This window comes from Accipiter gentilis, chromosome 27, assembly GCF_929443795.1.
Source record: "Accipiter gentilis chromosome 27, bAccGen1.1, whole genome shotgun sequence".
Lineage (NCBI taxonomy): Eukaryota > Metazoa > Chordata > Aves > Accipitriformes > Accipitridae > Astur > Astur gentilis.
In genome coordinates, this window is record NC_064906.1 from 5137578 (window position 1) to 5281756 (window position 144179).

The following is a 144179-nucleotide window of genomic DNA, read 5'->3' on the forward strand; positions in this document are numbered from 1 at the left end:
AGTATGTCACTGCTAGACCCACCCAGTAAAACTGATGTGAGTGTGATGATGTAGAGGAAGGTGGTCCAGCTTCTTCAGGTATGATTTCCTACAACTTCTCTTTGGTAAAACTTTCCAAAAGAATGAGACCTTGTGGGTATCCAAACAGGTTTAAAGGCATCACAAGTCAGAGGAACATCATGAACTGCAAAAATAACTTTTGAAACACAGGTGGGCTTTCCCTGCCTTGTACCCAGGGACATAATGTCACTTGTTCCTCTGGAATCTCTTTAGATGGTATGGTGGAAACTAAGACTGATAACATACTGCCTAAGATGATATTCCTTGGGAAATTTTTGTTGCCTGACCATTGATATTTCCCATAAGCAAGGTGGTCCTGGTTAATGTGTCCAAGAAATTGTGGCAAGGGCTTTAAATCTGTTTGAGAGCAGATTACATGCACTTAAACAGAGCAAGGATATCAGCCTTGGACCTATACAGTGTGCAGTCTCTTCACCGAGTTCAGATCCAGCACATGCTGGAGCAAAAAAGTCACTGCAAATTTGTCAGCAGAATGCCCCCAAATCAACACAAAAATAGAGGTCAAAACAAAAGTGGAGGGCAAATCAGTTATTGAGCAATCTCTAAAGAAAACCAAGGCCAGGTTAAACGCAGCTTATGCAATCCTTTTTAAAAAGGAGATTCAATAAATTTATGGACCTGAAATCCTGATTCTCAGGCTCAGGCAAATGAGAGCTGAGTGACGAATACATTTTCTTCGTATCAATCTTTGCTGTTGTGCCACAGACAACTGACCCTGCGGATGACTCGCAACACAGTTCTATCAGTCATTGGATCCTTCAATTGCTCCATTTCCTTACCTGGGATCTGTGCCCAGCAGAACATTTTATTTTTTGAGAGATTGTTCAGCAGTTATAAGGACAACTACTCAGAGTGAAGCAGAGGATCTCTCCAGACAAGAAAGAGAGGCTAATGTACCAAAATATAACAAAATTTAAAACATTCAATGTCTAAGTTTAGATGCTCTACAATTAAAAATAGTATGATTTCAGAGGACTTGCTTTATTTGCAGAGTTGTTTCATGTACAAATTGCACATCACTTGTTCATTTAAGAAGCTATATGTGCAGAGTAGTGAATGCATTTTGTTACATATAATGCATCCTCATTTAACCCTTTAACACTCATCTTCATAGGGCTTGAGTTGATTCAGCGTCTACAGTAATTCTAAATAGTGTGGTTTTTATTGATTTAACTTGTAATGTCCCAGCAGATCAGTTTGATTCATTTTTTCCTCCAAATTAAGTGAATTGACTTGAAAAGCGAATTTACATTTTGGTTTCTGCTTACATCTCAGAACTACTGGTCAATATTAGATGAACCAAGCAACTAACTGAATTTGCCATATTATTGGCCTCCTTATTTTCAGTGCATATTTACATTCTAGGTTTTAAAAGTAACATTCATAACATATCTCCCAGATACGTAGAATCTAAGAACTAAAGGTAGAATGATCAAAGTATTTTATTTTAATAAATGAAGTATCATCTGCATCTTCACAAACCTGCAAATCTTATAGTATTGGCATTCTTACTGTCAACTAGCTCATCTGAGTATGGACAGCTTTGCTAGGGACAGAGTATATGCTCAGCTTCAACAAATCAGCCCAGCATTCTACATAGCTAAAATTAGTTTTAGTGATTATGAACATCACACACAATTTCAGGTGCATGCTGTAATGCTCTTCCAGCCAGCCATGAGACTGAGAGGTGGAGTGTTTTCCCAGTTTACACTGATTATTACTTTATACCCAGGGAACTAAAAATCACTGTAGATATTAAGGGGGTTTATTTCTACATAATAAATAAAGAAGCATTCACTCAGATTCTCTATTATTTCTTTTTTTTTTTTTTTTTTAAATCAGTGTTTTTCTTCTTGCAAACAGATTTCTGTTGGCTATTTGTATACTGTATTAAAATATTCTTTTATCTCTTAAATGTATCATTATGCACTTTTATTTCTGGTTTCTTCATTCCACATTACAGCAAAATAGATGAGTACATTGAATTGCTTTTTATAGATTTCAGTGTCTGATAGATGACTACGATTTTCAAAAGTATAGAGGGCATTTGATATCCAGTTCAATTGCTTCATGTCTCTAGGAAAGTAGTAACCTCACCAGACATCAGTTTTGTAGGCTCTTTCTTCTTTTCATTTGAGAAGAAATGCTCTTTAAAAATGTATTTTAATGCTCATTTAAAATGTATGGCAGTAGTGGAATGCCCTTTGCCATAATCTGTCTAATTAGAGATCATGCTTAGGACGAAGTGACCCTGTATATTCATGATATTTCTGAAGAATATATTTAGTTTGTGTGCTATTTGGGACCACTTCTGTGTTAAGATTGCTGTGTTTACTGAACACAGAACAACTAGAAAAAGTACTGTTTAGGTTCTTTAAGGCTGAATTTTTTATCAGTGGAAAAAAACCACTGAAGTTAAAAACCTCTAGAAACATTCTACCTCTTTCTCTTCAGTATACAAATAAATTTTCTTAGTCTCTCTCTATATAAAAGACTTCAGGATGCTCATAAGTATTTCTTGGGTGACCAAAACCAAATTCAGAATTCAATTTCAGGAAAATAAACCTGAAACTTATTTTAAATGTATTTAATTGGATATACAAGGTTTGATGGCTTGTGTTTTACGTTTTAAGACTTCTAAGTGATTACAGTGTGCTTAAACTATGGCTTATTCCTCTTTCTTTTTGATAGGTTTCTCCTGCTACTTTATGATGTGCTCTTCACTTAATTTCTTCTGTACCTTTTTTTTCACAAAAGATAAGGACTGCCATCAGACCAAATAGTTGGGCTGCTAAGGACCAAATAATTTTGAATGTGAATCTATAGCAGAGGTCTTCTGCAGTAATTGTGTGAGTGTTCTTACCGTGTCTGATGATAAGGTCAGGTAACCTGTATATCTCTCAGCTATTCTACAAAGGGAAGAACATTATCAAATTCATTTTGTTACATCAGAGCAGCTGATACATATTTCTGCTCACACTGTATTTCATATACCTTGTATTGGAGTTTTTTGTGGGTATTGCCTTTGAAAGTAGAATTTATCTATAAATTTGTGATTTGAAACAACAAACACCTTTATATGTCCTAAGTAAGACCATAAAATGGGTTGGAGGCTTTTAAGTCAGGTCAGTAGTTATATCACCTTTGTAACTGTCCCCTAATGGAAAAGCATCACAATTATACTTCACAGCCAAACTGTGAACAGTGTTTTACTCTGAACTGAAAATAGCAAAGCTAGTCCAAACCTGCATTTTAAGTATTTTAAGAGGTGTGTGCTCTCAGGATGGCCTAGTCTCAAGTTACCCTACAGCTTGGGGTTTTTTTTACCCTCTTATTTATTTTTAACCAGAGTAACACCAAGAGAAACACCAGATGAGGTCTGGAGGGAAGTCAAAATATACTGAATGTAAATTAATACATTAATGAAAACTTCTGGACTGGAAGGGAGATTGGTTTTGGTTTTTTTGTGATGTTCCACCCAGTGGCATATCTTCAAGCTTAAGTAGCCTGGAGGACATGGGGAATATTACTTTATGGAACACTTCATCTGTATCCTAAATCTTCACTTTATGGCTAGTGCAATTCTTCTTGTCTTCAGTAAGAGTTTTGTCTGAATAAGTAGTGAAGGAACTATTCACATAAAAAATATATATATACACACACACCCCCACGCAGATGCATAAACATACATATATAAATATGGAATAGGCAAATCTAAAAATATGATAAATGAAAAAGAAGAAGAAGGATAAAGAAAAAAATAAAAATAATGTGAGTGTCAGATTTTAGAACTGGTGAGAGTACCATTTCAGCTACCATCTAAAAACTACATTTAATTCAACAATGATGAAATCCTTTTACTTCAAGATGTCGGTGATATTATTGCATCAAAAGGGAAGCTGAAGACATTAGATGAGGTTTTATAAGGAATTTTTAGCATTGGTTTGTCTCGACTGTTCAAGCAAAAGAGTTAAGGGTAATTCACAAATGTAAAATAGTGTTAATGTATACTCTGTTGAGAAAGTATTAATTAGTTCACGCTTATAAAGTGTTTTGAGGAAGCACATTGTTACATAGGAGGCATGTGTTTACCCTAATATCATGCAGCTCCTCTAGCTATTTCCCGCTTTCATAGTATATAATTTTAAACTGTTCGGTAATTGATACAGCCTTCCTTCTTGGGCAAAACTTGTGTGAAAGAGCTCATAATTTTGTTCTAGAAAGGTAAAGAAGTGGCACTATGTTCACACTTAGAAATGTTCCTGCAAAGTTACAACTAGTTCTATGACTGCCTTATTCTATTATTGCACAGGAATTGCAATACTGATTCAGATCCAAAGCCTATCCTGAGCAAAGTCTCTCACTGAGAAAGTGGCTGCTGTCAGATGCTGTAAAGTCCTGGAGCACTCTCCATAGGCACTCCGTATCATACAGTCTGTCCTCACTTTTGACCTTTCTTTGGTTGCAAGCAGAAAGTCAACCCCCAAGCACGAAGTACTTCAATATGTCTCGATATAAAAAAAAATCTAATACTTGGTATCTTGTGTGCAAAAGAGCAAAGTTCTCGTGGTAGTGGTGGATGGAGAAAAGTTCTTGGCAGCTGGACACAGAGGCAACTGAGTGAGCCAGTAGGTTGCCATAACTCTCATAATCATGTGAGGGATGCTCAAGGAATAGCGGTGTGTGCTAGCAAACTCCAACCCTTAGTTGCTTTTCATTCCCTGAAACCATCCTCACCTCCATTATCCATCATCTCATTTTCAGTCAACTAATTTGCATCCATGTTCTGATTTTACTTCTCTGGTGTTTTATTGCAGTAGCTGGGGATTATAATGCTGTGTAACTTTCTGTATATGCTAATCCTCTCAGTCATAAGTCATTTCTTTATTCTGGGCTTAAAACTAAACCAAGATCAAACCCCTTTATAATCTTTTGGTTTGTGTTTCATTTGGATATTTTTTTGATAGATCTTATAGATACTGTCCAAAGGCTAAAAGAGTACTGTGCAAGTGGGAATGAGTGAAGCCCCTTCTCTGTGAAAATACAACTGAAGTTGATACTAACCCCTTGATTACGTTCCTAATTCATTGGCATTTCAGTCTATATTCCCTGTATCTCTTATCAGGCTCTATTCAATTTTAAAAAGGTGGAGGATGGTAGATTCCTGTATAGTAAGCTTTTAAATTTGTAGAGAAGTTAAGTTACCTTAGGCTCCTAACTTCAATAGCAGACCAACTGCCATTGGTGGCCTCAAGGGCCCAACAGAGTGATGCTTGTGAACCAAACGGAGGTGATGAGTTCTCACAGGGGTGGCTACAACAGTGTTACAAAGATCACCCATCCCTTCAGCGTGGCCATGTGCAAATGGGTGCCAGAGCTTATGCTTAGCAAATAATCATTACTGAAGGGAAACCCACGAAGGGCTAGAAATGGCTGGAACGAGCACAGTTTGCCCCAAAGGGTTCCCATGGATCCATTGTGGGCTAAATCTCTGAATTGCTGTCCAGTGTCCTTGAAGGTCCTTGATTTGCCTGAGATTGCCAACCTACCAAACGTAGGCATCTCATGTAAACACTAAATTAGGCAGGTGAACATCCTGCATGCTAACCACAGCCTGTGAAAACTGCGGCCTCTGCGGAGAAAGAAGCCACTTCAGAGCTGAATGCTGCCCTTTGGTTTCCATCAGCTGGCTTCAGGTGGAAAAAGAAAGACTATGCTAATGCTGGAATTTCCTTGTAACTTCTTTCTTCCAGGTAAATAGTCAAGGAAAAAACTGTAACACACTGTATCCTTTGGATGAGAACGTCACCGTATACCCAGTCCCAGTGAAAAAAGAAAGAAGAAAGATTTGAAGGAGTGCTTTGATTTGTTTTTCCTTTAATTTGTAAGCACGCTGGAGAGCAGTGAATGCAGTTTGGTGCAAATAGGGCTTGCTCTGGCACTGCTGTGTAAAGACACTCACCTCTGGGTTGTGAGCTAGAATACATTCCTACTCTGTTTTCTGTCTCCTAATTAGTTTTTAATCCATAACATGACTGTGCATCATCCCCTCTCATTGCTTAATATCCTCAAAAGAAGAAATTTTCAAAAGGCTCTTGAAATTCTAAACCGGTTATATAACCTGCTTCTGTTATGTATTTTGTTAACTACCCCAAGTAGCACTAACCCTTTAAAATGTAAAAATCTCTGTAACAATAAGCTTTGTAGTTTTTTTCCTTTTCATGTTGTATACATCAGAGATTCTTATGGACCTTTGGTCAGTGATACCAATTAGAAGCCATACACATACAGGAGATCAGACTTCACTCCATACAGTTCTTGTCTGTTCCTATCAGTACTGAAAGTGCCTGGAGTACAATTAATGTGCTATGGACAGTACCTTTACTAAAACATGGCATAGCAATAACCATCCATGAATTCTAATGGTGAGGTTTTTAAAATTTCTTTTCTTTAGTAGCCTATCTGCTTAAATTTTAAGGGCTTGAGTATTTGGGTTTGAGGCTACATTCTGCTGAGGCCTATATACATAGATGACTTTTTTTTTTAGATATCACCGAATGATTTGTGCACACCTAAATATTAAGACTTGGACCCTCAAAATGAATATATGGGAACTGATATTAGTTTTTTAAAGAGGATTTACCACCCAGAAAGGGCAGGCACGAGCTTTTGCACACTCAGTATTATTTTATTTTTTTATGCACAAGAAGCAACTGTGTAGAAGACCAAATGAGAACTTGCTTCCTTCAGAGCATTAATTCAGTCCATTTCTGTTCCCTGGTGCCTAGCTTGTTAAAGTGCGTATCACCTCAGACTGACAACTGGCAAATGCCCATACCCTTTCTACTGTTCTCCTCAGCAGTGTTTGACACTGTCAGTCATACATTCCGGCTTTCATGCTGTACAAATCTGGCAAGTGTAGGCAGAAGCACGCTGAAGTGACTCTGATCTTTCTTGTCAGACTAATCCCAGAAGGCCCTATTTCCATCTCCAGAACTCGCCATTGAGGAACTTGCTAAGCTTCAATTCCTTCCCCTTTCTCATTCAATATCTCTACTTTGGGAAGCTATGACTTGGGAGACGCTTGGGAGAAGACCAGCAAGAAGAAATTATACCCCACTAGCAGAATGAGATAAAAAATAGATAATATACCAGCAGATGTGCCCAAATACCTTTTATATTGAGCTTCCCAAAGAAGTATGTAGGAATTTTCTGAAGGAATCTCCTAGTGTAAGTTTAATTTGCTTGCTTCTGCCATCTCATCCCTATTTTTTGTTCTGCATGGTTACACAGGGACTTGTGCTGTAAAGCTGATCAAGGAAGCGATCTATGTTAAATAAAACAAATTTGAAACTTCTCTTTTATATCGCTTGATTTAACTTGAACCATTGAACTGATCTATTTCACAAGGTGGCCTCACACACATGATGTCACCCCAGCTGACGGGGATGGTGAATGGCAGCCAGGGGGTAGGGAGGAAGGAGAAGAGGAATGTCTCAGCTGGCTTTGTTGCCAGTGACACTGAAACACACAATTCCACCCTTGCCTAGCTGAAAACCACATACCTTACAAACGAGAGTGAGTTTTCAGATGCAGCTCTTCAAAACTCATACAATTAGTATATCGAGTGTCTTAAAGAAAAGGAAGCTTTAAGAAGCACTATGAAGGAAATTTCGTGACACATATTTTTCTAGTTATTGCTTTAAGGAGAAAAAGAAGTGAATTCTCTGTTGAAGATACAAGCTCTTCCTGCTCTTTTGTTTTAAAACTTTTCTTTGAACATACAGTGTTCTTTTTTCTATTTTCTGTGTGAAAACAGCAGCAAGTAATAGGATGACATATTAATAAAGGAAGATCAAGATTTACCTCAGTTTTCTGTCTGTAATTCAAAGAATTAAAACTTTTTTTTTTTTTTTTTTCTTTGTGAAGTCATGTATCAGAGGGTCTAGCGTAGCTATTGGGACACTTTCTTTTCTCCATCTCAATGTTTCTGAGTCAATAGGCAGATTTTTATATATCTTTTCCCTTAGCTTCTGTTTCTATACCTGCTAATTGAGTAAATACGAAGAGCTTTTTCCTTTCTTCTCCAGCTTACAAAGCTACCTCATGGATAACTGTACTTCAAAGGCCACGTGTTATACCAAGCCATTCCATTGAAATGCAGAGCCAGAGTAAATGCTGTAATTCCTCATTTCCCCTGATCTTAAATCCATGGTTCTATGAATTAACATAAACATCCATTCTTTGACCAGTCTGGTGAAATTACCTATATATCCATAGAGATTTTGCTTTCCTTTCAGAGGCATCAAAGAGTGCTTCCTTTTGAAGTGGTAAGTGCTCAGTATCGTGGCTTAATGCAGTACTGTATTGTTTTGTTTGGCCTCAGCCTCAGAGAGCTCTTGGTCTGATCCTTCACACAGCAGAAAATACTGTGATCTGATATCTGGGACTGAACCAAGTAATTGCAGGAGCTTGGCTGCACCAGGGAAAGGGGGAGGGTTATGCCTTCATCTTTCCCTGCTAATGCCTGCTGTGTGCTCTTATCTCATTTGGTAGATTAGAAAGAATTTAAAAAGAGGTAAATACCAAATCTTCTTTTTTTTTTTTTTTTCTTTTTTTTTTTCTTTTAATTTCTTTTTTTTTTTTTTTTTTTCTTTCACTTGGATAACAGCTATGTAGCAGCTTCCAGTCACTGAAACAGGTTGTTAATGTAGTAGGAAATGGTGATTATTCCTTTTCCATAAATTGGTTTCAGGGATAGTTTAGAGAACTTGCAAACAACGTTTCAAACAATATTGGGCACACACTCAGACACAATTGATCTTGAATCACACTTATATCAAGAATACTCTGCCAAGGGTTAAACAGCAAGGTGTTCCCAAGCCTGAACTGTCAGTGTTACTATTTTAATTGTTCCCCAATTAAATAATTAGGTGTAACTTAATAAATGTTTGAACACCGTTTTCTCCCCTCTTCTTTCAGTCCAACTGTCTTGTAGTTTATGTCACCATGTCCTACTTTTCAGCAAGAGCATGTCTTAATATTGAGTGTATCAAATCTAATCCTACGGTTTATTGTGGGCAGCCCCAGTTGGTCCTGTTCTAAGGCTTTCCCTCCCTTTCTGGTGAAAAGCACTTGTACCGGGGTCCTGCTGGTGGCCTGAATCACCTCAATTTGTTCTAGCAATCAGAGGCAGCTGCTCCATGTGAAAAGAGTGTGGACCACTGAACAGAGCATTAGGACTGACCTCAGGCTGAATGCAAAAGGCTTAGCCTTTTCTGCGAGGCCGGTCGAGCATGTGCAAACAGATTTGCTGAAGTACAAAATGGTCCAGTGATTTAAAGCAAGTTCTCTTCTCTCTCTTTCTCTCTTTTTCCCTTTCAGAAATGAAACAGGATAGAGGATAGCCTGGGTACAATCTTAGCAACATCTGTTGCCTTTCACTGGGGTCTTGGCCAAGGACAATATCTATTCAAAGAGGTACTGACATTTTATTGAAAGAGAAAAAAGCCTTAAATAGAGAAGCGTTTGGACATGTTTCCCAACACACACAGTTGGGTCTTTTTATGGGTCAGAATGCTTTTGGAGAAACACTTCCCCCCCCCCCCCCCCCCCCCCCCCCTTTTCTGGTGAAAGTGTCAGAAAACAAATCTTCAGCAAATTACCGAGCTCAGTGGGCTTACAACACTGAAGAACAGTTAAATTTTCCCTTGTTTGCTTTTATTCCCTGAACCAAAGGGTGTTTGACAACCGAAACCTTAACCACACTTAATAAGAAGTGTGAAGGAATTTATGCTTAAGATTGTTTCACATCTGTTACTTTCTAATTTCCACATTAATTTATCTTTTAAAACAACTAGTAATAGCAGTGGAGCAACTGCAGCATTTTAGCACTATTGCGATGACTGATATCGTATGAAGATGTATTTTGTAAAGTTATATGTTATGTTTGTTTTCCTGTGTCCTCTCCCCCCCACCACCATAAACATTAATTTCATCCAGCACTTAGGAAGAGGCAGTTACCTGTTTCTCTCTCCCTTTTTTCCTCACATAGCTTTTCACAGGCAATTTTGCTCTGTCCAACCATGACATGCCTTCATAAAAATGACAGATGAATCAGCTGAGTAACCGGTGGGTATATTATCCTCCTGCAGGCATCTGCTGCTCAAAAGGCACCTATTCTTTTGTTGGCCTTGAGACTGAGGATGTATGTTGCATCCCATACGTGAAGCCATTCTTATCAGCCTGCCACTACTTGGAAGAAAATCACAGTAGATTAAATAAAAGCTACTCAAAAGAAGTCTAGTAGAGTTATCCAATTACTTAGATTAGCAATAAAACTTTATATAAGTACAATTTTTTAGACACAGAAGATAGTGCTAGAATCCTCGGAAGAAATCCTTTAGTTTTACTGAATTTTGGTTGATCAGGCCATGGTCTTTAAGTTCAAAGCAACATGAAAATGTATGGATGAACACAAGCTCCATGACATGAGATGACTTAACGTAGCTGACTTATGTGTGTATTGTATGCATATGTGTAGTAAATTATTAAGAATTATCTGTATGGTGGTATTTCGCACTGAGATTGGGGTGATTGTGCTCTGCCTGTGTCCCATGATTGACATAAAAAATCCTTGTCTCAGAAAGTTCGCAACAGAAATACGTATGACAAACTTCAGTGACTCAAAGGAAAACAAAAGCAGTACTTCTGTCGAAAAACCAAGGCATGTAGGACTAGTAACACTAAGGTCAGTGTTGTTGAATGATTAGACACAGCATCCTAGTGACCAGTGCCTGATGTCTCCAAAGGCCAGACTGGAGGAAATACACTAAAAGAGTGAAGGGGATTGAATGGCTCTTACTTCTGGTGCTAGGGCACTAAACCATTAACCTGCTAAATGTGGGAGGAAGCAGGTTCCAGAGAACTGCAATTTTCTTTCACCTGCCCTCAGCCCTTTTTTTCCTCCCTTACACATACAGGCACGGGTAGAAGTAGGAGGAAATAGGACCTAATCAGCCTCTGTTTTTATTCTTGCATCACAACTGTCGGTGTAATGCCTTGGGATGTGCATCTTCATAGCAATGGGCAAAGATTTCCCCCACCATCTGTAGGAGTGGGACAAAGTGCTGTGCCCCATACTCTGAGCTAGTTTTCTAAACGGCAATGTCTTAGATCTCCCATAAAATTTATTCTTCTCTCATTGAATCAAAAGATGTTTTTCCACTGATTTTAATGAATGCAGAATCTAGCCCAAGAACAGATAGAAGCTGGATAGGATTAAGGGATTTATAATGTTTTTAACATTTTAAGTATAAAAGTAATGTCTGAGTTGTCATTCCTAAGGAATAAAAAAATTGATGGATACATTAGCTGGGTGGAAAATTGACATATCAAATTATGTCTCCTTCGGCACTCACACCAAGCAATTGTGAGAGTGGGCAGTTCAAGATGATGAAGATAGTCACATTTTTTTCTCCAGCTAACTTTGAAGACATTTCCATCTGCTTCCTATACAACTGCTTACATGCCGTTTTAGAATTCTCTCTCCATAAATATTCAGGTATAGGAGTTTAACATTTAGGTTAACATTCAGACATGAAAAGTTTGATTGCCTGAAGGTGAGAAAGAAGGGTCACCAGCATGCTCCCTGCTTGTAGTGTTTGTTGTGCTTATAATGCTCAGAATGTACATTTTGCAAGTGTTTAGTGTTTTGGGGTTGGGTTGGTTTTTTGTTTTGTTTTGCTTTGGGGTTTTTTTGGCTTGTTTTGGGGGTTTGGTTTTTTTTTGAAAGAGAGAGGGTGCTTGTCCAATTATTGTTATGGTCAGGGGAAAACCAAACAAATAATAAAAAAATTGCTTACTTAGCTAATCTGTTCACATAGGGAAGGTTATGAGCATCTTGAATACCAGTCATGATGCAGGAGTACACCTAGTTTGGGCCAGTTATTCAAAAAAGTCTTCTAAAATTGCGGCTGTAATCTCTGATTTTGTTCGTGCAAGTATTCAAGCTTGTATTGACAAACTACACTGGAACTCTGAAATCTGGTTTGGGTTTAGAGGTCAGTGGAGGAGTTATTCACATTAATTTTGTATAGTTGGTGCAGAGTATAGAATCTGACCTGAAGTGACACATCCCGCTGTGTACGGGCAGTTACTGGTTTACTTGTGTACATATTGGCATTTTTCACAAGTAACTTAGCTGCAGATTTTCAGATGTCTGCTACACAGTAGCAGTCCCCTGAAGCGTGCAAAACTCCCTGAAGTCAATTGGACTTCCTATGTATAACTTTTCGTAGAATCAGACAAATGTTTTCAGTCTAGATTGCAATTCCTCTGAAAAATTGACCTTAGTTGTGCCACAGTGTGAATGCCATGCAGAATTGAGCTTAATATCCAGCAGAAACTTATCTACCCTAATTTTTTTCTGCATACATCAGAAAAGAGAGGAGTGCTGATTATAAAAATGGTGATGCTTCTTCTCCACTAGCAGGATCTCACTGGCATGAAGCATTAATGCGAGATACAAGTGTCTGTGGATTTATTTACTTACAATTTGAACTACTGTGGTCAAGAGATGCTCATAAATGTAGCTAGGTAAGGTCTGTTACAGAGCCACTGTTTAACTTACCGTTGCAATGTTAGTGCAGGTCCAAGGGTACTCAAGCAGTTGGCGCTTTGTTTGCACTTCTCAGAAACTGGATTTTCTTCTGCTCCTTCCCTGACTGTGCCTTTCCTAGCACTTTTGTTTGAATAATGTCCTTGATTGAAACAGAAAAAAAGTTTTTTTAAGCATTCTTCCTCCCTTTTGTCTTACTATACCTCATTTCCTAGCTCTTATTCCTAGCTCTTAAAAAAAATAATAAAAAAAAAAAAAAAAAAAATGTTTTAAAAATAATTTTAATGCTTTTATTCTCAGCACATTTCTTTGGTTGCTGCTGATTTTTTTCTTCTTCTTTCTTTTTTTTTTTTCCCCTTCCCCTATTGGTAAGCCATGCTTCTTCCAGAGCACTCGGTGTACAACACTGCCAGCTTTGTCCCGCCGTGTTCTATCTCAGTGCTGGCCAGCTTGGTACATCCACTTATAATATGATGAATAGCATCTGGAGCCTGGCCACACAGCCTACATTCTGGTCTTAGGGCTTTTTTAAGCCATCTATCCTTGCTTGTACAAATAGCCCGTTCCTGTGTGGCCATAATGAAATTCTCCATTTCTCTTTTCAGTCTTCTGACAGCCTACCTGCCATTTGCCACCCTCTTCTTGTGAGGTTTTCAAAATTCTTTCCGTGCAGTTGTTTTTAATTCGATTTCTCCTTGTGCTGTTCTTACTGCTGTGTGACTAATAAATTACCCTCAATGGCACACTCTTTTTCTTTTAATTTTGGATCCTCCTTATGATTAAACAAGCCTGTTTTCTATCTACAGTTTCTTAACTTTACAGGTTCCTTTCCTACAACTGCCTCCGTTGCCTTTGTCTGTTCTTCCCGACAACATAAACTCCATTTTTATCTGCATTCACAGTTTTTACCTTGGGCATCAGTAATTTCTTATTACTTTTACAGTTACATTGCCTTAGATTAACTAGATTTACTTCTGAAGAAGAATACCACTCTTTCACATATATCAGTTATCCAGATTTGCCAGTACATGTGGGCCAAATACATCATCAAAAGATCGTGGAAACTCAAGAAGAAGATGAGGAGCTCAAGAAGAGAGGAACAGGTGGAGCCATGACGGTAACGTTGTATTGATAAGGTAACACTTTCTAAGTGGAATGGGTGGTTGTAGATACTGAAAGAGACCCCGTAAACTCACTAGAGGAATCACCACTATTTTTATTTGCTACAGTTTAGTTCATATTGTTATGTATTTTTGGCTTCCATATCGTTAGAGGATATTCTGCAAAATGTCTCCTAAAGAACTGGTTGCTGAATTTTTGGAGGTTATTAGGTACGTGCCCACAATTGCTGTGGCTCCACAGGGGGTGGGAAAAACTCCTGGAATATAGGCAACGATGTAATTGCCTCCAAAAATCAGTTTAAATAGCATATTAAGCCATAACTGGGAGGACACAGAAAGGCAGAGACATTCCTGTGTTGAGTATCTTGTTAAAGGCAGTGAGTGTCTTCAATTTCAGTAGGCCTTTTGTTTTTCCTTCTGCTATTTGTAGAGATGAGAACAAAAGAAGACTGAAGACAAGCGACGCTCGGTTCTAGATTTGAATCAGAGCTGGCGTAACCACAACAATGGACCGTGGCTTCCCGTGTGATACAGAAGGTGAGAAATTCACATCAGAATTATAGCCACCTGTAAATATCATCTCTGGACCGCAGGAGTACTTACCTAAGAGTCATTTATAGAGATATTTATACTCGTACAGGGCAACCACGTGCTAATGGTGGTAAGAGGTGTTTTCCTTTAAAAAGGATCTTAAACTGCAAGCTCTCCTACTTGCCTCATGAAAGTCAAATATCCATATAAATTTTTAGGAAAAGTTAGGATTTTGCCTCTGAGCATAATACATTCTCATATTGAAGGAACTCTGCAAGCTGTTGCTGAGCACATAATGGAAGTTATTTCTGCCCACACAGTCAATGAGTTACCAGCACCCAGGTAGCAGTTACCAGCCGTTGCTTTTTTTCGGAACGTATATTAGAAGTGTACAGGTAGAAATGTTAATGTCGCAAGACTGTCAGTGGCTCAGGAGACTGAAGAGAACTATAAACCTTATCCATTTTCTGCCTCAGGTCCAAATCCTCCCTCAGCAGTGGCCACCAAAGCTCTCACTGTCTAAGAAGCATTTGAGAGCGTGTCACGGAGCAGGGTTTGGGGTCCTAAATCTGCCTCTGGATCCGCTATACAGAACAGCAGCACAACTTGTACTGTGAAGAGGCATCCTTGACACCTTCAGAAGTCAAAAGATGGGAAAGGTGCCAGCAGCAATGCAGCCTTTGATGCCTGCAGTCGGTCTTTACAGGGCCTATGTAAGAAACAGTCTAGCGTGGCCCAGTGTTTGTTTTTCCAAACCGTACGCTTTCCTCCGGAAACGGTATACCCGTACCTCTCAAGATGACTGAATGTGCTACAGAACGTATTAGAAAGAAGTACAACAGCACTGTAAGTACGGGTTGCAGCCAAAATGATCCAGTCAATGTATTGGAATGGACTGACTCATTGGCAAAACCCCACGCTCAAGACAGTCAAGAACAAATTGTATTAAAAAAATATACATTTGCTTACATTACTAAAAATGATAGATTGCCAAAAGTGACTAAGAATAATTGCTTCTTTATATTTTATTCTGCCTGTGCAATGAAATTAAATTGGTCTGCTTAGTCACACTTTTTGCTTGGAGTCACTGGGCTGTTTTGCTCCCATGAAAGTCAAAGGGTTTAATGCATTTTATTTTGATATGACAGCATAAGCATTTAGAAAAATAATCAGACAAAAATATCTATCCTATTTTCAATGTAGTAAAAATAAGTTCAAATGTTTTCTCAGACATACAGTTTAATGAAAGGTTTTGCTTGAGAGAGTATAGATTTTTTGGAACATAAAGCACATCCTTGAGAGAAGTCTGTTAAGCTAGTAGGGACATCATGAAATACTCTGTGAAGGTCTACACATGAAAGCTTTTTAATTGGGTGATAATTGGCTATTCCAATTCCCCATTAGTAATATCTGGATCCGAATGAAAATTAATGAGAAAGAATCCTTCCTTTAGAAAGAATTTTAAGTGATTGTAAATCTATTTAGTCCCTGTTTTGAACCTGAAGAGCAAAGAAAAAGTTTGAAGATCTTAGGTAAAGTTTATGAAACACGTGACCCATTGTAGATTCTTTTTTTGTATCATCTTATTCCCAAATAATGATTTTTTTTTTTTTTTTGGTCTCTTTTTAAACTGTTCTAGCTTCACCATTGAAGTCGTAGCTACTGAATTAAGTAGGAAAAGATAAAGTTTCCAATACTGGTTACCTCTCAGAATGTGTTTGAAAGAAGATAAAGCAGCGGTGTTTGTGGTATTTAGTGATGAAAAATGATAATCTGTCCTTGAACCTTGTCCTCTAAGGATCAGTGCAAAGAGTCTTATTTTGATTAACTTGTGAAAGATGAATTAGGGATTGGGGGAAGGAGGACAAAGGAAAGAAGAATCCTTAATTGCAATTTTAAGCAACTGTGTGCAATCATGTTCCAGGATTTTCTTGCCTGAATACATCTTATTAAGTTGTAACCATGTACTCAGACGCTCCGTAACTTGGAGAATGAAGATTGCTTCTAGTTGCTCTCTTCAAACCACTTCTTCAGTTCCCAAATGCCATGATGCTGAATTGCCTCTCTTGGATTAGAAGGGTGACATTGGAAATCACATGTCTGAAAATGAAGCTAAAATACAAGGAACACATGGCAGTTACATATTACATTTATTAAAATACTCATGCACGTTTGCATTTGTGTATCCAAAGGCTGCCAACAAAAATCAGAAATTAAAATGATTTTAAAAAAATCCTTTGTGATCTAAACCAATTGTTTTGTTGTTTTTTTTTTTTTTTTTTTTTTAAGAAGTGACTTTATCCTCACATTACTTTATTATTGTTGACACCACACTTCACAGTATAATGTATAATAGGAATGAAAATTAATTATAAAAGCACATTATTAGTTTGTTCACAGTATGTTAAGAATGTTTTTCTGGTGAAGCTATAAATCAAAAGACATTGGCCAAGGCTCATTTCTTACAGTTGCCCTTGGTACGATCCATTGTTCTAAAAACAGTACGTGTTAAAAATATTTGTGTCCGTGGAAAATGTCAGTTCAGCAGCTCCGCCAACATTTGGAACCTCTGCCTTTTTTTTTTTTTTCTTTTCCTTTTGCAGGAGGCGTCCTGACTCCCGGGTGATCGCGTTTCAGTTGTAGATCTCTTCCATTCTGCAGACCCAAAAGGCTTCAAGCGGTGCTAAAACGAGGCCAGAAAGTTTGTCCTGCCGCTTTCCCAGCCGGACCGAGTCCAAACAAAGCAGGTATTCATTTCCCAGAGCGGCTTCCCCGGGCAGCTCTGGCCTTGCGGGGCCGTGCGGGGATGCTGCCAGGCACCGGCCCCAGCGTGACTCTGCGCCTTCTCCTCCTGCCAGTGCGCAGAGCTCCAGCACGTCTCTCTCCACCGTTTCTTCTACGAAAGCACCTGCTTTACTTGGTCCTTTTTGTTGGTTTGTTTTCTTTTTTTTTTTTTTTTTTTTTTTTACACCACCCCCGCCCAGGTTTAAACGGGGGCCGGGTAAGAGGGACAGCAGCAGTAGGGAGGCAGAGGGCAGCAGGGGTGCGGGGTTTTAAGGTGCCTTGAGCAGTCCGTGTCCTGCCCCGGGACCCGGAGAGGGGACCCCGGCCCGGTCCGCTCGCTGCCCCGCCGCCCCCAGCGTCCCCAGAGCCGGCCAGCTGCGAAGGGGCCGGGGCAGGAGGAGGAGGAGGAGGAGGAGGAGGAGATGTGGGTTCGGCAGGGAGAAGCAGGGAGGGCTGGGGAGACCGAAAGGACAAAACTGTCAAGCAAGGACCCCGCAAGTTCGGATTAGTTTTGCGACTTTGCTTTCACGCTTCAGGAGCTCAATTGATCGCGGCTTCTAGGACAAGTTGGGGGGGGGGGGCGGTGGTAAAAAAAAAAAAAAAAAAAAATTCTTAAACTCTCCCCTTCAGCTCCACGTTTCAAATGCAAATCGGGAGATAGATTGGCTCCCGCCCCACCCCCTAGCCCGGCTCCTGATTTTTATCCAAAGGACTCCATCTGTATATCCTGTCAAGGAGGAGGAGGAGGAGAGGAGAGGCGGGGGGAGCGGGGCCGGGCAGGCTGCTCTCTCCCCGGATCCCTTTTCAAGAGCCACCGCTGGGTCTCCGGGAGGTACAAAGAGTGCCGGTGCCTCCTCCGCACGCCCTCGGACGGAGCCGGCCGCCGAGCGCTGAGATCCCCTGCCCAGAGCAGCATCCCCACCTCCTCTGCCTTCTTCCCTCCCTCCTCCCTCCTTCCCTCCCTCCTCCTCCTCCTCCTCCTCCTCCTCCTCCTCCTCCCGCAGCCACCATCCGCACCCAGTCGGAGCCGGGCTTGGCACCGGCACCCACTTCTCCCACCGTGTGCCCAGCGGCTTGCCGTTCCGCGCCGTGCCGCGGAGGAGGAGGAGGAGGAGGAGGAGGAGGAGGAAGAGGAGGAAGAGGAGGAGGAGGAGCGGAGCGGCGGCGTTCCGACCTCCGCGGGTGCGGGCGGGCGCGCAGCCCCCATGCCAGGCGGGCCCCCCCGCAGCCCGGCCCCCGCCTGGGAACATCCCGCCAGCGCTTCGCCGCGAAGGCACCGGCGGCCCTTGGGATTAAAAGACTCGCTGCGCCGGGCAGCCGAGGGAGAGGGGGAGCAGGTAAGTGCCGGCTGCACCTGTGCCCTTCCTTGCTTTTCTCTCCCCCTTCCCCTCCCCGCGGGCAGTTGCAGGCACGGGGGGGGGGGGGACACGCAAACACACACTGTGTGTTTCCCCCCCACTCCCGCCCCGTCCCTCGCCCTTAACCCTCCCCGCTGCCGAGCGGGGCCGCGGCTCTGCGGAGCGAGCGGGGAAGTTTGGTTGTGTCCCTACCCGGGGGCGGAGGGGAAGGGGCCGGTGGGGCGGCCCGGGCAGCGGCGGGAGCAGCGGCGGCGGGGACGGCGTGGGAAGGGAGAGCCCCCACGCTACAGACGGGCGTGTGTTCACCTTCTGAGAAACGAGAGAACAATAGCATCTCTCTGACTCTTTGGAGAAGTCTCGCGGACGAGGGGGGAGGTCGTGGGGGGGGGGGGGTGGTCGGTAGAGGAAGGGAGGACCACAGACTTCTGCAAAATACGGGCAGCGCTACGTCCTGAGTCCCCCCCCCCCCGTCCTTTCTGCCACACCGAAGCGGCTGGGTTGCTCCATCTCAGGGTCCGGCACTGCTGCTGCAGAGCAAAAGGTTACCGAGGCCAGGAAATTTCCCGAGTTCTTGCCCAGAGCTTTCCTCCCTTTGTGTCAAGGATGTTCCAGAGTTTGCAAATGTTGAAATGATGGGAGCGTGTTTCTTTGATTAGTATTCAGCTGGTAAGGCTGGCTCTGCAGTCCTTGGCTGTTCGATAGCGACCCTTCTCCCCCCCGTCCCCCCAGCTATCCACGCAGCCACACACGGGCATGTCCTGCTCTCCGGTAAGAGGTCGTGGGCAACGGTAGCAAGCGGGTTGTGATCTGGCTCCTCTGACTTCTGGTTGCTAAAGGAGGGAAAAAAATATCCCTTTTTGAGATAAGAGTTAGCCTTTATACTCGTGCTTTCAAAAGGTGAGGTAGTTCAGGTGAGCCGGGATTCTGCAGACGATGCCTTCCCCCTGCAAATTGGGGGACTTAGGGAGGGATGGGAGATGGAGGCTAGCGAGGCACTCTGATTTTGGGAACCGAAATGTTGATGCTTTAATCTTTTCCCATTGCAAGGATAAAATCGTGTGTTCTGATAGATAACTTCTCAAGTCAAAGCAGAGACTTGAAAGGACAGCATATACTTTATAGTCTCTCTGACAAGACACGCTGCCTTGCCATTTTTCAGCTAAAACATAGGTGATTGTACAGCTTTGCAGGAAATAAAGCGCTTTTCCAGGACAAATAGGTAAATACGTAAAGGAGCCAAACTCTTAACAATGCCAGCTTCTGAAGCGGTTTCTCCTTGGCAGGGATGTGTGACTTTTCTACCCTTATTACATTTACTAATTGTTCCTCTGTTACCTTATTCGAAGTTTGCACGGAATTGTTACTGGTGAAAGCTAGATACTTATTTCAGTTTCTGAAAAAGGTAGGTCTACAGAATCTCGGGGGAAGAGCTATTCAGTCGGGCAATAGCATGAAAGTTGCGGAAGTAAATTAAGTTCGCTTAGAATATAGCTTCTGAAGGTACAACAGGTCAACAGATAAAGATCAGTTGGGAAACGATGCTCATCTGCTCTTAGCAATATCATAACAGTTTTAAAGATGCAACAGTGAATTGAGGATGTTTAGAAATAGTACAACCGTGCCTCATTAGAGCTCGTTCAGTGCAACGGGTGTGTTACCACCTTTGGGGGGAAAAAGGAGCAAAAAGCCCACTAAACAAATCCAAAAGAACTATCTAGGGACCAAGTGTGACGTCCTGTTTAAAGTCCTTGTACGGACTTTTCTATCTCTCCAGCCTGCAGCTACCCGGGGATCTAATCTAGACACACTTCTTTTTTAGGGTCATGAAAGAGGGCTAAGTAAGATTTAAGAAACAATTGCAATAAAATCCATAGCGAGGGGAGAAGAGCAAAGGAGCTAAAAGCTGACTCTGACAAATATTAAGGTTAAGTATGTGAAATATCTTGGGTTTGAGTACTTAATATAGATTAAAGCCTACCTGGAATATTAGGGAAATATTGAAAGTAATAATCTGAGCTACCATTGCATGTTAGAAGTGTGTGGCAGTTAATGTGAATAAAAAACCAAACATCAGTAATGTAGACTATTTTCTTGCAAAAAGCCATTAAAGATTGCAGTTTTAATCAGAGGGCGTTCCACCCTTATAATGGGAGACTGTACTGTAATTAGAGGCTGATGTAGGTCATTAGAATTGTGTTAAGAGTCAGATGACAGCCTCGCAACTCTCTTAAGTCTACTTTTATTGATTTAATAGCAAAGCACTCTTGATTATTTGCTATTGATTTAATAGCGAAGCATTCTTATCTTTCCATATAAAAGGGTAATTGTAAAGTATTTGTAGAACTGCAGATTATCCATGAATTATCTGATGACAAGCATGGATATAGCGTCCATGTAGATTTTCGCCTATCCTTTTCACCTATAGCTGTGTGCATGTGCATGTCGTGTCCGTGTTTTCCTATGTTTCTTCAGCAGTCAGAGACTTGACTGAAGAAAATCATTATTAATGCAAAACCTGAGGTTGTTCTACTCCAAGTTATAGTCCTACTTTGCTATAAACCTGACTAAGCTTTTTCTCAAAGGTATTCGCCTCACAAATTGACTCCAACGTGCAATGAAAATAGAAAATATTTTAAACTTCAAATGGTTTGCAGGTGAATAAACTGCTTGGGAGTCAGTTTCGGTGACGGGCTGGCCAGTAAGTTTCTGTGTATGTTTTTGGCTATTGGCTTCAATATCTGCTGTGTTCAGCGGTTCTTCGATGAAGGCCTTTCTTGAGCCATTCGGTTTCCTTTAGTTTATCGTGCACATTTTTTCTCATGTACGCTTTCATGCTACTACTGGGTATTGTTTTTTCGTGGTAATAAAAATCATTACATTCTAGCTGAGGAAGGGTGCATAAAAAAGATGATGGTTACTTCGGTTCTTCCTGTCAAACCAGGCTTAACTCTGAGCAGTAATGCAGGAGTGCCTCCTCTGGGAATTCAGTGGCTCTGCAAGGAAGTCATCCCTAGGTATTAACGTGAGGTTCCTCAGCTTAAATGAGGCTGCAGAAATTGAGCTTGTGGAAATTTAAATATTTGACTTCATTGGTCACAGATATACAAATACTGCTAACGTTTCTTTTCAATAACCGATCAAATTAGCATAATCCTTCCCAGCAACTTAGATCTATAAAATGTGCCATAGCAAGGTGAAAAACCCACAAAGCACTTTCACATGGAGAAAATGATATTTTTTTTTAAAAAAAGAAATCCTTCTTTTGTTCACTTTTTTGGGGGGGAGGGGGAAAACTGTCAACAACCTAAACAACTTAGCACTCTAGCCACATACAATCTCATGAGCAACTGCAGAACAGTATGAAAGAGCAAAAGCTGCTGCCTGGTTTCCTTTACACATTTTTTGAAGCCCTATCGTTTATTGAAGTGTGCCTAGTGTTTTTCTGTTGTCTCATCAGGTCCTTTCACCTGACTCAGAGGGTATTGGAGCCAGTTTAGTGTAGCAGCACCATATGTTTGGAGCAGTGATAGTTTTTTTCTTGATAACCAGATGCAGACTGCAGGATGTGCACTACATTTACAGATCTCCCATGTGAATATTTAGGCCAGTTAGCGGCAGGAGGTTGTGGTCTGTAGTTGTAATGTCTTCTGGCACGGGGACTTAATAGGTTTCATCATACTGCCTTGACTTGCAGAGCTTCCTTTCATGGAAAGGTCCTCACCTCACTTGCTCCAAGGCACCCTTTTTTTTTCTTTTTTTTTTTTTTTTCTTTTTCTTCCTTTCCCTGGAAAAAGTGATACCCAGATGTAGCAATCCACACCCTAATTAGACATATCTTCTCTAAACCCTTTGTCTCAAGGATCACAGAGTCTCTGAGCCTGTGAAGGAGTTTCCTGTGATATTTAGGACGTGTGACATAGAGGAGCTGCAGGCTCATAACAAAGGGGAATTTTGTCTGCCACAGAAAGTGACACCCTTTCCAATGGGCATTGTAAAATGGAATGTCAAAACGTAAATATTTCAGTGAGGGTAGTTCAGTTGTCAGGGGGCTCACCTGCTGATTCCACTGTGTTTAAGGGATCGTGGTTCAAGATCCAGTGGCAAAAGTCACCCTCAGAATTAGCTCAACACACAGGGTCTTATTTTATTGAATGACTAAAGTAGAGGAAAAAAAAACACCCCTAAAGATGGGATAACTGTGCGCTATTGACCAAGCTAAAGCAAGATATACTAGCAGGTGTTGTCTGGGTGCACTTCCAAAGACAGCGAGGTCCAGATTTACGCAGTAAATTTTGCAATGGTATAAAAAATTTAAGTGCTCCGATGAGAGGAGAATAATGGGAGGGGGGGGGAGAGGGAAGGCAATCGGAGTGGAAAACTCTTCAGTGGATGCCCTGAGCTGACAGCGAGATTTCAAAATAGAGAAATGTAATCCAGACCGGGGGACTTTAGTAATGGAAAAGCTTTTGGATTTCCACTTCTTCCTGAAGAATGTTGCAAGTTGGAAAGACTTTAGGACAACATACGGCGAAGGACAAAATTCCCCGTTGGGTTGAAAGGATTGACAGGGAGATGATATGGTTCGTAGATTAAGCTGGCACTGTGACACTGGTAGCAATGTGTGACTGGGAGTCTGCAGGAATTTGCGCTTTGGCTGCAAAGGTTAGGTGGTACGAAGATGATCTCAAAAGCCTTCAGCAAAAGCCCTCCAAGGCTGGGGAAATCTCAGTGGTGGGGGAGGAGGGCTTCTGCGAGGGTATCTGGGAGACTGAAGACATGTTTTTGTCCATACCTACTGGGTGCTGACTGCTGCATACAAACAGCGAGGACTAGTCTTGATGCGTTGTTTTAGAAATTATGGAGCGAAGCAAAATATTCAGAGAGATTTTCAGTGGGTGTAAATTACCCTTAATTGCTTGCAGTGAGGGGAACAATTCCTTAAAGCTGAGGATCTTATTCATGATCTGAATGTTTTCAGCAAATCAAGATTGCCCCTCAGAGACAGTGCATAATAGTGTCTTTTTGACACTAGCAGATTGTTTTGGCAAAGTAGAGTAGTAACATTTTTCAGATTAGCAGTGTTCACCAGAACACTTCTGCTACTAGTCTGTGGCTTAAATATAGTTCCATTTCTATGCAGCAGATGGGAGAAGATGTAAGTTTTATGGTATATATTGAATAAGGAGGTTATTATTTTTTCAAATGTATATTCTTTAGTCTGATGTTTTATATGTCAACCAGCTATTTAAGAACACACAAACATGAAAGATTAGATATTTAGTGAATATTTTTAATTTTTTTTTTTTTATTCTTATGGCTGTTCACACTGACAGTGTGTTACTGCTCTGGTAAGACATACTACTTGCACAGTCCGGATCACACAACATACTCTTTGAATTACACACCAGTTTTTATACTTTGTATTTGTCGTATTTGTGATTGTCAGGACTATAGGCAAAGTAAATAGGGAGTACAAGCTTAGATGTGAAAGGTAGAGCCTAGTGCTTTAAATACACCAGCAGAAAAATTTATTTTATTTTTAAAGCCTAAATTACTTTTTATGTAGGGAAAGCGTGAGTGAGGAGACATGATTGCATTTTGCCCCTGTTTGGGGAGGGGAGTAGCATTCTGGAGATGCAGAAACAAGATGTAAAGGTGCACTGATGTCCTAGGGTAGGTAATGACATCAATTACAAGTGCAAATATTTCTCAGTTCTGTGTACGCTGAGTCCTGTTTGTGCAGAAAGTGATACCATTTTATAAAAGAGCATCTTTAAACACAAAATACAAAATGGTTGCAGGTCAGTTTTGCCTTCACTTCACACTCAAGCCTGTAAACGCGGATGACAGAGAAGGCACTGGAAGCAGAGCACTGCATTCCCTCTATTGCTGTCAGTGTTAGTCATATCCACTGCTGCAAGTGCAACCCTGAACAGTGAAGTTATGCCTTGATGAGAAAAAAACAACAACAGCACCTTTTAGTTTTCAGTTTTATGAATGCTGTGGTGTTGCTTATGTGGACTTTTGGACTTCATACTTATGGACTTCATAGAACAGGTGCTGTTGAAGTGATAGTTATGCTTGGACAGAAATATAATTTTATTTTTTTTTTTTAATTAAAAAATCCATATAAATATGTATATCTGTATCAGCGAGATAGGTAATGAAATGCAATTTAATAAATAATTATTCCCCAAACAGACAAGATTTTTAAACACCAGACACTTTTACTTCTGCCTTGGGAAGTATCACACTCAAAAGGCAATGCGCTGAAAGAACTATAAATAAAAACCTAAAAAAAAGGGCTCTGAGAGGAATAAGACTTATCCTGAAGAAGGGGAGGAAGGGAGGGAAGAGTGTTTCAGAGCAGAAAGTGCTGCCACACAGCTGAATAAAAATAATTGGAATTCTGGAGCTTGTGTGGTGAAAGTATTTGAGAATGAGTAAACGACAACAATTTTTTTCCAGGGGGTGCGAGTACTCTGCTTTTCATCAGATTGTGCTGTCTAGCATATGGACTGTTTTTCAGTTGGTATTTTGGGTGCGTTTTTCAGTTCTGTGCTGTGGTGTGTGGCTGGGGACCATGGCACTCCATATGGTGGCTTTCATACTTCCCCGCAGGTGTAAAAGAGAGGATATAAGAGAACACTGTTCGAGATAAAGGTTAGAGCAATTCTAGGTTTGAAATGTCTGTGCAGAGCAAGAACAAGACATTTCAAACTGCTTAGTGGAAAGACTCTAACATATTGTAAATGTTTTACTGACATTTCTTAAGAAAATCCATTTCGTATTTTTATCTCTGTTAAATAACAATCTGCTGCCTCCTTGAAATAAACTGACGGTTTATCAATATCAGATGTCTTTAACCTGATGTAACTTAGACACAGAGAGGGAAAGCAAAGGGTGCATCAACAGCCTTTACTACAAACAACGCTTATCTTATTTGAACTGAGCGGTAGGAAGTGAACCTATGACGGAGGAAGCACAGCCGCTCTCTTTGCCACTCATGGCAGCCCTCCCAGTAATTACTATGTCATATGGTCACGATTTACCCAAAGGGCCAGATCAAAACTGAGCTATGACTAGTTGGGATTCATCATTTTGAGCTATGCTCTGCTAGGGATGATGACACCTGCCTGTTAATTCCACTGCGAAAGAATCTTGGTCCATGTTGGAGAGACGTCTTCTATAACTGTAGCATCACGTTTTGGAAATCAGGGTCTTTAGGTAAGACATTGCCTGTTCTTGTTTTGCCTGTGGGGAGACACTGGATTTTCACATATGGAAGCTTTCAAATTGCTGCTGCTTAGCAAACACGCTCAGTGGGTTTGTGGTTTATCCCACCAGCCTCTAAGCAAAGCCTTTCTGGTGCAGGGCAGTACCACAGAAGGGATTACTGTAAAAAAAAGGCTTTAAATACAGTCTGTAATCAGAAGAGCTTTTTATTTGTTTCATGTTTCTGCCCTCTAGGTACCTTTGGCAGCGTGATGCTTAGGCGTTCTGCAGCTAAAAGAGCCTGACGTACTGAAAACAGATAGCAGAGATCACATTTCACTCAGTTTTAATAGTAGTGGGTAGGGATATAATGTTAATCTATCTAGAGCATTTAATGTGCATGTGATTTAATGTCTAGCCTTTTTAGATTAATTAAATGTAGAAAGGATGAAATCTTCTTTCTTCCAGGGCTTCCTAAGTAGCAGCAGTTCACTCCAAAAGAATGTCTTGTTATCTGTTTTAATTTCATCCTCATTTTCACCTTGTGCTTGGCACTTCTTAAATCCTTCTTGTCTGCCTCATTGCTCGCTCGGACAAGAGGGATGCCTCTTTCAGAGAGAGCATCGCTTGCCTGGGGTTAATGCAGGTGATTCCCCCGAAAGGCAAAGCTATGGTTGGTACTGTCTGACAGAACTTACACTTTTAAAAACATTAGACTAAGTATACATTTTTACTTGGCCAGAGAACGCTCGCAATTGTAAAAGGCAGAAAAAAGACTTGTTTAAATATTGAAGGGTTGGGTTTTCTGGTAATCGGTTATTGTTTTTAGTGAGTTCTACCAGTTATTAAATGATCAAGATTTTGAAATAAAAAAGGACAAGATGCACAAAAAGACGAAAATTGTATGTGTTAGTGCTGAAAGATCATTTGTTGTTAAATCAAGGTTTCATTGAAAACACAAAATCACATTATCCTCTCATCTTTCTGAACATATTTGTGTATAAGTATATAAACTAGTCTAACATGCTTCTTACCGAGCTTGACATTTGCTTTAGGAATGAATGTAGTAAGAATGAGTGGGGAGACTCTGAGGGCTTTTTAGCAGGCCGGATTCAGATCAGAACAAAACATAACATCTGGTGTACTGTGACTAAGATCAATCAAATTGTTCCGATTCATCTTACACTCCTTTATTTTACTTTTCCGTTGTATGGAAGAGAGTTAAGCTAGCATATGTCCTTACCATTAATGTAACTTCCTGCCTGTAGTTGGTTTGCATCATGGTAATGGCAAGTAAAGAAGACTGCAGCAGACAGAGGAGGAAAAATCAAACCAAAGAACTGTATATAACTACACTTGCTTTGAGTATTTTAAAGAGAAAAAAAATCAGCGTTTGTACTGGGGAAACTGGTGTATTAAGAGAGCAGTCACAAGAAAACTTTATAGCTGTCAAGTATGGACGTATCAGCAGTAGTAATGCCATCCAAGGAATGCACTCTAACCCCTCAGAGACTTATTATGTAAACTCAACTGTGTTGGCGATGAGAAAAATCATAAACATTTTTGATGCATTATATGAAGCTGCAAAGAATTTGCATTCTTTAAAAAAAAAAAAATAGTTCTGACAACAGTTCTTGTCTTTTTCCCGGATAGGTACCCATTACACCATTTCTTTGGTGAAGGCTATTCAGCAGTGGTGACTTCTTCCAATCGACCACTCTACAAATTATTATCTCTGGACTCCCAGCTGACACCCTGCCGGAGGCTAGAACTACTGAGACAACTGGAATTGTGCCCGCTCTCATCAAGGTTTTTTCTTTCACGGGGAAAAAAAAAAAAAAAAAAAGATGAAGTTGGGCAAAGTGGAGTTCTGCCATTTTCTGCAGATACTAGCTCTTTTCCTGTGTCTTTCTGGGATGAATCAAGCAGAGCTCTCAAGGTCCAGGTCAAAGCCCTACTTTCAATCAGGGAGGACGAGAACCAAACGCAGCTGGGTGTGGAATCAATTCTTTGTGCTGGAAGAATACATGGGTACAGACCCACTCTATGTAGGAAAGGTAGGGGATTTAAACAATCTTTGGAGGGTGCAGATCCTGCTTTTTGATGTGTTTATATGGTGCAACCTGAAAATTGTAATTCTGTCAGCATGGTTGACTTAAGCCAGGGTGGGACAAAGTTTCATAGTTCGAAAATGGAAAATGTCTAGCACTTCAAAACAGCAACACATTACATTCCTGATTCGTCTTGCAATTTTCATTAAGAGCTATTTTCATTTCAGCTATGATTCTTTAAAGGAGTACAATAATGAAAGGGTTTGCCACCTTTGATACAAAGAAAAGATTTTATTACTAATATTAGATTGTTTTTTATTTTACATAGGAATAGAGAAAAATATTGATGACTGTTCTTTTATAAGAGCTAACAGCTAGTCCAAGTTCTGTGTTACGTTGTTTGCTCCCTAAAGATCAGCACTACTGAAGGCAAGAGAGAAAGAATCGGGTGTCTGGGGGTGTGACAAGTAAAAAGGAGGGCATGTCTGCATTACTGCTTTGCTTTGACGTTGCCTGGCTGGCAGATTGGCACCTTGGGGGCCTTGCTGTCCCTCCGTGCAAAATCTCATGGCTTTACCTTCCCTCCGACGGGCAGCAGGCCAGCGCAGAGCAAGCCCTTCCATCGGGGCATCCCAAATGGCTTGTTTCGTGCGCCCACTGCTGCACGTGGACCGTGCGGAGCACGGCTGTGAATCCTCATTCACTGCCTTGTGCTGGTGGGTAATACGCTCCCTTCAGCAATTGCAAAGGGAAAAAAACCAACAAACAAAAATCCCTCTTGTGTTTCTATGTAACATTTATGCGTAATCATCTTGTTGAAAGAAAACTCCATTTTTCTATGTGATATCAGAATCAATAAATAGAGTTTCTCACTAAACTATAGCAAATGCATAGGAAACAACGGAGTGACAGCTTTTGGCAAAATGGCACGTTTACGGAGAAGGAGATGAAGTAATCTGAAATCTACCGCTTCAAGTATACAAGTGCAGTGAATTTCAGCTTACTTAATTTGTCCTACCGAGACAAAAACCTTGATGTTTGTGTTAACACAGTTAAGCACTTAGAATTTAATCATGCCAACTGAATAATCAAGTTAAATGGGGAACTGCTCTTATGATTACAACTATGGTTGTATTTAGGTGCTTTTCTGAACTGGGGCTGGTACTTTACACAATTGAGCCCTTGAGAAAGATGTGCTAGAATCAGAAATACCGTCTCTTATTTCAGCAGTCCTGAAAGTTTTTGTGAAGTTTTAGGTTATGTAGCAGTGTCCATTCTGATGCCAGGCAGCCCCTGCTTGGCTTTGTGAATTTTGTCTTTTAGGTGAATTTGTTCTCAGGTTGGAGCTTTTCTTGTGTCTCTGGAAAATGGCAGGTTTGGCATTCTTGCCCACTGATGAAAAAGGAAGCGTAGCTTGCAAATTGGAATTTCTCTCCTGGAAAAGAAGTGTCTTTAAATACTCCACTGAAGACTGGTTTTGATCTGTAACTATTCTCATAGTCATTCAATTACTATATCATGGCCAAAGAAGCTGTGGTAGCACTGGAGAACGTGATATTTCCATGTATGTGGTTATTTTTAGCTTCACAGTCTGCTTTTCCCTGTCCTTTCCAGGAGTCCTAGCATTCATAAGCAGACATCTTCTGAAAAGCAAACCTTTTTTTTTCTGAAACAATCTCTGCCCAGCCTGCTTTTGTATCAGCAGGAACTCACATTTGTACCAGCAATTCATTTTGTAGGAAAAGCAGATAAAAATTTGCACTTGCAAAAGGAAGCCCATCTTCCTGCAAACAGAGTCCTTGCTGAGTGTCTTATACGATAAGATATGCCCGGTTCCTAACCTTCTCACTGGAGAGGCTTTTTACTGTATGGTTCCTGAGGTGCAATCATGACCGAAGCTGCATTCCCACGCAGGGAAGCAAAAAGGTGAAGAAGTGATTTTCTTTCTGTATGTTAATGTATTATGTGTAGCACCACTCTGAAGTGAGCAGCAGTCGCCTTCCTCCCCCTCTTCTCCCCTTAAAAATATTGCTGTTCTTGTTTCAAATCCTTTGCAGGCAGGTAGGGACTGAGAAGACCAAGATTTGGATAAGCAGGTTGGTTTTTCTTTTTCTTTTTTTTTTCTTTTTCTTTCCCCTTGATGGGGAAGCTACAGCAAGCAAAGAGCTGGCATAACTCATAACTCTCAACTCACTTCTCTCATCAAGTGAAGTGGAAGCAGCGACGGGACTCTGCCTCGTGTTCTGCAGAGCGTTCTGCTCCTGGGGTGGTCAGTCCTGCTCCTCCTTACGTTCAGGATGCTTTGCAGGGTGCCAATCGAACTGCACATCCAGGAAAGAGGAACCTTCCTCCAGATTGTAAGGGCTGTGAGATAAAAATGCTTCAGAAACACTCAGGCAAATGGAGCTGCATTAGGGAATATTTTCTCCCCACCGCTATTCCATTTTACAAAGCCCTAGGTGATTCTGGTTGGAAGGCGGTGTTTGAAGAATGTTAGGATTACACGGCAAATCATTCAAGAGTCATGAAATACCAGTGTTAATTCCATGTTCAGCATTAACTCTGTCCTCCTGGGTGTCTGCATTCTAACACTTTAATTACATGATCATGCGGGGTAAAACCCTATTCCTTTTACATAATGTAACAGGATTCCTATTTGCCCCAGTAAGATGAGTCTTTCACCTAAAATATTTTTTCAGTGTTTTGTGTTTATTTAACAAGATTTCAGATCCATACCTGAGGTATATTGCAGCCTTCCTTCTTGCATCCTTGACATCCATTTATTGGCAGAATGTTTTTTTGGTGTTCTTTTTTTTTTTTTCCTCTTTTTTTTTAAAAAAAGGTATTTATTTTCTTAAGGCAGCAGGGGCCTGTTTCACATCACTCTGGAGAAACCTCTGGAGGAGTTCCATTAGTTTTACACTAATAGGAGTCAGAGGTGACTGAGGTTTTTTGCTGCCTTTTTTTTTTTTTTAAATGTAGGTCTTTCCTCTCCATGGTATGAATTTTAATCATCTTGGATTCAATCCTGAGTAATTCTGAGTGCCTCTTGGGAGGTGCTTACCATGTAATCAGATTGTGGACTGAACCACATACAATTTCTTTCTGTCTGTCAGCACAGCATATGTTATGTTCACTTAAAGGGCTGAAGCATTTAACTGTTTAGCACATTTACCTGTTTGGATAGGTACTGTTATCTTCCAGACATACCATGTAAGAGAAGAGGCAGTTAACTATGATGCTAATTTAGCTAGAAGCATAGGTGGCTTCTGTTTTCTGGAAAATATTTACTATTGCTTGGTAATATGTTTTGTGAAATGCCTTACTCTCTATTTTCCATATAAATGACCTAAATGGAATCTATTTGGGCATAAAAATAATAGTACAGAGCAATTTAAAATGACACAATGCATAAACACCTAAAATTAGGAAAAAGTGTATGCTATTATATTGAATTTTTGAAAAGCTGTATACAATCTTGCAATTAAAGTCTCTATGGGTACACATTGGCAAAAAGGGGTGAAGTAGAACTTTAAAATTTTGTTGATCTCATTTTTGGTTTTGTTATGTAGCTATCGGACATCCAGGATTTGTTTTTGGTTGTGTATTTTTGTTGTTGCTGGTGGGGTTTTTTAATTTTAATTCCATTTTATGTGCTTTGCTGCAAGAATGTCAGTCTCCTCAAAAGCATTATAATGACACAAAGTCTCAGCCAGCAATCCTTTCATTTTTCTTATTAAAAAAATAAAATAAAAAAAATCAAAAGAAGCCACAAATAAACCTGAAGAAGTGAAACAAGGCTGTGAACTCCATATGAGATGCTGAATGATGACTGGCTTCACTGTTTTCTTTTGGATCCAAACCAAAGCTCCTTTTCCAATGGCTCTAAATTTAGGTATGGTTGAAGACAGGGAGAGTTTCAAGGTCTTTGTGGTGTCCGTCTTTATTTTTTCTTTTTTTTTTTTGTTTTTTTTTCTTTTTTTTTTCTCTTTTTTTTTTTTTTTTTTCTGAAACCTCACTAAGATAGGAAGGACTGAAAATAAAAGAGAAAAAGGCATAGGCTTGGTTGAGCACAAAACCAAGAAGTTGGTAGTTGATATTTAACTTTGTGAGGCTCGCTGGTACTTCTCGGAAATAACACTTGGAACTTGTAATGTGCCCTGCATATAGTTGTTATTTATAATGTATGGGGAAGCAAACCAGAAATCCTAACCTGCATTTTCTTGATGGTAAAAGCAAGAAAAAAGGTTAAATGAGGGGACTAAGAGCAAGTAGTTTGTTAGAGCTCACAGTCGTTGCCTTTCAATTCCATTTTACCTGCCTTTGGTTTTGCTTCTTGGTTTTTGAAGGTGTTGGTCAATGTGTCAATAAGGTGACAGAATTATTCACATACGATATTCATCTGGGGCGTGACCTTATATCAAGCCATAAGGATGTAGTCAGAAATAGGGTCTCTTTTTCTACATCATAGCCTGACACTTTCAGATGGGGCTGATGACTTTTTGGCTGACTTGGATAATAAGTGTCTTTGCTAAAATACTTAAAGGTGGTGAGCTACTCCACTACTGTGGAAGTGCTGGCCTCTCTGTCAGACTCAGACCGATATGTGGGAATATCAGCTGCTGAGAAACTGAGGGAACTTCATCTGTGATGAAAGAGCTGAGGAACTCTGAATAGAAATTAGCCCAGATAGCTTTTCCTCTCTCTAGAAACTACACTACAGCAGTTTTACTGACGCTTTGGGAAATGGAGAGGAGATGGGGTGAAATTGCAAAACCGAAATGTAAGTCAAAGAGGCCGGGCTGCCTCATTTGCGGGGACCAGAGCAGGAGGTGGGTTGGTGGGTTGAGTGCCATTCCCTGGAGGGCTCTGTCCCTCCCGCTGCCTCTGGAGGTGACCCCCAGGGACCCACGCTCTCTGCCCAGCCTCAGCCTGGGCTCTCACCCCTCCAAGTGTCCTGCGCAAGATGAATGTTCACGTCTGCTCTGCAAGTAAGCTCCCGGCTGAGAGTAGCTACAGTTCTGCACAGATGGTTTTTTCTCTTCTTTCTGTTTTTTCCCCCGGGTACTTCTGGGGGAAAAACCCCAAACCCAACACGAGCCACCTATTCTTCATTTGTCTTTGCGGACACTATGTGGAAAACAAAGATGGCATAATAACTCAGAGAGAAACTTTCCCTTTGTTGTATTTTTTCTCCTTTGCTATTTATGTTATCTTTACTTTGAGCATAATCTTTGAAGCACTGTTGTTTTATATGCTCCCCAAAGGCCATTTATGAAAGTGAAAAAGCAAACCTGCTGTATTTCTGATATTTATCCATCTCAGGAACTCTGTGTTGTTCTGTGCTATGAAATTTGATAACAGTTGACCTTTTAAGTAAAATGGGACATGCCATTCTGGTCAATGTTTTTCTACCACAAGTGCTGCAAATGTAACAAATGAACAGACCAAATAGTCAAGTCCTGCTTACCTGCTTTGTGGATTGAATAGGTCTTGGTGAAGGGTTGCTTCAACTGTACAGCAGTGGTCTGAATTTACCGTCTCAGCTTGTACTACGCAGTCACTAGTAGCACACGCTTTTCTTCATTGGCTAGTCGCTGCGGGCTTTGCGTTATTCCATGCTTTGCTTTACTTGGATTACCCCGAATAACTGAGAGCCGACTGACAATCTGAATGTTTCCTACTCAGCATGCAGGGCTAAAGCGTCTCTGGGGAGAATGGTGAGATTAAAGGCACACAGGAAGAATTATCCAAAGGGATAACCTAAAATCTACTGCTTTTTCCTGGTTGATTTCATTAGCCTGCACAGCTATAGTGTAATTTCCTCTTTCCCTCTTGATAGGAAGTCATCTTCTCACATAGCTGAATGGATACAGAAATGGGTTTTATGCTAGGGATTTACAGTGATGACAATTTCACATGCTCAAGCACTAAAAGACAATTTGTATGTAATTTCATTATTAGAAGCAATAATAGAGTTGAGAGACTTATGGTCGGATACTGAACCAGAACATGCAGCTTTTTGATCTTTTAGTATAATATAGAACATTGATCCTTAACATGTGGCATTACAGAAGAGGAAGGTTAGTGAAGGTGATGACAACATCCGTAAATTAAGTAGCCCTCATCACAGCTTTTTATTCAATGCCACAGCCATGCTATTTATATAATCCTGTAATACCAGTTCTGTATTTCAGTAGACGATTAGGCTCTACCTGCAGTGCTCTCCTCTGAATTTCTTTTGGGCATTATTTAAAACTATATTTTATGGGTCTCTGACAAAATAGAAAAGCAAGAGTAAAAGCTAATTTTGCAATGATATGTAGATGCAAGTCTCCTGTATGCTCGGCTGGTTATCAGAAAATGCCTTCTTTTCAGGAGAGCATGAGATTTACAGTCTTGATGTCAGTTAAGCTCATGCTGCTTCAGCTGACTTTTTTTAGCCATGTTGTAATGTTCCTTCTCCTTTTCATCTGCTGAGCTTGTTTTTAGTCCTCTAATTCATGCTATTGGGTGTCACTCAACATCCAGTTTTACCTCTGTCCTCTGGTCTCACAGTTGTGTATTAATGACATTAGAAATACAGTGCTGTAAAACTAGGGCTACTAATGAGCATTTGCATTATTCTAGGGCTAAGGAAGTCCAGTCATGAACCAAATCCCCACTGTGCTAGGCACAGTGCAAGCAAACACAACCCCTGCCCTGAGGCAGTGGTCTTGTAAGACAGGAGGCAATAGCAGATTAAGAAGCAACGAGGAAATTCAGAGGAATATGGACATGTTAGTCAACATCCTGAAAATAGCTTGAGAACAATAGCTCACTGGTGTTCTTCACTATGAAGATAGAATATTATTTGTTCTGAAAATGAGAATCACGCAACATTTTTAAACATTATGAACAGATAACAGGGAGTTCTTTCCTGCCTTTATTTCCCATCCTTTATGGATGACAAGTTACTTGAAATTCATAAATGCAGATCTATTTGATATCTATGTTAGTACAAGGCTACTTCTTTCAGACCGGTAAAGATAAAGGCTATTTCTCCATTGCTTTCAAAAGATCAAACTGCATATGCTTTAAAGTTTTACATCTTGTAGCCTGCTATCATGCTACCTTTTCCATAGTGCCTTTTTTCTTATACCTGTACTGATAGACATAATTGTCTGTCTACAGACTCATTGGGCATTCATCCCATGTATTTAGTGCTTTCCATGTGTTACAGTTTAAAAGTGCTGCCAGGACTATTCCTGCCTTGTCAGAATTCTTCTGCTTGATTTCTTCTTTGCTCCATACTACTGGTTTTTTTTGGGGGTTGGATTTGTTTTTGGTTTTGTTTGGGGTTTTTTTGGGTTTGTTTGTTGTTTTTTTTTTTTTTTTTTTTTTTTTTTTTAAAAAAAATATCACACTGCACTCCAGGAGTTCCTTGTCTTTTTTTTTTTCTTTTTTCCACTTAGTAAAATAGTACCTGTGTACACGTCATTTTTTTCAGTACCAACTTTTACCAGTTAACAGGAGTACCTGAGACAACATATTTAAAGATCCTGAAAAAATCAGGGAATGGTTCCTTCATGTCCAATAAGTTGGCTTTTACATGAATATACTGGTGATAAGTCCTGGAAAATCTCTGCAGTATAATCTTTTTCTCTCAGCATCATGCATTTGCCTGGAAGAGGTAGCTGAGCTAAGTGCAATGGTGGAACTGCTGAGAGAAGAAAGAATTTAATACACTAGGTTGCTCATTTCTCTCAGAATAACTATTAGCTACCTTATGCTACCAGTGTCTTCTCTGTCACTTTTGCACTGGAAAAGGCACTTAGTGTTACGTAAATTAGAGACAAGTAGCTCTTAGAAAAAGGAGTGGAGTTTATGCTGTTAGGAGAACTCTAATTCTGTCCCATCTGTCCAAACCATGGTCGTGGTATGAATACCAGCCTACACCACGAGCAGAAGTTTGCGGAGGTCATAATGCTTAATCTCTCATATCTTCAAGGTTGTGAGAAGGAGGATCAGCCAGTTAAAAAACGGGGTTTTTTAACGTGCTATTAAAAATACACTGTCAACACCTACTTATGGATCACTTGACATCAGCCTATAAATGGGAACCAACTTAACCTTCCCAGGCCAAGTGTAAAGTTAGCCAATGAAGAAGCCCCACTGACAACAGAAGAACACATCACGAAAAGGTGCTGATCACCAAAATCAATGAATATGCTCATAAAATTATACAATATATTTAGGATTAATTCTTGCAGATGTTTTTGACTCAGCTAAAAAATTACTACCGTTAATAGTTCCTTCCATATTCAAGTATTTGCTGGTGGTACAACCCTGGACTGTTGCAGAAGTAATATTGTTATTTACATGGGTGTAAAGCACATAGCATGGTAGTAGTACTTTATAAATCATAAACAATAGCAAAGAATAAACTTTATTTTATCTTTCAGATAAATAGGGATACCAAGACAAATATAGCTCTTTTGCATATAGGAGTTCATGTGTGATTATTCATGTACCAGAAAATACAAACTCTGCCTTACTGGCTTCAGTCTCAGGCTGTCTTTTTCAGAATGCTCCCCTGGGAGAAGAAGGTAGTTCTAAACATTTGAGAAAGCGGCAAAGGTTTTTTAATATGTGTTGTTTATTAAGTTGTGCTGTTCATAGAGTAACTGAAGATTTAATCCAGAATCTTGAGATCAGTTTTATCGACCCTAGTAGACCATCTGAGAATATTAATTTTGGAATACAACTGTTTGGCTGGTTTAAAATTGAATTTTTAACTGACATTTTATTCTGTAGGTTAGAAAAAGAATAATACTGAAGACTGATTGACAACAGGTAGCAACATATTCCACATTTTGACAGTGAAAAAACAGTGCCTTCCTTTCGTATAGTCACACAGTAGTAGAGCACTGAAGGCTTGCATTATTGTGTTTTGTTTGGGTGAATAGGGTATATGGTGAGAACAGCTAAGGGCGGTCCCACGGATCATTCTACCGCCATCACAAGAGATTCTCTGGCCCTCTCTGAGTAGAAAAAAATAAATTTAATGTAATTTTCCAGGTGATATAAGGAGATTTTGCTGCACAAAGTCCACAAAATGTTACTATAGTCATACTGTCCCATTCAGTTTTCCTGTTTCTGTAAATAATGAGAAATTACCTTTAGGACTATAGAGACATGCAATTTTGTTGCTGTGGAGTGCATGTGAGAAGAATTGAGCCCACAAAGTTATTTTCTATTTGAAATGCTTCCAAAATATGGAAAATCTGGTACTTGGCTACATGTGTAAGGATGATAAGCTGCTTAAACATTTCATACTGAGGTACCAAATTGTAACCCTGCTGACTAGGCAATCAAGCAATTCATTTTCCTTACAAGGTAGGCAGGTGCTGTACTAGGCAAAGTTTAGCTTGTTATTCTGTAACAATGAAAAGTTTTCAGACACAGTTGGGAAAAGCAGATGGTCATTTCTTAAGTTTCCATACTCATGGTATAAATGCAATGCCATAAATTAGCAAAATAGTTAACTTGTCCTTCTTATACAATTTACACACATTCTATGGGCAGAGTAGGCATTTAGGGAGAGTATTTGGCATATTTTTATGTATCTTTTTTAACTTGCAAGGCTATAATGCTGCATGGTGTTTCTATTAAAAACCGTTAAATAATTCCTCCTGCTCCTGGGTGTTCATAATCTTCATGCACATGTAGACTGTTGTCCTCCCCGCCCATCTTTTACCCTTTACCACTTAATTGTTGCTTAGCCAAGCAAAACATATTTCAGACTTTTAAAAAGTTTTCCTCCTTAGTCAGCATTGCAATCCTGTGTTCATTTTTACTGTTTTTTTATTTATTCCCTCTATTTTTTCAATATTTTCCTCATAATAAAAAGCCATAAACAAAAGCACTCTATTATACCTTCAGCTAAACAGGAAATAAGCCAAGTGAAACGGTTATTTCCTGTCTCATTGTATGATTCAAATTGCACAATTCATGTTTGTTTCTTTCTTTGCAAGCTCATGTCCACTACTGCTCTGAGGATCTTAAAGCCTTATTGTTTTTCTGGTTTTTTCTTTCTGCTGAATCAAGTGTACCTGAGGAATACTTCCCACTTGTACTGACACATTTATTCATCTCAGATTTATCTTAAGATTGAAAGAAAATGTAAAGATTCTAGTACAGGAAAAAAGAGACTGAAAAAGTTTAAGAGAAGAAAAAGCATCCCAAAGAGTAAGTGTGAGAATGCAAGGACCATGACGAAGCAACACGCTATGTTTTTCTCACTCCGGAGCCTGACGTAAAGCTGAAAAGATCATACCAAAGCAATGGATGAAAAGATTAAGGTAGATTAATGTATAACAATCATATGTATAGGTCTTGATTTCCTTTGCTCTTTGCTAAGGATGCTATAAATGTGTGTATGTGGCATACATTGGTTTAAGTCACGTCAATCTACCAAGCAGGGGTTCTAGAAAGAAAGCCTTGTAGATATGCTAGTGGGCTTAATTATGTTAACGCAGATGGGAAAGGAGGGCAGCTAGCCAGAGATCCAGTAACACCCAGGTTTGAGAAATGTGCAGGAGACTCAGACTGTTTGCTAGCAGATGCGGCTGAAAGGGACAAAAAAGGTAAGTAAAGCTCATTTGTAATCGAAAGAGTAAGGTGCCATGTACAATGTAATCTGTGGTACAAGACAGTAGCAGCAAAAAAAAAAAAAAAAAAAAAAAAAATCATCAAGAAAAGAACTAGTAGAAGAGTGATTTTCTGTTTCTTTTCTGGGAACAGGGAAGCAACGGATAGAAAAGGAAAGATGTAAATATTTCTTCTAAAACATTACTGGAGAGGGCTAGAGAATTTGGAATTTGATCAAAAAAAGCCTAAAGCGTGAGCAACATGGCGCCAAACAACATAGGACAAGAAAGAAAAGCCTTCCATCTGTAGAAATTCCAAGAATTACTGGGTCAAGATAGAGTGTGGATAAGCAAAAAAGCCACATGCAGATCTGGAGGAGTCCAAGCAAGTCTGAGCTCTCAGCAGATGGATGGAAGGATGCGAATATGTGCAGCTGTCAGGGCAGCAACTGGGCCATGTCCAGACTGTTTCCAAATTAAGAGCTGAAAAGCAAAAGGATTAAAGCTCTGGTCTACCACTAAGGAAGGCAGCCCCCACCTTATGAAGTAAATTAGTGTTTGGAATTAAGGGGATGAGATAATGATGCTTGTGGGTTTTCTAGGTCTTTCAGAAGCTCAGCAGACACCTTTCCTTCTAGACTGGTATTTTGACATTCGTCATTTCATGTAACTGTATTTCCTTCAGTCTATTTGCAGGCTACATGTGAATTTTTTCCTGCAGACTAATTTCAAAGTCCTGTCAAAATTAGATTTTGTTCCATACTATCTGTAAGCAACAGTATCACATTCAACAATTTCCCTTCATCTATTATTTTAGTAAGTAGAGCTGGGTAGGAGACAATGGTCCATTCTGCTAGTCTGATGGCAAAATAATCTTTCCAGAATGTTTTTCTGACAATTTTACTTCTAGTAGAACAAAATGAAATCAATGACTGCTTTTCATGTGGGATGATACAGACTGAAGGCCCAGGTGCTTTGTCTTGGTTCCAAAATGTCTGCCAAGCAGGCAATGAGGAAGACAGAAAGATTAAGATGTCCACCTTGGTGACAGATCCTTCTGGTACCTTTACAGATATAAGAGTCCATATCTGCACACTACACTAAATAATTTTATCTTCTGTTTATTAGATACAGTGGCCCACCTTCCAGTTCTGACCATTTAACGTGTGCTTTGTACTATGCTTAAACTGCAAATATCAATTTGGAACACAGTTTTGGACTGTAGCAGGATGAGCTAACAGGTTGTGGATCAGATTCAATTCTCCGGAAAATTACTTTGTAAGGTAATTAGCAAGATACAGGGGAAACATGCTGCAGCTTAACCATCAAGGTCGGAAGAGTTAAGTTTATTACACTGAACAAAGCGATCAGCAGTACTGCAAATTTTCCTGGAGTCAAACACTCTCGCACCTGTAAATAACCTTTACTGATAACAGAACTCTGACAGAACTGATACAGGTGCCATTGTAGAGAGTAACTGGGTGAAACCAGATCTTTTTTTTCCCATAATTGCTGGGATCTGTTGGAAATGTAAATACAACTGATGATGAACATTACATTCCATGCTTTCCTAATCTATTCTCAAAATCAAAGTACATTCTTGGTTTTATTGGTGGCAACAGAAGTAATGCAATAAAATAAGATAGATTTACTTAAACCCGAAAACATCAAGATACTGTTTAATAATGTTTGGTAGAGGATAACATTATTTTATGAATGATGTTTTGCAAGGCAAAGTAAGATTTGTTGTGTTCTTCCTACTCCTGAAGTTGTGTGTCTCATTAATCAATAGACCCTTCCTGATGTTTTGCTGTAGGGTTGGGCTCAGGGAAATCATTCAATACTGTTAAGTTTTTTACCGCAACTGAAGATTTAAATGCCTTCAGGGTGGAGTGTGGGACTATCAGAAGAAGCAGCAGGTTGCCACGTGGAAAAGGCAGCTCAGGGCCGTGAGTCTTGACATCGGCTTGGAAACCCTGGGTGTCTTCACTAAATACAATATGACTGTCTAGTATGTGTCTGTTTACAGAGTAGCAGAAAATTTGCTCTTAAAAGTGACTGTATAAAATTATACTTTATAACTCAGTAGATGAATTCTATGTGTGAGTCACACCTGCCTGTTCTGGTGATAATTTTTTTTCTATTTATTATTGCTATTAGTCCTGCTGAGCTAACACAGCTGAGAGACAGCAAATTGCACTCTATTATTTCTTGGGTGTCATCCACAGATGTGTTTGTTAGTTCCACTGACTTACACCTGCGCAACCCAGTTGTAAGCTATGGGACCATACATTTGTACAATGAGAACAGAATCTGAAGATAGCAGGGTTTTTACTTATGTAAGCGGAGGCCTAATTCACCTCCTGGAAAGAAAGAGCTTGCCTTTAAAAGACTCAGCCAAGGTTGCGATACAAACAGCTTAGATATGAGTTGTCCGCTGAGTCTATTTGAAATGCAAGTCACAGAAAGGCATCGCTGGTTTTATACTTCCACTTTTCAGCATGCAGCACATTAATAGAAAGCCTATTTACTGTCTTAATGCCTTTTTTATGATCAAATTGGTTTACTTGGTTAATTCACTTTGTTCTTTGCCAGTTAACATTGCACTGGATTTGCTATTGAACAGCTACTATCCTTCCACTTGTACTGAAATTTTTGTTTATATATGGACATCACAACATGGGTCTACTACTGAACTGGCATGCTTCCTCTTTGATAAAAATTGGGGAATTTAACAGTGCATTCTGGTTATTATATATTCTCTTATATAGCCATTGTTTTTGCCTTCCAGTCTTCCACCTGTTTTAAAAGTAGCTGCAGAGCAGGCTGAAGGGTATTACTTGTGCTGTCACAAGCACTGACCACCAGTATTTGATCACTTCTGTGAACAACGTGCTCTAGCGTTTCTTGTGTATTCTTCACTGAAAACAAATTAAAAACCCCCGTGAACGATCTTTTTGCCTTCTCATAGATTTTATTTAGCAAATACGAATAGAGATTAATGGAGAAAACAAGAGGAAGCAGCAATAAAAAGGACGTATGTAGGAGAAAAATAAGCCAATACTCACCAACCACAAACTCCAAGAAGAGCAGAGGATCTGTGGGACCATTAGGAGAACAAAGGATTCACCAGTTAGGTATGCGAGGAATAGAGTACAGTTGAAGAAACACAATGACCTTTGAAGATGTATATAAACTAGAGACAGGTGGGGAATAGAAATTCCAGCTGTGAACTACAAGTGAGGTTATTAAGTAATATTTTCTCTTCACTTCAGAAAGTTTTATTTTAATGATATTTGAAATTTATACCTCCTTGATCTTCATTAGTTTGACTCATCTGCTTGTGACTTTTCTTTGCAGAAACTTTTATTTATTTGTGTTATTTTCGCAAGCTAGATTTCACCTATTTATAAGTAATGTAACTTTTTACTAAACTGCCATTGTATTTAAATGACAATTTGCACATTTTTGAAAGGAAAAAGCACAAAAAAATAACTTAAATAAGAGGTTTCTGTTTCATGTGCAGGAACAGTTACTATTTGCAAAATATTTACTGAATTTAAAATAATATTTTCCTTTTAAAAGGTACAACATTTTTGGCAGTATCTATTAATGTGCAAGGCTCAGAACTTTATGAATGGGGATATAATTAATTATTTGTTTTGCCTTAAAAATATGGGAGCAGATCCTCAATGAATGGAAACTGCTCTCTCCTTCCAGTGCGCAGAGCTGTGCTGATTTACACCAAGCAATACAGAACTTCCCTAAGGGGGGATATTTAGCACAGTTTGTTAAATTAAGTGATCATTTTAATGGACCACACAGAAGGTGTGAAGCAAAAGTGAAAATGCCTTGAGTCTAAAGTTCTGAACATTACAATTGGTGACAGAAGGCCTATCAATGAGACAGTAATCCTATAAAAATACAGAAAGATCAGATTGCTTGTCGAATTAGAATTGCTTTAATATGGATGCATGCAAGGGGATAGCAAAGGAGCTGGAAACTTTCCATCTGCTTTGTATACAAAGTGATTAGATTGTGATCACTTAGTCCAAGAGGATAGAAATGATGCACAATTCTGCCAGGATGAGACATGCAAATTGGATCAATTAAGCTTTGAGAGCGCTCAGACAATCTGGTAGAGAAGTTTACATGTTGTGTCAAGTGAAACTTAGCAAAGATCAGTCTTGAATGCTGGGGGCAAGTATTATAGTGATTTAAACTCTAATCTCCAAGAGTAATTCATTGTTTTCGGATTCAGTTATAAAACCGATCAGATACTATAATAAAACAATCAGATACTATAATAAAAGATCCCTTTAGGAGGTGTTTGATGGTATACACAAGGAGTATGACAGACAAATTAGTAACAGTCGTCTGAGTTGAAACATTTGACGTATATGAGAGTAAATTCAGATGACTGATCTTGTTTGCAGTTAACGGGATACACAGTACTAATAACTCCTGTGCCTTCATGTTGACCACAATGCTTCGTAAGCAGGTAGTGTTCTCATAAGGAACTTATTGTGTGCTCTATTTTTTATTGAACCAGAGCTCACTCAGAATGGGAACGATGTGAAAATGATCGTTAGATGAGAGTGCTCTAATTTCATCAGGGACCATCTAAGAATTTGAATTATGTACCCTATGCAATGTCTTTTATAGTGGCAAAAGGACAAGTTGTTTCAGATAATCAGAGGGGTCTTTATGTAAATTGGAAGTTCTCAATATATGTGAAGTACTGGGACCTTCAGAAATGAGTTTCTGAAGGAAGACTTTGAACATTTTCCGTAGAATCCAGATGGCTTTCAGAATTAGAAACAGGTCTGCACAATTTGAATTTTAATGTAGATTCAGCAAGTATACATGACCAACGTAAAATAACACCTGCCATTTCAGTATTTTCTCATCATTTGTTTATCAATGGCACATACATTGATTGTCTTGCCAGCATTTAATGACAGTGAGTAAGAAACACAGCAAGAATGTGTTCTAGTGAAAACATGAAGAACAGATGAAAAAATCCTGGGTTGGCATCAGCATTGCACATGGCAAAACTATGGATTTTTTTTTTGAAAAATGATGAGTGAATTTCAATTTCAATCCATAAATATCTTCTCCCATAATTTGAAATGTCAAAATATGATTTAAGGAAACAAGGTGTAATGACTGCATAGGAATTTGATGAGATTGTCTCTATTAAACACTCATCATGCTCACCAAAATAAGAAAAGGCATCAGGAGAGCACTGCCCTTTACATACAGCTGTTAAAATCCTTCTAAGCTGCAAGGCTTTACAATTAATGTAGTATTGTTCATGTTAACACAGTTTGTTATGGTTTTGAAATACTAATGCATTATCCTCCCCCTGAAATGTTTTCTGAAAAACAGCACAAAACATGGGCATTAAAAGCATTTCTTTCCCAGCCCTTAATCCTATGGAGAAAAAATGCCTATCAAAGTATGAATTACTATCTTGAGATCAGTCTGGTTGTGTCTGAAAGCCCTGGCAGACCTGCAAATTTGAATGGTTAAAAAAAAAAGTTAAGAATAAATGAAACCTTTCAAAGTATTTATTCACAAAGGATCACTTTAAATGATCTTAACAGTTTAAGGCAGACTTTCAAATGCCCATACTTACTGTGCATCCCTTACTTCAGCTTGTTCTGAATACTGAACAGCTACAGTGTGAATTTATGTAATGCAATCACTTAAGCTTTCAATTCTGCTTCTTACAATTAGTCGACGTGATGCACATTGCTGTTCATTAAAGCACCCTTCCTTTGCACAAGGATTAAGGCTCTGTTTCAGAAAGGCGCTTAGGCATATGCTTAGTACCAACATTCATGAGCCTTAAGCAAGTCCTGACACGCTGTACATGCATAAGGATGATTTCCTAACTTAGAGAATTCTAAACCAGAGATTTAGTTTGATGTAGCACAGGGTTAAATTTCCCTTTTCTTTGGAGTGAATTTTGAACAATGGGCTGTTAATTGACTAGCCAGTGTATACGGATGGATGGATATGTATTTTAGAAACACTTTTGGGCAAAAATCAATGCAATAAACCATCTTCAGTGAAATACATAAGAGTAGGGGAAAAAAAGAAAAAAAAAAAAAAAAAAGAAGTTGTCTTATATCCTTCTGAAAAAAAAGAAAAAAATTATCTGTCATGCAGTGTTCTACCTTACTGAACTACATTGCTAGTAATCAGTCATAGTAGTTAATAGAAAGCACTACAGAAATGTTAGGGTGTTTAATCAAGCCAGACTGAAAAAGAGATTCCAAATGAAATGTAAACACACTGACAGCAGTAACTTGTGTTTTAAGATAATAAGTTAACCAGGGGATTCTTCTGCTCTTTTTAAGTGAACTCAGTTTAAGACACAAGACAAGTGTCTACAGGAAGGTATCTAATACTTACTGCACTTTATTTGGTCATTCATTGGTTTTTCATGCTACATTGTCATACTAGCAGTGAAACTGTAATGATTTGCTATAGATTTTCATTGCTGCCCTTTTCATATGAAATAATTTACTCATTAAAATGAGTAAACTCATTAAAATGTTATAGTAAAATTTTACTTTCAAAATTCTCCGTTCTTGCTTTATTTCCTTGACCCACTTCAGCTATGAGCAGTTATGACTCTCCCCACCATACTTCCCAGGGACTAATTATGTGTGATATGGGCATTGTGTCAAATTCTTAATTTTGCACTTAAAATCTAGGAGTAGTCCTACTGATCTTAGTGGGAATACTTATGGGATTATGTTTGTGGAAATGCTTTGAGAAATATCTAGGTGGTGTGAAACATTTTATATCACATAACCAATACGATCCTATGAATAATTATCAATTTCCAGTTGACCATAAATCATTTGGGAAAGTCAGCACTAAGTACTGCATTTATCCAAACATATCCAACTTTATAAAGAAAGACAATAGGAATTTAATTTTTAAGAAGCAAAATATGATAACAAACACTCATGCCCTGACATGGATACTATCATTTATGTACGTTAAAAATGGAGATGTAGACCAACATGTTAACTCTGCTTTGTTTGAACAGTTTCATAAATTTTATTTAACAAGTCCTTAACTGTTTTCAGGGAATTATAGGTTAATGTGGTGGTGGACCCAGTTAATTGCAGTTTTTCTGTATTGTAAACCTTTCATCATTAAAATGATCCGATCGTGCTGCCTTCTGCAGTCCAGTATTTTATAAGCTTCTACAGACACTATTAGTCACAGTAATTACTTCAACTGCTTTACAGTTACATATATTACCATTGTCTTCTAGTCTGTCAGGGTTTCAGCACTTCCCACTAACATGCAAGGTAAGATTATAAGTGGATTTTTAGCAGCATTAAATTTTCAAGAGCAAATGAAATCTGAGGAATTGATACAATATAAAAACAAACCAGAAACAACAGAAAAAGCTCTACACCCTCCGGGTATCTATTCCTTGGTACTAATGTTCTTTGGAAGCAGGTTCCTATGAGAAAAATCATTATCAACCAAGCAACGCTGCAAGCTATTTTGGATAGTTGAAGCAGAAACAGGATAATCACTCTAAACTATAGATCAGTAGTTTGACAAAGAAGAGACAATATGGGAGGTATAATTTCCACTCTAAAATAAAGACAGTCAGTATAAGTACATTTCTTATCTCAGAAAATGGTTTAATACCAAATGAATTTTTGTTTGTAAATTTGGTATTATTGATATGGTAGTCAAAAAAGAAGTGTGTATGATTATTTTTCCTGCTCAGTGCTATTACAGATAATTCTTTAGATTACAGGGTTAGATATGAAAAAAATAGATCCTTTAATATGCACTCATTTTCCATGGTTGAAATCCTAGGCCTGAATTATCATGGCTAAGTAGAAAAAGCAGTATGGGAGAAACAATTTCTATTTGTACATATTTGTATATTTGTATACTTTTTGTCTAATTTGTATTTTCAAGAACAGGGAAAAAGTAAAAACATTCATTTTACATTATTGCAGGCATATAAATTCTGCTGTTGCCTTTCTTGTTTCATCTCCCCTCTTTCCTTCTTTCCTGTGCCATAAGGCAAAGTGCATTCATGCATTCTCTGCTCATAAAAAAAAAAAAATCCTTAAAGATCATAAATAATTAATAAAATGATGAATATATTTTTTACCACGTACGGTGGCATAGCCACTGAAACTATTCATATCACTGTAAACATATATCTATTTAAGCATATACACATATATGTATTTCAAGAAAAGTGTATGCTCAAGAAACAGTTCTTTACCATATGTATATTAATATTGTGCAAGCAGAGATTGTTTCACGTCTAGTGGGGAAGTAATTTGCGAAGAAGAATGAGTGCAGTTTCTTGAAGGCTCTGTTTCTCTAAGCTGCTACACGTGCATAAACTTTCCAAGCCCATGGACATCTGCTAGCCCTGAGATATTCTTCTATGAAGTATACTAGGGTCTTTGGTATTTATTTGACACGCTACATATTTTAAGCCTGATCACTTTCACAGAAGCTATATGTGGGGAATGCAGGGAGAGAGCATCTTCACACAGTTTTATTACACTGCTGAAATAGAGAGTAGTGACTTTAAGAGAATTTTGTCTTACAGCTTCAGTGATTCTTGGCAACAAAATAAATCAAACCGCTGGACCAGCAAATACATTGGTTTAGAACATAATGGCGAGTAGTATGGTGCATTATGAATAGATATGGATCATGTGAAAATACTGTTGGTATGTATGGCAGAGAACTTAGTCCCTTTCCTGGAGAATAAGTGAATGCAGAGACCCCAATACAGCTGGTAAGAATAAACATTCAGGAATTTGTAAATACAATTTCACTCCAGCGGTATTTTTCACATGATTTAATTGCTTTAGGCACTCGTATAAATGAGGTTTGAGTCATTGGTTTCTTTAATCAAAAATTAAATCTATTTGTGTAGAAACAGAAGTGGGTTTTATATGGCAAGTAGGATAGCAAATCCACTCCTCTATGGCTTGGTTTGTCAGTGATGCAGTATTGTTACTGAAATACTCAGAAGGAGCCCTCCAAGGAATAAATACTGATGGACCGAGAGTGGTTTGGGAAGCAAAAAAAACCCCAAAGCTGAATATTGAACAGGTCTGTAAGGATTCCAATGTGCGTATTGTTTACAAACGCTGTGCTCTCTTTCCCCATTCCAAATTCTAACAAGATAATTTCTGAAAAGCTTGAAGTGTGTGTGTGTGTGAGGGGAAAGCAGGTCTCTTTTTTCCATTCTTATTCCGAACGTGTTATGTTGCCTGCAGGCTCTTGGTGGTGCTACAATACAGTATTGCTGTCCCCCCCCCCCCCCCTCCCCGCCCCCCAATAAATATTATGCAATTAGTACGTGATGAGGCGCAGTATACAGATGGCTTTTACCTCCCAAAGCTGCCAAACTGTCTTTTTAAGGGTGTGAATGACAAATAGTCATTTTGGAGAGCGACATGTCATGATGATGGCCCATTAAAACTCCTCAAGAATACTCAGCCGGCTACATATGCCCACTCAGCTCCAGCTCCAGCTCCAGCTGCTTCCGAGTTCCTCCTGTAGCTGCACTAATCTTAATGGGCTGGCTGCACAATTCCCTGTCGCCACGGGGCATTTCGTGTTCTTAAAACTGGGAGGGGGGGGAAGAAGGTGCAGATCTGCGAGTACAGCATCTGCAGAGATGGGAAAAGAAGAGGACGTAATAAGGAAACAGATACGTGCGCGCGCGTGCGCACGTGCATGTGTATGTATACATAGATACGCTTAAATGTACGCGTACTTTGTATACATAAACACAATTACTATATCACCGTCTATATAAAGAGCTAAATTATATAACTATAGACACAACTGGGTGTTATTAAGAGAAAAAAATGTCATAAAAATGTGACATGGTTGTTCTTATCACATCCAGTTTTCGGTGTTTGCTATTAATTATTCAACTCAGTAGCCTTTAGATGACAGTATCTCTTATTCCTAGAGGAACCTTTCATCTGAACTTTGTCTTCCACTTAGAAGCCTTGAGGGCTTACTTAGATACTGACTGGAATGTTATGAAGTGTAAGATTTAGAATTTTGGTACTGCTATTTTGCATTTTGTTTGAACAATAACCATCAAGGGACTAAAGAAGTTTCACTGTTCTGTTTCCTGTTTCACGCCCCTTCTTGAAAAGGTTGGCAAACTTAAATATTTACTTCACTTCATGTGGCTGAGGTGATAAGGTTATCATCCTCCTGGAGCACTGATCAGTCGCTTAAGAGTATAAGGGTTATGTATTTTTCACTAAACCTTTCCACCAACATTTCTGAACCTTTTACTGAGGATATAACATGGGCGAAGAAGGGGATAGTAACACCTAACTGCTTATTCCAAGTTTGATCATAGGAGAGAATAAGTCTGAGTAAATTAATAAAAATTCTTACTATCTTAATTTTTTAGGCACAGAAACATACATTCTGTAGCGGTAAAAAAGTTCAAAAACTGCATTAATAGGGGCAATAAGGATTTTTATTTTTTTTTTAAGAATGATGCCTAGTTCATTCAGAACGAGCTGACACTTATGTTATACTCCCTGCCCATCAGTCCTGTTTCTTATCTTTGCTCCTCTGGTTCCAGCACTTTAAAATCAATGACAATTTAAATTGCACCTTCCCCCCCCCCCCCCCCCCCCCCCTCCAGAGTAAGCCTTTTTTTGGGAACTTGGAGTAGTAGTAATACACACCCTCAGTAAAATGACACCTGACTAGATTCAGGTTATCAACCTTGTTAATTCCTGTGGCATTAAATAGAGCATGAAAAGAAGAGGCTGGTAAAGTTGTACAGCTTTACTCTTAAACACTGTTCTTGCCTAACACTGATCAGTCACTGAAGATCAGCTCCACTTACTACTTCAGCTTTTTCTTTCATTTCTATTAATTTTTATTTTTTCCTTGCTGTTTTGTCCCATTTCAACTTGTCATTCTACCTTTTGCCTGTCTCCTTCTGTCTTCGTCTTGCCCCATTTCCTCTGCCTCATCACATTCATTTGAGGTCTTTCATCAGCTTGTTTCCCATTCCAGTTTTCTCCTCGTCCTTCAGACCTGATCATGTTCGAATCCACTTTGGGTTGTTTGGTTTGTAGATTTTTTTACCTTGTTTTTTTTTAAAACTCACTTTCCTTTCTTCCCTCTTTATCCTTCTTATTTATTATGTCTCTTATCCTATGCTTTCTTAATCCTGCACCTGCATGAATAGCTTGATTGTAGATGGAGCTTTGTTCTCACTGGCTTTATATACACTGTTGAATATGAATATCTTGGAAGTCAAAATACACCAAATGACATAAAAAATTACCCGCAAAAGGGCTATTAAGGACAAGCTGCGGGATGGCACAGCTGGTACTCCCAAAAGGATGCTCCTGGTTTTACCTCGAATGTGAAATGTGCTCATGTGATAAGTGACCTCTCATTTGCTCAATGCCTTTGTGGTGATCCTGGGCAGATCTATTGGCTTGTGGTCATTCATAGGACTCTAGTATTTCCATAACAAGACAAAGGAGGATTCAGAGACAGTCTGAGTTCAGGCAGCCCATAAGGACAGTGCTGGATATGAAGAGATCTCAGGAATGTTGTGGACCTTGGTTGTCTCAGCAGCTCCTAGGTCTTTGGTCAGCTCTGAGCACCCTAGACACAATTTTGAGGGTTTTAGATCAACACAGAAGTCTTGTCTAGGCTGACTGGCTTTTGAGCAAGCCTGTCACCAGCTGCTTGTGTTATATAAATATAATGTGGTTATACTGTGGTCTACAGCATGGGACCTTCTGTTCCCACATGACTATCTCTGCACTTGCCTGAAAAGGAGAAAGTCTAGAGGCAACACAACAGCGCATGAAATTGCTAGTAAGTCAAAGTGGTGAATTGTGCCACTGTGGCACAGTTGTCTGTGCCAGTTCCCTACGATAGTGACAACATTGCTGAAACAAGGAAACTCTAGCAGCATTACAAACGTATTCCTTCTTTTCGAACTCTAATTAAAAATGTTAGGGTTTGGGGTATAGCCATTTATATTGACTTGGATCTCTTGTACTCAGCGTTATCTGTTATACTGAAAGCACAGAACATAAACCAGCATATTTCTTTCCAAGCCCAGGCTTGTACTATAGTTTTACAAAAATTAATAAAATCAAAAGTAAACAAAAGCCCTCCAGGAGCTCCTTTATCACTTTCTCAATGTTTCTTGGAAAAAAGACTTTTATAAGAAAATCATTACCTGCTGAATAATACTTTCACTAGTGCCTGGGTGTGAAGTCAATTATATGAATCACAAGCCTTTGCTGACATCAATAAAATGTTAAGGAATCTGTCCCACATGACTTCTGTAATGACACTGAAAAGGAAATTAAAAAAGACGTCTTAAGCTGTTGATATTGAAATATGGTTACAGTTTACAACAGTGAGAGTTTCATAGCTCCCTCTGAAAACAGCAATTGTATTAGTAACTAATGTGTCTGTGAGTCCCTTAAACGTTGCAGAAATGTGGTATGTGTGCATATTGGATTTTACTTAAATGTTAACTCTGTTGTCTATGCTGAATTTTAAATGTTAGTTATTATTTGCATTGAAATTGTTCCAAATCAGCAACTTTGAACCCTTAGCTATCCCGATAGTTATCAAATATAGTGTTACATTTTAAAAAAGAAGGAAAAAAATACAAATATCTAGTACTTTATGAGTCATCACAATTCAAAACACTTACTAGCAGTGATAATCTGAGGGGAAAAGGGACTTCAAAACCTTCTAGGTGCAACCACAGTAAATACTGAATCCAAGAGCAGAAGTTTTAAGAACCTAGCTGTTGTGATGAGCAAGATTTAGTAGAAATAGCCAAATGAAGTCTTTGTTTCAAATCACCTACTTTCTTTCACGTTTTGGCAATTACATGTTTAATCTGTATGCACCCAACAAGTTCCCTTTTTAAGTCTTTCCAGAAAGCAGTGGGTCATGTATATGAAGGCAAGAGTGTCTTCCTCCCACAATCAATTCTCAGTTGTTTTGTGATTGTAAGTTGTGGTTATAAAATGGACAAGAAGATTGCTCCTGGCTTGGTGTTCTTTCTTCCTTTTGTCTGTTTTTGCTTCCTAGTCCCTCCTTGCTTTTAGTGAGAAGGCAGGAATTAAGCTGCAGTTGCATCAATTCCATATTACCAAGAGCTACGGATGCCTGCACAGTCATGAGGAGGCAGTTTTCATTCCTTTCCTCCCTTTCTAGGCACTTTCACAGCAAGAAAGGGAAGGGTTCAGGCAGGGTAACTCCTCCTTGAGAAAACTTTTCAGTTGTTCTGCAAATAAGTGCACATTTCTTATGGTCTGAGGGAGCTACGGAGCTAGGTTGTACTGAAGCATCTCGTGGTTGCTCTGTCTCATTCTCACCATTACCTGATCCTGCTGGTGCTGAAAACCTGGTAGCTCCTCATGTTCTCCTTGTGCTTTTCTTCTTCACCCAGAAGCTGTAAACTCAGCAATGAAACACTGGCCGTGCTGCTGCAGGGAGGAACGACTGCAAAGGTAGATCTTTAGGGAAGAAAAAATGGAGAAGAGAGGCATGTGAACATTGCACCTGCTTTGAGGGATCCTGAACTGAAAATCAGAGAAATAGCAAACCTCTCATTCAGACCTCAAACAGATCGGTGGTAGCCAGATATATTGCTTTTAATGCAGTGCAGTGTCTCTGCTTACTGATAAAAATAAATGGCCTTCTCTATTAAAAATACTGCATTAACATATTTTAATGGCAAGTGACGCAGAATGACGTCAGCATTGGTTGTACAGATCTGTACCTACAAACAGACAAAATCCAGAAACTACTGAGTATTAGGGAACTTGAAGGAAATCATTATTTAGGTTTCCCTAGGATAATCATAATCCTAAGGGTCCACATAAACATAAATGCATTAGACAAGACCCTATACTAAGCTATATTGCTGCAATGCCAGAAAATGTGAGGACAAAATTGCATTCATTGAAGGAGTTAGGGTAGTAGTGCCTTTGCTACTGAGTGAACCTGACTGCTTCCTTCTCTCACACATATCCAAACAAGCATTTTCTAAAACTGAGAAGAGTTTTAGGAGTTGGGCCTAAAAAGATGTAAGTGCCCTCTTTTTAGGTTGAGTTCAGAGACAGTGAGGGCACTTGGTATATTATCTTCCTAAAAAAAAATAAAGTGCACTTATACACCCTGGCCCTCTCTGCCTCCGCAAGGCTTGTGTGGCTTTTCTTATTAGATTTGTTCACTCTCTGCTAAGTTTCCCAGAACATTAACAAGTTACCCTCCTGTTAAAAATGCAGAAGCTTGCTGCTTCTGTTTTCTGTTCTCACGTACTCTTTCTTGTACATGGTGTAATGCAGGGAACACCCGACACCAAACCTCTTAAAATCTAATGCTAAATGCATGTGGAATGTAACAAAGAAGCAAGAGGATCAGCATAGAAGAATTGGATCATGAATCTCATACTGGAAATAAGGTTACTTGAAAGCCAAGGCAAACTGGATAGTGACCATCATGGATATTGTGTGGACACAGCAATGGGTGAAATGAATTGGAATTATACAACTATCTTTACTTATAGCATTCCCCTTTCAGAAAACAGAGGGAGGAATTTATTTACAATTTTTATTGCAAACTACTTCTGAAAGAAAATTTGTCTGGGATGTTCCAGGATGGGATCAGATGACATTTACCCAGTGAATCCTGGAATCTTCCATGTCTCTTGAAACAAGAATTGGAAACTGCCTTTGTCTTGACCCTCTGTTTCTAAAGTCATAGTCCCCATGTGCAGCTACAGCCTCAGCTGCCTTTCTGTCTCCTACATGAATGCCTCTGTAGAAAGCAGGAGGGGTGATAGACATAGTAGACGGCACCATCATAGATGCTTTCTGGAGCCTTCCTGTAAAGTACAAATGTCCTGAGGACTAACATTACTCTATATAATTGTTGCCAAATTCATCACAAGAACAAATTCCAGGTCTCATTCTTAAATGTATTTCTTCTTAAAAAAAAGGGAGCTGGGGGGATGGGATGACAACAAACCACGCTCCTGCCCGCCCCCCCCCCCCCATCCCCCCCACAAAAAAGAGAAACAACAAAAAATAGAATGTGCAAAGTGTTTTCAAAAGCCAACAATATAAGGAAAATATTACTTCTCATTTCCTAGGGTGTTAAATCAAATAGCTGGAAGTATAGGAAGTTTGAAGTCACATTTGGTAGTAGCAGAGGTGTAAATATGGTACAGGACTGCTGCATTCAAAAATGTTATTCTTAGTTGCAAATCACTGATGTCTCCGCATTAATGACTTTGAAGATCACTGTTTGGAAGGATTATACTGGGTGGAACTGGAATAAAGGTCATCTGAAAACTGCACCAAACATACATCTGGATTCTGTCAGCCTACTTTATTTTTGCACTGTTCTCTTGTATTGGACTTTTAAGTTATCTCAGATTGACACTAAAATACACATAAAGTTGAAAAAAATTCTTTAAGACCGCTTTGCACAGAATTGATTGTACTATAGTGCCAAAGAGAAACAAAATCTTGAGTGATATCACCTTATTGGGGTTAAGTAGGTAGAGAATGGTGCTTTACTAATTTGAGCATGGGCCAGCATTGTTTTTTTAAAGGATTAGTAGAACAAAGTTTTAGTAACAAAGAAGTTTGCTCTCCCAGAGCTTCAACCTTGGAGTAACAAAGGTCATTGCTAATCGCTTTACTAATCTGTGTAGTAGCAGTTTTCTACCACGACATCGTTCCAAAAAGTGGTTTCTGTTCAGCACTTCGCTTCAGGGCACCAGCCACTGTAGCGTAATCCATGAGGGGATTTATGGATCTCAGAGTGGGACTCTCAAAACCAATGCGTTAATCAGAGAGCCACTGAGTGAGCAAATGGGAAATGCTGAACCTATGGAATTTCTTCTTTCTCTGGGTTGTGAAAGCCTTGCTCAGTGCATCTTTGAGGATTTACATTTCTGGCCTCTCGCCTGAAGGTCTCTCTTCTTTCAAAGCACTGCTAGAAAGTTGTTCGGGATGGGGCTGGATCTAAATACAAGGTGAATGGGAGGCTGTGCAGCCCTGCAGCACGAGGCCCAGGTGTGAAGTGCTACACTCTGGTGTGCTGATGGACTCAGCTTCCCCCCCATGAGAGAGTTCTGTGTTGCTCTCAGCAAGTTGAGACACGGAATCCCTTCCCTCCTCTGCCTGAAGAGATCTACTTGCACATTTAGCCTTCAGGAAACTGCTCTGTCTGATAAACTGCTGGGTATGCTGGTGTCATCCTCTTTTCTCTCATCCAGCACATCCTTACATATGCCACAAAAGGTGGAATAAATTTTACAGGGAGAATGGGAGTGTCTCAGCCACCACAGAAAGACCAGTGCTCTGCTAGAATATGGGATATGGAGAAAGCTGAATCACTTCAAGATGACAAAGGCATTGAATCTTTGTATCCCATAACTTCAGTTCGTGGGTGATATGACACTCAGCATTTCAGTCTAGACTGTAGGATTCTGGCTATGGAGGGAACCCACACAATGCCTCTGTAGTACATAGGGGACTTATGCACCCTGAAGTAGGTCTTAGAAAAAGGAAAGAGAACACAAAAAAAAAGTAAAAGCAAATCAAACACAAGCCAGACAGATTCTTACTTGCACAGGCCACTGCTCCTTTGTAGGGAAGATGGGTACCTCTTCCAGTCAAGTTTGGAAAAGCAGCAAGAGCCCCAGCTGCCAGATTTGGGAGATGAACAGAGGTATGGTTTAATGAACAAACCCCCAGCCATTAGGGCTGAGGAATATGCAGTGCTGCGGATCTTGAAAGAGCCTGGATGCGAGAGACATTTTACCTTGATCTGCTCACAGTGTCGCCACTGAGTATTCCTGAGTGTGCTGAGAAGTAGGACTTTGAATGTTTGGGGAACTCCACCAAAGAAATCTCAGGCTTGTTTGGGTATCTCAGGAGTTAGGTAGCAGCAGAATGAGGACAAGCCATATTTTGAAATAATGTAGCTGTTCTGGTTGAGACACCCTAGTTCTGTGTTTTGATCCAGTCCAAAGCTCAGACTCCATTTCTACCTTAAAAGAGAGGGGGAGTGCACTGTAATTGCATAAGTATGAGATATCCAGACAGTGTAAGTGAAATAATGTGTAAGAAATAGGCAGCTTTTTATCCAGCTGCAAAATTCAAAACTGATCTCGAATACTTCCCTGCTGAAATAGGAAAAGGTTTTGCAGCTGTGCTAAGTTATGCCTGAGATAGCAATTTTCTGTATGTATTCTGGAAGTGATTACTATCTCAGTGATACTCCCAGCTGAGAGAAAAAAATGTTAGTGGAGGAAATTATGATGATGATGACAGTGGAGTTACCTCCAAACTCAACATGACATGGAGTTAGGACAGGTACAAAGTAGATAAGAGACCTAAGAGTAGATAAGAATCTGAACATCTTTAACATTGTCCTCAGCTATTTACAAGTAATAATCCACTTTTCAACAAGCGCGCAAGTACTTTGAATTTTGCTGACGTTCTTTTCAGTTGTACCATGTTAAATATGTGTGTGTGTTACTTGAACATGATATCCAGACTAATAAGATTGCTGATACGAGTTTGAGAAGTCTATGAGAATTGTTTGAGTCTGTGTTCTGTAACAGGAAGCTGAGACACAGTAGACGTAAAAAAAGCTACCAAACCTGTGGAACCTTGCTCTGTAACTTTAAATAGCTTGCGTGATGAGGAAGAAAGTTTCTTTGTGTAAATCTCTCTTGCAATTCCAGTGGAAGATACAATTTGACCTACTGAGGTACATTTGTTCTGTGCCTGCTAGGAGTAGTCCCAGGGAAACTACACCTGACCTTTGACGCTGCTTCAGGAGGTGCCAGGACACTTCTTGGTCTTTCTCAGACTCTGCATTTTTCTGAAGTTAGATAATGGAAAACAAGATATGGAAGTGAAGTTACTGGCCCATCAGATAGTAGTGAGCAATCTATCAACCAATCCCTTTTAATTAATTTCATGTTTTACTGCTCTACACAGTAAACACTGAGGAAATCAGTATGTCACTTCCCATACGTACACAGGAGCAACACACGTGCTGACATTAAGTTTATAGTGGCATTTGTTTGAGGTCTCACCCTTCAGTAGGATAATAAGCTGAAACCACCAATGTTGTTAAATTCAGGTAGGAATAAAGTCACAGTTATAATCATATGCGTGCATGGGTGTATGTGTGTGGCTATGTAAATCTCTGGTATGAGAAGACTGTAAGACAATATCACATGCATTTGAAAATGAGATTATTTGCAGAAAAGAGTGAAATTATCTTCCTCAAAAGAGCAAGCTGACAGATTCTAATAGTCCCTCACATGCCGTGCACGATAAACATTCAGCTTATCTTTCCAAGGACAATAAAATTTCATGTACTACTGCTCGACATAAGAATTATTTTTACATATCTCCATGCCACTGACTCTCTTGTAAGTTAATCTCATCTCTCATCAATTTTTCACCAGCTTCACTCTGATGTTGATAAAGGAGATGGTTCCATCAAATACATCTTGTCAGGCGAAGGGGCAAGTTCCATTTTCATTATTGATGAGAACACGGGGGATATTCATGCTACAAAGAGGCTGGATCGAGAAGAGCAGGCCTACTACACGCTCCGAGCACAAGCACTAGATAGGCTGACTAATAAACCTGTGGAACCCGAATCTGAGTTCGTCATTAAGATTCAGGACATCAATGACAATGAGCCAAAATTTCTGGATGGTCCTTACACTGCTGGAGTTCCTGAGATGTCTCCTGTGGGTAAGTGCAAAATACACTGTTGGTGTTGTGGGAAATTTGTTCCTATTGCCTTTTTAAAAATTTCATTATTTTTTACTGTATCGCACTAAGCTACTTAATTATCCATGAGGCACCTGCAACAGTTAGATATTTCAAGACTTAACTGGAAATAACATGCTAGATTAAGTATTTACCCTCTCAAAAATGTTGTGAAACTCAAATAGCTATGTAGGGATTCAGATAAGCATTTTATGGTGTATTTCTCATTCCAGTGCCCAGAGGCTTTGTTTTATAATTCTCATTAACAATAATAAGTTTCACACCTATGCTATGGTACTCAGAGGTGATAATATATCATTTTGTTCAGATAAAGTCCGTTCTTAACAAACTCTTCAAATTCCTGCTAGCACACAGCTTCATTTTTTTGGTAAGTGCTGCATATGTCGGTAACAGTTTACCGTATGTCTTTTCTAATACTGAAATCCAGCTCTCTGGGAAATAGATGCAAGCAGCAGGGACCTGGTTACAATTTGAGATAGTTTCAAAATTCACATGGAATCAGAGAAGAATGGCTTTTAGAGGCTTCAGACCCTCTGTTGGAAAAGAAGAAACGCTATTTTTCCTGAGCTTGAATTAGGGAAGAATTTCAACGTCAAATCCACTATCTCTTCATTTTAAAGAGACCAAATGCTCATCTATTGTCAGGTACCACTGTTCCTTTGAAAGCTGACTTGATTCAGACCAGACAGGACTTTGGCCCAGAGACATTTTGATAAATTTTACTTTAACCTGAAATTATAAATGCAAGCATGAAGCTAAAAAAGTAGAAGAACTTCATCTACTTCAGTGGAAATATATGTACGGGAATTCTCACTTCAGGTTAGGAGAGACATACAGTGATTGTAATTAGGATTTCCTTTGCTTGATTGGTTTTAAACCATAACAAAATTTGATACTCTTACGGTAAGACTGCCCATATAGAATATGCTACGGTTTCCTCTATACCATCTCCTGTCTTTTTGGATGTTAAACAATGCCTTCTAAATTAGAGCTAGAGAGAACAATAATCTTCCCTGACCAAGTGCCCTGCAGCAATCATTAGTCAACATTGCTTTTATATTTGAAACTCAGCTTAGGAGCCAGTAGGAGATAAGTAAAACATTGCTAATGACTTTTCTATTTATTTATTTTACTAAGCAGTGAGCATAGACACTATTTCTTATTTGATATGTGGTGTTTTTCATTGTCACTTGAACACTATGTGGATGGCTGAAGGGGCAACAGTAGTCTTGGAAAGAAAGATGGACACCACAGCTTTCAAAGAGTAGCAGGGAGGAGATGAAGTTGTGATACAGTACTGAGAACTTTTACAGCTGCACTTTGGAAAAACAGAGATAATCAGATAATCTAAGTCTGTAAAATGTAAATATTCAGCACGTCAAAAATACGTTCTCTAAAAAACATCTTTTTTGTTTTTAAATTGCTGTTTTATTTTAGATTTAGATTATTTAAGTGAGCTGTAGCACGCAGCAATGATTAGATTTTTTTGCACTTTTGCCTTGTGCCCTGAAAAGCAATATGTCTTCCTTTCCCTTTCATATGAGTTACCTCTGTCTTGTACTGTACTACATGTTGACATATGTACAACTACTACAAGTATATGGGGTTTACCTGCACACACAAATCCATGCCTTTACCCCTCACCCATGCTTCATTTGTTCAAAAAATATATTGGAAATCAATCTATGTGGGGTGCCCAGTATGCAGTGGAGAACATAAGGACTATTTTTCAAAATGAGCTGGTTTTGCACATTTTAACGAATCTTTACCAGCGATTTCATCTTCATGAGCTTCCTGAAACTGTACATTTTAAACATCTTCATGGTTTGTATCACACAACTATGGAATACTGCATTGTTACTGAATTAAGGATTAGCATGAAATGCCTGTGTGGCACTTGTCCTACATAGTCACATCAATTCATAGTTTATTCATATAACACAATTTTTAATTAATCACCTAGAGCACTTATGAAATATTAAGGAGAAACAAAGTATCTCTCTCCTATTTTGTTTAAAATTATATCCATGACAAGGATTTTTAATTGGATATTAAACGAAATGAAAGAGATCACGGGATTATAAACCCAAATTAACTAGAAAGCTAGGAGAACTATAACCTTTAACCTAAAGGGTGATTATGCAAGTATAATGATTCCGTATTGTATTTGACAAATATTTTAGGACATTATCTAAGGCTAATTGAAGTCAATCTTTTCTGGTATTTACAATGACTTTGGGTCAGGTTCAAATTATATTTGGGTCAGGCCCAATTATATTGATTATCCTAGATAGGGTAAATATCTTGATGGCTTGTAAATCTATTCATAGCAAAACCCTCAAAGCTATGGCTTATCTGAAAAATCACAGGGATTTTTTTTTTTAAGTATGTCTCTTAAAAAATCGAGCAGTGTTATATTTCAGACAAAAAGATTGCAAATTATAGTTAAAAGAGTATTAAAAGAATGTTCCTGTGATGTTGAAAAAAGCAAGCTGATGTGAGATGCTTATGTGTTTGGCTTATAGCTGAGGGTACTGGAGATAAAAATTGCAATACCCAACATAGTTCTGGTTTTGTTTAATCTTCTCTACTCTCCAAAGATATCAACAGCTTTGCTTGTTACCCAGCACAACAAACATCTTTCCTGCCTCATTTATTATTTCTGATTGAGATGGATAGAAACATTTGGTTTTTATAGTTGTGATAGGTTGACCCTGGCTGGATGCCAAGTGCCCACCAAAGCCGTTCTATCACTCCCCCATCCTCAGCTGGACAGGGGAGAGAAAAATATAACAAAAAGCTTGCGGGATGAGATAAGGACAGGAGAGATCATTCACTAATTACCATCGTGGGCAAAACAGACTCAATTTGGGAAAATTAACTCAATTTATTACAAATCAGCCAGAGCAAGGTAATGAGAAATAAAACTAAATCTCAGAACACCTTCCCTCCACCCCTCCCTTCTTCCCGGGCACAACTTCACTCCTGGATTTCACCACCAAGCCCCCCCAGCGGCACAGGGGGACAGGGATGGGGTTTACGGTCATCACACGTTATTTTCTGCTGCTAATCCTCCTCAGGAGGAGGGCTCATCACACTCTTCCCCTGCTCCTGCATGGGGTCCCACCCACAGGAGACAGTCCTCCATGAACTTCTCTAACGTGGGTCCTTCCCACGGGCTGCAGTTCTTCACAAACTGCTCCAGCATGGGTCCCTTCCATGGGCTGCAGTCCTTCAGGAGCACACTGCTCCAGCGCGGGTCCCCCACGGGGTCACAAGTCCTGCCAGAAAACCTGCTCCGTGGGCTCCTCTCTCCACAGATCCGCAGGTCCTGCCAGGAACCTGCTCCAGTGTGGGCTTCCCACGGGGTCACAGCCTCCTTTGGGCACCCACCTGCTCCAGCGTGGGGTCCTCCCCGGGCTGCAGGTGGAGATCTGCTCCCCCGTGGAGCTCCCTGGGCTGCAGGGGGACAGCCTGCCTCACCAGGGGCTTCATCACCACGGGCTGCAGGGGAATCTCTGCACTGACCTGGGGGTCTGCAGGGCTGGTTCTCTCACATGTTCTCACTCCTCTTTCTGGCTGCCATTTGTCCCCCGCAACTTTTTTTCCTTCTTAAAAATGTTATCACAGAGGCGTTACCACTATCACTGATGGGCTCGGCCTTGGCCGGCAGCGGGTCCGTCTTAGAGCCGGCTGGTATGGGCTCTCTCTCGAACACAGGGGAAGCTTCCAGCAGCTTCTTACAGAAGCCACCCCTGTAGCCCACCCCCTGCTACCAAAACCTTGCCACATAAAACCAATACAATAATAAACTAAACAAACAAACAAACAAATACATATATCATGCTTTAATCTTTGGTACAAGTGGGGAGTGGGTTTTGAGAGCCTCAGTGAAGAGAGAGTATCTCTCTCCAGTCACAAGCCCCCTCTGCTTCATTTTATTTGACCTTGTTGCTGGGTTGGGACCAGTCTTGGGTTTTGTCCCGAAGTGAAGGCAACCTAACAAGGCTGCGGGAGGAGAAAGAGAAGGTGGAGAGGGCAGAACCTTACTCCAGGTGCTGTTTCTCCCCCTTCACACTCCTGAGGGAAAAGACCATGCAGGCATTGCTGCATCAGCTCTGGGTGATACTTGAAATACCAGATGTTATGGAGCAGAACCAGGCTGGGCTGTTGCACTTAAGGATTAAGCAGGTCTTATGGATAACTTGATAGTAAAGGTGTTTAATATTTCTAGTGGCAGCTGATATCGTGTAGAAAAGTGATGCCATCATGGAATTGTTTTGTGTATTACGCATATTACACATCATTAATTGATATCAGTCAATGCATTTAATAACTGACTGCCTTTAAAGGTCTATTTTTAATTTGTTAATGTGGCTACAATTCATTTGATAAAGGTTTGTGCAGTTTCAAAACTAACCATTTGTTAAGTTCATATAGTTTTAGAAACCAGTTTTCCCTTAAATGATTTCACCAGTGTTAAAAAACAGAAGTCACACAAGCATTTCCCATACAAACTCATTTAAAAGCTTTGGTAAAATACCAGACAAGTTACTAGCAAGCTTTTAAAAAAGCTCTGTGCAGAGGTTTCTAAAACAATAAACTGAGAGATTTAAAAAGGTTCCCTCTGAAGGAACTCCAACTCAAAATAAACTTCCGCAACCAGCTTACCTTTACCTGACCCGATCACAGGAAAGGTTGATCTCTGCAACATGTCAGAAACATTGCTGAATCTTGACTTGGGTAAATTAAGGTACATATAATGTTCTAAATTCAAGGTCTCTCTGCAAAAACTTCTTGCTTCCTTTTGCCCTAATATCAGAATTTGAATAGGTCAAGTTCTCAGATTACTGTGATTCTGTAATATCTATCATTATCTACTAAAGTTTAGGTTAAAAATGATGGCTTAAACATTTTGGAAAAAAACAAATCTGTGCCAGCCACACAAAATTCAATGTGTTATTAGCTAGTATCAATAAAGAAATATGTCAAACACCCTTTGATTAACAGCATGGATTTCCCCTCAGTATGTGCTGCAATTGCTGAAAAAGTCTATGAAATTGCTGCATGTAGAATTCTTCTTAATGAACTGATATTCAAGCTTTGTTACAAAGACAATCGTACCAAAAAATAATTGTACAGAAAAATAATTGTAGAGGAATCCATATCTGAGAGGGAAGGACATTTTTTCAGTAAATAACCCCTATTTATTTTTTCGACCCATATCAGATACACAAACTGTAAGAAATATTTGAAGGTGTAGTTGTGAAGCTACAGGTTATAACAAGTCACGAATGAAAGTTTGGGGTAGGGTTAGTGTCCTGTTTACTCCTGCAATTCAGGGCTCTGAACAATGCTGCCATAAACAGGATTTACTGGGACACTCATTTTGTTGGATGGAGTGAAGGTGTGATGCCATTTGTTGGCTGTCCCATGTAACCTGTAAGTCCTAATCTCGGACGCATGTACAACAGCTGACCACCTGTGTTATGAGGTAGGGCAAAGTGTTCAGGAATAAAAAGAAGACTTAATTTCAGTGCAGGAACATGAAGTCTCCTTTTGTAAGGTGATGTAGTTGGAACTACGATGCAACTACTCATTTTTCCTCAACCTATAGATTTATTGACTATCCATGAGCATCCATAGAGCTTTATTAGTTACATTTTTTTTTTTAAAGGAAAATAAGCATATGAATTTGACATCAATCCATTGCAAGAAAATGTAGGACAGCCCTGTGTTGCAATGATCACCCTCTGAAGGAATTCCTGTTTTTCAAGAAAAATCTGCTTCCTCTGGGAAAATGTCTGGAAATCTTCCTGTACTGATCTTTCTTTGCATTATGTTTCCTTGGAACTGATTTTCTATACATAGGACTTTTCACATAGTTAGCATACCTTATGGTAGCTTGCATATTCTTTTTAAAAAAGATATTGTGCAGAAATCTCCCTCTCAGCATGGGACTTCTGGAAGCTCAAAGTTTTTGTGTGCAACTGGTAAAGAAATAATGACAATAGCAGTTGTTTTAAAAGATCTTTCCCCCATGAGGTTTGAGAGATGTGGATTAGCACGAAGGGACTAGAAAAGTATCATTGGTCTTTAGTTGCTGATTACACTTAAGTGGGATGAGTGCAGAAAGATTTGGTGTTAGAATTTCTTCCTAAAAAAACCCCTTTTCTAAAGGACCTATGTGTTTTAGGAGAGAGCCAATTAGATTCAGATACTGACTTTATTCATCTCATAGAATGTAGAGGGTTTGTTTGTTACATCAATAGATTTTTACAGCAAACAAGCACTTCTAAGCTTGCAAGATTTCCAAAATGTCTGTGTTGAGGTTGCAAAGCCTGTAATTTCTTTGATCTTGTATTGGTTTGGAGTCCTTGAAAGCGGCAAGAGCAAGGAGCAAAGACGTAATTGTGTGTGAGGTTTAGAAGCACTTTTGCCAATATTTGCAGACATTGTAAGCTTCATTGGCAGGGCTTAGGGACTTTGTAAATGTGGTAAGCCTGGCTTTCACAAAGAACACAGGATGTCAAATAGTCATTATGATACCCTTGTACTCAAAAGCTGGAGAGACTCTGGCAAGTTTAAAATAGGTCCCTGTATGAAATTACATTATAGAGTAATCTGTAAAATCAGTTTGACATGCTGAATCAAAGCTCTTAGTTACTGGTGAACAGAAAATTGATGTATTTTAAGTCCCATAACTGATAAATGACTTGATGGATTAACTACCAATTTCCTTTAAACATTCCATCTACTTAATAGTTGCATGTGAAATTTCAGGTTGAGAATAACCTTTTCCCTTTCCAAAAATATTAGACAGTCCACAAGAGAGAAAAATTGCATTTAAAATAGAATTGCAACCATAATACTTTGTCATGGATACTTTAGGAAGAGAGATCAGGAATGTGAGTTAGCTAAGCCATAACTTAAGTGAATAAAGTTATCTTATGAATGATCATTTCTAGTCAGAATTCATTCAAGCAGGTCCCATCCTTTGTAATCTGTACCATTTTATGGAGGGCTGCACTTAATCCTCTCTCTCTCCAAGCCTACCACCTGGTCCCAGAACCCATTTATGATCCTCTACTCAACTGAGAATTGAAAAGCTGAGGAAAATGGATGGGGGACGTACTATATCAGACATAAAGAATTTCAGAACTTTCTCCCACCCATTTCCTGAAAAAATCCAAATAAAACTGATAAGAATACAACTTATGTTAAGTTCACCCTGGATACTTGCTATTGCAATTTGTTCTTAAAGAGTGATTTCTAGACTTGCTGCTCTTATTTTTGCATGTCAAAAATGTGTTCATTCGGAAAATGAACACTCTCTTTAACAAATGCTTTTCTCTAATCTTGTGTCTAAATCCAGTTTATGAAGGAATCTGATCCTCTGTTGAAGACTTTTACTGGGCATCTGCCAAATTGCTAGAATATTAATTTGCAACCTAACCTCCAAATGGGTCCCTGGGCTGTTGAATGGAAGGTCTCAATGTTCCAGACAATCTGCCAGTGAGAAAAAATAATCCTTTCTGGCTATCAGAGGGTGGTGACCATGGCCAAGGCCCTGGCTCCCAAGTGTCGTTCTATTCTGCTCTCAGCATACATCACGGAAGCTGTTGTACAGAACAAAACAAATGGGAGCTGACGTGGAGAACATAATGAATAGGAGCTGGATGCAGAATGAGGTCCTCACAAAATATACCCTTCTTTCTAGCCAGTTAGACATTTCACTTTCTTATTCCTGTCAACATAGAGACATTTCTTGCTCAAGAAATGTTTATGCAGCAGATTATTACCACAACTGATACTAAAGTATTGCAGATTATTGAAGGAAATGAGTACTTTTAAAAGGAAGTTAGAGACAGCTCTCACCAGTTTTTCTCTGAGCTGAAACAGAAACTCTTCAGCCATCTCTTTACGAAAGGGTAAATAATTTTATAGGCTAAAATTAATTTTATACATATATATGGGTACAATTATCAAAATATGTAATACTTATATATTTATGTATATTTGAATCTCGAACTACTCATTACAATTTAGCATGCAGACTTCCCTTCGAAGGGAAACTATTACTATATTTCATACTTAAGCATACTCCAGGCATCACCATAATTTAAGAAATATTGTTCACATACCCTCCACCAATAAAAGGCAGAGATAGAGCAGGGGAGATACTGAGTGAGATGGTTCTTATTGCTGTGAGTCAAAGGCTGAGACTATTTGGGAAGATGGAACTCTGTAATAGCTGAAACTACTGGTTTACAGAGAGGACCTTATACTCTAAGTTGAATCAGCATGGAAATGATGGACAGTTGTGATAAAGCCACCTCACACTGATTCAGATATATATTGTCACAGCGTGTTGAATGAGTGTCGTTCAGATTTTTGTATCTTTTATGTACAAGAGTCGCTTAAACATTTTGCAGGTACCTCTGTGGTTCAGGTGACAGCAACTGATGCAGATGATCCTACTTATGGCAACAGTGCTCGAGTGGTTTACAGCATATTGCAAGGACAACCTTATTTTTCTGTGGAGCCAAAAACAGGTAACTTGCCATAAACTCTCTGCAGTAATGCTGAGAAAAAAGAAAAGGTGCATTAAAACTTGCTAGGAATTTATTAATGTGGTCTTTTGGTTAATTGAATACATTTGTATTTTGTTGATCTTTTAATCTCTTATTCTTCAGAATAGATTATGAAAACCACAGATCTGAGCTATGTGATGAGCAGACGTTGTTGGAATGGGAATTTTTATCTTGTCAATCTACCAGCACCCTGGTCTGCTACCTGTTGTCATCTTTCTGATCAATGAAAATTTCAAGAAGCTATGAACAAGTTATTTTGCAGATGTTTGTTTGAGAAACATCTAAATGTCACATAGCCAGCTTTCCTTAAGTATAGATTTAGGCATGATCACGTCTCCATTCTCCTTCTTAAACTAAAGTTTTGTTGTGGGAAATGTATCTTTTCTTTATTAGTTTGAAGAAGAAAGCACCGTGCTTCCTATCCTTACCTGATACAACATTTTGCTGCCACTTTCAAAACAAGTTACCGGTGGAAAATTTTTTACTGTTTTCATGATTTTTTTTGAATATTTTAAGCCACAACAAGTTTCAGCCTTTAATCCTCTGTCTGTTTAAAAAAACATTAGCCATTCTACTGTATCATTTCATAGACTGGGAAAATAAGTTCTCACTCTGCTCGGTTCAGTTTGGTGCCTGAACCTTAACGTACACCAACATGAAGAAGAGTTATAATCTTCATTCCAGAGATGGACAATTGAGACAGAAGAGAAACAATTTACCCTATTTATCATAAACAATCTGTGATGTGAATCAGACCTGAAAACCAATGCTATGATCAAAAGGTCACACTCTGTTCAACAGCATCTAAATTTGCAGAAATAAGTACTATAATTATCTTCATTTTGCAACAGGTCCATCTTCAGCAGGGATATATAGCACTTTCTTTTCCCCCCAATGAGTATGATTTATAGTGGTTTTCCCTCTGTCTCTCTCTGTCTCTCCAAATGTATATTGTATTGTAAGTACAATGTATATCGTCATAATGATGGCAGACAGCCCTTGAACAATAATACGGTAGTTTCTGCTAAATCATAATCTTTAAGGATTCAGACTGAAATGTTTGCATACATTTTCACTTTGATGTGATACTCAAATTTCCTGTGTGCATGATAATTAGCTTCCAAATGATTGGTTAATGTTGCCTGGCAATTTAACTATGATAGAAGAACAAGCAGGTCAGAAAAAGCAATGTAGAAACAATAACATTACGAAATTGTATATTAATTGTGTTTTAACACGTCTTGTAAAACGGGTGAAATAGTGCCAGACAGTCTGTTTGTGAAATAAATGTTTCAACCCAGAGATGATTAATGGCAAGTCCTGCATTCATAAGGGAAGAAAGAAATAAAACTCTAACTAAACATTCGACAAATATCAGATGAAGAGATATGTGTCCCAATGTGCCTCTCCTTTATTTAGTTTGTTTATGTTTCCTTCACTGCTGACAGTAAGTGCTGGTGGAGTAAACGGCTGCCTCTCTGGAAATCAGAGTTAGCGGCTGTACTGTGTACTGAGCATGAAATATTCATAAAGTCATCACGTTTTGAGACGGCATATTTATTTTCTGACCTATATCAACAGAACTGATAGGACGGAACATGGAGCGTTCTCCTGGTTTTAATTTCAAATCAATTAATTACAAATTGTATGCAGATTATCAAATGCATGTAACAAAAACTACTTCAGATATTACAGTCTTTCCATTAATCACTCAAAAATCTCTTAATTACACTGAGCTTTAGAAGTGGGTATTGTTAAAGCAATTATATGTTAAAATAAGATAATTTCATATATATGTGGAGTCTGACATGATTTCAATATTAGTAAGAGTTAATGTGGTGAATGACTATTCAAGATATTGTGAAATGAGTCTTGACCTTGGAATCTTAAAAAAGAATGCAAAATATTCTGTTCTTCCTAGCTTTAAAAGAGTGGAAAATCAAATACAGAAGTTGATATCTTCCAGGGAAGGGAGTGTTACCCAAGACATGAGGTCTATAGTTCAGGGAGAAGATATTTGAAAAAATACAGTCGTGGATGACACTACCCAAAGAATCTAGTACTAAATTAAAATTGGTGGGTTTTGGTGACTACTTCAGATAAGCTTGTAGTATGTCAGTTCAGGTCCTAGTCAAAACCTGTGATATTAATGTTGAAATTAATTCTTTCCCCTCTTGTTGCAATCATTGATTTGCTGCTACCTTTCAAAGGCAAACTCAGCTTCCATGGTAACGTTTTTGCTTGTGCAACCATTGACATATCTTGTCTTACTGCAGGTGTTATCAAGACTGCCCTTCCGAATATGGATAGAGAAGCCAAGGACCAGTACTTACTGGTTATTCAAGCAAAGGACATGGTTGGGCAGAATGGTGGATTATCAGGGACCACATCTGTAACTGTCACCCTGACTGATGTTAATGACAACCCACCCCGCTTTCCACGGCGTAAGTTACTTTGTAAAAATATGACTTGTAATATTATTTCTAAACATTGTTATTTTCTTTACATGTCATGCTATTTCTAAGCAAAGAGTAAAAGTGCTCAGCTTACATGGTAAGAATTTTGAGAATCACTGCCAGCAAGGTATATTTTTATTATTCTTTATTATTGTTATTACATTTGAAGAATCTTTTTTCTTTACCTAATATGTTTCATATCAGTTGAAATGATGTACAGCAGGTGCATTTATGAATGTATTTTACTTCCTCTCTATGAATAAAAAAATCAAAAAAAGATACACCTTAATAGATACTTAGCTCTTGCCAGTTGGACTTCAAGATGCATAGTTCTTTAGCTTGACTCTTAATCCTTCATATTCCTTTGGCATTTTAGCAGGATTTCTCTTGTGCATACAGCATTTCCTGAAGAGTTAATCACAGAAGAGCTGGAAAGTCATCTTCCCTCCATTTACTTTCTTTGACCAAGGTGGCTCTCATCCTAATCAAATAAAGGAATACACAGATGTATGCTCAAACCTGAAGAGCTCAGTTTATTAATAGCATTTTGTCTGGGGTTCTTTTTTCTTAAAAAAAAAAAAAGAAAAAAAAAAAGAAAAAAAAAGCCTTTGCTAAGTAGAATAAAAATAATATGAAGAATGTATTCACGTCCACTCCAGCCTCACCTCCAACGAAATAAAAAATAGATCTGTACATAATAGATTTCCTGTTATTTCAAGCCACCAACTGCTTGAAATAATAATAGAATAACTGAAGTTATTTTTGAAGGTGAGGGCGTTATTGGCTACAGGCTGCACTCAGATACCCTTTTGACAGCATATATATCATTTTCTACTTGAATGAAAAAGCTGGAATTTTCAAGAATGCAGATGGTGCACTTACTGTTAAAGAAATGAATATATATCAGTTTCTAGTCATAGTCAGATTGCAAACTGCACAATCAAGATACACAGCTATAAAAGCATAAGAGTTTATATTGGTATTATTTGACTTACTTGCTTTTTTCCCCTCTTTTGTGGAAAACAAATTAAAATATTTTCTGCATTGGAACTCTGTAGCAGGCATTCATCTCATGATTTGCACTTAAGTTTTGCATTATGTTTTTGCATCTTTGCCTTGTACTTCTGTCGTTGTAGGAAGGAATTATGCCCATACTACTTAAAGTAGAGTCCATCACCAGGAAAACCTAGCAAAGAAAGGGCAATTCTATTTTAAGCTGAATATATTCTGGTAGCCTGAGTAGACATGCAAGTGCATGATTTAAAGGAAGATAGATTTTAAGAAGGCTAGGGGGTTTTTTTAACATAAAGTCCCAGAAGACTGAATTCATTAAATTTTTAAATTTCACAGGATCATATCAATATAATGTCCCAGAGTCTTTGCCAGTGGCTTCTGTGGTGGCCAGAATAAAAGCTGCAGATGCAGATGTGGGACCTAATGCTGAAATGGAGTATAAGATTGTGGATGGTGATGGTTTGGGAGTATTCAAAATTTCTGTCGACAAAGACACCCAGGAGGGAATCATAACAATTCAGAAAGTAAGTCTGATTTTTCTCATTGATTCTGTTTGGATCTGTGCAAGATGAGGGCAGCTAATGAGAGGATAAGCTTTTGTTTCTAAAAGCCTCATCTGCTGTAAAAGTTTCCATTGGCATATTTCATCTTGACTTCAGTGTGTGTGTGCGTGTGTGTGATTTTGAGCTTTTTAATGACTTACACTGAAAAAGCTTTGGGGTTTTTTTGGCAATAGCTGTATTGTTTTGATGAGCCTTTTTTTAAAGCTCCTGCATATACAAGTTTGGATGGGAATCCAAGCTTTAGTGTCTTTTGTCCTCGTATTAAAGAGAAAATGTGAAAATATATCTTACAGTAAAAATGCAAGCTCCAAATATAAAGTGGATCCCAAATGTAATTAAAAAAAAGATATCTAATTGTCTTTGGCTGATGTTGTCCTATTCAGAAGGCACACATTACTAACATTAAAATTATGTATCCGTAAGAATAGTTGTTTTACGAGATAATGTATTATAGAAAAGTATTTTTTGCAAAAAATGGAATTATTTAAAGAAATATTTTTTCTTCTTAGCTTTCGATACGTACAGTTAGAATACTAACATTTTAAAATTGAAAAATCATGTTTATATAAAAACATTAAAACTCAGTATTCTTACCTTGCTGCAACACATTTTAAAGAGTATCCTTTTACCAAAAAAAAGTGCTTAAATATTTTGCAAGAAAATTTAAATGTTGAGAAGAATGGGGAAAAAACCCAACACCTTAGAAGGATCTCTTCTCATAATTTCATACTCTTAATGGGTGAATGCTTGGCAATGATAATACTGAATCTATGGCCCTAATTCTGCTAAGCACTTTAATACCCCCTAAAATATGGTAATAACTTGGCATTTTAGAATACGTACAAGTCTGTTCCTGAACAGGGACATATGTTTGTAGTTAAAATGATTCTGTGGCAGATTTTTCTTCCCTATATACTCTTTAATCTCTGTAAACTTCACCCACCAGTTGTGGTTTTGTTTTGTTTGGTTTTTTTTTTTCCCCCCCTCCTCTGGTGCATTAGCTCCTTCTAAAGCAGTGTAAAACTTCAGTAACATTTCTCCTTTGAAAGAAGTTAATATTGCATGATGTTGCAAAGCAATGGGCTAATCCTCTGATGCTCTGAATGCCTGCTGAGAGCTGCTAAGCATCCATAGATGTCACAGCAAATGGAAGACGTTCTGCACCCTTGAAAGGTCAGGCTCTAATATGTATGATGTGAATCATCTTTTTTTAAAAAAGAAAACCATTCATCTTAGGCTTCTTGCAAACTGTGCTAATTTCTGCTTAGCACGTTTGAAACACAAGTGATGAAAAGTTAGTTGTCTCTTTGTTCAAAAGCCAAATTCAACGTGGCTCCTTCAGTTTGCTCATTTAAGGTTTTTGAGCAAGGATCTGGAAGAAAGATGCCTATCCCAGAGGGAGAGCATTTGTTAGTGCCACAGTGAGCAACACTGACTCAGCTGGGGGCTTCAGTGCTCTAATTTGAGAACTGATGGGGTCATATTAATTTTTAGCATGCTCTTGTAGTCGTGGTATTCCTGGAATATCCTGATTCCAGTGTTGTACAGTGGACCAAACAATTGTCATTTATTATTTCCATAATCACTTTAGTTAGGGAGCTGAACTGGACTTTTCAGTACTGAACATCTACCCTGGGAAGTGCTTTATGAAGTAGCTAGTGGACTTCATTAAAAAGCTGACAAAATTTTGACCTGATGAAATGCTCTGATTTGCTAATCATTTCTAAGCCTAGATGCTGCTATATTTTGACACAAGAATTAGGACTTTTTTCTCTTCAGCATTAGAACTTTTCTCTCTCATTGTCCTACTGTTATGGACTTTCTTCCCTCTGCTATACGCAAAGGTGAGTCCCCATGCTGAGGGGCACCTCCCGATCTCTGGATGCCCTGAGCTCTTCACTGGGACTCCAGGGAACTTGGTGCCTTGCCCAAGGCTGACAGATCCTCCCTGCCAGCCCTGCAGAGAACATTGCCCAGGAGGGAGGAGTGTAAGCGAAGAGCTCGAGCACAGTGGCTAAAAGGCAACTGTGCCTTGTTCTTCTCTGGAGAACAAGTACATAGAAGAACACTCATGGCAGTGTATGCAGGTTAAATGGGCCTCAACCGCTGAGCCTCACCTGCCAGATCACTGTGGAGTTGAGCGGAGGTTATCCCTGCATGAGAATGTATGATGGTTGGTAAGGAATCAGGGAAGAAATTAAGTCTGTAGCCTGGAATCTGCCTAAACGTCTTACTATCCGGCACGTGACGCTCTGTACGCCTCTGAGTGTAATTAGCTCTCTCCTTTTCATGTCCCTGAAATCAGCTGAGGCATTGAGAAACAGCTCAGCCCCCAAACACATGCCCATCATTTTAAATTCCTGTGTATTTTTATGCTCAGATGACATGTCTGTGTACATATCAAGCAGTATAATGCCGAGGCAGAGACGTCTAAAAAAGCATGCTTTGGTTCTAAATGCAAATGCAAGCTTTAGCTTTGCGTACTCTTCCCTCAGTGGTACATACAAATCAGCAGGCTAGGCATGAAAATCACCGCCAGTGTCGCTGAGCAGCTGAAGGCACTGCTCCACTCATTTTTGTGCTGGGTGTTGCAGGGAAAGTTTGGCACCTGGTTTTCGGAGTTCCATACACAAACTGAGGATTTTAATTTCTGGTTTTAGAAGGTTAACGCCTTGAGACAATTTGAAAAGTTGACTTCCTCTAAGACTTTTTTTAAACACTTAAGGAGCATCCACTAAGAAAAAAAGGTTTTTCTAAAAAAATAATAATAATAAAAAAAAAAAAAAAAAAAAAATTGAAAGAAGTGAGATTTAAGAATTCAGTGAGCAAAGCAGGATTTTTGTATGCTCCAAGTGGATGAAATATGGAAGAAAAGGCCTAAGGATCAGCAAAAATTGCAAATAAATTATTTAGATATATATAAATTCAGGAAAATGAAATGTTTTAAAAAAGAGAGAGATCAAGAATCGTGATATTAGAAAGAGAAAAATGTTACATGGCTATGTATTTCCCAAGATTACTTGTGTATAATGGACTTGTGGCAAACGGTGAAAGGTGGCAAAACTCGTGAGCGAGATTTGGGTGTGTTTGATTTTAGGTTTGGTTTGGGTTTTTTTCCATGCACATTTGAACACATTTCTTCTCTGCAGCCTATGACACAAAGACTTCGAAACATCAAAAGTCAGCAGAAAAAAATAATCATGGTTTTACTCTAACAGTGATATTCATCGAAATATGGAGCGTATTGTTCCCTCTTTTATCTCTCTTCTGCATTGCTAAATCCAGGTATCTCTTTGGCTTGCATGGTTTATTCAGGATGGATTTCTCTCTAAACAGCTTGAGAACAGTGCTCTTTTTCAAATAGTAGTAGTAGTTCTGCTCATAATTTTTCTAGCCATGGTAGGACTGGGGATGGCATGTTCCTGAACACGCTGGTACTGTTGCTGCCTGATGCCTCATATCAGTCTGTACTAGCCACTAGACTAAACCTCCGCCCCAAGGTAACATCTTGACAGTAGGCTGGTACTCTTATAATAATAACTCTCTTGACCATACAGGATCAGAAAAGAGAGGAATACTTTCTCTGTCTTTTCATCCACTTGGTCTTTACGCCTCCAAAGAGTAAAGAGTAGGACTGTACTACCTTATGCAGCACAACTAAGAAGCATGCATGCTGTACCACTGCACAATATTTGCTGCTATATGGTTTTCCACATACTTGTGACACCTCATTTTCTTTAATTCTGGTTAGGAGGTTTGAATCAGGATTGAATGAATGAGATGTGAAGCTCATGTATTCCAGCAAGTCGCTTAAGTTCATTCTAGAAAACGAACAAACTTTTAAAAAATATTCTTTGGGACAAGGACTAACTTATGTTCATGAATTTATGGTGTAAATAATAACAAAACAAGACTCTGGGTGGAATTGCTTTTTTTGTTAAATCAGTGAAGCTAGGATTTCATCTTATGACAAGAGCTAGTAAAAACAGTATTGAGCCGTTTACTTGGTTATTGTCACTAAAAAATAAAGTCTACCTTCTTCTGCAATACATTAACTGAATTCATTGAATTCATACGCAAAAATTTTATTCAGCACATATCTAGGACAGTATATAAAAGTGCGTAAGTTGCTTTTAGGATGCCATGCTCTGTTTCCAACCTGCAATAGGATATGAAAAATGCTAGAAGGCAAATTTTATTTTCCAAACGCTGGTATAAGCAACAAGTGAATGGGACCCATAAGCACAGTTCAGAGTGGTATTCTCAGCTTACAGGAAGGGTGGGAAAACTAGTGAAGGTCTTTTCCTGTAACCTACTATGTTCATACAATTTGTTGCCTAGTCGTTTCAAGTCACTGTGGAAATCTTCCTATTTTTTTCTTTTCCCACTTTCTCTTTTATTAAATAATAATAAAAAATGAAAAGTTCTCACTTGGTAAATGAAACAGAAGAAAGCTCTTCCTTTATCCCGTACAGAGCAGTCTAAAGGTACCACCTGCTCAAACTTGGTGTTAGAGTTCTGATGTTGCAAATAATGGGAGAATTTGGCTGTTCTCCACCCTGTAGGCACACTTGCTGTAGCGAATTCCTAAGTAGAGCTAAATTAGATGTGTAAGTCACTTTTAAGCAGGATTTAGAAAAACATCCATCTTAGGTGATCTTTTCAGGAAAAGGAAATGTCTTGTGCAGTTTTTGAAAAGGGATTGGGCATTCATATTTCTTAGAAGTATTTGAAAATTTTATCCTAGTTCACACTGTGACTCAGTTCTCCATCTGTAGAGTAGGATCAATTCCTTCCTGTGGTTTCATTTGTAATTTACATTCTGCTATCAATGCTGTTAGCAAGGACTCAGATAATTTGCATAGCTCCATTTCGCAGTGGTGAGGGTGTTTGGAAGAAAAGTGTAATTTTTCTGAATATATTGGAGTTTGAAAAAGATGTTTTGGATTTGTCTCTGCAGTAGCAACCTTAGAACTGAAGAAACCTTTATGGAAGTGAGTGATGATTCAGTCATTTAATACAATAAATTCTGAAGTATCCATGCAAACCTAAGTGTGTACAATTTCAAAGTGAATTCATGTTGACTGTTCACAGAATCCTGATCGTAATACACATGAATGGAAGCTTGGCTTCACTTTCTAAGCAAAATGCATACACAAGACCATATTGTTTGTAGTTTCCAAAGCATTATTACTAAAAATAGGCATCATAGAAGTACAGAACTCATTTTATCCACCAAGTTGCAGGCTATAGTTAGACTTCAGTAAAAATAACAGTTTAGTAGCAAAACCTCTTAAGATAAAAACCTGATACATGATCTGTATCCACCTACACCTTTATCAAATACTTGGTGCTTAAAGTAGTAATGGTAATTTAATAATAAAAAAGGCCGCTAGGTATATTTTTATTATATGAATCATATGTGACTTTTTGGAAGGTTATGAGATCTGATTCAAACAATTTCAAAGTCTATGGAGAGATTTTAGTGGATGTAAGTGGGAAAAAAAAAAAAAAAAAAAGCCTGAAGACTCTATAGAGGGTTGTCATGTCTTACTGTAGCAAGTGACAAGCATTGAGAAGATTTCCCATAGTACAGTTCTTGCTCACTTGGCCTTCATTTCTCCCCCCAGTACACAGTCCTACCACCAATATCAGCAACCAATTTGAAAGTTAAAGGGAAAAATGTGAAAATAGTGTCGCAAAGTACTTTCTCATCGAAATTGACTGCTAAGAGATTATTCTAAAACCTGAGTTCATTCTAAGACCAATGCTGGCAATTGTAAAAATGGGGGGTTTATGCATAAGCTTTTGAGTGAAAAGCTGTCTTTCTATTACTGTTAACATTTTGCGCTTTTTTTTCAGCTAGAAAATTTTCTTTCAATTCTATATCAGAGTTTACAATGTAAGAATTTGAGGCTTCCATGGTTCCTTTGAGAGATAATGTGCATTTGTTTGATGTACTGCAGTTTTCACTATAAAACCTCAACTGGGCTTAAAAATGGGATTTTCACCTCTGAGAAGTACATTATTACAAAGTTACCATACAATAAAAAATGAACATTACAAAAATGGCCTTCCTGTGAATGATAACTTCATATCCAGCCTCTGTAACACAGATGACTTGTTTTGAAATTTCCTTCAGAAAGGATAAAATTCTTACCCTGAAAGGAAAAAAGATAAAAATAAAAAGAAAGAAAGACCCCACAAACCCCCAAATGAGAGAAAGATAAATGGATCTTGCATAGGATCTAATCAGATAACACTAATGCACAGATATTAATGAAAATGTCAAGCTGTACTGAAGGACTGAAGTATACATTGTCCATTTAACCTTCAACACTGATGTAGTCATTTGTAGGCTGTTGACTTGGTATTCCATTATTGGAATCCTGTGCTTTTGTTATAGCAGGAAATAATGAAGGCATCATCCGAAGGCCAGTTAAATAATGCTCTCTGTATAACAAACATTAGTGATAATTAGATCAGAAGAAACAAGAAAAGGAAATATTTTCCGTTCACTTTTTCAGTCATTCATTAGTCTCTGTAGTATTTAATGTCTTCATTATATTATCTACAAATTGTTGAAACATTTCCACCAGGTCAAGAACTCTTGCATGCTAATCATATCTTAGAGGTTTTGTTTATTTTCCCAAATTATATTCTGCCTCAAAACCTGGTACTTGTGTAACCACCATAGGATCTGAGCAAGTCTATCCTATAGGAACAGACTGAGGAATGATGACTAGCTTTTGTAGACGTTGTCACACCCCAAAGGAGACAGGTTCTGCTACAAAGAACTAAAAGAAAACAATATTACCCCCCCCCTAAATGTCCCAATCCAATGTCAGGGAAGGTTTCGATATAATTCCAAGAACGAGGTTAAGACACAAACAAGGTGGAATGCCTTATACCCAATAATCTTTGAGACAAACAGCTCGAGATAACAATTCAGTCACTCACACTGTATAAGACAATACCACTTGATGCTTTAAAACCCCTTTGCCAATCCATACTTCCACTCTTCTAAACACCAACTGTTCCCCACTGTATACGTACAGATGTTAGATTTTTTATTTATTTATTTTTCATTAACAAGGACCCCTATATCTTTTGGAAACTATCAGCAGTATGGGGTACCAGAAGATATCTGAGGGAATCCCAGGGCAGGATTCATTTTGCTGAAAGCAGACGTTTACTTCTTCCAGTTTTTGAGACTCCCTTACTAGTAAGTGGTGAAAAACAGGCATTCAGAAGTAGACCAGCTGATTTCTTCCCTGGAAGAATTTTCCTACACCCACGGTAGGCACCATATGGTGGTTTTCTCCCATGTACATGGCTAAGTTAGAGAAGGTGAAACCTGCTTTTAGTAAGCAAGACTGTTTAGAACATGCATCTACACGATCATTAGTTTTGCATCCTTCTCTATGAGGAAACACCTTTCTAATGAAAGTGGGTTTTGTGTATTCCCTACAAGTCTAACACTCCTGTAATTCAGTCAGATAAAGAATGATCTCTTTCTACATTACGAGAATGAAAGATGGTGATTCAAAATGTGTGTCAGCCTTTGTGATAAACATTCACATAGAAAACACCTGTTTTTATGATTTCCATTATTAAAGTTCTAATTTAGTCTTTAATCAATATAGAAACAGGGGAATGTCTTAAAAATAATTTAAATAATATTTCATCATTATTGTGCTTAGTCTATTCAAAGTAAAATTTATATAATTTGTCCAACCACATATACTGTGCTCTATGCACTTTCTTTATTAAATCAGAATTTTCATAATAATTTTTTCTTAGGATGACTGTGGTGTTGACATTAGTATACCATAAGAAACTATCTTGTCTGCAGTTTCATGATGTATTTCCATGTATTTGATCAAGTATAGCTGTAATCTGAATCATACAATTTCAACAGATATCCCTGATTAATAAGAATTAATTAACCTTCCCTTCTCTGCTACCTATTTTTGTACATTCTGACTGAAAATAAACTGTTCACTAAGGGCTTGCTTTTTTTTTGTTTTTTAGTTCAACAAATCTCAGACTTTTGTCTTTGGCATTCTTCAGGTTATCATTTCTTTAATTAATATGATGCTTTTATTGGAAAATGAGAAGTCTTAAGATATTTGTGTGCTTGGTGGTCTTCTCCTTAACCTTGCTGCTCATATGGTCATATCAGTTGCTTAATTGTTATCCCCACACAATATAGTTTCTGAGACATTTTTCATCATCCTGACACCGCATTACATTTGCATTATGGCTGTGAGGTTTGTTCCATAACACACATGTTGTACTTGAAATATAAAACCAAAATTAAAATAAAAAAAGAATTAAATATGCTTTAGTAATAAATACTGACCAGTTGTATCCAGTATAGTGACCAGTATCCAGATAACCTTTCTTTTATGTGTTTGGGGATCTATGGATACTACAGCACTGATTCAGTGCAAGAAGTAAGCACTTGCATAACATGAAGATCGTACGTATTCCCATTTGGAGAAGCCTTTTGCTACCACACAGAGTTTATAAAAGTTCAGTCCTTTTCTGAGTGTGTTGTGTTGGAATTCATTTTTCGTTTTTAAGTCTAGACTGTGTACATCTCTATCATAACATCAGCATAACTGCTGACCTTAAGGTGCTCGTTTGGGATTTATCCTACTGTAACTTGATGGAGAACTTAGACCCTTGCATTTGTAGGTCAACAGATGTGTGTTTCACCTCTGCTGCTCCTCTGAGTGAGTACAGGATTGTTTTGCAGATGCTGTCAGATTATTGTGCAAGAACATTTCAGATCTCTATGATGTATTCAGAATCAGAACTGCAGAAAACCTTTTGTAATCTGTTTTATACACTTGGAATTATGGTTTGAAAAGGTAGTTCAGTAACCAGACTGCAGTTTTAGAAATGCTTGGGTCTTTTACTGCTGTTCTTAATGATTAAACTTGGAATTGCAAAGGAATAGTTAGCCAGGTGTTTGGTGCAAGCTAACAAACTAAGATTACAGATATAGGGTAAACTGTGCTAATATTAACATGATGCTTTCTTTCAATAATTGCCTGTGAGGTAAGATGCTTTTGTGCCTCTCAAAAAATTTTCTTTACAGGACTGTCCTCCAGATCACAGATATCCTGTTAGTTGTGGAGGGAAATATTCCAAAAGAAACTATACTTTCATCAAAGAAAATTAAAGCAGAATGGAGGTGGAAAAAATTAATGTGCATTTTGTTTAACAAGCAAAACAAACCAAAACAATCTCCAGGCTGCATGTCAGTACAAAATATTGTCATATAAACAATGTAGTTTTACCGATTGCCACATTTTCTACACAAATTTATACAGAGCTTGGAGTAATAATTGATTAGTCAATCCCAATAGCATGCAAGTGGCCCCTCCCCCAATTTTCTGAATGAGGTGTTTTCACCAGTGAATATTATATTGAGTTCTTATGTCTGGGTAGTATAGCACATTGTGTTGAGCATTATCTTACATAAAATATGAATAAGATAAAAAGAAGTATTCATTCACAATGATGAAATAATGGGGGAGAATTTGGTTCTCACAGAAGTCACAGAAAGTTTTGCCATTAACAGAGAATTCTTGCTTCATTCACAGGCTAGAACTACCTTTACTGTTAAAATCATTGGGGAATATTCACTAGTGAGACACCGCAAACAGTGTTTTGAGAAAGCTAAACAATGAGCCATCAACTATGCTCTGCTAATCAAAAGTAGTGGTTGTATACACATGGCAAAGTTCATTTTGTACTTACTGACAGTTGTAAGTGAAACAGTTTTGTGGCAACATCACTGGATAATAAAATTTCCAAATAACTTTACCTGTGTAGGAGCTGGATTTTGAAGCTAAGACAAGCTATACCCTGAGGATAGAAGCAGCCAATATGCACGTTGACCCTCGCTTTCTGAGCCTGGGGCCCTTCAGTGATATGACAACAGTGAAGATAATTGTAGAAGATGTTGATGAGCCACCTGTGTTTACTTCACGTTTGTACTCCATGGTGGTGTCTGAAGCAGCAAAGGTCGGCACTATCATTGGAACTGTAGCGGCCCATGATCCAGATGCCTCAAATAGTCCTGTCAGGTAATTATAAGATGTCTTAATTGTTTATTCCTTTAGCCTTTGTATTGAGGTTGTTCATTTTGTTGAGAGAGGGTCTTTGGTTACACTGAAAGCAATTAGTTAGCCTGTTTCCCTTGCAGAAGGAGATTGAGATATTTTAAGAGTTTTCACATTTTGACTTTTATACTCCTGAACTACAGAACCTTTGAAAAGATAATATAATTAAATCTCTGTAAAACAAAGAAGAGAAGAGAAGAGATAATTTCAGGATTCCAAAGGAAAAAACCTCAACATATTACTTATATTTATTTCTCTCTATGTTTAGGAAGAGTTTATTATTATCTATAACAAGTTATGTTCTCTTAAATCAACCAGTATCTATCTTTCTATCATCTATAAAACGTACATATCTGTGTGTGTCTGTGTGTGTCTGTGTGTGTGTGCATAATGATTCATATTCTGCATGCGCTATGCACAAAAACGTGATAGCACATAGACTCTTGCATGGTAAACCAGAGCTGAGGTCCCACAGAAAAAAAATTAGAAAAAAACATGCATGAGAAAAATGGATAGGACAACACATCCTGTCCTAGTCAGGATGGTTAAAATCAATAATATCTTGGCTTCTGTAAATTCTGATGCAGCCAAATATCTTCTATTCAAATGGGAAGAGGTATGAACACTAGAGATCCCTGAACACTGTCAAGGACCTCTTCCTTTGTCTTCAGTGTGTGAAGATCCTGCAAGTCCTCCACAATTTAATGTCCAGGATCATAAAGTAACCGTAAGAAAACACAAAGTATTGATCTTTTGTTTGCCAGTATCTAAGGTCAAAGCTCAAGGACAAAGACTCACCACCTAAGTTAAACCAGTAATGAGTTACTTGTTACTTTTCTTATGCAGAGTAGTAATATTAATTGCCAAAGGAACGTGCAAAGGATCTAGAGGGTAACACTTCTAACTCAGGAATATTGTGAGCTTAAATATCTGCAGGAGGATGAACACAAAGACAATTAAAAGTTAGTACTAAGTTTCATTTGTTATTATTGTTCATTTAGGGCATACATAGAAAAGAACCTCACAGGTACAGAACTCGTTTCGATGTCAGCAAAAAAGGTGGTGTTAAATTTTTACTTTCATGCACTGAAGATGAACTTGGGACTCTAGTGTAACCCTGTAATTTCTAAAGAAGCAATCTTAAGTTGTAAAAATAAAGCATATGTTTCACTCCTAGAGGTGACGTAAGTGTTCTCTCTCTCTCTCTTTCATTATGTATTTGCAACATATTCAAAATAGCTGATTCCTGTCATGTATAAACAAGTCCTAGATGGATGGTTGGCATGGATTTACTTGTGAAATTTATCTTTGCTGAGCTCTTTCTTTGCTGTGGCAGTGTTTTCTGGCACTGATGTTAGCATCTGGTGTATAATATCTGGTTTAGCAGAATCATGTAGAGTAGGATTAAATCCAGTTCCATAAATGCAGTCCATGCTCAGAATGCTTTTGACTCCCGTGTAAACATAAGGATGAATTTATTGGCCTTGATCTGGTTAATTGTCACAATTCCAGCATAAAAAATAGTTATATCACTAACTTAAATAACATCTTGAAGATTTCTTCTGCATCACAGTTGTTTGGAATTTGAGAGGGAGGAAAAAAAAAATAGTGAGGGCTTATCTATATGCTTGTGAACTGGCTGTGTATATTGTCAGGGGTACTGACAGATCATATAATTTAAAGCTGTCCTGCATCTGCTTCAGATTCACCTAAAATTGGAATGTGTTAAGGAGGATTAATCCATAATACTCCTCATGATCTATTTAAGAAGTTTAAATTATCAATCTATAAATAAGTATTCCAAATTCCAAACATTGGATTATATTGATATTGATTAAAAATTAGATTTGTTACAATTCATAAAATGTTGAAATTACAAGATCAGACACAATTAAAACCTTGACAATGCTGGAAGGGGGGGGGCGGGAGTGGGAGCAATAAATATTTTGAAAATAAGAGGTTATCTCATATGGACCAGAGAACTATTGATGTTTGAACTAGCTTAAATAAAGGATTTAAAACTCCTGCAGCTCAAAGATTTTCAAGTATTAATGGCTGCAAGGAATTAAAGGATTAAAAGTATTTAAAACATTTTTTTTTAGAATTTGAATACGGATACAACACTTGTAAATAAGTTGAGGGAAACTGCTTGTTTCCTATGCATAAAAATGATTTTCCTTCTTGTTTCATAAGAATGTCATCCAATTTATATAACTTGTTTCCTTTCCCTCCCTCCTCCTTCCTTTCTTTCCTTCTTCCTTCCTTCTTTCTTTCCTTCCCTCCTTCCCTCCCTTCCTCCTTTTTATTGCTTCCTTGCTTTCTTTTCCTTTTTCTGTCTTTCTCACCCCTCTTTCTCCTTCTCCTTCTCTCTCTTTCTTACCTTTTTTTTAAAGAAAGGTCTTTGGCTCTTCAAATTGCATAGTGATAGTGTTAATAATTGGGAAATCTAAGGGCTGGCAGGAGATTAAATCCCAGCTATGGGGCCTGCCAAGACTGACTACATAGCAGAGGTGACAGGCGTAGTCTCAGGGGGAAACTTGCCAGCCACAAAATAGCTGAAGAGCATTGCTGACCAAATAAACAACAGTGCTGGCATGAAATAAAGTAAAAAAATGAACTACAGTTAACATAAAATGGAAAACAAAAAAAGAAGAAAAAAGTGAAAGAGGGAGAGCCTTGAGAGCCTTAACCCATGAAAACTGCTGTAACTGCTGTTACAACTCTTTACTCTGTTCTCTCTCTCACTTTGACATAATATGATAAAACAGTTTGAATTATGTAACAGGTCTCTGCTCTAAGATTTTGCAGCCAAGACGGTTAGATAAAAACACAGTAATACAACAAAGTAGAAGCTGGTCTATTACAACATAGAACAAGCAAGTAGTCTCATAATATCTGGGAGGTCCCATTTTTTAACTATTTTCCATAATTCTTTCCTTCCACGTTGTTCAAAGGATTTGGTTAATGTTATATTAATAATCTAATATCTCATCAGTGTGACAGTAATTGTAATGATCACACTTGGTCTGATTCGGACATTTTAATTCATCCTGAGTGTAAGGAAGTTCTCTGGAGTACATACTCGATCTAAATGAGAGTACAAGAATCTGACCCAATATTAAATTGAATGTCAAGAATATTCCAGTTGTAAATGTAAATCTGCCTAATCAACTGTCCCTTTCTCTCAAAATGGTCCTAAGCAAAACACCCACAGGTGTTTTGACCTTTTCCCTTATGCTATTTTCTGTTGGCCAAGGAGCTCATTTCCCCTTCCTAAAACAAATGTGGAGGTAAAAGGTATGTTAAGCCCAAGAGTTAAGGGCACGAGCCTGTGTTTCCCTAATGACAGTAACGCACCAGGAGCTGACAGGGCTGACATGCAATCCTTTGACCTGCTCCGCGTCGTCTCTCTCTTATCCCCTACGCCTGCAGCTCTGGGTGACTCAGGAGCTCTTCTGCTGGTGATAGAAAGCTCTCTGCTCAGACTGCCAGCCGCCCCCGGGAGCAGTGCCTGGATGGCACAGCCGTGTAGTAAACTTCCAATGTGCCTTCTCCTTAGCTGGGGCTCAGGAGGATGCTATTCCATGACTAAATGAAAGTTTGCCTACAGCAGAGGGGAAGAAAGAAAAGAGAAGGCAATACCGATAACCTCACTTAAAAGGACACTGCAGGAACGGAGCCTGCCACAGCCAGCTGGGGTCACTCTGTAACTATCTGCCCTTTGCATACGGCTTTGCTTCTCTCAACGCCCCAGAGAAACTGGACAAAACAAAACTCAAAGCGGGGAAACAGTGGACGTGCTTTCTCTCTAAGAAGACACCAGTGAAATGGTTTTACAAACTGGAACTGAACATAAATCAAAAGTTTTCTTTCATCCTTTACCTAGGTACTCGATAGATCGAAACACAGACCTGGAGAGGTATTTTAATATTGATGCCAACAGTGGAGTCATTACAACTGCCAAATCTCTGGACAGGGAAACTAATGCTGTTCATAATATCACAGTTTTGGCTATGGAGAGTCGTAAGTAACAATTTAAAGATTTTATTGGCTGTTCATGTGTAAAACTTCAGGCTTGGTTGTCATCAGCTGCATTGAGAGACATTATGACAGTTTCAAACCTTGGCAGAGAAAAATAACTTCTTACTTACTCAATGTAAAAGAAACCTGTGTGATGAAAAATAAGAAATGCAACAGATTAAGTGTTTGCTCTTTCCTTTGCCTCACACTTTGTGTAGACTTTTCACTTCTGAAAAACAAGTACAAAGGAAGGTGAACTATGTTAAGTCAGCAGTCTCGGACCAAGTGTCATTAAAGGAAAAGTGATATGGAGTATAGAGGAGAGCAGTCAGCCCGTCTTAGTGAGGGCACTCATTTAGAGTTGATTGCTGTTGGTCAACCACAGCATTCTTAAAAGCTATGAAGGAAAGGGGATTGAATGATTGTGTGGTTTCACTTTCCTGACTCTATGGTAAGACTGTAGAGGATATGTTGTACTTGGTATCTTTTCTGGTGTAAGATGAAAAGTGTTGAAGAATCGAAACCTTCAAGTGCATACAACAAGAATTCTGTTAATGCAAGTTTAAACCTAAACTTGTTCAGCTCTGAATACATTCTGTGAAAAAAATGTATATTTTTGCCTTTATATTTGATGAATTTATTTCTTCAGACTTCATCCTTATTACTACCCTGTTGGGCTGTGATAATAAAAGAATTACCAGTTCTCTGGCCTGCTATTTTAAAAATCCTCACTTCTTGCTTTCAGTGAGGTTAATTTAATGTTTAACCTGAAAGATAACATTTATAATTTAGTGTCTGTATGAATTTATCTGTATTCTCAGGAGCAGAATTTTGGTCCAGGAGACCATCATGGAAACCAGAATTTTCCTGGGTAGTAACAAAACTGACAAGGTAGCCAAGGGGCATACCTGACACACGCGAGAGTCTAGGAGCACTAGTAATACCTTACAATGCTTTAATTTATGTTCATGGCCTGCTTGGTTTTCAATAAGCTTAGATCAGCAGAAGAAAAAGTTGGTGTCAAAGTTTCTTACTCCTCTGGTATTTGACATGAAGAATAAAAAAAGAGACCAAAACAATTTGTGATCTACATTTGGATGCATTGCTTTAAATACTTGTAATATTTACTAAACTGTGTTTGCAATACCCTGTAAAAAGATGGATACATAGTTGAAGGTTTGTACAGTTTTTCATTCTGCCCTGCTCTATCACTAATATCACCACTTGTGGTAAAAAAAAAATGCAATCTCTCTTCTCCCTGCTCCAAAACAGAAGTGTTATCTAGCAAAATGAGTATGGCACACACTGATGTCCTTTATGCTCAGTCCAAAAATATCTACTGTTTAAGAGTAAATGATGACATTGGACCCTGAACAGATTCATATTTTAGCTAGAGATGTGCATCAGTTTAAGAATGTCATTCATATTTAAGGTGTTCAACGTGTTAATGACAGTGTTGAAATACTTTGTGTGTGCACTTTAAATACGTTGGGATTTGCTTGGGAATGCAGCTTCCTCTTTTCTTCTGTTATATATAGCTGATGGAATTCTGGTTTTAACTTCTTAACAGCCTGATCAATCTGAATCGCAACAAAAAATTGTTTAACCCGTAATAACCATTCTATTCCCGATATGAATAGGGCTGTTCTGGCTAGCTATGCCCATTGGCAATGGCTTTACATCATCTTGCTCTTATCCCTCCATATGATGTGATTTAGATTTTCAGTTTATCCCTGAGAGTAAAATCTTAGTTCAATTAAAGTGGCTGGAAGACATAAACATTGTTTCCACTAGGTGCAGACGATGAAGCCAAGAGCTTCCTTTGTCTTTCCAGGAGGGATTGTAATTGATTTGACATGTATATGCAAAAGAAGAATGCAAATGAAAAATGTACTGACCCGAAGAATAACTTTCAAGGAGCTCTTTCTGACTCTTTTGTTGGCTTCTTTTCCTACAGAGAATCCAGCACAGATTGGGAGAGGCTATGTAGCCATCACTATCCTTGACATCAATGACAATGCCCCTGAGTTTGCCATGGAGTATGAGACAACTGTCTGTGAAAATGCGCAGCCTGGTCAGGTATGGCTTGATAGGTTTTTCTATGTTTATTTTTATCAGATAGGCAGCTATTCCTTACGAAATCCTGCCAGCTTTAAGATAAAATATAATCAGCTTATGGCAGGAAAAATGATGCTTTGATGTGCAGCACAAGCAAGTATCAATCAAACCCTAACATCTTCACCATACCTCTGAAGAAACAAACTCAGGTGTAATTACTTCCTGAAGGTACTGTTAAAATCTCTGCCTTTCTTACTGAAATAACCGACACATTTTGCTAAACTCACCTAATTTTGAATAATATTAAGAATGTGTTTTTTCCTCCTAATTTTGCTGGGAAGTGGGAAGTCCTAACACGGAGTTTGTTCTGAGACTAAAGGCCTAGCATTCCTCAAATGAGTACACGCTTTTATTTCCCTGAGGAAGTATGGGCCATGAGGCCACAATTTCACAAGGGCGATGTATACCTGCCATATTCCCCAGTGTTTTTAACTCCCCAAATGTTTTCCAAGTAGTCCTGGACTCAACTAAAAGTATCTGGTGGTGTTTATCTTTGGCGTCTCTCATATTTGGACTTTTCCTCTCTACTTTGTAAGACCTCAGAAAATACAGATATTTTCTCATTCTCTCTTCTCTCTCCCAGAAAACTAGTAGATGTTTCACTCACATAGATCCCACATACTCCCTGGGAGACTTTGCACTTTTGTGCCTTCTCCCAGAACATTGTCCTTCCTGTCGCAGATGTTGTTTATTGCACATTTCAAAATCACAGCATAATTTAAATCCTTATCAGAAAACACTATGAGTATTAGCTTGTGTTCATGAGAAACACAGAAGATGCATGCTCTTATTGGAGTACCTGTTTGTTTTCCCTGTGGTCTAGTCAGAATGTTAGCTCTGAGTATTCATTCTTTATGGATTTTAAGCAAAGGTGACATTTTTTTTAGAGGCAGATTTTGATAGAATTTTAGAAAATAAAATTGGAATAATAATAATAATAATAATAACAAAAATAAAGAAATCCCAGAAAATATTAGTATACATATGACTTAGCTTTTTATTTTGCAGCACATGAGCAGCACATGAATTAAAATGTTCAAAACCATAATCATCTCCTTGTGAAAGTTTACATTGATTGCAGCCACTGATAACTACATTAAGGGCCATCCAGAAGATACAGTTCTTCCCCTGCTATGCAGTTTATCCTCCAAGCTCTGGTGAATGACATAACCTAACTTTCTCACAGGCCCTGCAGATCATTGCTTTTGGCCAATAAAGTTGGTACAGGAAAAGTAAAGAGTTGAGTCACATTTTAGTTTTAAGAGTGTCTGTACATGCTTAGGAGATTAGAAACCCAAAAGGCAATATGAGCAGGACTTGAGGGAGGGTTGATACTTTGATAGGTAATAGAGGGGTTATACAATGTGCATGTATTTATGCTTCTTACCATTCCAAACAATGAAACCCCAATGCATCTTAAAACAGGTGATCCAGAAAATCAGTGCAATTGATAAAGATGACCCACCAAATGGCCATCAGTTCTACTTCAGTTTAACAGCAGAGGCAGCAAATAACCACAATTTTACACTGCAGGACAACAAAGGTAAGGACATTTTGTTTGGTTAAATATCCACCACTAATACCTTTCATTTTGAATATATCATGTTGATTATGACATCCATAAACTTCTATTCTGGTAAGGACATAAATTAAACTACAATCAGCCTGCAAAATAATTTTATGTGTAGATTATTTGTCAGGGAAATTAAGGTGGTTTGAATAATTAAAAGCATTGAGCCAGAGTAGATTCAAATCTTCCCCCCTCCCCCCTTCCCCCCCCCCCCCCGCTCCGAAGTCACTCCTCTCACATCTTTTCCTTGTATTTATAGGATTTTATCTAAACTAGATTTTACCTTGGGGCAGTGACTGAAAAATGTCCAGGAATTCATGTTTTATTAATATAACTCAGGTCATAAAAAATAAGTGCACAGTAAATAAAAAAGTGGGTTTTGATTTTTTAAAGGTTTTTTTTTTTTTTTAGAAAAACACATCTTTTCAGTAAGTATACCACCTATTGAAGAATGCTTTGGATAATGGAAGCTGCCTACAATATTTACACAGACTTCTTATGACTATTTCCCCAAAGACTTAAGCAAAGACTCCCACTGACATCACGTTTCTATTAGTTAAAATATCTGAGAACACGCTTCTAATTAGTGTTCTCATTAGTTGCACTGCATAGTATGGCATCTGGGCATGTATCAGTCAGTTTAGCTATTAGCTGAAGCAAATAGAACCCAATAGACACTACGTTACTCTTGCATTGCTCTTTTATGGCTCAGTACTAAATCAGAGTTACAAAGTCATCCTTGTTAATAAGAAAAGCAGACATATGGTGGACTAAAGGGTAGTGTTTGTACAGACAGACTTTGAACAACATTCACTAACGCTAACGTGACCTAATAAAAGTTCTCTCACACACCTATTTATTGCCTTACCCTGAATGTAGTTACTGACATGCTTAATTTTCTTCATATGAGCAGCTTGCAGTTTCAAACTAAAGACTGTAATAGTAATAATGAGCAAAATAATAAAAATGCATTAGAATAAAACTCTGTTTAGAAATCTGACATTGTAACAAGTACTGTAGAGTATTTAATGAAAAGACAGGCCCTCTTCCAGAGAACTTATAATTTGGAAAGGGTAATAACAGACTTTTGCAATGCCAGTAAAATCAATGGAGTTGCAAGACACAGCAGCAGTTGCCTCTTTGGATGTTAACTAATTTTATGCATATCTCATACGATGCTATATGAAGAAGTGCTTGCATATTTTGCCAGGTAGGTCATAATAGATGACACAGTAAGATAACGTTACAGGACTATCGATATATCTGTCTATAAATAGATAGATAAGTAGGTAGACAGATAGATAGACAGACCGACCGACCGACCTTTTCTATACATTCTAGGAGATGTAACTCCCTACCTCTCAGGAGCTGTCAACCTGTATTGAACACAGTGAGTTTTGCACATATTTTCTGGAACACGTGGACTTTTTAATCACCTAACTCAGAGCAGCATCAAACCACACATTTTAGACTGATTATATTAGTCATCTTGACTCTCAGATGAGACTGAAAACAAGTGCTTGTCTTTGCTACATGTGCAATTACCTGTATTTGTGCACCAACTGGATTTTTTCTGCATTCAAAAAATATTTCATTGGTCTTCAGAACTTGTTCTCCTATTAGTATGTTCATCCCTTCCATTAATATGGTACCTATATCTGTAAATAATTGAAATAGATCCTTGGAAATCAGACCTGAAACAGGTATGTAGGTATTTTATCTGATCACTGAAGGGTAAATTTTTTCTTTTTTATAATGATTTTATCTTCAACTATCTATCAAGAGTGTGGAACTGTGAGCTTAACAAAAATCAAATAAACCTCTGCAATTTTGGAACAGTCTTGCGTGGAAAACAAAAAGCTTTTTGTTTAGCTGGTATCATTTCTCAGCTGATCCTATCTCTGCAGCTTCAAAAGTATATGACCAGGAAAGATAAGCTTGTTGAAATAGTATAAATGTGTTTATAAAGTCTTTTAAATGAATGACTGTATTATTTATAGGCTTGTGTTTTAGAAAGGTCATGTATTTTATATTTATCTTTTTATTCCTTTACCTAGATAACACTGCAACAGTATTAACCAGAAGAAACGGGTTCCGAAGACAGGAACAGTCTGTTTTCTACTTGCCAATATTCATTGTGGACAGTGGATCACCTTCACTTAGTAGCACTAATACCCTCACCATCAGAGTCTGTGATTGTGACGCAGATGGTATTGCTCAGACGTGCAATGCAGAAGCATATATCTTGCCTGCAGGACTTAGCACTGGAGCCCTGATAGCAATATTGGCTTGTGTCTTGACACTGCTAGGTACATCTTCCTGTTACCCTTATTTTCTGTTTAATGCATAGTAGCAAAAGAGATAGATACGTATATGTATATAAGCTTCAACCCACTCCCCCCCCTCCCCCCCCGCCCCGATTTCTGTAAACAGGGACACGTGACATTCCCAGCAGAATGGCATTTTGGATCATGAGCCACACAAAATCTTTAGTTTGGGATTTTCAAGTTCAGAGAATTTGTTTCTATGTCAAGCTGCCTCCAGACATATATATGAAATAATAGTAAAAGGAAAAAAAGATCACTTGCATCAAGTGTAATACTTAAGAGATAGCCAATGCAGTTTCTGGAAGTATTGTGTTTAGCATACTCACTGTATAACCAGTAACAGTGTGTGTCCCTTTTTCAGGGATATAACTATCATTAAACATTTATTGATTTGCATAAAAAAAAAAAAAAAAGTTCAGAAAATAGAACAGATGTAATTTACTGACGGGGATCATTTACTGGAACCTCTTCTACAGGATGATCTTTTGTTACCTCTGCAACTGGTAGCACAGTTGGATTTTATGCCATGCAGTGAGACTGTAACTAGATAAAAGACAGTGGAAAACAGTGGAACAGTGTCAACATTCTGGTTTAGCATTTCTCATTTCATGCCTAGTCCTTGAAATAAATGACTACATAGTAGTAGTAGTAAAGGCCTAAATTGAGGAGTAAAGATGAAGAATCATCTTTACTCCTGCAGAGTGCAGGTGAGCAAAAGTGCAGTGTTGCTTATCGTCAGAAAGTTGACATTAATGAGGGTACTGGTTCGGCACACAAGGATTTTCTTGAGTGTTGTTATCAATGGAGAGATTTTTCTATTCCCTGGCTGTACATACCAGTGTAAGGGGAAGGGGAAGACCATAGCCTCCTCAGGTTGGTACAATCCCAGTGGTGATTTGTCTGTCACTGTTATCCAAGTAATTCAAATAGGTCAAATCAAGAGACTTTGGTCCACATTTCTGTTCATGGTAGTATTTCAACAATTTATGGATGTCTCTTCTTATTGACTTTGTTTAACCTCACTGTAAACCATTAGAAGGAAATGTCCCTTCTGCTGCACGTATTTCTGGTGCATACGACCACCTTACCATCGATTTTATGTGCCAAAAAATTAGACTTCCAAATTCAGCTGTCTGAATGTGACACCACTGTTTATCCAAATAGATGTTTGTATGCGCTATCTTCCCTTCCATCTAAACTCTTCCTTTTGGGTATAGTTCAAAGCTGCAGGTGCAGTTTAAAAGGCTGTGTTTGTATGCTAACCTTGGCTTTGAGTCCTGCATTGGGGTACTGTATCCTGCTGCTGGTTTGTTCCCAGCCAGGTGCTGGTCTTCACAAGGAAGAGGTGCCTGAGCATCACTGCTGCCCAGTGAAATCCCAGTCAAATCCTGTTGCTTGTCTGGTCCCAGAGCCTTTCTTCTTCTCCTCCTGTTTGTTCCTAGAAGACATTTTCTGGGATCAGCTGAATGGTAGTACTGCTAGGAATTTTTCTCCTTTTTCCCTTTTTCTTTTCACATCCATTCCCAAGAAAAAAACCTGAAGATCCACTAGCACAGCATAAAAAAAACAGGCTTCAGCTGTTGCCAAGCGGTTCCAGGCCTGGGACCGAGGGATGCACCTTTTTGTGTAAGAGTTTACGAGTGAAAAGAGGAGACAGGCTACCGGATCAATTTTTTTTTTCTGATCCAAAGTTACACGCAGTGTAAATCCAGTCACATTCATCAATGTCATCTCAACGTGAGTGCCAGTTGTAAAGCGGAGAAGGCAGGAGATTTGCATAGATGTCATGGATACATGCATTTTGTCACTAGTATCTCGAATTCTCAACAAGCTCTTATCTTCTTAAAGTTAGTGTGATGTACTTTGCTATTTCTTCTTGCCCCATACATCCCTTTGTCTAATAAATAATTATTTGTCTTGACCAAGACTCAGATTGTCTCAGTGGGATTTCTCAGTGTTATTATTTTGACTTAAGAAACCAATCAATTTTAGATAAGCACAATGTTTCCACTGATGCTAAGAAGGAAGAATGTTAGTAAATCATACTAATTCATTATAATTGGATAAAACATGGTGTAGGCTATTTTTTCAAACTAAAATAATTTTTAAAAGTTAAAAATATTTTACCAAAATTTTTTTTTCCCTCCTCATCTTGACTGATGTAGATTAAATTCTGAATTTTATTCCACAAGAAAGTTCCAGTGCTTTGTTAATTACTCAAAAGAGCTTTATAATTATTCACTCTGCTGTGAGCCTGTGTTTTAAAGAAAAAAAAAATGAAAAAAAAAAGTGCTTGCAATTTATTCTATAAAAAGCATATGAAAAGCTAGTTTGCATTTGGTTTAGACCGTACATAATTTTTAGAGAAATAAGTAGGATTTTTTTAACTCCTCTGAAAATTATATGGTAATTTAATTCAAGGTAATTTGTTTTTCAGTTAGCATCTTCCAGACACAATAATTGCTTTTATAACAAGTGCTTAGCATAAAATGTGTACATAAAATCATACAGAAAAAGAATGTTCACCTGTAGATAACCCAATCATATTTGGAAGGTTAAAGATTTTCTTTGTACTGAAACAATGGAAAGCTAAATTGACAAAATGCTTTTTCATTATTTTTGTCTTTCGTGCTTCTGAATATAATCTATTAGTACTACCTATTTTCTTAGAAACACTAAAGAAAGCTCCTATTAGTGTGGTACTGGAGTTTACAAGTTAATAATACATTGATTAAACTTCAAAATACAGATTTAAATTATTACTTTTTCAGTTGAAAGACGAGGAATTTGTTATTATTATCACAATACCTACAAGAACCTGATTAAATCAGCACACATAGTTGTGTGATTCGTAAACAAGAAGAAACAGTCTTAGTCATAAGGATCTTATTCTCTAAACAGGTAAAATGTATACAGAATGTTACTATCTGGTATGTGTGGGTTTGGGTCTTGCAGTTTTGAAAGTGATAAAACTGTAACTGTTTTAATTTGGGGGTGTCCAAATTAAGTCATTTAAAAGGGGCTTTAGTATGCAATGCAGAAGCTGTTTCCTGAAAGTTATAGAGCCTATTAGGGTCACTCACTGTGGGCATTTAAAGGTCACAGTCACTTTGCAAATATCAATCCAAACTGATTAAACAACAGTTATATATGAAGCTTGTTAGCTGGGAATTAAATGCAGGTTTCTTGAGTCTTGGCCTCTGTAATCCCCAAATCTCATCTGACTGTACTGGCAACTGCAAGGTATAACTAAATAGGTTATTAGCGTGCTGCTTAGATGGCTGAGGAGCTCCAGTCTTCAGCTTTATGAATCATGACACACCTAAGGCATAAACCGGTGTGCAGATTAGCTTGCAGCTGATGCGGCTTATTGCTATAGTAAATGCCAGGCTTAGGGGCATCGCATATACACGGCGTGGTAACGCTCGGGATTTAGCTCTGTCCCTTACTGTATAGCTCTGCAGGTAGTCTTCTCCCTCAGGTGCTCTCAGGTTGTTTATGGCTTCCTTACAATTATGTTGCAGTTGCCTCGAGTCTTAGAGGAAAGGTTAATACTAAAACAGAGAAATATGCTCTGGTGACCTAAACCTGACTTTTTACCAGATAATACCAAAATGGAAATTTCATGCTAATTCCATAAAGCATACTGCAAAATAGCAGAGCAAATATCCACTCTTGTACTCAAAGGTGTTTGTTTAAAGACTGATTCAGGTGAACTGAAACTACTGATATTATCGTTACATCTATGCTGACAGAAGGATAAACCTATTTGTTCCTACAGCTAATGTAAATACAAATGACATTTTCTCTTGGCTACTGTACCCGTTAAACAAAAATCAACATTTCTAAAAAATTCAGGTAAATCAGAACAAAAAGGTTAGTGCAGATCTACCTTTATTAGTTCTGGTTATTTAGTCTTTTGTAAATAGTGACTTCTAATACTGATTGGTTTATGTATTTATTGAATCACACACAAAATCAGTATTGCCATTTCATCTCTTTAGCATGAGTTCGGCATACCAGTATGGAGCCAAACTAGTGGCCTCAATGTGCAATACGTACGTCCCTGAAGCTTTTCCACTGTATTATTCCTTCTCTAAAAAGCATAAAATTAGGTTTTCTAGGTGTTCAGCCAGTCACTAATTACTGACTTAATCTTTGCTTTTGTGATAAATGCAGGGTAAAAACCCCACCCCACCATGACTTAATGAGAAATGGGTAAGCTTTAAAACCATTTGCACCTGATTTAGATATCAGTGAAATTTGTTTGGGGCTTGTATTCATCTCTCCAGTTCCTGCAATGCAGCTGAAGCTTTGTTCATTTAGAGGTTAAACTTTATTGTTCATAGCTGTTAGAAAGGCAGGAAATTAATAATCTCATAAAGCCATCTAAATGCTAAAATATTTAACCTTTAGAAAGACTCCGTATTTTTCTTGGCTTCAAGCAAGTGTGAGATGTACAAGGAATACTATATAAATCATTCAACGTATCTTGATTTTTATTGTACCTTTAGGCGAACCTGCCTCCTAAGTTTCATATTTTTCACTTATTAGCAGGTATTTAACTTTCAAAATGAAGTATGTTAAGAGGGCCAGTGGTGTGAAAATACATTTACACTTAAGTAAAGGAAATGATTAGCTGCATACTTATATGGCAATAAAAAATGTGGCAGTAAATGTTAAAAATAATAATTAAAATGTTATGTCAATAGTAATCTTGGCTTAAATGTGTATTTGTACTGTCAGCAAGCTAATCTGTCTTTCACTTTAAAATATCTGTTATAATAAGGAAAAACATTAAGAGTGGAGTGCAATTGTCTCTGATAACAATTTTATGTGCTCTGCTGTATAATTTATAGCTCAATTTGTATTATACAAATATCAGAATGTTTTGAAATTTCACAAGAGCCATTGTAAAGGTCAAAATCTTATATTGTCAAACTGCTTATGTAAATATTGTTTAAAGCAAAATGCCCCAAACTAGTGGCTTGTGAATTCAATACATAAAGCATGAATCAGGGAGATGCCAGGGGCAACAAAGTGAGAGTGTGATGCTGATGCTGCAGTAATATAGAATCACAAGGCATCTGTTAGTAGATGGATCATTAGATGTGTGCCTGGTAGCTGCTGAAAAAAGGGGGAAAAAATATTGCCTAATATATTTGTCAAAAAGTTTAGAAAAAAATTGATCTTGTTCCAGTTTTGGTCTTAGACATGCATGGCTCCAAAGGAAAATAAAAAGAATTGCAGAAAATCCACCTTTAAGTCATCTTATGCTATAACCAATTCCAAATACTACCATAACATCTGTGGACATATGATACAGTTTTCTGCATGTACAGTCTCTGAATGACTAGTTTATTTTAACCAAGTGATCCCAATATTAAATCATGCCTCACAATGACTAGATTGATATTGATTTTAAAAATTCCTCCATGAAAAGAAGGGCTTTCAAGAATGGCAGTCCTACATCATACGATTTATGGAGGCCACTTTTGAGACTGCCTAGGGAAGCTCAAGCTTAATTTTTTCTATATCAGCTTTTGCTTTTCCAGATGTTTCTACAGCATTTAGTTGGCTTGTCAAAGTACTGTAAGTAAAGGTTGTAAACCTTAGACATATGAATGCATGTAATCACATATTCTTAAGATTAAAAAATAAACATAAAATCAGAAGAGATTAATTGAATGTGGAATGACACTTACTTTTCAACATACTGTTATTTTTACAGTCATAGAAATGCCTGCTATTTTCTAGGAGTATCATTAACTCAGCAAATGTTACCCAGATGCTACAATATAGTATTAATAATTTTCTAGGAGGATGATTCACACTCCATCATGTCCCACGGATGGGTGCAATATTCATATTACTAGTTCCATATTTTGTGTATCGGCAATGACGTTTCTCTACCAAAACTATTTCAACAAGAGGAGCCTTGAGTTAGTTTCTCCCAGTTATTTTGGCTGTTACTGCAGTTTAGTATTAGCTTTCAAGCTGAAAGAAACTGTAAGAATTAGAATTTTAAAAAAATAAAATATTTCTAGCACTGGCTGATCCAATAAACTCCAGCCCTAGCAGTTCTTATTAGATATAATTCATAAACCTCAAGTACAGTACTTTGCACTTCATAGGAAAGTGAGGTCTTATACAGAGATACTTTTAATCCATGAACTAAGACAGTCTTATTTTACACATTGCTTAACGATTCACTGTTGTCCAATCTACAATTTTTAAATATTTTTTTTTCTTCTGCTGAAATCGGCCATATACTTTAATTCAGTCTCTTCCCAAACCATGGTTGTTAAATTCTACTCAGTTACTTTATGAATGTGCTTTTATCGCTTGGGCAATTAAGAGTTCAGGAAAAGGTCTTTTTTTTATTTCATGGCTGTGAGATTGTAATAGTCAGACTGAACCAGTTCTAAAATTTATGTTTAGAGGACAGCATAGATATAGAATTAGAGATGAAGACGTTAATCCAGAACGGCTTTGGAAATAGATTCTTTAATGTCTAAAAAGCTTCCAGTTTAAAAGCTGTTTCAGAACCTGCTAGGTTTCAAATCTCATTGCCTGCTATTTCCTTGAGTCTTTGCCATATAAATTAATGAGTACTTCCACCACTAGGAAAAATATGAGGAAACTTTGGCGTTGCTAAAACACCTGTCTCTCTGTGTTACAGTTCTTGTCTTACTGATTGTCACTATGAGGCGACGGAAAAAAGAGCCCCTCATTTTTGATGAAGAGAGAGATATCAGAGAGAACATTGTCAGGTATGATGACGAGGGTGGCGGAGAAGAAGACACTGAGGCTTTTGATATGGCTGCCTTGAGAAACCTCAACATCATCCGAGACACCAAGACCAGAAGGGATGTGACGCCTGAGATTCAGTTCTTGAGCAGACCAACTTTTAAAAGCATTCCAGATAATGTCATTTTTCGGGAATTTATCTGGGAAAGACTAAAAGAAGCGGATGTGGACCCCTGCGCGCCACCCTACGACTCCCTGCAGACATATGCATTTGAGGGGAATGGCTCGGTGGCAGAGTCACTCAGTTCTTTAGATTCGATCAGCTCAAACTCTGATCAGAACTACGATTACCTCAGTGACTGGGGCCCTCGCTTTAAAAGGCTTGCGGATATGTATGGGACTGGACCAGACTGCTTATACTCATAGCCTTGGAACCTTTCTCTGAAAATGCACTGAAGAATACTAAACCAGAAAACTCAACCTTACAGACTGAAGAAAGTTGTAAATATTTCTCCATTTTTAACCTTTTAGGTTTTTTTGCCTTGGTGGTACATATCTTCATTAGACTTGTCCTAGGGACTGCACTGACCACACAGAATATGAGCATTTGGTGGCATTTTTGATAAAATGAAATGCTCAGCCACGTTCAAATAGATAGCAACCCTCAGATACCTGCAGAGGTAACTCACTTTCAAAAGTCGGTTATGCACTGTGACCTCAATGAGCCAATGATACCCTGCAGATGCCTTCGCAGTATTGCTATATCTAGAACACATAGTCTCTGGTATGAGATAAGTGTAAGAGGAAACAAATTGACAAATATAACATTCAATACAACATTACAATATATAGTATTTACAGATGCAAGGTTTTTTAAACAAATTTTCTTTACAATGTTGCATGCAGCTTGCTAGGACAAAAGCAGAAGGACAGACACGAAAACGAACAAAAGCCCGGCAGGTCATTTCTTTGCTTCTCCCTGTTTGTTCTCAGAGCTATTTAATTAGAATTCTCTGTAATTTTCTGGGTAGTTTTATGAAAAATTGCCTTTTGTACTAAGAAATTCCACAATGTTTGTCATCAACTTACCAAAGTAGTTTACAAACCCCATAAAATGAGAAATATGGAGGGGAATTCTTCTGGCTGAAAAGTTTTGTGATGCCTTTGTAGGTATAGAAAAGGTGTTGCTATCTATTTGCTATTTTTTATTGTCTCTTCTGATTTGTACAGGAGAATTTATCCTTTTTTATTATTATTTGACATAAAGTGTTATATTTATTTTGGAGCTCCAATCTCCACTAAATTCAGGTCCATTTTACTGCCTCATGGTATTAGACTTGTCAGAACATGCTGATTTTTCTCCAGTCTCAGATAAATGTAGGAAATGAAGCATGGAAATGGAGAAATTACAGTAAAGCAATCTCGCCTGCCATTCATCTCTCAGAAAGGAGAGCAGCTCCAAGGACATGCAGTTGTTCTTCTGAGCCATTACAAAGTCTGAGACATTTAAATAAAATATTTGTACATTGAATTTTTGGAAAGAAGACTACAGAGGTAGCTGGGAGTGTCTTTAATGCAAGATTTAATTTTCAAGGTTAAACACGCTATATGCTTCAAAGACTGTAAACACCTTGCTTTTCTCCTTCCCCTTCTCTTTTGCTGCTGATGAATCACAGTAAAAGACTCTTCAATTTCTTTCATATGTTAAGCAATGTAATGCTATTAACTCCAGAAATCATCTTTAGGTCCTGATGCACAGAAGTATTTTTCCCCAAAGGTGTTAACTCACTACACATAATTTCTACGCTGGTTCAGGAGTGCAAAAACAGAAGGACAACTGCTGTTGGTTAAAATACTGTATGATTTTGAAGTAGGATTTCTTAGAGTAAGACAACTTTTTTATGATTCTGACAATATTTATACTTCATCTTTCATGATTTATTACTAGGTAATAAGGCATTTATTCAAGTAAAATAGTGGGTTTAAGTATTATTTCAGATTTTTTGTTTTAGATAATCTGTAGGTGAGCTCCTAAGTTAGACTCTGCTCCTGCAAACTTTTTTGCTTGTACCTAACTTGAAATGACTTAACTCTAGCTTAAAATGACTTGATTTGCTTGCAATTACTGAGAGGCATACAGAATTGTTTGCAGGACTCTGTTTGTGGATAGAAGGTACTCCATAGAGGATGATGCTCACTCTAAAAGTACTTCTTTCTGAAAGAAGGATCCTTGTACTAAAATCCTAATGTATGGGTGACACCAGGCTGGGAGACAGGAAATTATCATTAAGGCTTTGTAATTTTTGCGGCCCAGCATTATTAATTGACTATGTGAAAGTGGCCTTCAGCTTCATCAGAGAAAACAAAATAATTTTAATCATCTGCAACATACTTAATTTGAGTTACATTTTGGTAGACAATCATTGTTTCATAACTCAGTAGATTTGCTTCTAGTTGTATTAAATATATATATATAGGTGTATATATATATATATAAAAAACAGATTTTGTAATGGAACTGAAAGATGTCACCCATGACTTTTAGTCATACATGTAAGATTTTCAATAAAAAATTCAAAAAAAAAACCAAACCCAAAATGAGCCATGTGTATGCAGTTTAATGAGAGCGAGATATGCTGCAGGAGTTAAGCAGGTATTAAATCAACAAGGTGCTGAGAGAACAGTTTTTTATTAATCTCCTTGTTGTTTGTGGGAAGATAATTCATGCATCTAGATTAAGATGTCAAAAATGCTGATTTTAGCACATAACACTCAAAAGAGATTTAAATGTGGTTTAGAGTAAACAGCACAATTCTCTTGCTCTTCCACCTTCTATATCTGTAAAAAACCAAAAAGCTACCCTGTTATGAAAGTATGTTAGGGTGCGTTGGGTTTTTTTTTAATTTCTATGGAAAGAAATATGCTTTACTCCAATGCCATAAAAACTCTTGCAAATATATATTTTCTGTTGACCAGTTCTAAAATAATCAAGCAAATTTGTTGTTACATTATATATGCTTACCAACTGATTATATTATTGCAGTAAGAAAGAAAGGTGGAAATCCCTTATGTTTGATGACAGATGTTTCCTATAATATATACACAAGGTATGCATAACACGCATACTATATAATGTTCGCCGTAAGTTACCATGACTGTAGGTTTTATTTATATTACATAGCCTGATGCCATAAAGTAGATTCTACTGATTAAATAGTGTAAAATATAAGAAATATTTTCTCTGCCCTGGAAAGGTTATGAAATTATTTGAGCAAATTAATTAGAAAGGCCTTTTAAAAAGACTTCCCATTTTAGTTATTTAACTTTCTGAAGAGCTCCAGTATCTAACTAGAGGCCACAGTCCTCCTTCAAAAGTATGTCAAACATTGCAACCACTCTCATCTTACAGTGAAATGCCAAGATCTCTTTCCTTCTACCACATGACAATTGAATAGATTTATTTTAAATTGAGATGTTCAAGCACCTTGAAAAGCGTATGGTTTTAAGAGTGCTACTAAAAGAAAATCCTTGTAAAGTTAAACCATTTGAAGAAGATTTGGGGCAAGACTCCTTACTCTGCTTTGACCAGTGTAAAATCTACTGAATTCAAGAGTTAAACAGTGGACATTGTGACTTATATTTTTAATTCAAAAGAATAAACTTAGTGTACTTACTCTAGTAAGTTATATCCTTACTAAGACATAACACAGGCCTTCCTAAGCCTACTAATTCTGGTGGCTGGGTTAATACAATCACTGCAGGATTCATGAAATTTGATGATACTGACTGAAACCTCTCCTTCCCCCAAAGAATTAAGGGGGGGGGGGGGAAATTGCTTCCTTTTTACTTGTTGTTTTCTTTGTTGTTTTGAAAGGGGTGAGTGGGATTCAGAGGAATTTCCCTTTAAAGTTAAGGTATTTTCTCAGTTACTTTATCCTATTTACACTTCAGGTGCTGGCACTCATCAATAACAAAATATTTCCTGTCCTTTTTTCTTTTTAGAGATTTTGGATAAAAGCATATTATGAAATATAAAATGGCAGCATCTTATTTTTATGGACAAGTACTCTTGTATGATATAAAGAACAGTAATAGTTTGTTGTTCTGAAAAAGAAATAAATATACTATAAAGTGTACAATTACATTGACTTTTAAGATCATTAAAGAGTTGAAAGGTGAACACAATTACCTATATGAAATCTAGTATTAAATTCTTGGTTGCAGCCTGTCATGTGGCTGATTTTATTTTTCTATATGTAGAATTTTTCTCTACTTTAGAAACTATGTAGAGTAATAGTGGTTTAAGACAACATTATATTCACCTCATTAGTAATAGTTAGATGGGGTCAAGTATATTTTTATTGGTCTGTGACTCTAAAAGCAAATTGCTAAAGATAGAAATGTCATTTTATTTATTTGACAGAAACAGGAAGGTCTACAAGGTCTACAAGTTGCAGTCTTAAATATGGCATCACCAAGTTTCCCAAATATATCCTAAGATATATTTACACCCCAGCACCATTTCTTCCACACCAAGAATTCTTCCTCTGCTCAGTATCAATGCAGCTAAAAATGTATTGTATCGTTTACTGAAAAGTTTTTTTATGGATATCTACCTGCAGTTTTGTTCTTTGAACTAGGAGAATCACAGCACACAAGAGAAATAATCTATTTCCTATGTGAAGGGAATGAAAAAACATACCCATATATGAATGCTATACTTTGCTTTGTGACTATAATTTATCATTTCTCAGAAAAGAGAAAAAAAAAATCTTTCAATGTGGTACCTAAACTGTGAAACCTTTGATCATACAATTGCAGACAGAAATATATTGGTTGAAAAAACTTGATTTACCCAAGCGTTATATGACACATTGTCATGGAATCTTTAGGTATCTAATCAAACACAATCAAAGCAGAAAACAGCATAGAAATTTCTTGTAAAACAGAAAAAAATCTGATTTGAAGCCACAGTGGGGTATCATACACATGCTTCTTCTCTTATGTCATATGTGAACATGTATTTCCTAAAATTATATGTATATTTAAACATTTCACCCCCACGCTATTTATTTTAAAATACTTTATTTAACCAGAAAGTATCTGAACCAATGAACCTCACTCTCAAAAAATTTATTTATCCTCATTAATGTGTGATGTAGAAAATGTAGTTTAGACTCAGGGAAAACTTTTAAGATTGCTTGCACAATAAAAGCAAATTGTTTTCATATTTGGACACAAAATAATTTAGAAGCCGTCAGTAATGTTGCAAGGACTGCTATTTCCATAATGTTTTAAAGCCATAGGTTATTTTATAGTAAAATGGTATCAGATTGAAATTCCTATTCCTAGAAATGGCATAAAGTTTAATGGAGTTTAATATTTGGTTGATTAACTCAGGTCATAAACCTATTGTGCATCGTAACAACAAGCTGAATACTGAAGAAGGACTAGAAAAAAAGTCAAGGATTTTATTTTCTCCTTCTACTCCCTACCATCTCTGCCAAAGCCAGAATTTTTTTTCATTGTACATTAGAGCAAAATCTTGTTGAGTCTAAGTTAGACACAGGAGGGAATTAGATCTTGGTCTCCTCCTCACAAAGGCTGAAAGACTGTTTACTAGGTAGTTCTACTCAATTATTCCTGTCTGATGAAGTCTTGGCCCCTGGGTCATGCTAGTTGAGACCGCTGAAGTTGTTGGTTGTTTTGGTTTTGGGGTTTTTTTTGGTACTGTTAAAACTGGTATTCTTGGTGAAAAGCTTATGTTTGGATGGGGTGACTTTTTTTTCACTGGATTTTTTGTTTTTCTTTTTCTTTGGTCAAAAACACACCAGTCAGCTATATCCTGACTTTTATTCAGTTTTAACTTCAACCCCCCATTTTCTCTTCTGTTAATAGAACAAAAGAAAGTCCTGAGAAGTTCTTTCTCTTTGATGTCAAGAAGCTATGGAGAAAAATCTGAACATAGCAGCAACAGACTGCAGTGAAACTAATCTGTTACTTTCTCTGAATACGAGCTCACAAACACTGTAGCTAAGCTGCCATTAACACCATTCAAATCATGACATGGGTCTAATCTTACAACTTTAAAATATACTATCATTTTCTGGCATTACTATCAGCAATTTTTACACATTTAGCAAAATCAAATTTTAGAATTGTCAACTTAGGATTGTCAAATTTGAGAAATTTTAGAATTTTCAAAATTTAGAATTGTCAAACTGTAGCTCAGTTTCATCATTATTATTTATATCATGATCTTGGTGCACAGCAAAAGAGGAAAAAGTTACAAAAGTAAAACAGCACAAGTACAAAATGCCCCTATGTGCACTGACTTTTAATGCAGTGTTTTAATTATAGCTCTGCCTTAGTACTCCCTAATACATTGATAGCTTTACCTCTCATTGAGACTAACTACTCATCAGTTAGGATAAGTGTGATATCCAGCCAGACATTCAAGCCACATTAGACCATTCGAGTCTGACAAGAATGGTCAGTCTGAATTTTAATGTCCTTATATTTCCTTAATGATCAAAGCATCCTTTTTTATTATTACACTGCTGAAATTACATGGAGAAAGAAGTGTTTACTGATGCACCTAAAAAATGCTAGGTGAAATCCTGATCATGTTGAAGTACTTGGCAGATCTCCCTGTGCTTTTCAAGAGGTGTCAGGATTTATACACACTGTTAGGGAAGACTGATAGATGACTACTTACAGCATCAAGACGAGAGATTGTTGCTTTGAGCTGGATACCCTTTCTTTTTACACAATCTCTTCTGCTGACTTTCCCTTTCTAGAAGCCACAGTCTGCATCTTTTAATGGTAATGCAAGTAGCTTGATAGGATGTTTTTAACGGCATAAACTACTTACTATCAGCATAGCACACATAACTTTGCTGTAACAAGCAGCACCCTTGCTCACAAACATCATTTCTGTGCACACACTAAATAAAGACACTGTTACAAAAGGTTTACACTTGATGAAGTACCAATGGTGAAATACTGACTGGAGAAAAAAACCCTCACATCTCTCTCTCCCTAAAATTAAGAACATATAGAATTTCTGAGCTATGAAAATCAAATTATTATACCTTTCCTCAGACTGTGTAACCATCTGCAGCTTTACTAACTTCCATGACTGTAGATACAATCCAAATGAATCATAATCTTCCTGGTTTGGAATCTGTTCTTTCACTGTTGCTTGAGATTTTATTAACATCAGAAGGGGCTGTAGCAACAAAATGGCAGAAAGATTAAGAGTATTAAGCTTTTCCTGGTGTTTTTATTGCTTCATACATGACCCAATGATGTGAAAAATACAATTTTAACAGATGTTACTGCAATACAATTTCCTCTAAGCTAATAATGTTTCAAGTCTGTGGAACAGTATCTTCCAACAGTCTACAGTACTTGGTCGGGTCTCATCTTATCCAAATATAGAAAAAGAACTGTTAAGGAGAGAGATTAAATATCCAAGTGATAAGCTTAATACAAATTTTTCTATTCCTCAAAACATTAAGTTTTCCTAGTTCATGTGTGATGAACACATGAATGGAGCTCTTATAAGACATACAATCCGTTGATGCAGTTACTATTTCTGGCTGGATGTTTGTTCATAGCTATTTTCCCCTTCAGTTTCTAGTAGAGTTTGACTGTGACATACAGAAAACAACTAAAGCAATGAAAAAGTGTGATATATTTACCTCCAAGTACACTGTGGAGATTCAAGCAGTGTGAAAAAAAAATATTTATTTAGAACAGGTTAGTGAAAAGATGAACATTTTGTCTCCTCCTTTCTCTTCTAGCCCCTTGCATCCTCTGTCCCCCCAAAGACAATGTATGACACTAAAGCTTTTGCTAATACATCATTTTGCTGTTTTGGGCACACATTCATTATCTTTTGTAGTAGTCACATGGAGAAGGTGAATGGAGAACAAGCCAGTGTCAAAGTCAAAGCTTGGGAATTAGGAAAAAGATTTAATAGTTTCCTACTCTTTTTATATGACCTTGACAAACTAGCTTTGAAGTAAAACTATGATTTATCTTTCACTGTAAATTATTATATGATAACAAAATAAAATAATATAAAAAATGATAGTAACAGCTGATAGTGAGAATTAGATTAATATATTATGTATGACTTTTTTTTACTGTGGCTTAGCACAGGTCAATATACTTTATTGGGACTCAAAGATTAATGTAGACCATCTTGGCTCATGCACAAAGCACTTTCATGAAGGGATTTTAATTCAAATAAATAGCTACTGTGAAATGTGGGGTTATTTCAACATTCAAAAGGCACAGTTCCTTGGAAGTAAACAGAGGTAACTAATAATCCAGACTTCATGTCATTCTGGGAAGATGTAGATATACACAGAGAAGACAGGAAGGGAAAGCTTTTAGAATTTAACCCCTGTAGTAAAGATGTACACAAATCCAGTTGCCTACAACTGAAAGCAAGACAGAAGCAGAGGAGGCATCTTTCAAACGGTATATGTTTTATTCAGTCTCATTTAGCCAATTATTGTCATCTGTGTTGAGTTGTCTTTACTTTGTCCTCTGTATACTACAAAAAAACACAGCTTCAGAAACAGAAAAGGTTTCTGTTGTCTTCTGGTGAATTTGCACTCATGAAGATGTAAAGCAAATAATATATGCAAAAGCTGTGGCTGACTGGCAGTCTGTTCTCACCGACAATAGAGTTAAGTCTGATGGTACGTGGAGACCGTGCTGAACGACAATGTCTTCCTGTCTCATTCTTCATCCTTTCCTGTACACATGCACTTCTCATCTCTTTCTGTAGTTGCTATTTTGTAGAGGAAAGTTTTATGGTTTTGAATTTTCTATGTATGGTGCTTCATACACTTGGTCACAGATGATGCTTAGGCCTTCTGAAGAGAACAGCAATGCGACTGTTACTCTTACTGCTAATACTAATGATGCTGCTGAAAAGAGACATTGTTGGTCTTAGAATCAGAATATCAAGTTATCTGCCCAGCTTTGTCACTGATCTGCTCTGTGACATTGGTTGATTCACCTGTCTTTGTCATCTGTTGATATAAAGGCCTGAAGAGGAATAGAGCCTTTTCAATATTTTGGAGAATGAAAATAGTACGGTAACATCTACGTAATAAGTGTGTGTTTGTTTGCTTCTCTTTTAAATTGAAAATATGAAGTATAACTCTGGATAGAATTCAGTCCTGGCATAAGTCTGGAGTAAACCATTCCTGAGCCAATGTCAGCAGCAATGTAATTTCAGTGTTGCGTATGGAATGGCAAGGGAGCATTAAGACACAACGAGCATTCCTGAAAATGATTTGGCATTAGAAAGGCACATGAATGCAATATGATAATCATAGCAGTGGGATGGAATGTTGTAGAAAAAAAGCACAAATAAAGGCTGCCAATACTTTCACTTCATACATCTTGTATTCTATAGAGTTTCAGACAAAGAAAGAGATTGAATTAATTTGCTTATTCATTCTGTCTTTGAAGTGAGTGTTCTCTCAAATCCACAATGAAACAGTAGAGTATAAATATATAGGAGGGCTAGTATAATTTATTCTGAGGTAAAAGAAAGCTTCATATCCTTCTATTGGATATACAAGTAGATAAAGACAAATACTGAATTGATGTTTTAATATGGAAGAAACCATATTTGCAAGTAACCAAGAAAGGTTTTTAGAATGTATATTCTCCTCAGCTAATTTATTTTGACAGCTGAAGCTTGTTAAAATCCTCCCCTAAAGTAAAACGTGCGTCTTTGTAAACCTTATGGTTTAACTAATCTGAGATTAATAAATACCAACTTTATCGACATGGAAGCTCCATCTGAGGAGAGAAAATTAATTCATCCTTCCTGCCATTCAATCATAAAAAACCCAAATGGTTTTGTAAATTTTGAAATCTGACCTCCGTTTGGAAAAGAGAAATTGAAGGCCCCCTCACTAGCAAGTTGTATTGGTGAAGCAATGTGTGGGAAGAGCCAATGGTCTTGAACTGACTACATAATTGAATAATATCTCTAAAGTTTATCTGTCATGTGCATCAGGAATTGCTGCTCTGTTAGAAAACCAAAATGGACGCAGCTCAGGTAAGCTATCATCAACTTCAGTAACAAAACAGGTTTTTCTCTATCATTTTATCTCTGTAATTTGATGGTGGATGGAAATGATATAAACCAATTGATACGGACAGAATTGATACATGATTAATTTTAAAGGTGATCATACTGTCCAAATATATTCTGTGTGAAATAATTTATCAAGGTTCAGGCCAATAAAGCTGGACGGCTCAAATTTTTGCTGAGTGAATTAAAAAGGATGACAATACTCTGATACCAAAATTATTTTGTAAAGTAAATGGAATCTCACAGAATGTATGTTCCACTGTTTGCTTTCAACATGTTTCAATGACAAAAAATTAAGGGAAACAGAAGACGTAAGAGTTCAAAGAGCTCATACAGGACTTTTTTGTAACTACAGCAGCTGTTTTATTTGTCCAGTAGCTCAGATGATACAGTATGTCAATAATAAAGCTTCTCTTTTTACTATTTGGGGTTTTTTAATAGAATCTAATCTTTTGACACTCAGAGCGAGCTGAAGTGTAAAAATCAGAATATCTTGTGTTTAGAAGAACAGTAAGCTAGCTGGGCTTAGGACAAAACTGTAATAGGTTCTGAAACATCCTATTCTTTTTATTTTTTATTATTTTTCTATAAATAAGATCATATTGACCTTTGCATTACAAGACAGAGAGCAAATTTAGTGGTTTTTATACATATTGTCCAAGGAGCTAGAGACGTGTTATTTACAGCCAACAGGCAGAAGAGTGAGTAGGTGCAAGATGACATGTTGTTAGACTACAAGGATACAACTTTAACAAGCTTAGAAACAGGACATCTTGTTTACAATTGAGTGTATTCATCAGAGAGCTGTTAAGTATGAATTATTAAACTTAGTGCACTTCAGAAAATGTAATTGAACGCGGGAGACTAAAAATATAAATTATAGTCTGCAAGTAAATAAATGTAACATTCTCCTAGCTCTAAAACAGATATAAAGTATAATATTAGCATACAATTTAAAGGTCAATTAGTAGTGGTAGTCTATCAGTATTATATAGGTTAGCCATGTTGGCAGCTTGAAAAATAACTGACTGGTCACATGATTTTATAGACTTCTGTTACACCCATACTCCTTCACCTTTCTCTCTTATTTTTCCTCTCCTCATTTCCTTTCACTCTTTTTCTCCTTTAATAAAATTATTTTATTATACAACCTCTCAATCTCTAAAAGGTTAAGATGTACCAGGTACTCTCAGTATTTGGGTTGCAAAATTAGATTACAGCAATGGGTTTCATAATCAGTGCTTCTGGCAGTGCTACCTTCTAGATCCACTTAGAACAAAATTCTCTACCAGTGTTTACATGGGTCAGGATTTTGCCTATTTCTTATAAAAGGCAGGCAAAAAGACATAAAACCAATACACTGCCTGATGTCTTCTCCTTCTGCCTGTGTAGTTTACGAATTCTAAATGAAAAGCTTTTCAAGAAACCATGGTACTTTGTAGAGGAAAGGACAGAGTAAGAAAAGGGAAGTTGTTAGATAACTTCTCAGGAAGTTAATAATGAATTAGGGAGCCCCCCCTTACCTATGTAAACCAAGTTGTGAGAGGGAAGGAGATCCTAGTCAACAATATTTGAAAGACATTACATTACTCTCAGCTGGCTATGAGGCAGCCTATGTCAAATGATTTGTGTTTTGAAACTAGGTCATAGAGAATAAGTCTTCACATAACTGCTGACCATTAACTTAACATCTTTGTGGGCAGTCTCAATAAAGAAAAAAAGTACTGAATTAACACACTAAAATACCCTCTCTCTTTCCATCTGATTTCAAAATGTTCCCTTCAGGTCATTTTTTTTTTTAGTCACACTGGTGAAGAAAACCTCTATTAGCCATCACAGAAAAAGATCAAGAAAGCTTCAGATGTTAATGGATTGTTAATTCAGCATTTTTATAATAGCAATAGAAAGAAAAGAAAATAGTTGACTAAGCAAAAATAATTCAAGTTAAGGTCAGTCATAAAACCTTTCTGATATTTAACCAGCTGCCATGCTCAACTTTCAAAACTTCTAGCAGTTATGATGTTCAAATCAGGTCAAAAGTAATCATTAAGACAGGTATGTATTTAGATAGAATTTAAATTAATTTTTGGACAAAGTTCCAATGTCTTCCTTTCTTCTTACATCTTTTTCTTTTAAGCTATATGAAATTGCAGATGTTCACTATGCAATAATCTCAGTAAAATTCTGGAAGTAACAAGTAACATAATTATGAAACACTCCAATTTTCTAGACACATATTGTGAAAGATATCATAATAACTGTAGGGACAAGATATTCTTGTACATGAAGCTGGCAGATATCTCTACCAAATACTGAAATGAAACAGTGAAATAAATTCTTTTAGATCAGAAAGTATATTTATAACAGAATTAGCCACAAAAAGTAATCTGTGAGTGACGTGTTGCAATGCAAGACAAAAATAAGCCTTTGACTTTTTAGTTTCTTACTTCTAATTGGTGACTTTGATTGGCTTGCGTGAGGAACACAAGGACTTGAATGTGGAACAGGCAAGGAATTATTTTCTGTAAAAAGGGAAAATTTGATCAGGATTTTTTATTCAAAGTGGGAGGGCAAAATAACTGATATGGAAGAAGTACAAGACTTACTGAATAAAAAACACAAAAGAACCTCGAACATGTCAAAAAGAATATTAAGGCAGCAAGCACAAAGTATAGAAAAAGAATCTGCGAGAAGTATGCCTATGACACCATTGCAAGGAAGTACAGAGACAGAATGAAAATAGTCAAAATATAGTTAGGCTGAACTTTTTAAAGCAAATTACAACTGTCAGTGACAAAGATAAAAATAGAAAAGGGTCAGCAGGGATAGGTAACAGAAGAAAAGTGATACTAATGCATGCTTAGAAAGGAGTAAAGATCAAGATTAATCTATTCCAGTTGCCAAAGGAGTACTTTTGCCTCACTTTTTTTTTTTTTTTTTTTTTTTTTTTTTAAATATGACGGCTATACCAAAAAAATGATGGTAAGCTATCTTAAAAAAACAAACCAAACCAAAACCAAAACCCAACAACAAAAAAAGAAGTATGTAACAGAAATAAGGATATCTGAAATGGAAAGAAAGCTTAGATTGCATATTCTAACAAAATCAGGATAGTCCATTAGTCTCTATCCCTGAAGAATCTATTGCTTAAAAGAATCATCACTTGAAAGTCCAGTACTATGAATGAATGATGGCAATGTTCTCTGAATGGTGAGCAGGAAATACAGCACTGTACATACATCCCATGTATGTACATAATAGGCGTCAGTGCTGCATAATAGCTTAGAACCTATTTTGGAAAAAAAAATTACCAAATCCATGGAACTCTGCAGACCCTCAAGTAAGTTACAAAATTGTTTTAAAGAGATAGCACATTAGATACACTCCAGACACATATGTTTGTAAGTATACATATATGCATATTTTCTGACAGCTGATCTATTAGATCATCATAGTCATCAGTCCAATGTATCTACACTTACAAAACACTTTGTATAGCTCCCTGTAGAAAGTGATATTTCAAATAGACTTATATTCATCAGAAATTATGAATAGCTAGGTAACAGGAAAGTGACACAAGTTACATCAAACAGACCAGCCTAGGAAGAGGTTAGACAGTGATTTTCCTCAGTTGTTATTCTTGTGGTAGATTTGTTCAATATTCTCATTACAGACCTTCATGCAGGAAGTAAATGGGTACTCTGAGATGTGCATGTTGGACAGTGGCAAGTATTATCCATACTCTGGAAGACCAGATCAATAAGTGGAAGAATCAGATGAACTTCTGGACTAAAGCAATGGAAATTGAATTAAATTTAATAATACAAAGCACAAAGATATACACTTCAGGATTAATGAGAAATTGAGCCTATAAATGTCAACTACATCAATTGTATGTGACAAAGGAAAGCAAGAATCTGAATACATTGGTGAGTAATAGGGTGACAGTGTGACATGGCTGTGAAAATGCTAATGACATCCTGGGATGCATCAAGCAAGGTATTCTCAGTACAGATAGGGAAACATTGCTCCCATTTCGTAACATGTTGGCAGGATGTTACTCAAAATATTCTATCCATTACTCATCTGATAATGATGAAATTAACCTGAACTAGGTGCAGAAAAAGGCTATAAGGATGACTATGAGAATGGAAGAATCCTTATGAAATTATGTTAGAAGAGATAGTAAAACAAATGTTGAGAGAAGACTACTTTCTTTGTAAGTGTGCAAATACAAGAAGGACAAGTATGATCTGCTTTAGAAGACAATGCTCTGCTCTGGATATAAAATGGTCATGAATAATTCTGTCATCAAATTAGAGAGTTGTTTCTAAGTAAGGTCCTGGGATAGCCTTTCTAATGTTTTTGGCTTTAACAGAAAAGTTGAAAAGATTATAGAAGAAGGGATCACATAAGGCAAAAATACATCAATCCTAATTCTCATGATGAAAGACTATATGTATTCAACTCGTTTAAAATTCCAAAGGCTGTTGAAATAAACTTAAATGTTTCACTGATCAAAGATATGGACCCTACTTATTTGGTACGACACAGAAGTTACATGTTGTTGAGATTTCCTCCTAGATAAGCAAATTGGCTCTTTTTGGTGTTCTATTTTTTACTCTCCATCCCAAAAAGCACTTGGAGACTGATCACGGGCTACTGTACAGGTTCACAAGTGGCTGTAGTAATACTGAGAATTTTTCACATGCCTGCATGGTATTTCTTGCTTAGATACGCAAGTGCTCATCACATCTCATTAAATTAGTAGTCAGGAAGTCATCCCAGACTGACTGGCAGAAAACATAGGAAAGTTGTTTTAATTTGCTATGCAGTGTCCTTACCTAGATGGCTTCATCTAACAAATGCTCACATTCTTCCAGGAATCTAGGACAGTGTCAATGCCCTTAGTGTTCTCATCTATATTTCCATACATTTTTGTAGCTTTTGATCTTGTGTTGAAATACTGAAGTCTTTGGTTTGCATAGTGTTATGACTTGTGAGATGTTCAGCTAAGGTTTTTTGGTGCTTATCCAAGTAGGTGTTCTTTAATCTATAACTGGTGAGCACTGGGCTCTATTGCTATAGCTCTTCCCCCCTTCCCCCCCTCCCCCCAAGCTCTATTTCCTTATTTATTTGTATTTGTTTAAGGGCTTAAGCCGTATTATTGACTGCTTTTCCAACCTGGTAACAGAAGTAATACCACAGTTTGTGTAATTCTTGTTCTTTGGGGCCTTAAAACAACATTCTGGGCCCATGTTACTGAATGGGTATAAATCTGATTTGGGATTAGATTAAATTAATGTAATATTTTAAAATTTAGGATGAATATTGTAAAGAACAAAATTTTAGCTGTTAGAGTGTCTTAAACTCTGCATATGTATATACCTACAAAACCACTGGTTTTGGTTAAGCAACATTGACTTATCTTTTCTTCCCTTTATTGTTACTTACCTCATCTTTCTCAATTTCTGTCATTTCTGACTGAATATCTGAAACTACCTATTATCATTCCCCTACTATATGTCACTCAATACCACTTTCCCAGTAGTTAATTGGGAAAAGACAGCTCACCTGGGCAGGCTTTAGCCTCATGATATTTGCACACAGGAGTCTTTACCACTCATGTATCATCACTGATGCTGCTCTGTATATTATTGCATAGAAAAGAGCAAGAAATTCAGAAGGCATCCCCAGTATTTTTCTGCACAGTGCTCCAGAAGAGAAATGGGGGAAAAGTAAAGAGGTTTTGTTAGAGAGAAAAAAGAATTGACAAATTGAGATTAAGCAAAGGGGAATTCATATTTCTAATACTGAGGAGGAAACATAAGATTTTCATCATTTCAATCAGCAGTTTTACTATTTTTATATGTAAAAATAAACAAATGTAGACCAGTATGGAAACAGGATTGTATGTATTTGTTTTTGTTTCTTAATCTGCCTTTTCTACTGCTTCTTCTGCTCCACCATGACAGGAAAGTAGCAGGAAATTGTAGGTTATAGTTTCTCAATTCATTTGTTGTCTGTTTTAAAACAGCGTTTAATAATTTATACATAATAACTTTACAAAATACATATTTTTGAAATAAATATCATTCATCTACAGAAAGAAGAATGCCTTATAATATTAGATTCACTGACAGCTGACTCATGCTTCCTTTAAATGAGCAATGCACTTGTTTCCCTTAATTAGGGAAAGGTCAGTGTAGAATCAGAATAATAATCATAGTGATAAAACTTTACATTTATATTATGTGTTGCGTGTGAATAATTCAAAGTATTTTTCAAGTTTAATAGCATTTAGCCAAGTATTAGAGGTCTATTTACACAGAAGAAGCTAAGAACCAGGGCATAGACAATTTAAGTGACTTACCCAAGGCCACACGACAATTCAATTCCAGTAAAAAAATAAGATTCTATAATTTGTCTCCTTTTTTCCTAGCTAGACCTCATTCCTGCCAAGCACCTGTCTTATAGACAAATACCCTTGTTCTCAATGGTGAAGTGAAATGAAAGGAAATGAAGTCACCTTCTGTGGTTTTATTAGCTGACCTGTCTTGATGAAATATTGAATCCTCTAAAGATGGTGCATAGAATTTATCTTTCTGGTCCTAAATATGTTAATAATATTCTTTTACTCTTTCTCTTGTAGAAATTTTGGTTATAACAGAAATGTCACAGTGTCACCAGAGGTGTGTCCTTTCAGCACCAGCTTTTGCAGCTGGGTGGATGTCATGGTTTAACCCCAGCCAGCAGCTCAGCCCCACCCAGCCACTCACTCCTGCCCAGTGGGATGGGGGAGAGAATTAGAAGGGTAAAAGTGAGAAGACTCACGGGCTGGGATAAAGACAGTTTAACAGGTAAAGAAAAAGCCATGTGCACAAGCAAAGCAAAATGAGGGATTCCTTCCCCACTTCCCAGGGGCAGGCAGGTGTTCAGCCATCTCCAGGACAGCAGGGCTCCATCACACCTAACGGGGACTTGGGAAGACAAACGCCATCACTCCAAATGTCCCCCCTTCCTTCTTCTTCCCCCAGCTCTATATGCTGAGCCTGACGCCATATGGTCTGGGATACCCCTTGGGTCACTTGGGGTCAGCTGTCCTGGCTGTGTCCCCTCCCAGCTCCTTGCGCCCCCCCAGCCTCCTCGCTGGTGGGGTGGGCTGAGAAGCAGAACAGCCCTTGGCTCTGGGTAAGCCCTGCTCAGCAACAGCGAACACATCCCTGTGTTATCAGCACTGCTCTCAGCACAAGTCCAAAACACAGTCCCGTACCAGCTACTGTGAAGAAAATTAACTCCATCCCAGCCAAAACCAGTGCGGTAGACTTACGAGTAAAAAGGAGCAGATGTGATAGCAAAGGACTAACTGCATTAACAGCTTAAATAAAAAGTAAATGCCATATCAGACAGAAATGCGAAGGAAGTGAAATACCTTCTATCTAAATATACACATGCAGTCACAGCTGTTTCCGAGGTAACACAGTGTGCCTTTCTGAACAGTAATTCCCAAAAGCAGGTGTAACTTTCAAGGGATGAGTCAGTGCAGAAAGACTTTCAGACCCATAACATTTCTAACACCAGCAGTTAGTTATTTTAGGTGAATTTTTCCTTGTCACAGGCTTTTATATAATCACTAGCAAAAGTTTGCCAGGAAAGTAACTGCAGTCTTCTGGCAATCTCTCTCTCTGCTTCCTGTAGAGTTGTCTGTGCTTCTCTATGTCGGTAAAAACAAGAACAAAAATAAGTTGATAAGAAAGTCAGGAGGAGCAAGAGTATTTGATTAAGGCTTCACTGCCTGACAGAACAGCTGTCTATAAATCTTCTGTGCATTTTTTACCTTGGCAAAACTGGGCACTAGCCAGTATCATACAATGCTCTGCAGGCAGGGAATCCAATTCTCTACTGCCTGAAGCCTGCGTAATTTCTCATAGTTTTTCAGAGTGCATGTAAAATACCACTATTCTGATCATACTCACACTTCTTTACACGCAAGATAGTGATTAACTAAGGCAGTGTGGAATCAGACCAAGAAAGACAGGGAAGAGGACTCTCCTGATGATCGATATTTAAGCAAGAAAATACAGAATAATAAAAAAACACATGCATTTTCATGAGCTTTCACTTTTTTTCCAGTGTTTGCAATAGCATTAATCAATTTTTAATTATGAATTCAAGCAGGTGTTAAAATATTCAAACTGTATAAAATTTTCCAATGGATTATCACTGCATTCAAACCCACTTAAAATTACATTTTTGTAGCACACCTATAAAAACTGTTATTTAATCATCTGTGCAGAGGGTCTATTTAAAACCTATGCACAGATTCAGAGAACTAGATTCCTGCTGTATTACTTTTGGGTGCAATAATATACCTATTAGTACTTTGCTCAGAGTGCTAGTGGACAAAACTATCTAGAAATGCACAGAATTAATATGGAACATCTACTTTTTAATCTTTTATAGTCTCTGAGTACATCTTGCTTCACCTTAGTCGATTTGTCACATACTCTAAGGGTTGTTTACAGTGAAGGACTACAGATTTGCAATTTTAATATTTTTTGTAGGCTTGTTGTTGCATAAGGTCCCACAAAAGCTTTGACAAGATGTAATTAACTATTTGTTTCTCATTCATACTCGTAATTTTCATTCGCGGATTGAAAGTAGAGGCCTACAGTCAAAGGAGACGTGACTGGCTGCCTTTCAGCATTATAATGGAAAGTAATATCTGTCATTTAAATTCTCCCCCCCCACACACACACACTCTTGCTCTCATGTGGCAATAATTGCAGTCTAGATGAATCTGCAGAGAATATAAAACATCCATGTTCTGCTGTATTATTGAGAAATGACAATATATTTTTGTGAATAATTTTTATTGTTACATCAGCATTTTAGGTAAGAAGAAGATGATGTTACTCAAAGAAGTCTTGAAAATTTGGAGAGGTATGTCAGGACACAGGTGAGATTAAGAAGTTAATAGCCTCAAGAACATAAGAATGTCCATAGTTCAGACTAAAGGTCCTGTAATCAAAAGTGAAAAATTAATATAGAAAAACCTAGCAAGGAGAGAATGTGCTGAAATGTTCTCAAAAGACTTTCCCAGCCTTGAGATGGAATTACAGTTCCAGGACTCAAGGCAGATGATATGTGCTTGTCTATACTACCCAGATGAAAACTGGGAATGGAAAGTGCTTTCACATCTCTGGGCAGATATGTTCTTCTTGTCTTTTATCCCAGTCAGACTTTGTTTTCCTCAAAGCAATCTGCCCATCATTGTATAAACATACTACATTTCAGAGACTTCATATTTTTTCATAATGATCATTTTAGTAGTCAGAGAACCATGGACCATTACAAGTTCACTCATATTCCTCAGCTGTCACATCTGACCAGACAGTAATGCTTGCTGATTTGAACGGTTTGCTTACAAACTATGTAAAAACCATACTATTACATTTTGAGAAATGGCTTTAATCTATTAGTTGACACGAGAGGAACAAACAGAAACAAAGGAAATTGGTTCTGCAACTTTCATTTGTAGGGAGCTGCAGTGCAATCATTAAGATTGGTGTGAATGGAGAATGAACAGGATTTTTTGGCTATAGAAGTAATGGAAGGAAAAGCAGAAGAAAACAAGGCCTATAAGGATAGCATGCACTGATAGCACGTAGATTATCAGGTGGTCATCAGGACCCACACACACTTACATGTTGATTCTCAAAACATCCATATCAATAGACAAATAAATGAGTAAATTCTGAAAACTCATAAAAGTTGGACAGGATCGAGAATTTAATCTCTGAAGAGGCCAACAGACACATGCAAAACTAGCACATAGTCACCAATCTAAGAAAAACTGAGGAGATGATGAGTAGCTGGTGTTCCTTGGAATCTGTAACATCCTGGGTCCAACTGCTATTGTACAAGCACATTGGTCACTGCATGCTGGAGAGGCTGCTAAGACAAAAAGGTCTTGGTGTCTGTGAGTATGTGAGTATGAGTGTGAGTGTTAACAAGTTAAATTAGTCGGGTTGGTTTGGTTTAGTATGGTTTTTAATTAAATGACCTTTCCCTCCTAGAAGGCCTGCACTAATTTTTGCTACATTTTTGCTATTATGTTATGACATTATTTCCTACCTTCTCTATTTCTCTTTTGTTCTTCTTATTTTTTTTTTATTTTATCATATATCCTTCTGCTGCATGAGCTAGAAACAAAACAAAGCAAACAAAAAAACCCCAAACACCCCAACTAACCAATCAAGATGTGGTCCCTAAACATTTGTTTCACAGATAGCACTTTCCAGCCATAGAGGTTTAGAAGAAAGAATGATGAAAACTGAAGTACAGCCAGACTATGAACAAGTTCCAAAAATACCTCCCTCAACAAACATTAAACAAGATGCTTTCTGTCAGGAGGATCCAATTCAGTCTGGCTTTTAGTATTTTGTAGATCTTGTAGGACTCTTTGAAAATCATTGTGTGGAATCCAGTAGAGGTTCAGTGGTTAGTCTGACTTGGTGGTTACATGACTTCCCCATCTATGTAATTTGCAGAAAATTGAAAATGTATCAAAGGCACAGACTCAAAAAGGAAAATGTATTTCTTGGTTGTAAAAGCAGAAGAGGAATTGGAATGAAATACATCTACAATGGCTTTCACAGTGTGAAGTGCAGCTGTCCTTTGCACAGCCAGCCAGCTTGGAAGGCCAGAGCAAAGGGGCAACAAAGGCCACTCTTCCAATCAGCTTTTGGAGACATCTTGTTTTTAAGGGGGGTGCATAGATAAATTAAATTTGGACATTAAGGATAATTGTATCAGATCATGAAGGATGTACTCCAAAAAAGGGCTATCTGACCCTCTTAAGTATCACAGCATGTCGGAAGGAGTAGACAAAAGACTCCAGCCGTCTGTTAGTTCTGGAAGTCCAAAGTGAGAGGAAATGAAAAAAAATACCTCAATTAAATGTCTTTTTTTTTTTTTTTTTTTTTTTTCCAAACTCTACTGCAATTTCTGTCAAGTCAGATATTTCCAAGCTCTACAAGCTATAAATGAGGTCTGTACATGAATGTCTCATATTTAATTAGTAGGTGACAATTTGAAATGTTAGCCACCAGCTGCCTAGGTGCCCAGATAATTTCAAACTAATTAGGGCCTCTTGAATATCAGTTCAGCTTAGCTGTTTATCACTGTATAGTTAGTGTTCTTCCATACTATACTGCCCCTTAGTTTCAACACCACTGGTATTTGATTGCTCAATAAAAAAGAGGAGAGGAGGAAAGGAAAGAAGGAAGGAGATAGAAAGGTAGGAAGCAACCATGCAAGATTTAAGAGCTATGAGGTAGTTCCAGATTTTTATTATAACAGCTAGGAAACTTATATATTGGGGGGTGGGGGGAGGCATTGTTGTTTTCAGTTTCAGCTTTTTGCTTACACATTTCAGTAATTCAGTTCTGAATAATGTCCGTGGCTTGATCCAAAGGCACAGAAGCAGTCATACTGACTCCACCTGCCTTCAAACGTACCATTGACAACCAGATGTATGGACCAGGCACAGATTTAACTCTGATGTCCTGAAGTTGTTTGTTTCCATGTAGAATAAAAAAGCAGATGAGAACAAGAGAGGACCTGCAAGTCTGAAATTTAGCTTTGTAGCCAATGAAAAAACAGCAGCAGCATTCCCCAGCTGTGCTTATTACTACTGCACAACAGTGATAATTACCAAATTTCTATATTTATAGAAAACTGGTGCCTCATAAATATCCAGCTGCACTTTTATCTAAGCACAATATGTGACCATTTTCTATAAATATGGTCATTTGGTAGAAGCTTTTTGTAACAGTTAAAATGCAGGATTAAGTTATAGGAATGTTCAGTAATTTACTTATTTATTTATTTTTAATACAGATAAATGCTGCCTTTCAGGAAAATCAATATGACTGTCCTGGTTTCAGCTGAGATAGACTTAACTGTCTTCCTAGTGGCTGGTACAGTGCTGTGTTTTGAGTTCAGTATGAGAAGAATGTTGATAACACACTGATGTTTTCAGTTGTTGCTCAGTAGTGTTTAGTCTAAAGTCAAGGATTTTTTCAGCTTCTCATCCCCATCCAGTGAGAAAGCTGGAGGGGCACAAGAAGTTGGCACAGGACAGAACCAGGGCAGCTGACCCAAACTGGCCAACGGTGTATTCCATACCATGGGATGTCACATCTAGTGTATAAAGTGGGGGGACTGGGGGCGGGGGGAATTGCCACTCAGGGACTGGCTGGGTATCAGTCGGCGGGTGGTGAGCAATTGCCCTGCGCATCATTTGTGCGTTCCAATCCTATTATTATTACTGTTGTCATTTTATTAGTGTTATCATTATCATTATTAGTTTCTTCTTTTCTGTTCTATTAAACCGTTCTTATCTCAACCCACGAGTTTTACTTCTTTTCCCGATTTTCTCCCCCATCCCACAGGGTGGGAAGGGAGGGAGTGAGCGGCTGCGTGGTGCTTAGTTGCTGGCTGGGGTTAAACCATGGCAATGACTCATTGCCGTTTTCAGTGAACCCATCACTGATCATTTAACAATTTTTGATGATGAGGGCTATACAGGGTTTTTCTTTAGCAGCAAGTCTTGACATGAAACAAGAAGATTAACAAAGTTTTCAATCATGATAGCTAATGTGAATAGTCACTGACTATTCTGGCTGTAATGCTGGAAACACTGGCACCAAGAAATCTATCAGCAGTGTGGAGCTGTATAGGTAGAATAAAACAGAGACATTGATTCAGATGAGAGAGGTGGAACATTTCAATTATTTATCTGCAAAGTACCACAGCAGCAGCAAAACCCTGACATAACATAAGATGGTTAACTTTGAACTTGGAATAGATCTCATAGTCACCAAGGTACCTCAGAGGCAGAAGGCAAGTTGTCAGTAATTAATGGCTTGTGGATTTAAGAAAAAAGCCGAGTGTCAGCATTTACGCAATGAAGGGTAGGAGACTATGTGGGACCAATCTAGCTGACAACTGCAGGGAGTTTTGCAAATGTTTGCAAGTGGCTTCTTAAGAAATATTCATCTGAAAAATGACTATACCTATAAATGGATTATGGTATCTAAAACTCCACATGCCTTTTATTGTCAGTTCTGGCTGCTGGTCTTCTTCCATCTTGCCTAATAAGATTTACCTTAAAATGTTTGTCCTATTTTAACAACAGCAGCAGCCGCCGAAGAGAAGAAAAACAACCAAGCCCCTTTTTATGCCAGACAAACCTCTTTCTTTTTATTAGTCCAAATGGTTCCAAAGGCTCTTTTTGTATCGTGCATGATGTGTGTGTGGCTGCAGTGGCTATATATAACATAAGTACACAAAACTGGCAAGGTGGATTTCAGTCTACCGCTGATGAGGCGGCTTCTTTTATCCCTCTTGCCTCCCCGAAATAAACTGCTAAGCTTTCAAATGCTATCCTGCCTCCATGTAAACTGGATTTTAAACTTTTCACCTGTTAAAGCTCCTCTTTTTCAAACAGCACTGAGGGAACCCAAAGCAATAAAAAAACTGACAGAAGTCCCAGTGTCTTCCAGAGAGGCAAAATGGAAGAGCTCAGGAAACTACATTGCTGCTCAAAATGTCAGCAATTAAAATTAATTGAAAATAATCAAGGAACTCCCATCTTCTTGTTCCTCTTCAGTGTTTATTTTATTTTGATATTACTACTATAGGAAGTTCATGCACAGACCAAAACCAAGTTGAAAGCGATCTACAGTTTCGTTCCTGATTTTTTGCAGGAGCGTCAGGGCACTGTGGGGGCCGGGGGCCATGCCAGGGCAGGGCCTGGCAGCCAGGGCCCGTCCCACCGCCCCAGCCAGGAGCAGGGCGGCCGGGGGGGCACCGAGGCAGGCCCAGCCCCGGGCAGCGGGCACCTCCCTGGGGATGAGGTGATGGGCCAAGGCTGGGAAGGGACATGGGCCCGTGGGTAGGCCTGGCTCAGTGGAGCTGAGGCAGGGCTGTGGGAACAGGGACGGGCGGAGGTCAGTCCAGGGTGCCCCAAAAGGGCACTGGGGCCTCTCCCCAGGGCTCCAGAGGGACAGGACCCCCTTGGCCATGCCAGCTCTGAGCTGGCCTCAACCCTCAGCCAGGCCCTGCACTCCAGGCCCTGCTGTGACCATTTCAAGGAGAGGTACATCTGTATGGAGGTCTTTTCCACATGGTCCAGGCAGGCTGCCCTCCCTCCCCGCCTTGGGCAGGTGTGATGTAGGGCCGCCTTCTCTCATTTCCTCTCCTCTCCTCCACCTATGGAGGGTCTGGACTTCCAAGGCAAGGCTGGTCTCTGCCAGCGTGTGGTTGCTGCTCCATGTGAAGGTCCCTGGTGCCCCGGGGGCTCAGCAGAACAAGGACAGTGCAGTTTGTGGTCGTCGCCTCAGCCCAGGGGCACCCACCTCTGTAAAAACCCGCATAGGGAAAAGCAGAAGCTTTCTGGGAAATTACGTTTCAGGAATTTTTTGATAGCAAACATATTTTTATCTTATTAAGTACAAGAATCCAAGCATGACCAAGACACAGTCATAACCACAAAAGAAATCTGTCCTCCTTGCTTTTAACAACTGAACACTCTTCAATTCTTTGGTTTTGCAGCTAGGAGTTTAGCAACTGAAAATCAAAATATTTCTTCTGAAACGAAAATGGAGGAAGAGAAGACAACACTTTCTAAACAAAAACACTCACTAGAAGAAAGTGAGACAAGGCTGTAATGACAACTAATATTATTAATTAGAAAAAATAATGTTGTTGTGAAAATTAAACTTTTGAACCCATCACCTCTTCTTTGTATCTAAAAGAGAAGGAACAAACATCGCACTAAGGCCAGGCTGGTAGTGACTGTTAAGGTTCATACTCCTTCCCCTGGCTTCTCATGCTCTTTGCTTTTCCTTCCTGGGGTCCCTTGTACAACTTGGGGGTGTCTTAGCTGTGACAGTAAATGCTTGTAGGCCACCGGTATAAACCAGATGAGTCAAATTATCCAGAATAATTACAAGCCTTGGGAACTAACACATGTGCAAAGAACTACATCAGATCACACCCTGAGTTTAACTTACTTATGTTATGTTTACTGATTTTATATGCTTTGATATTTGATTTGAGTCGAGCAGAAAAAATTGTTAGGCATGGGAGAAGTAAGACCGGTGGTTTTGTCTGCAGAACAGGGAGGAGTAATTATCACCTGAGAAACATTAATAACTACACTGGAGAAAGGATGGGGGAAAATGCATACAGCATAAAAAGAATAGCCCTGTTGAGCCTTTGATTTTTAATATTAATTTTCAAGGGAATAAAAAAAAAAAGATTTTGATGGGAAAAAAGTTTCACTCAAAGTGAAAAAAAAAGTTTAAAAAGTTTAACAAACTTGGCTTTGGATTAGCACTTCGCAAAATTTTCTTTTTTGTTTGTTTGTTGTTTTTTTTTTTGTGTTACGTTTCTCAGTTCTATTCTACAGCCAATTTCTTTACCCAGCTGCTATTATTAACATTATGCCTGTGCCAGCAACAGAACATGGAGCGTTCCTTAGCAATAACTTATCCTCTATGTCTTGCTTTTTGAGATGCCTGAGCAATGAATTTTCTCTACGGGATACTTGCTGTCTCATCAGTTCTTCCTCACATTTTAAATGTAAACTACTTTCTCCTGTCCTTTGATTCCTTTAATTTATTTCCCAAATTTCATTCTGAATCAGAGTATTTCCTCCAATCAGCTGGTATGCTGCTGGGCTTCTATTTCTTTTGTATAAACTGTCAGGTACAGACACATTTAAAGTTGCCCTTGTCAGCATAACTCTCAGCATTACAAGACCTAGTTGTATGGCACAAGACTTTTTGTTACACAGTACAGGCTGGAGCTAACCTAATCCCTTTTAAAGATGAATTACAAGTATAGCACACTGGTGAATGTGGGCTAAGCACCCAACCTTCCTCAATTCACAAAAAATATGAATATATATATAAGTACATAAGACTTGTTAAAAGATTGGCTTTTTAGCTCAAGCCATCGAAATTCATGTTTATAGTTTTGGAATTTCCCAGTCTGTCTGCTGTCATTATTTCTATCATTACTGACAGTTTTTCAGAACTCAGCTGGACAAGATCTCAGTTTGAATTTAACCCTGCATTCAGCAGAAGGCTGGGCTAGGTGAGCTTCAGAGTTTCCTTTGATCCTAAAGTTATCTGTGCTTCTATGAATTATAATGAACTTGATCAGGACAGGCCTCTGTTCAGTAGTGAATTTAATGCTTATTCTCAAAATCCTGTGACCTTTGCTGTTTTTAATTTATTTTTATCTCAAGTTTTAAATGATTCACTGAAATCCTCTTTCATTTTAAGTCTGGTATTTCATCTGATACATTCTTTTCTTTTGCTTAAAAAGTAACTGAAGAATAGAAAAGGTTGAGACAGTAATAATTAGTATATTTCCCAATTTTTTCTTCTTCTGATTTCCTATAATTATATTACTTACACATTTTGCCATGTTTCTTCCTTTGGCCCTAATACTGCCATTACTGTTCTGTGAGCAGTCACCTCCATTTCATCAGTTACTGGCGACAGGAACAGCTGTCATTCACAAAATCTTTCATAAAGAATTATCCTTTGGGAAACTAAGTGACATCCCAACAATTTTCTTAACAAGCTATTGATTTTCTTGTGCTTTTCTCTCCACATCAGACATAGAAGCTTCATACCTTTGAAGATACTATAACTAGGAAGGCAATGCAGCAGGTACTTTTTGCACCAGATTTCCTCTTTCATCACTTCATTTTTATGTTTCTGGGAGTTTTTCAACTCCTTTTTTAACATCACCTTTGCCAAGCAATCCAGTCTCCCTTGAATGCATAAGACTTTAAAAGCCCTAGAGATACTGAAAGAACATTACTGACTTATCCTTTTGAGACACTCCTATAAATCACAGTTTAGGGTTACTATCTAAACTTCTTTAAAATTGGAGAAACTATGCTGCAGAATTAGGTTAGGAGGAAATCAAGTCATAAGGAGCTCATGAATTTATTTCCTAAACGAAGAAGATTAATTAATCTCATTTTGTATATTTTCATATCCTATCACACTATCATTGCATTCCTAAAAATATGTAGGAAATAAAAGACATTTCCCTTGTTACAGATAAATACTGAACAGGTTCTTACAGATGACCCGGGTATGAAGAAACCCTCACTGAATGTAGATTTAACAGAAATCAGTGTTGTTTAGTTTTCAGTAAAAGGTATAAGATATTCTTCAGTGAATATCAAGATGATTAGATTTCTTGTACTTCCCAGTAAAATCATTGGGATCCAAAGATTTTGGAAGGCTGGCTACTTGTTTGGGACAGTAAATACAGGGAGGAGCCCAAGACTGCAAATCCTCTTATTTGTGCACTGCCTTATTCCTTCATCAATTTTGCATATGTCCACCCTTTTAACAAGTAACCATCCTCCTACATGATCACATAACTTAAGGCTGGCAAGAAAGGCTATTTTTTTTTTCTAAGTGCAAGAAATAAAAAGATGATAATGTGAGAAAGCTGCAAGTAAGTGTAACAAGTCATGGTTTTAAATAATTTTCACTTTCCAGTTGCAAGATGCAGTATGTTCCTTTGGGGAGCAGAGAGAGTACTACCTCTTGGACTTTTTAACAGGTATAATCCCACCTTATTTACTGTTAGCAGCATTAGAAAATCACTATTAATTTGATATGTCTACAGGGCATTAAATACATTTTTATAAAATAAAAGTGCTTGTATTTGACTACAGATATGTTTTAGAGAGGGTCTCATTATATTTTCTTAGATTTCTAATCTTACAAAACAGCTTCCTTCTAAATGTCCAGAAGCTGTGAATACTACATATTTTCTTAACAGCACCTTGCAGTTCTCATGTTTATAGTCACTGGACCAGAATTGAAGGGTTTCTGGATAAGGTTTCTGACTATGCAATAAAAGGAACTCTATGCAAACAGTTAAATATTGATGTCCTGTAAGAGTGATGTGAGGTAGATAAATGTTCTTATTAGGCAGCATCAGCTTTTAATACAGTAATAAAGTTTCCTGTGTCTAGGTGCTGTAGTAAATTCCGGCAAGGGATATTTATGTAAGTGTCTATTGATTAAAAACACCTACAGTAAGTATTAACAGCGGTAGGCTTGGAGCAGAGAATTTTACAGATTTTCTATCAAATCTGCCCTACTTAGCAACTGTTCAGATTAATTTTTCAAAATAATTTTCAAGAGGTATTTTGAACAGAGTGGGTAGTAATTATAAGTCAAGAGAAATCCATATTTGTGATTGAATCCCTCCTCTATTCGACCTCTGGACTCATAACCTCTCCTCATTTAGCATATTCCCCTCCTGTGTCACTTACACTGGTTTCTGGTCAGAAATTGTAAATGCTGTGATTCAGTGTTCCTAGAAAGATAAAAAAAGTTTTAAAATCCTTTCATCGTTAAATATTTAATTGACTTTATATAGACATTTTAAACTAATCCATACATACACTAATACAAAGCAGGCAACTTCTCATCTCCAGGTGCACAATGGGATCTATAACTATTAAAAAAGGAATCACAGATGAGAGGAGACCTTAGGAAATAGACACTTTGATCACTCCTTTCTATTTCCAAATGCATCTCATAGTCACTTGTCTTTCAATCACCACACACAGCTCCAGCAGAGACTCTCTTCCTCGTTATTCCTATTTCTACTTATTCATATTGAGTAAGAAATCATATCCATGTAAAAACTGAGATTCTTCTTAATCACATCTACTGGAGAAAACTTAAATTTATTTGTCCCTTTTGAATTACTAGGTTTTTAAAACCCATCAGCAAGATTATGAAATGTATAAACAGTATAGGTCAAGAGTTTATGATAGTCCAAAGGCAGAAAAGATGGAATTATTGAATGATATAGAGAAAAAAAAAAAAAGAACATCATTCTTTACCAGTTTAGTGAGACAGTTTTCCAACATAATTTTCTTCTATGTCATTAAAGTATTTTGTAAAAAAAAAGGAATAAAAGGGAATATACATAAAAGAACCAAGAGGAAAAATGGAGAATAAAGAAGGAATGATGGTAACATTTGTCAGGACATTGCTAGAGGGAATTAAAAAAATGGTGTAAGCATTACAAGTTTTCCCCAAAGACCCCAGATAAAAAGGTCTGGGAGCTGGTGACCCAAATATAAAATGAATGAATATGAAATGTTCATCTATGAAGGACTGGAGATAACTCAGCATGATGATAGGGTAGTTTTTGAAGCCAGTGATTAAGAAGTGAAAATAAGCTGTCTCTGGGGCTGCTGATTGCAGCTATGTATATATGCCTACAGTTTGAAGGAACAGCAGTAACCATCCTGTAATGGGTACATTTTTGAAGGATAGAGGTTAGTCTCAGGTAAGACTTTTCCTACTAGTCTGTCATCAATTTTTCATGCCTTTCCCATGAAGAAAAGTATAATCCCCAAAAGTTGCCCAAATCACAGGTTCAACAGACTTCCCAGTAGAAATCAGAGGACTATGAAACAGCTCTTTGGGAGCAGTTGAAACCTCAGGTGTTTTTTGTTCAGAAAAACTTCAGGCAGGAAAGACTTTTCATTTTGATGTCAGTTGTTGAAATATCCTTTGTAATTTCACTTATAAACTTTCATAAACATCCCTACAGTTTTGCTTTAAAAACTTGGACCCGTTCAGTAGGAGAGCATTCTACCAATATTATAACCTCCTTTTTTTTTTTTTTTTTTTTTTTTTTTTTTTTTTAATTAAAGTTTAAATCTTAACTTTATTCCTTACTAGGGATAGGGGTCTGTCTAAACATATAAGTAGTTCTTATTGACTGCTTAAAGATACACAGAAAGGCAAGAACTTAAATTCAGATCCCAGGTCCTGTGACACAGCATGAAATTAGTGCCCAGTCTCAAGCCTTCAAATGACTTTAGAGTGTGTTGTCTCTTCCTCATGAGGGTGAGGCCTATTTGCGCATGAAAAGCTTTAAGAACTGAGACTCCTCAGAACCCCTTCAGAGAAGACATTTAGACCTTTTTATTATCTCTCAAGTTACATTTGTTCTGTTTCAGAGTGATTTTTTTTTTCCCAGGAGACCAAGTGTTACCTATTTCTGCACAGCTCCTCCTTCCCCTTTCTGTCTTTGGTGATATCCTCTAAACCTACTATATCCCTTCATATTTAGCCCCCATGATTTTAACTCCTCGGCCATGTTCCTGTTAAGCATGTTTGCTTAAATGGAACAGTCACCTGTCCTTGTCATTAAGAGGCACCCTGTGTTAAAGAAGTTAAAGTCCAAAGAGCAGCATATCAAAAAGGTTAATGGCAAATGAAATGGTGCATTTCAGTGTTACTTTGGAAGTTCATTAAAATTTAGTACCCGTTATTGGTCTTTTAAGATCCCAACTTCCATTGAATAATCTGATCTTGTCCTTGTAGTTTTGTTAATAATTCAAAAACTTTTGTTTCAAACACCTCATTTCAACATCTCTGTCAGCATCGTGCTAATAATTTTAACTTTGCCTGAATTTAAAAGGAGGGAGATTAGCACAGACAGAAAATGAAACCTGAATTCCAGCCTTGCAGTAGCAATCAATCAAAGGAAATGTACTTTCCACTGAGGGGTACAAACAGACTGAAAAGAAGTTTTTTAAAAAACTAAAAATTAATATTTTATTGTATGCTAAATAGAATCATATGTTTGTACTGCAGGGAATATTCATACGAAGTTTAGCTATAAAATGTGAACAACAGATCATATCATGGAGACATCTCAGAGTGGCTTATTGCCTACTAGATAGCATTATATTGCCAAACACTGTCATTCAAATGGCGAGAAATAGAGTGGGCAGGGGAAGAGAGACAGAGGGGTGGAGGAAGAGAGAGAGAAAGATTGTGTGTGAATCTTCATGTTGTGATTCTGGTATTAGTTAGGCTCAAGTTAGGAAAGGAACAATTGTTTAGGAAAGAGGAATATAACTTTATAATAAATTCCTATTTATTCCTTTACATTTATAAAATGCATTTATATATGTTATCTTTGCAGGGATGCAATCCATGACTTTCATATTCTCTCTGTGAAAAGTGTTTTTCAAAAGAAAGACAAAAACATTTTAATAAACAGACAAATTGGCTGCCATAGAATTAGCAGACTCCAGCACCTTTTTCTCTTCCTTTATGAACTCTTAATGGAAACCACTTAATATTTAAGCAACATCTAAAATATTCTTAGGAATGCATAAGCCACGCCTTCTAAGATAAAAAAAAGGACTAGTTTCACTTAATACTGTAAGTGGCTTTTATTCAACAAATATGAATCATGCTTATTGAAGGCTGATTTGTATTGTTCTTCAAAAATATCATTTTAACAGTTATTGTTGCTCTTAAGAAATACCTGTTTTTACCCTGCTTCGTCAATTACAGAGAAACAGTATTGATCCACATATGTTTCCTTACTTTTTGCCTTTTGCATAACATGAAAAAAATAACAGAGGATTTCTTGAGAAAGTCGTATCACAGTGAATACTCATATAGTATTGTTTATCTTCATAAATATAACAAAAATTGTTCCACTTCTGGAAAATCTCAGGTAAAGGATGAATCTTTCTGAGTACCTGGGTTAGTCCGCTGGACTAAGGATTGGCTTTCTAGAGATTTTTCTGACTAATCAACATTCTAAGAACTTTCTTCAGTATTGGTACTACGATGTTCATCAAACCTTATGAAAATTTTATCTTATGTAAGAAATTTCACCAAAACAATAATGGGCAGAGAAAGACTGTTTCCCTCTCAAAGGAGAAATGTTTCTCCTATTGGATATGTTTTGCTCTCATCTATACCAAAAGAAATGCCTTTTAAAAAAAATCTGTTTCCCATATAATCGTTATTAATATATCTGCTGAGAGTGACTATTCTATGGCAGCCACTCAACCCTAACGTAAAACATAAAGGACTAGTCAATCTGCACACAAGGATTCCTTCAACACACTTGTTGGAAACCGAGTGTTTTAATTTAGCTTTCAGCTTGTGTCCACACTATTTGCATTTTTTATATAAGCCAATTGTTATACCTCACATACGGGCATCAGGTTCCATTGCATTTGAAAGTACATCATCTGTATATATTTTATCTGTATATATTTTAACTCCTCTCAAATGGAACAGTTACCTTCAAAGAAACTCTCTTAAATATGCAGTACAAATCATATCACATAGGGTAGCTCCACAGGAAAGGATGAGTAGGTCAAGTCCTTCAGATAAGGAACTTCAGAGCTGCAATTTCTTAAAGATTACTGCATCTTTCCTCTGTATATAGGAAATGCATTCTATTTATTGTGTTTGAACAGATACTTGTGAAATTTCCAGGGTAACATGAGGAGCAAACTGTTCCATTCAGTGTGATATTAACTGTTACTGTACTAGTATTTATAATGAAGAGATGACATGTTTTCTATCTACAAGTGCTGACCTGAGTTTTGCAAAGAGAAATGGGAAGTATCCTGTCACTAATTCCTGGGAGTTTTGTGCAGGACCTTCATGTACAATTTATGCTTGCTAATGATTCACTGCACCAAACTCTTTAGGTGGTATTTTCTAGTTTTTTGTTTGTTTATTTTCCCCAAATACTTACTGCTGTATGATAGAACATGAATCTTAGGGATAAAATCAATGGCAAAATAGGAGTATCTTTGTAATTTTTCAAAAGACTCATTTCTGCTAGAAAATATAAGGTGATCATAACTGAAAGTTTCCATGGATTGGCCTGATTTGTTGACTTTTTTAATTAGCCACAAACAGACTTCAGTAACATCCACCAGTTTCTGCTAATCTATCACTTCAGCAATGCCTTTGATTTGAGTAGCTGTGGCTTTCATCGTCACTTACAGGGAAACAGTCCTGATGTCTAAGCTGTTTAGAGGTAGGGCACTCATAACACAGCTGGACTCCCTGAGATCCTGATGGATCCTAGCTTGCAGCGAGGCTTTCAGAGTTTAGGTTTCTGACTCTGCAGCAGGGTGTCTTAAAACCTGGAGAGACTTGGTTTTCTAAGCCCCTTGCTATAGATTATTGGCTAGACACCCTGTGTCTCCCAACACATCAATGAGGCAAAAAAAAATAATTTGAAAAATTAAAGTCAAAAGTCTCAGAGATTTAGCTATATAAAGAATTTTGTGTCAACATTTTTTAGAATGAAGATATTTCTTTTTAGACAGTTTCCAATGTCCTTTTTAGAAGTATTTTTCAAATTGACTTTTAGAAAACAGGCATTTTTCTCCCTGAATTTGGAATGTCATAAGAAAAGGATTTTAGATTTGTGATTTTGTGGTTCTGCTTTGCTTTCTTTATATACTGGTCTGATCAATTCCCAATATTTTAATTACTTCCTGAAATGTTATTGACAACTATTTCTTTGTTTCTCTCCTGGAGAGTTGTGCTTTTTCTCTAGTGCAAAGCTCCTAAGAAAAATACTAGCAGTTCTCATAATGCCTTCAAGAGCGGTTAGGAAAGCAGAAGAAACATTTTATGCTTATATGAGTATGTAGAATACTTTTGGTGGTGAGAAGACACCTACCCTTTCCCAAATCTCTTTTTACTTCCTGTTACAGTTGGAGCAAAGCTATACACTGGCTATGACCCTTCAAGTACTCACTTCATCAGCTTGCAGGAAAATAGAAATATTCACAGTAAGTTCAGTTGTAGAAAAAGATTAGCTGTCACTCAGATGATTATAGCACAAAGAAACTGTTTAAAACTTGCATTTTTCCTCCATTTTTCCTCCTTTCTAGTACAGCAAGGAGAGACGGGAGAATGACAGGAGGTTTTTCTGAAGAGGGATTTTGGGGAAGTCTGTCTCAGAGACTAGGAAGACAGTGTGCTATCACTAACAAAGCCCTGCCTGACTGCCAGTCATCCTCAGCTGGACTGCTGTTATGGTTTCTCTAGAAAGAGTTTTTGAAAGACAGACTTTGGGAAAACAATAATAACTTAAGAAAATTATCCATGGAATTGTAAGAATAAAAAAATACCTGTTTATGAAAAAGAAGAGGGTCATCTCTGCTGCAGCACGGCAGTGACCTGGGACAAGGCTGCAGTGAGGAAAGTTTGGGACCAGCCTCCGTAGGACCTCTCCTCCTCCAGTGGGACTGTGCCGGAGCTCAGGCCCTCAGCCCTGCCCGCTCCCCCAGACTGTGCTCTAGGGGTACCTCTACTGACCCGGACACCCACCCACGTGGTCCCCACAGGCCTGCCCGGCCATCCCAGGGCCACGTCTGCCCCTGGGTTCTGACACAAGTCCCACTCTGTCTCCTTTGCTTGGGAGCTGTGGGACAGTATCCCGCCTCCGTGAGGTCCCTGCCTTACCAGCCATGCTGTCACCCACGGCTGCCGGCTCGCTTCCCTCGTGGAGCCCTCTGCCCTCACTGCTTCCTGACATTTGGACGCTCCATGTAAGATAACGGGTGGGAAGCTTCATTCTATCTCCCTACTGGAAGTGTCTCAACTACCACATAAAGCTTCAGAAAGTAGAAGATCAAGCAGGTATCCAGACGGAAATTATGTGAAGAGGTAATAGCACGCACAGCAGCTTTTTATCCAGAAATTTCATGGATGGGGATCACAAGGATAAGAACAAGCCAAATCTGGGATGGAGTCTCTAAGCTGTGAAAAAATGAACAAACCACCTTCTTTCAGAGACTCTTCATCCAATCTTGAAACTTTTATTACAAAAAAATTATTGCTTTTTAGCTAAAGAGAGAAACCAGGCACGTACATTTTTGATGGACACCATATTGTGGGGAAATTAGATGCTAGCATTTAGAAGAGAGCTTATGAAGTGATTGATTGGAAATTTTTCACTGAAATGTTTCTGACAGTAAATGAATTGTCAAAACAGAAATTATTCCCAGAAAACTATTGTCTTGATTAAAAACTCAGTAAAAAAATTGAGACCAAATTTAAAATTGTCAAAGCATTCTACTTTTATATTCTTTAAGTAGGAAATTTACATTTTAATTTGTAAGACCATTTCCCTGTAAAACTTGTTCCAGATTCTCTCTATATTGTAAGTTTTAAACTGTTCTTAGTGCTTGCATTCTGGTGTCTCTGATAATTCTCACTCCTTGTGGTTTACTGTATTACATTTGAAGGAAAGAGCAAATATTTACTTTGGGAAGAAACTGTCATGCATATTCTAGTTTCTTTGTATTGTTGTTGTGCTATACTATCAGCAAAATATTTTAAATTTTACTAAACAAGAAAAAAGGTAAAATGGCAGGGATCTTTAGAAGAAACCACTGTTTCTACTAAATGCCAGGATTTGGATTATTTCAGCAAATCAGTGTCATGAATTGATAGATTTTTGGGAGATCATACATTGCAAAGGTAGTTGATGTTATTAAATGTTCAGCAATGAGCTGCCTAGCCCATGGCCAGGCCGAACCAATTTTTCCTTTGGGCTTTACTTCTTTGTTCTAATTTGATATTGATTTCTTTCACAGAAAACTTAAAAATGGTCAAATGTACTTACTTCCCCACAATATGTGTTCAGCAGAAACAGAAATAAATAAATAAACACAATAAATCATACGAGAAAGAGGGAAGGTAAGTACCAGAAAAAACATATAGTTATCACTAACAGGCAGTATTCATTTGAGAAATACTGAAAATTATTTTTACATATGTTTTACTAAATGCATTCAAAATGCTGGTAGTTTGAAAACATTTTATTGTATTTGCAACAACATAATAGAGCACCATTCTGGTACCATTAGCTATATATTTATGGTATGAACAATTCTTATCACTGTTTTTTAGATCTTGTATTATGTGTAATCCAAAATAGGTGCTTCTTACCCATAATATAATACTCCTATATAATACTCAATACTTTTTTGACAAAATACCAGATTTGTGTCCAATGTAAATTAACATTTTTTCATTGTCTGCTGGAAAACTCTGTGAATTGGAAAATCTAAAGGCATCTGAAATAGTCTTTCACACAAATTTTGGTTAGTTAAAATTTCTGCATAGTGCATTCCCAAATGAGATAAAAGTACTCCAAATTTCTTTTAAGTTTAAGGAATTTTGGAGGAATATTTATGATTTCTTTAAACTAGGTTTTACTGCTATAGAGCTATGATTCTACTAGTATGGTCTGTTGGAAAGTATACCAATCTTTAGAAGTCAAAGATATCTGATATTCAAAGATTATTTTTTTTTTCAAGTAAAAAACTAAGAGAATTTAAAAATAGGAAAATTTTACGGCCTTCAATCTGTCATCATTTAATACTTAACAAAGTGTTTACAAAGATCACAGATTTCTGTTATTATTCATTACAATGTTTTCTTCTATTCCATCCAGAATAAAATAAAGGACTGGGGTGGAGATGTGATCATTTTTTATAAGATTTCTTATAGTGTTACTTATATCAAGGACATAATTTTAAGGTCTCAGTAACAGATTTGACCTTGTGATTGTTACTTATGGACAAAGTTAAATACGTATGTAAGATTCGTATCTATCAAAGCAGCTTTCTACTCCTTCCTTTAGCTGCATCATAGAACTAAATTCATGAGTTTGTGTACTTTCTCTTCTGCTATGTTCTTTGTACAGTGAAATTAAAACCTCTTGCTTGATAAAAAGCAAGCAGCTTTTTTTATACTGGTTTTCTTGTCTCAACTGAAATAGTACTTTTCAAAAGTGTTTTCCCCTGCCTCTTTCCTGCAAATTAGGCTTGCAAAAACGTAATGCCAGAAACAGTGTGGAAAAATAAGATTTTATAGTGTAACTGGGAAACCAGCTTCTAGCATGCTGTATGCTGACTGACTTTTTAACTTGCAATCATATTGAATAAATTCCTAAACCCTTTGTTTTCCGGTTAGTGCCATCTTTTGCAGAGCACAGCATTGGTATGCCTTATTAATACATCATTTGCATGACAGATTCAATGGCATGCTGAAGCAACAGCTCATCAGAGCAGCAGCACACTGATGATTTATCACTGTAACATATCACCAGAATGAGGCACACTAATAATATATGGTTTAAAAAAAACCTACAGGGGTATTATGCAGAACTGGATTCAATTTAGGCACCAGAATGAAGGTATAACTTGTAAACCTTCAAACCATTGTCACTAATGTAACAGCATTTGCATTCTTGCAGAGTGACACATTATTATGTCCTAGATGCTTTGTCCCTTCAGCATGAACCCTGAAGCTCTATGGACATGCAAGGAGTCAGCTCACTAGTACAATCTCTCTGGCTTGTCTTGACATTAGACAATGGTTTAACTATTCTCCAGGGTCCAATTTCACTCCCTTCTCTGTTATGGCCCAATAGAGGTATAAGAGTATAGCCCATAATGCACTGGTAATGTCCTTCTGAGAGATGCTCTCAGACTATGTCCTGAAATATGATGCAGACAAAGAGGACGGTGGAATTTATTATCACTAGTTACAAGGTCAAAGTCAATGGCATAAAAAACATGAAATGAAAATTAGATACACAGAGAATGCACTACTTGCAGATTGTCTACTAAATACATTCTTGCTATTGGAAAGCTTTGTACAGCGAAGGATCGAATAAGGTGAAAAAAGTTTGTAAGAACATCTAAGAAAATTAAGAACTGAATTTAGTTTTGGAATGCTTACCAAATGGAAATTGCAAAGACATGAGATAATAAATACTCCTCCTTTGGTCTCAGTCTTAGGAACTTGGGAACTCTGCTCCTTTTCTACAGAAGGCATTAAGGTACTCAGAAATTACTTCTCTGGGCATATCCATAATTTTGTTGAAGCGTCTCATCTTTTTTTTTATTGTATTATAACATTAACTTTGACTAATATGAAATGATTCCACTATGTGCAAGGAGTTGGACATTTCCAACTAACCAGTCGATTCATGCTAATTGAAAGGAGCATAAAAATGAATCTTATAATTACTGCGGTTGTGCTTATTAATTTAAATGTTTATGTAGTGTTATCTGTTAGAAAGCATTAGGAGACGAAGATAACAATAACTAAAGGTGTTAAGAATAAATTAATCACGATATTTCTATAAATATATAATCATCACATACAAGCAAACGTGCACTTACGCACATATGGACACGCAATTCATGCAACAGCTAAGTCATAATTATTTGATACCCAAGAATGGGATCATACCTCATTTGCTAACTGACCCAGAGAAAAATATTTTCTGCATGACTTATGCAGGTCATTTAGGAACAAGTATGGTGCCTATATATCTTCAAGGTAGTGTGCAAAACTTGACTAACTAATCCATTTATGCTAATCCATTTATTTAAAGCACTTGAATCTAAATGACCTTTATGAGTCAGGCAGAACCTTTTTGTATTTTCAGAGATTTTTCTTCTTCACAGCCTGCCTTTATGGGTCATTTTCCTTTTTTTTTTTTAACCACTTTGTAATCACTGAACAAAGTAAAACTATCTGGAGCTACCTGCATGTTAACCACAGTGCTAGCTTTAGAGTTTAAGACCAAAAAGAGATAAACCATACAGTTTCACCTGCTCTCCTGATTTGGATTTTTCTATGTACCACCAAGAACATTTCTTTTTATTTTAAGAATCTTGATCATTTTACCCTGGAGATAGAACACAGTGAGCAATAGAGGAGGTGTCAGGTTTATCTTCTCAAAAGGTCCCTACATCTGTACATCTGTAGAAGCACAACAGAATTTGGGGGGCGGGGGAGAGTGGGGGAGGTTGTGGATAGACTTAATTTTTGGTGTGTCTTCTGAATTTTCCTCTTGCTACTGCATTTTTTTACTGAACAATTTCAATTAGTATATCAGTCCCAAACCAATGACATCTAGAGTCCAACACCTCCCATAATCTCTAGCTCCGCAGACCTATTCTTTACATAGACTATAATATCATGTTTCCCTTTGTTTAGCATCCACAGTTTATTCCGTTTGCTCCCACAGTTCAAAAGTATTTAACTTGTTTAACTGTCACTTTTCTTATGCTTGAAAAGAAAAATGATGTATCAAAAAAACTTGCCCTGTCATGTTATTACTATTTCAACATATAATTTCACAGACACATTTGATAGTTAACAAAACGTTTACTTAAGATATTTCACACTAACAATATTATGGAACAAACTTAAACATGTGGTTAATTTTTTTAAGTCAGTATGACTTTTGAAGGTGCACTTTATTTTACTCTCCTTATTTTGTTTGGACTGTCAAGGTGTTTTAATCATCGTACTTGTATATACAACCTTATTTTGGGGCAACCGTCCTGAAGAAAATAATTATTTGAAAGAACTGAAATTACCTAATGCAATCCCCAGTAAAACAATACATATTTTCAAGTCCCATCATTCTAGCTATTCAACAGTAGGATTCCTGGACCACTTCTAGAGGTTGTCAGTGGAGGTGATTTTTCTCAGGCAGTGATTCAGAAGGTTTAGATCTTGGCATATACTGAGAGTTTGTATTTTTGACTTTCTGTGCTATGTCCAGCATGTATTGAGGTGTCCCAGGGGTTCTGTTATAAGTCTCTCATTCTTTGTTATCTCTCTCCTGCCTTTAGCTGCTCTGGTTTGACTGAGTGATCCAGGCTTTCATTGCTGTCCAGAAAAACATGCTGATTTACTTGGCTTTTTCAATATATAATAAACCCATTATCATCCTACTGGTTTTTGTATGTCCAGTAGTGCTAGATGGATTAGCTAAATTAAAACAACACTGAAAGAAATGAAATTATTCCTCTCATGTTGGCACTTATATCAAAGACTTTTTAATTAGTGGTGAATTAACTGTACCCAGGATTAGGAACCTGCTGATGACAAGGACAAAGAACTAAGAAACCCTGATATTTATATGATAATGAACAGTAATATATAATAAAGTTTTAGCACTAATTGTTATATTTGCCTAGTTTGTTTCCTGCTATATCAGCCATGACTTAATTACTTTGACAGATCATGATCAAACAACATGCTAACATTTCATAGAATCACAGAATAGTTTGGGTTGGAAGGCACTTTCAAAGATCATCTGGTTCCACCCCTGCCACCATGGGCAGGGACACCTACCACTAGACCAGGTTGCTCAAAGCTCTGTCCAGCCTGACCTTGAACACTTCCAGGGATGGGGCATCCACGACTTCTCTGAGCAACCTGTTCCAATGTCTCACCACCCTTATTGTAAAAATTTCTTCCTTACGACCAATCTAAATTTGCCCTCTTTCGGTTTAAAACCATTGCCCCTTGTCTTGTCACTGCAGGCCCTGGTAAAAGCTCTCTCTTCATCTTTCTTATAACCTCCCTTTATGTATTGAAAGGCTGCAATCAGGTCTCCCTGGAGCCTTCTCTTCTCTAGATTGAGCAATTTCTCAGCCTTTCTTCATAGGAGGGGTGTTCCAGTCCTCTGATCATGTGGCCTTCACATTCAGCTGTGTTAGGTCTATATATTTTTTCCTGTATCTAAACCAAACACGTCAGGACCACCTTTAATTGTAAGTTTCTTATTGGTCTTCTAGTGCCATTAAGGACAAATTATTTTCCACATACCTAAATAGTAACTGTGAGATGACTCAGCACATTTTCTAGCTTTTTCAGCTCACTCTATTGTTATCCATGCAGGTTCAGTATCAATTTTAAAATGTTTCTTGCCTCACCAGATCTTGTTTGCCCTTGAATTCTCTTTGCTTAACAAGCTGTTCTTTCTTCATATTCTGGTCGAGTTCTAAGTGTTCAAGATGCCAGTCTGCTGATTGTGCCAAACGTGAAGCTGAATCAGCCAGTGAAATTGCTTTGACATCTTCAATGCTGGAAACATTACACTTTTCAAATCCAAACTGAAGACATTTCAAGATTATTTTTAGTTCCATGAATTCAAATTATTAAATTAATTACATGCACATAATGTTTCATTTGGGAATGTTATCTGGAGAACTCTCTCCAGTTTTGGGCTCCCCACCCGAAGAAAGACGCTGACGTACTGGAATGCGCCCAGTGGAGGGCCACCAAGCTGGTCAGGGAGCTGGAGCACATGGCACGCAAGGCAAGGCTAAGCGACAGAGGTACCTGTTCAGCCAGAAGAAGAGATAGCTTTGGGGAGACCTTATTACTGACAGCAACTACTTGCAGCTGTGGGCACAGACAGGGTCAGAGCAGACTCTTCTTAAGGTGCAAAGCGGTAGGACAAAAGGCAATGGGCACAAACAGAAACACGGGACATTCTAATTATATATTAGGAATTATTTATTTGTTTGTTTGTTTTACCTTGAGGGCAGTTAAATATTGCAGCAGGGGCCTAGACCAGGTCTGTCTCCAAACTTGAGGGTGTTCAGGACTTAGCCGGACACAAGTTTGAGCAACCTGGTTTGATTAGACTTGCTTTATAAGCAGGTGATCAGAGTAGATGACTTCTAGAAGTGTCTTCTGACCTGAATTGTTCTATGATTCTACTATACACATTTTTCATTCTCAGGTACCTAACACTTGTAATAATTGTAACAATCTGTGGTATGTTTCATGCTGTGCTGGCGATTGTTATTTGTCTGTGCTCCCTGTTTGAATCAACTAACTGCACACAACAGTATGAGATCAGATTTTTTTTTCATTTAGCTTTGTGCATGTAACATCCAGGGGAGTAAGTGGAGGGCAACATCAAAAATTACTTGAATTAGTGGCACAGAGAGAAAAAAAAAAAAAGAAATCTACAGCTTGGTGAGAGTAACTGTGTCACTTCCTGGGTAGCAAAGGTTGTGAAAAATGACGAAGGAATGACATCGCCAAGCTGTGCTTTTGGAAGACTATTTGGATCAAAAGCAGTGATGTGGGCGACACAAATCCTCAGTTATGGGCTGAAGTCAGCTAGCAAGAGCTGCTGAAACTGATATTGCTGAGGTCACTTAGGTTCCAGCTGTATGCCCAAGCCAGGCTCCTTCTCAAGGTTGCAGGAGAACAGAAGGAGGTGTCATTCATTTCCTACCTACTTGGAAAACTCTCTTCTTTTAAGGTGCTATGGCTTTAGGTAGAGGGAAGGCTTTAGCATGCAGTTCATACAGATTGGGAGGGTTGGCCACAGTGACTTTATAGAGAATTGGAATCTGTGTATTTGGTTTTGGATATCAGAGTAGATGACTTCTAGAGGGGTCCTCTGACCTGAATTGTTCTATGATTCTACTATACACATTTTTCATTCTCAGGTACCTAACACTTGTAATAATTGTATATTTTATCTTGGGTCATTTGTGTTGCACTATGGCAAATTATTGAGAAGGGAACATAAAACACTAACTTGCTGTTTCAGTAGCATTTTACGTTTGCTTGATACTCACTTTGTACTTATAACTATATTAGACAAAGAGAAGGATGCTGCAGGATAAGGATTTTGTTTGGGTTTCTTTTTTTTTAATAGGTACTGTTAATAATGTCAACATTTGCTAACATATGCCAGGCAATTACCATAGTTATGGCAATTGATTCCTAGCTTGAATAAATGGAATAAAATTTACTAGCTGACACTGCTCACTTTTTCTAGTGACCATGTAATAGGCATGAAAAGTACCAGTTATGTAGCCCTGCAGCAGATTGTCTTCATTTCCTTCAATAAAATGCAGATACTGTTTCTAATATCTGCTTGTTATATTTGCTGTTTACAATATATCTTGCTCAGAGATATGGCAAGATTATGACAGCAGCTACATGTGACATGCTGGTTTTATACTTAGGAATGTCATAAAAAGAAACGTACCATCTTCCAGTTTTCATTTTCACTTTTAATTCCAATGTTTGGAGAATTACGTTCTTAATCAGCTTTGCTCATAAGTGTTTTCCAGGGATTTTATCCAGAGATATTTAACAGCATGACAAAATGTAGCTCTAAGAAACATTTGTTGCCAAAAAATTAAATTCTGAAATATAATTATAGTTTACCTATTATCTTTCAATGCACAGTGTGGCACTGTGCTATGCACGAAAAAATATGAATGATAAGAGACTATAAAGAAGAAACGTTTCCTGTAATGGAATTACAAAATCGAAACAGACTGTTATGTAAATATAGTAATTGTTACAAGGCTCTTCTAAAGTGGGATGTTGAAGAAAATCAATAACTACATTTTATAAGTTACATTATTAAATAGGGGGTGAATGTGATTTTTTTTAAACCCGTGTAAAGTCAAGATAGACTGAGTTAAACTAAATATTTTAAAATCAAAATAACATCTCAGTTTTGTTAATGGCACTGATCTTCAAGTCTGTTATTCTACTATGAACCTATATCCACTGATGTCCCCCTTCCCTACACTGATACAGGTGTCCATGCATCCGAGGACTGCATTTCACAAGTGCAATGATACCAGTCAAAATGGTATGATGCTTTAGGCATGTGTGCACAGAGCATTATCTCTAAGGGAGAGGGGGCTGCAACATTACTTCCCATGACAGGCGAAATCTGCATTAGAGAGTCTGTTCCTTCCTACTGCAATCTAATAATTCTACCCAGACACCAACCTCTTGAATGTCTTCTAAATGACTGCTGATGTTTTACTAGAAAAAAAGGTATCATTTAAATGCTTAGTGTTCGAAAGCACATAAAAATGTTAAAACAAATTTCTGGCTCCAAGTGATATTTAATGCCCATGGCACTCATAAGTAATGAAGCCATCTCCACTCATGAAATGTGAAGCTAGTCGGTATAAAGCCATTACTTTTTTATATATTTAATTACAATGAGAGTGTTACTTGTGTGTTACCAACCGTACATCCATGGCTTTCAACACCTGAGATACATATCAAAAGACAACCAGCATTCCTTTCCTATGAGAAATAAGAAAGAATGGATTTTATACAAGTGATTTTCTATTTAAACAATATTAAGGCACCATTGAGGAGGAATATTAAACTTGTTCTTTAAGGGGCAAAACCACAAACGGCAATACCACATTTTAAAACTGAATAAATTTTTAGAGTTACTCACAGAACAGGAAAACAGTTATGCTGTATGCATGGAATCTCTTTAGAGTGCTTCAGGGCTTCCACTCTTTGCATTTAAGAGGATATTTAAGAATTTCTTTCCCCCAAAACTATAACTTCTTTCTACTTCTTGTTTTCATTTACCCTGAAACATGATAGCTTCTTCATAGCTGAAGTGGAACATCAGGGATCCAAGTTACATTACATTAAAAATCTTCGGGCCCTTCATTTCTGCATTTTCATTACCCAGCCAGAACTAAACTTGGTTTGGGATCAGTAAAGATTTTTCCTGGGTGGAATAAATAAGTGCTGTTGGAAGAGTTCTCCTCCATCTGTATTATTCATCACTTCCTAAAAGAATTGAAACGATTTTAAGTAATAGCACCAAACAAATGGAAAAAGGGGCTTTAATACATTTCTGACATATTTTTGTTCTTTCCATAGCATGATACATGTTTTTGTGGGTTCTGTCTCCCATGTGAAGGTGTTTGAGTGTTCAGCAAGGTGTGAAAATGATGTGGAGCTTGTGATGTGAGAGGAACTCTACTGTTTCTTATAGATCAATGTAAATTAATGACTGCTATAGAGCTGTTTAGTACTATGTTTGGCCATGGACACCCTGTCATTTCTGGTCATATGTTTCATGACAAAATATATTGATAACTGACCAAAATAAGCTAAAATCTGTCTATTGTTTTATGAAAGAAAGTATAGGTAGAATTTGAATAGCATAGCAAATTTTTCAGTGTACACAGTTGCTCTTGGAAAGTCCTTTTTCCTACTCCTGCAATTTGTTTGTCGTTTTGATAATTATTTTGTACTAGTGTGTGGGTCCATGATAGAAAATAATAATTCAAATTAAAATAATTTAAATTCAAATTCAATAATTCTGATTTAAAAATGTTTTGGTGATTTTGACATTGTTGAAAATATTTTTCTTATATTCCAATTTGCATTAATGGCAGTAGTTTATTTACAACAAACTTTGAAATTGAATCTTTGAAACTAAAAATAAAACTGTCAACTAAATATTAGTTTAAAAAATATATAGTCTTATTAAAACAAACTTCATGTGGAAAATACGGATTTGGCAACTTAAATAATTTCAGTAGATAAATAATAAATCTGAAAAGTTTTAACCAGTTCCCTTATTATTATTATTCCCAGTCATTTGGATTTGAGAAAAAAAGCTCCACAAAACATTAAACATACTCCTGTGAATACATTAGAACAGTTTAAGGAATTTTTAAGATGGAGTCTACTGTCTCCTCCATTTTAAACTTTCATGCTGAACCCTGTAACTGGTAGTATATATGTTTCTACTTTATTGAAATATAAAAAAAATATTTTTACATAAACCAATGTTGGATTAATGGTTAGCACTAGAACAAATACTCATTAAAATTCTCAAATAGTATTCAACTGTACCAGCAATTTTAACATACAAAATATATTTGAAAACACTGTCAAGAAGGCCTTATTCATTAATAAACAGGAACATTTTAAATTACCCAATCTCAGCTAAACAGAGGTAACCTCCATCTGGAAGGTAATATTGTCTTGAGCCATCATTTGTGATAACTAGATTATATTGTTAGTCCCCACATGTTACTGTTGATGTTGCAATGATCTCTCCATGATCTTGTACCTTCTGTTGCATGATTCAGAGATTTATTCGCATATCTATTTTGAGAATTATTTAGTTATATCAGGGAAATTATTCTTACCTCATGACATAGAGTATATGCAGACAAGTCTTCTGTTAAAAATAAAATTGTATTGTTGGCTATTTTGCGCATATTGAAAATGGAATGAACTAATTTCTCAGACTTCATATAAGTTTTCACGCCATCATACATTCAAAACAGAGCAGAAACATGGTTAACATGATTTTGGGTAGGAGTGGAAGTGATTATCATACTGGAAGTATGTATACAGGAAAATACAGTTTAACTCAAGGTAGAAAGGACAAATATTTGAGTCATTTTTTTAAAATGAAATTATGTACTGGGGGGGGGGGTGGATATTGATAAACATTTTCCTTATAAATATGTATACATAAAGTTACTCCAATTGGTTGCACTATACACTATAAATATTTTTTCATTTTGAGTTTATGTGAAAGGAAGCTGGAAAAAAATACCCTCACTGTAATTAAAGAACACATCAGTTTTTTTCTGTTTCTGGATGATAATTCTCTTGCTTGCATATGATGCTGTCATGTGCTTTGTTCCTGTTAATATAAAAATTCTTAGTACATCTTTCTGTCATTCTGCAAAGGCATTTTAACATAGAAAAGAATAAATAAACATTTGTGCTAACAGAGCCAGGAGTTTTAATTCTGTGGAAAAACATAAAGCATTTTAGGGCACTGAGAGGGAATGATGCATTTGAATACACAAAAGAAAATCTTCCTGTTCTTCATCTATTGCAGTATATTGGCTTGCTCAAATCCTAACAGTGCATTAGATAGTAATATGCCAGCCTCTGCATAGTAACTACATTTTATTATTAACTTTTAGTCTATTTAAAAAGAAAAAAGTTATTAATGCCAATGTAATTGTTTTGGAAAGAAAGTGGCAAATGACTGTGAAATTCTGGATATAAACTTAAGATTTTTCCTTAATGTTCACATGTTTCAGACAGTACTGAAGCTCATTAACTTTCTTTTTTTTTTCAAACTTAGAATCAAATGGGTTGTGCAGATAGGGGCACTTTGATGATATAATTTAGATATGTAAAATCTGATAATTTTCTTCCTCACTAGTTCATTTCCACTTAGGGCTCAGTAAAAGGAGAACTGCCTATCAAATATTCATTGTACAATGAACAATTCTATTCTTTGCCGATGCTTACGCCAAATCGATTGAGCAAGGAAGAGAAATACTCCTTTCTCAGTGCAACTGGCTGTCTTCATCCTCTCCAAGAGAATATAAGGGCTTCCAAATTAAGGACCACCAACTCATAATAAGACACAGATTTCTACTTTCATAATATAGGTAGCATAGGACTTCAGTATATATTTTTTTTAATATTTTAAATTAGTAGTAATTAATGAGAAGTCACTGAAGACCTTCCTTCTAACTTAAATATGCTAGTAGTCAATAATAGCCATTGGGATAGCGTAACAGTTTTTTCTGAGACTGCTGTCTGCCACAAACCTGATTACAGTTTTGCCTATGGAAAAAAATAGCAGTAAAGCCACATAAGCTCTCTTATGTATGATCAA

At 37.6% G+C, this 144179-nt stretch overlaps 1 protein-coding gene across 4 annotated transcripts; it reads left to right on the forward strand.

Moving 5' to 3' along the window:
• Nucleotides 1-17003: 17003 nt before the first annotated feature.
• On the forward strand, nucleotides 17004-100825 carry CDH7 (cadherin 7). 4 transcript variants are annotated; one of them, XM_049830438.1, is made up of 12 exons: nucleotides 17004-17099; nucleotides 27363-27766; nucleotides 56948-57242; nucleotides 65717-65836; nucleotides 68152-68319; nucleotides 69682-69869; nucleotides 79758-80011; nucleotides 83934-84070; nucleotides 86025-86146; nucleotides 87611-87728; nucleotides 89813-90064; nucleotides 96765-100825. In XM_049830438.1, exons 2-12 carry the CDS (start codon nucleotides 27557-27559, stop codon nucleotides 97256-97258), a joined length of 2358 nt encoding a protein of 785 aa, XP_049686395.1. In that variant the 5' UTR covers nucleotides 17004-17099; nucleotides 27363-27556; the 3' UTR covers nucleotides 97259-100825. The 4 variants fall into 4 exon arrangements, with proteins under 4 accessions (XP_049686395.1, XP_049686396.1, XP_049686393.1 ...); XM_049830439.1 differs by lacking the exons at nucleotides 17004-17099; nucleotides 96765-100825 and adding exons at nucleotides 18126-18473; nucleotides 89097-89145 and having other exon boundaries at nucleotides 89813-89922; XM_049830436.1 differs by lacking the exon at nucleotides 17004-17099 and adding an exon at nucleotides 18128-18473.
• Nucleotides 100826-144179: the final 43354 nt, after the last annotated feature.

Coding starts and splice junctions, on each gene's coding strand:
- CDH7 (XM_049830438.1), top strand. CDS start 27,557: ATGAAGTTGGGCAAAGTGGAGTTCTGCCATTTTCTGCAGATACTAGCT. Junction 27,767..56,947: donor ACCCACTCTATGTAGGAAAG/GTAGGGGATTTA, acceptor ATTTTTCACCAG/CTTCACTCTGATGTTGATAA. Junction 84,071..86,024: donor AGTTTTGGCTATGGAGAGTC/GTAAGTAACAAT, acceptor CTTTTCCTACAG/AGAATCCAGCACAGATTGGG.